Source organism: Haemaphysalis longicornis, unplaced genomic scaffold (genome assembly GCF_048455015.1).
Source record: "Haemaphysalis longicornis isolate Haplotype H1 unplaced genomic scaffold, Haemaphysalis longicornis Haplotype H1 scaffold_5, whole genome shotgun sequence".
NCBI lineage: Eukaryota > Metazoa > Arthropoda > Arachnida > Ixodida > Ixodidae > Haemaphysalis > Haemaphysalis longicornis.
Window position 1 is genome coordinate 106,972,630 of NW_027526385.1, and position 144,179 is coordinate 107,116,808.

Sequence of the window (144,179 nt, forward strand, 5' to 3'; positions counted from 1 at the left end):
AACTCAAAACGGGCAGGCAAAGGTAAGTGTGTGGATAGGGCATCGCTTTGGTAGGGAACATATGGCCCGGTGATATGTCTAGCACGTTGAGAGGAAAGAAACGGAGCTGCTGGAGCTGTGTCAATAGCGCCGCACCGTAGCTAGAAGACCTCTACTGGCGCTGTATCAGCGATGGCTCGCCGTTTACGTGCATGGTCTTGCATGCCGTATTTTTATATTTAGGCTACGCCTGCTTGTCCAGCTAAAGCTAGAAAAATACACTGAAGGAACCTAGATTTTCAGCATGCTTCGGCAGAGCGCCGTCAACGCAGTTCGGGCTGCGTACGAGCGCGCGCTGAAACATTTGTCCTTAATGTACGGCGGTCAAGGGCACGCGCTATAACTGCATTGACCATGCGCTGAATGCCGTGGCATTATTTTAAAGGAAAGTATCACTTTTTTCTAACGGTTTCACAGTGGATGCGTAAGTTATCCTTTTAACCGGAGCGACACCCTTGGCGACGCACCTCTCGATGCGCATCAAATGATTCCCCGAGCCCGCTTTCGGCGCTGCACACAAGGCCTCAAATTCAGTCGTTCTGCACATATGAGCGGCGGCCGCCTCTGCGGTAACCGCGATCAGCTGATCGGCAGCCAGCCACTACCGCAGCCTCCAATGCATGCAACACTGGGTCGTCTCGGGCTACGTGAGTCGTTTCTCACCTGGCGAAGAGGACCGGCGCGTTCGACGTGAATGAATGCCGCCTTCTCCGGGCCTCCTTCTCCGGCCGTTGCACGGGACGGAACAGCGTTGAGCCGTGGTCGGCAATGTAGCTACACTAAAGGTTAACTAAGCGAAAGCGAGATTCAACCAGACAAAGTCAAGCTTTTGCTTGGCATATTCAATGTTAACTGAGCTATTTTTTAGATAGTCTTCGACACAAGATTAAAAATTTCCAAAATAGCCGCCCACGTACTCCTGACCGTATCGGACGATCACAATCTCTGGTTTTAGAAATGTTTTTTTTGAATAAAAGCACCCTCAGTGCACCGCTATTAATGTAGAAACATTAGTTGAGTACGTTCGTCTAAAACATGCCGCCATAACAGATATTGCAGACAAACGTTGCAAGGAGAAAATTGACTAGCTGTGAACATAGTAAGGAAATTTGGGTCAGGATAGGAATAGACCCGTGCTTTTTTTCTCAATGCCATAAAAGCTGTGATTTCCAACGCCATTATGCTTCCTAAGCCCAGTTAGCCTAAAGTCGACTTTAAAAAGTTCCTTCGTAGCCTCTGACTTTGCGACCTCCTCGTGTATATAAAAAACTACGTTCGTATTTAACGGGTCGTAGAACGAATAATGATCGAAGTAACACTTCGAGACAGGAAATCAACTTCCTGGATCGGAGAATAAATTCGAGTAGGAGATATCATTGTTCAAGTAGAGAAAATGAAGGAATCTCCCAGTAATGGGAAAGACTTGATGGTAGCGAAGCTATACGCAACGTTCCGGACTATCACGAAGGTATCAGTCCTGGATTGCGGCCGATTGGCGTCTTTGTCGCTGCCGCAGTGACACTTGCCCTCCCCCCCCCTGACATTTCCTACTCATGGTCTAGCTCGGCCGCTCCCCCCGAAAACCTACGGGCAACCCTGTGGTCCCGCTTGGGTGCCCACATTCAAACTCTTTGTGCACCTCCGCCAAGCCCGCCACCGTCGGAGAACCGTTGGCCACCCCCTTCCACCGAGGTCTCATAACTCAGGGGCTCGGACTTGAGCTGCACAATAAAGTTTTCTCTTTCTCTCTCTCTCTCTCTCTCTCTCTCTCTCTCTCTCTCTCTCTCTCTCTCTCTCTCTCTCTATCTCTCTCTCTCTCTCATTGTTGCTATAAGAGTGAGCTTCTTACATTTTTTTGTAAGTGATAACCATTGGATATCACTTTTGAGCGGCATACCGTATGACGTGTCTTTCTCGTTCGGAGCGGGTATATCCACGATTACGGTGAACGCTGCAGTCTTTCTCTGTCCGAGCAAGTGCTCCCGAAATTACGGCGTAAGGTGGAGTTTTTCTTTTCAATCTTGGACAATCATCCTAAGTGGGTATGCTTTGTTTGACAAACATGGGCCGGGATGCTGGGTGGTCATTGCGAGGCACCCACAAACGAGCACTAAGCATTTTTTTGGTTTGGTTAACTGCCGGGCGGTCGCCGCAGTCCAGGTCAATCTCCCTAAGTGGGTATGCTTGGCTGGACAAACTCGCGTAAGGGACGCTGGGCGGTCGTCGAGAGGCACGCACACACAAGCTTTAGGCATTTTCTTTGTTTTGTTCACTGCCGGGCGGTCGCTGGGAGGCCCGTTTTTACGGGCGCGGGCTAACGTGCGCCCGCTCGGCAATTTCCTAACATTTGTAATAGCGGACACGAAAAATTACACTTTGATAAAAAGCTTCGCTGTTAAAAATAATGGGCCTGGCCTGGCCACGTAATTAGGCGCAATGACAACCGGGGTGACAACCGGCGAGCAATGACAGGGTGACAGAGTGGATACCGATACATGAAGGCCAGTTACTCGATGAAGTTAAGTTCGGAGGCGAAGAATGGAGTCGTGCAGCGCAAGACATAAGCGTTTGAAGGTTAATGGGAGAGGCGTTCGTCCTGCAGTGAACCTCACTAGGCTAATGATGATGATGGAAAGCGCTTTAGTTATCGGCCAGAGAGCGAGCATTTCGATACTGTCGCCAGTCTTCGCGGAGTTGACCCCTGAAAGCAAGAATGGTTGAAAGGGCAAGGTTAGAGTCTACGCCAGTGGCTCATATGTTTTTTTTCTTTAGGTTTGAGTAGACGCATAATACAGCAATGTTGCATGCTTGTCCGGCGGGTCGTCCGTCAATAGAGAGTTTTAGCATACCTTCTTGCAAGCGCTACACTAGTTGTGACGGGTACAAAAAACCCAGTGGGCATGCGTGCATGCGGGTTACGGTGAGGAATGGACTGCTTGGTTTGGCCGCGCGCGCATGGGCAGGCGGGAACCCTACGTGCCGCCGCTGGCGTAGAGTTTGATAGTCGCTATGCTAACATTCTTTAATGGCCAATTTTGGGCTTCGATACGCTGGTCCTCACTAAAGGCCCGCGATTGGATTCGACACCGCGGGTAGACTGAAATTATAGGACGTCGGTCGGTAGCTATACGCAACGTGCGTTTCTGAAGGCGCTACTTCCCGCCTTTGCGCAGCAACGCCCACTAGCGATTGTATGAAATGAACGCCGATAGTGAATAGAGGTTGTTGCCCTAAGTGCAACAAAGATTTGTCACGCCAGAACCGAGACCACAAAAATAAGACATATCTACAGGATAGATTGACCAAAAAGCCCATACCAGATGTATGAGAACTTTTGCGTTTAGACCCACACACCGCTTACCCATTAAGCCCACGACTATGCAATCAGGAATCGGTCGAACAACAGCCTAGCATAAACGAATAACTAAGTTGTTGTAATGAAATGGCCAAATCACCATGGCAAGTTAATTTTTCGCTCGATGTTCTTTAGTAGATCAAACAGTTCAAGAACTTTATAACGCAAGGTTCAGCTCCCCTGAATGAAGCTGCATTTAGCGTAGGAGAAAAAATTCGAGACAGCGTGCACTGAAGAGTTCCTGGCCCTCGAAAGACTGTGGTTGGTATATATAATTTCGTACGCATCCGCCAGCCCATGTTCCCTCATGGTGTTCTGCTTGCGCGCACGAAGTCGAAATTTTGGTATTCACGCAACTTATTTTGTCCTTTGAGTGCACTGAGGGTATGGCGTCCGTGTCTTGTTAAGGAAGAAGAAAAAGAAGTTCGATTTGGCCGATTTCTGCTGCCGGGCGTATGCGATTAATCCGACTAACAACGTGGGTACCTGAATGTTTACGTATTTCTACTCTATGGTCAGGGCACTTCCAGCACGGCATCATTAGATACGAGTTCTGGGGCGGTATTCTCGTAACTGTCTCTTTTGAAAACGTCCCTTTTGTGTCCCTTTCATCGTGACGTACTTCCGGTTAAGAAGTGGACGTTGGCAGCATGGAGGAAGGTTGGCAGTAGGTTTGCCTCGCTTGCGTTACGTCACTTCCGGTTGTTTGCTTTTAGCCAATAAGGGCTCGCCAAAAGGGACACTTTTGAAAGGGACGAAAAAGGGACAAAACTCGAGAATACCGTCCCTGTTTTGACTCATCTGTCAGCCGTGAACACTTTTTTAACCTCGAAGGGTGGCGCGAGTATGCACAGTTTTTTTTCGTGCAAACCGTTACATAGTGGTGATGGAAATTCTACACCAATTGATCCAGATAAATATATTCTGAAACACATGTAGAACACAGAAAAAAGAATAACCAAGTTTTTGGTCCATCTAGCCAAGAACATTTGGGCCAGCCATGAGTTGTCATTGCCAAGAGCGAAGGACTAAGATTGTCGGTGGAAATTTGTAACACCCTTACTTGCCTTGAGAAACGTCGAAATAAATGTGATCAACATGTGAAACTAATTTGAAAACAGCGCACTAAGGACTGTTATAAAGGCAGAGGACACAATGCAAGCATTTGAGCTAATGTCCAAAGATATTTAATTGCCTAGACGAACCAGAGTTCGAAGGCAACTGTTGTCTGTAATATTGGGCCCTTGCCGAAGACATAGCCCCATGGCCCGTTGCCCTGCTACGGCCCACGGTGCCCAGCTACCTTTCTTCTCCCTTTATTTGATTCCTTACGGCGATGTTTTAATGCTTCAAAGTTCAATCAACCAAATGCACCTCACAAGTCAAATTCATTTCCTAAAAGAACGGTGGTGAAAACGCAAAGTTTTGTCGCATCAAAGCTGGGTCACAGTCAAAGTTCGGAAACGTAACTGCGCGGAATCGCGCAATAGAAAAGACGTCGGTTTCATAACGCGAGGGACCCAGGTACAACTCCGACAGCGGGAAGCGTCATTTTTTCGGCGCTTGATATGGCTGTACGTGTCATCACCATCATCATCTTGCAAAACCTATTGGGTAAAGTTGGTTTTCACGAAGTGCGTTTTTTTTTGCGACGAACGGCGTTGTAAGTGAGGGATAGAGAGCTTCGTTTTAAGGATGCCTCGGCAAGTCTGATCGTCTAGGCGTCATAGCTCATAGATTTACGTTCTTTTGCAATTCATCCGTAAACTAGGAATGAAGGGAAGCGTCACGTGCGACCGACATCGGTTTTGTTACCTCACGCGCCTCAATTTAGGAATTGCAGGCAGTGTGTATGCGGCCTATCACACTCATCCAGGTTTATTTTGGATTGCGTGCGTATCATTTGCGTTACTTGGCTAAGTTCGCGAAAAATGCACCATCGCAAGATCCGAAAAGCAGCAATGCAAAGCTCCCATCAAAAGTTCCGCTTGATACGAAAGGGGGGAAGTGCCAACTTCACGTCCCAATTACCTGTTACCCGTCCCGTAGATGGGAATTCGTATTTGCAGGGGTAGCAAACGCGTATATACGCTTCCCTTGTGTTCCCGTTGGTTCTAACGCGTATATGCGTCGATCCGACGCTCCCACTTAGATGAATCGCGTGTCTTCAAAAAAATGGTGATTTGTGCATGAATCTTTACTCGGCCACGTGAGGCGAGTCGAATAACAACCGAGGGTGTCACCGTTTTGTTAAGAGAGTACGCTGTTAAGAAGATGTGGGAGTTTCCTCTGGTGAAGAAACCACCCAACTTAATCTACAAGACACCGGTAACGAGGGGGCGGCCGTCTGCTGCGCGGCTTTCGGCCCCAAGAGCGGAAAGAATGAGACCGAATATTAAACAAAACAACAACAAAGGGATACATATTCTAATGGTGAAAGTACGGTACAGGCTGGACGGTAGGAACAACGACGATAAGTACCTAATGACAGTACAAATGCGATAGAGTAAGGGACAAAATTATACCAACGAGGAGCCTTAACAATGAATATTAAAGTGGAGTTAACTAAAATAAACAAGTACATGCATATGTAGGACAAATTCCCACATTATTAACTGACCAGGACGGCCGATGCACCGCTGTCAGAGGCGATTACGCTACTTATGAATAGTTGGTTTAATGTAGGCCAGGCCGTCCAATAACGACGAGGGTGATTCAAGACTGCTTCCGAGATGGTGGTCGCCGGTGACGATGCGCTCACGGCGAGAAGTCGTCGTTACCTCACGACATTCCAACGCAACTGATTTGTCTCGCGCGGGCGATCTTTTATTGTTATGCTCTCACGGAGAGAAAAAAAGTGCCCGTCCACTCTGTGAAGAAGGATGACCTCCGAAACTGGACGCAGCACACGAAATACACGAAATAATAAACGCGGTTGTTTGCGATTTGCGATCGAGCAATTAGTACTTAGTTCAATAAAACCATGAAGGACTCGATATTTATTCTAGTGGACAAACATTAAGCGGTCTGTTTTCCTCTGGGGTCGTAGGCATCTCACTGTCCGCGTAACACACTAACCCAATCCGCCCGACCACTAAGGACACCCGAAAGTTTGCATTGCAGCTGTTATCATATATGTTTAAACCTCCCGCCAGCCCAACAGACATGCCATTTGTGAGGGAATGAAACCTATATCACCGCATGCATGCACCCCACCCCCCTTTCCCTCTACTCCCAACTCATACCTGATATTGATTGATTGATTTGATTGCGGGGTTTAACGCGCCGACGCAACGCAGGCGATGAGGCGCGCCGTAGTGGAGGGCTCCGGATTAATTTTGACCACCTGGGGATCTTTATCGTGCGCCGAAATCTCGTACACACGGGCGTTTTTCCTTTTCGCCTCCATCAGAAAAGCGGCCGCCGCGGCCGGGAATCGAACCCGCGACCTTGTGCTAAGCAGCGCAACGCCTTAGCCACTGAGCCACCACGGCGGGTTCGTACCTGATATGCAGGCAAACAGTTATTTGCACGTGCTCAGAAGTGAAAGGCACCGTCGAAATTGTCGCCCAGAGAGCCCTTCAAGGGACACTGAAGTGATATGTAAACATTGCGGGATTACTAGCGCAAATTGTAGTCCGGAGTCCCCAGGCCATGTTTCGACCACTCTAGGCGCGTTTACGCGATTTTATTTAGTAGAAAAACTAATTCGAAAACGCTGTCCTCCTCTCTTTACGCTCGCCCATTTTCTGTGGCGTTTTCGTGTGACGTCAGGAGGGGATGAGCTGGCAATTGGCTGCGCCACGGCTGCGCTACTGCACGGCTCCCCGGCCGACAGAGTCAGTCGGCCCAGCGTCTCGTCCGCCGGCCGCCGGCGGGTCGTCGCAATCAAGGAGGTTAAAAAAAAATTGCTTGGTCGCAATTCGTTCGCTTAGTTGAAACGAAGCCAGGACACGTTTGTGAATGGAAGAATGTGCCTTTCTTTACTTGGTTTGTTTGTACACTGTATCTAGCTCCAAGTCAAGGTCGCTTCACACAAGCGCTGCACATGCGACGCTTCGCTGACTGGTACGCCAGTAGGAAAATATAAGGCCTCTTGAAGGCGGGAGAAGAGTCAGCGAAGTCAATATAGGTACTAAGGAAATAAAATCAACTGATATTTTTACCGTACAGCGTAAAACTAGGGCGCGGGAAGCACTTCTTTGCGCTGGGCGAACAAGCACAGCGGTCAGCAGCACGACTACGCATCGGCGAACGCTTTTCCGTCTACGAAATGCAATTGCTAGACGTGAGCTACTGTGGAAACTCGGGCGACGCTTACTGCACGATTGCAGTACAACAAATAGTCACCTAAGCGGCTTGAAATGCCAAAACTAAATAAAAGTGTAAACCGGTTGTACAATATATACCCTATATTAGCAAGGCATTCGCGTCCCGTTCCGTGGCCTAGCGGTCTGGGGTGCTAGGACTTCACCGCAAATGTTTTGCGAGTCACGAGTTCGAATCCCCGCGGGTACGTGCTGTTTTTTTTTTTTTGTAAGTTAACTTTTTTGTTTTCCGCCGATGTTTTCTATATTGAGTTCACCTTTTTTGGGGCCGCAACGTTCATGGCTACACGAACTAGTTCACAAAACGCGCGCAGGCTGGCACTGGCGCGCTAGCGAGTTCTCGTTGGCGTGCTGTTGCCATAAGCACCGATTGGTTGCAGGCAGTGGGCACAGGCCAGAATGAACAGACCCTTGGCCTGGTGCGAACACGCTTTTTACGATACAGGCATGAGGGAGGCAAGCTCCAAATATGGGGGAAAAGCGCATGACATTTGGGCGTCTGCGGGTACGCGGAGGGCGTTCATGCACTGCGTAGGTCTCGGCTAGTGAATGCTACTACTACAAGCCGTCCTGGGAGGCTTATCTTGTGCATTTTGCAGCCGACAACATGGCAAAAGCGCGGTACGATGATTACTGAGATATTGAGAATGCCCATCCAACAAAGCCATTGGTTATGTTTTACAGAACCGAAACCGAAACCGAAACTTGTGTGATTGCTAACCTTGGGCATCGTCCAATCACGGCGCCCCTCCTCTCAACGTCACAGCCTTAGTTGGTGCGGCCGCCGCAAACCGCGCATGGTAGTTTTTCTTCTTTCGCGCTTTGTAAAATAATTACCGATTTGTCAACCGGATAAACGATGAAAAGTGTGCTAATTTGAGCCAGTCTACGCAGTGCAAGCAAAAACGGGAGCTTGACAAATTCACTTCAGTGTCCCTTTCAAGCTGAACAAGAAATATTGTCTCATATCGACGTTGCTGTTCATCCTCGAGGGATTCTCACTAGGCAAGCTGGAACTTGGAGTGGAAACGGTGGTGGCAGCGGCCTTCTCTTCCCAAGTACGGATTCCTGGGCTAGTTGGTGTTGCATTACAGAAAACTTTATAGCGCATGCGGAAAAGAAGTTGAGAGTAGCGCTCCGGGCTGTCTCTACTATCTCATCCTTGCCCGCATGCGCCATTAATTTTCTGTTGTTTTACCTGGTCGCGGCGGCTGTTTTTCTGATGAAGGCGAATAGCGAAAACGCCTGTGTATTCGATTTCGGCGGGCGTTAGAGATCCCCAGGTGGTAAAAATTCATCCGGAGCGCCCATCTACGGCGAGCCTCAGCGACTGAGCAGCGTCGGCGCGTTAAACCCCACAATCAATCAATCAATCAATCAATCAATCAATCAATCAATCAATCAATCAATCAATCAATCAATCAATCAATCAATCAATCAATCAATCAATCAATCAATCAATCAATCAATCAATCAATCAATAAATAAATAAATAAATAAATAAATAAATAAATCAGTAAAGTAATGCTCCATAACACGGGAGTGCACCGTGGTTTGAGATAGGTGCGGAGGCAGTGGAAGTAGTAAGCGAATGTACCTACTTAGGCCGTGGAGTGACCTCGGATCCCTACCATTGAGGGAGAGTTTATTAGGAAAATAAGAATGGGGTGGAGTGCATTCGGCAGGCATTCTCAGATAATGAGCGGCCGCCTAACATTGTCCCTGAAGATGAATGTGTAAGACAGGTGTGGATTACCGGTACTCACCTACGGGGCAGAAACTTGGAGGCCCACTAAAAGTTTTCAATCTAAATTGAGGGCGACTCAGCGAGAAATGGAACGGAAGATGATAGGTGTAACATTAAGGGCCAAGAAGAGAGCGGAGTGGGTCATGGAACAAATGCGTTTCAAGGAAAAATTAGAGAAATTACAAAGAACAAATGGGCGCGGGGAGGCCATGTAATGCATTGGTCATTAAGGGTAACAGAGTGGACCCCTAACATTGTGAGACCCAGTGTACAATATATTGCACACTCGTTCTCAGCGCCGCAGCGGTTTTCCAACAGCCGTAGAAGCTAAGACCGCCTGTATAATGAATTGCACAGACATGTGCTGCCATCTAAAGTGGCAGAAGTCGACTGCGTGGTTCTTTTTGCGCGCCATTTTGACGATGCCCTCCGTTCCAGTGGAGTCGTTCTACTCGGCCCGGCCACGTAAGATGCTCTTATTTTCTTGTGTGCGCCGTATTGTGTGTGCGCCGTATGTACTGTTACGATGACCGGGCAGTAAATTGATATTTATCTCTAGAAAATAACATTTTTTTTTGTTTATAATACAACGTTATCAATTTCGTATTTCCTGGACTGTGCTAGGGCTGCGGCTCTAAACTGCCGTGGCGATTTTGGAAGCCATTGCTTCTCTGCACACATCGGATCTCGACTTGTAAGAAGACGAAGAGGACACGACTCTTCTACTGAATATTTTTTATTATTCTTCTCCCTCCTCCTCCTCCGGCTCCTCCACCTCCGCCTCCATTTCCTCGTCCTCCTTCTTCTTCTGCTTCTTCTTTTTCTTGTTCTTGTTCTTCTTCTTTATTTATTTATCATTCCTCTTTTGTTGTTTATTATAATATTGACTAATTTGCAAACTCGATTCCTCAAACACAAGAAGAAATTTTCCTCGAATCATCCACCTAAGCAGTTATCTCTTTGGGTTTCATGACTGTTGTTTGGCCGATCCCCTGATTGGGTATGCGCCAATAATGTTAAGGAACAACAACAACAACAACAAACGCACCTCCCAGATGCTTCCTATTCGACCACCATTACACCATTGCCTGCCTCGGTCTAACTGCAAACCCCTATTGCGATAATTGTGGATTGCCCGAAACAGCAGAGCACGTCCTTCTAGAGTGTCCGGCATACATCCAAGAAAGAACTCACCTCGCAGAAAAGATTGAGTGCCTCAACAACGCATCTATATCTTTGAAAGGTCTCCTTGGACCCTGGCCCTCTCCATCGTCCCAGAGAAAAGTGTTGGTTGCTTTATTTGACTATTTACGCGGAATCGGCTTCGCAGAGACAATTTAGAACTTTACGTGTCAGATCGTGTGGACTTTTAGGTCACCACGCAAAGCTTCGTGTTCACTTTTCTTTTAATCTCTTCTTTTCCCATCTTTCTTCTGCCCTACTTCTTTTAGGGCCTTTACTCCCTTCTCCCCATCCCCGCAGAGTAGCATGCAGGCGGGAACATGCCGGCAAACCTCTCTGCTTTCATCTAATAAAGAGCTCTCTCTCTCTCCCCTCCTGTATCTTTCAGGAGAGCGGGCGCCAGACACCTGCCTGACCTTTCTGAAACAAAGTCACCATCAAGGTGCCGTAACCCCGGATGCTCACAACGCTCGATGTTTGGGTACACTCGCTGCGACGCATTTTTTTGTTTAACTTACTCAAGAAACTGCTTCAAGCAGTTTTATAGCTAGAATTTCCAGCTGGAGAACTGTCTTTTCTTTTATTACGCGCAATATGTGATTTTTTTCTTCGTGCACTGAATCCCGATGTGCAATATATTGCACATGCCATGGTGCGGCAACGCCGCATTACATCAATAAAACTTTTTTTATTGTAATTTCCTGGGTCCAATGGGCTTAAGTACACGTTTTCGTCTACTACACGCGGCAGATTGTTAGTCGGGTCTCACGAGGCTAGACAAGGCAAGCTTTGCAGGGGGCGGCCGAAATTTAGATGGGCAGAGCGGCGGTCGCATCGGTAGGACCATTTCTCTGGCTTCGTCGTCTGCTCTACACTCTTAATCTGGTTCCATATATGTTCCAGTTAAAAAGGTTGATCCATATATTTTATGTGGATCCGAACGAAAGAATAGCTGGAACGAGGCATATAGGAGGATCTTATCTGTAACCGTCAGCTTGTTTTCTTTATGTTCGTGATTTTTATATGGAACCGAAGAAATGGAGTCATGTGATGTCGGTGTTTCCGGTTACTGTTCCACTTATGTTCCAGTAAACGGTTGGGGAGAGTGCGTTTGTATATTTTTTGCTCGTGTCTTGTTCCACATAACTCGTGCACGGCAGTGAAGTATGCACTCTTTCATGCATCAACTGGAACAATGAACCGCATATATATTAGGTGCTTCTTGACCCAAGATGCACAGGCGCGTTTAATATGCACGCTCACACCGCACATAAAATTTAATGAACTTCGCCGACATCTATGATACTGTCTTGCAGCGGTTAACTTTCATAATACGGCTAAGCTGTAGTTTTAGTGAAGTCCTTTGACAGAAAACGAAATCCGACTTTTTCGTCAACGCCGTACAAAGCATTAAAGGAGTACTGACACGAAATTTCAAAGCTGAGATAACTATGTAAAACGCTTCCTTTTCATCTGGCGATATCTCCCAGCAAGTTTCAACAGCAACCGTTCAGCGAAACATATTTAAAATTCATTTTAATCTTCGCCCGCACGAGAAAACCCAGAGCGGGCCGACGTGACATCATCTGCTACGTGCCCCAAACTGCCGACGTCGGGGCTCCCGTGACGAAGCCGACGCGCTGGCTGTGGTTGGCGCGCGCTGCTCGGGCGTGAGTACACGTCATGGTTTTGGGACTGACGTCAGGCTGCCCGGGCCTGTGGGGACGGCGAAGACCTCGGCCGGTCTGGGCGCGCGCGTGCGCTCGCTCGCATGCGCTTCCAGAGAGGCAGCGATACGGCAAGAATGGTGACGCCATGTCATACATGCTGTCATGGCGGCCGCTCGGCGTTTTTTTGTCGAAACCGAAACTGGCACGAATAAACGACACCGTAAATGAATGTTTACGCTGCGCTCGACCGTCTAATCTGTAATTCTATGATTAGTGGGCTGGTAGGCACGCATAGCAGCGAAAAAAACGTAACATAAAAATTTCGTGTCAGTACTCCTTGAAAGAGGAGGATATCTTAGGCAAAAGAAGAAATTGCAGGAACCCATTTCCAGGTGTTCTGCGACACCCAAACCGCTTTCGTGAACATCGTCTTTTTTCTAATTCGAGGCGTCAAGTACAAAATCACCAGTGACTTCAATTTGAGAAGGACTAAACGTCTTCCCTTACCCCATATGCCGTTCGGGCAAAGCCATAGCTGCTATAGTGCTGAAGAATTCGTGGTTCTTTTGTGAACATCTTCAATACGGAAGACTTGTTGAGGCCATTACATTTAAGCATTTGGTTTACAAAGCGTCGCAGAAACGGCAGTTTTTGTTCAACACTCAGTCATCATCTCGCTGTGGTGTAGTACGCGCCCAATGGTACTTAGTCCACGTTACTTATGTTGTGATGGGGTACATACATAATGGTAACCGACTGCGTCACATTTTACACCACACACATCATGCTACGCATGCAGTTATATGCTTAGAAGTTAGTTTTTGTATTTTGTCTCGTCCCGCCTAGTAATTTTCACAAGCAAAAACGAAAGCCTCTTTGCAGGAGGAGAATGACACGAAACCCGGAGAACTAAATCTACCCCGCTGCATCTGCCTTATATTCTATATGTTTATATTGAAATGGCATTCTTATTTCAAATTATGCATTGCTGTATCGCGAAAATTCGAAGTGTTACCCTAATGTTGCTACTTGCCGTAGTAATTCAAGTTCACCGAATGACCTGCCTTCTCCTGCTGGTCCCCCCGTTGCTCTTTTCCTCCACTATTGGTGTTCATGAAGAAAAGCTGCTGGAAAACGGGCAGATGTATTATTACTCGCTAATTAGCGCGTATTCATACTGGTTTCACTATGCGGAAGTAGTTTTCTATAACGTGGGTATCAAAGAGCGCCGCAGTATATATTATTGGTATTGGAAAGACTTGTCAAGAGAACGCAGTCAATAAAGAAGCGTCGTTTTGTTTTCACTGCAAAGAAAGAAATAAAGCTGTCATCAAAGTTTATGCACACATACCGCACGCGCTCACGGACCGCGGAGAGAAACTTTAGCCCGACTAACGTGTTAAATTGGCTAATATCTGAGCTCTTTGTTCCAGCCGCAGAGCAGCGTAGACGTCCGCTTAGAGGCCTACTCCCATTTTCCGAAGCAAATATAAGCGATCAAGGGTGCCGAGCTTGTGATCTCTTCCGCGGACTGGTCACTGGCCACGATGTGCATCGCCAGAGGCACGGAGGAAGAAAAAGTTCGCCGAAACGATCACGAAACGACCGCCACTTCAGTGCGGAATGCCGTGCGCATGCGTTGACAGCCTGGAGGAAAGAATACAAGGCAGCGCCGCTTGCGTTGATGCATGGTATAGTGGGACGGCAACGGGTACAACGAAGATGAGGGAAAAACGGGACTACGTGAACACTTTTAACGACAGCAGCGCCCCTACGTCTCAACGTTTACAGAAGCTAGTTTTTGTTCGTCCGCATGCAGCGCCACCAGTGGCCTTCTATAGCGGTTTTCTCGATTGCTCGCGTTATGCGCCTGATGTACTAAATGAACTGTCGGTCAGACTGGCGGGAACGGTTACCACAGGCCTCGCAAGCTTGGACGTTCCCTGTCTTCCCTATAGGCGGCGTAAAAATCGACGCCCCACGTGACCAACCTTGACCAACCTAAAGCGCTGTTTTCGACCATCAAGCCCACCAGACGGCGCAGGCAAAATGTTACTTTTGGTATAGAATACAAAACATTCATTCCGTGACTCAAAGAGCCCACACAGTTCGCTTACAATGTGTTATTTAAAAATACTATTAACAAGTTCCGCATCAAACATCTGTTGAGCAAAAATGTACGCAACTTTTTACGAACAGCCGACTGGTGCACCACCTTGTTTCTGAATTCGCAACCACAAAGCCGCCAATTCAAATTGAAACCGCTGCAACGGCCGACCGTTTCAATGTGCGCGGAGCACCGGTTTCGTGACTGTTATTGCTGTTATGTGCTTTTGCGTCCATCAGTTGTTGAGAGGACTGGCAAAACACGAGAATTGAGTGCTTGTGGAATGACAAATGTGGGAAATTCCGCATCGGAAGGCAGCTGTCGAGGCCAGAATATTCGATTCTTCAAACAGAAGGTGAGTGTTATGCACTCCGCTAGAAAGACGGTGCAAAGGAAACCGTTGTCGCCGTCAATACTTCATTTGTGCCCTTCGTTCGAAATCTTAGCGCAAGTGAACGAGTTGTTATGGCAAAAAAAAATGTTGTCACGAAAGCGACGTACAATTGCAGCGATCGAAATGAAATGATGTCCTGGCCTCTGTAAACTTGCGGATGTCAATAAACGATTTGTTCTCACTTGCTGCTCACTGTGGTCTGTGCCAGTCGAGGCCATCTGGTCACCTGGCGTAACATCACTTCACTAGCGCGGCGCAAGTAAACACGCGACCAGCGTGCCAGCCAGGAGCCAGCAGGAGCAGCCACGGCCGGACTCGACGCCCCTTTCGCGCGCGGGAGGAGGAGAGTCGAGTCCGGCCGTGGAGCAACGAACCGGCGGCCGCCGTGCGAGGGCAGCCATGTTATTAAGGAGCTCAAGCGGCCTGTGCAAAAAGCATCCGCCATGTTTACAAAGCCGTGTTTACAGCGCCATCAAGCGGGCGTACTGGGTAGTTCACGACGCCGCCACTACGCTTTTTCTGGCACTACAGGCAAAGCTAGACCTTTGCTTCTCTAAAATCCTCCCTGTTCTGTGGTTACCAGTTTGGTTGTGGCGTGAAACTGTGGGGATTTCTTCATGTCCTCGGGCTGTATTTACTGTTCGACGAAGTGAAGTTTTGCCGGGAGGCGCAAAAAAGGTCAGTGCTGCTTATTTATGTTCTGGTAACGGTTGTTGTTCTTTGACTTGTTCATCACTGCGTCCGATAAACGTGCCGCTCCTCTTCCTGTTCGATGCGAGAAAAGTTTGCGGCCGTTATTCACTTAAGCTTGGGTGTTCGTGGGTCGGAGTCGGCTTGACATTTCTGACTGCGTACGTTAGCTAGTGCTATTTAGAAAGTGGCTGGTGCGCGCATTTCTCGAGTCTGCATGTCCCCTTATGATGTGGTGTTGCTTAGTTGTATATTGACGGTTGCTGTACCTGTCAGCGGTACTGAATCTTCTCGGGTTAGTCGCACGCTATTGTCTCACGCGCACACACTGCACAACATGTCTGTCTTTAGTCTTATCGGTATTTTCAAACTTCCGTGTTAATTGCGTTGTGTTGGTCTTCTGAGAGCCATAAATTTACTGTGCTAATCACGCTATTCCGCCTAATGTTGATGTGCGTTCAAGGCGTTGGCGGCAGCACTGCTTACGTTTATCTGTGCTGTGTGTGTAGTTGTTCCCTGTTTCTTCCAATGCCTCCGATGAATTCAGATGGTCTATTTACACTAGTCAACGTTAGTTGGCTCCCTGACGTGTAGTGAAACGCAAGCTAAAGGTGTTGTCTGAGCAGTAGCGTAGTAACAAAACGTTCCTTTTGTGGAGGGGAAGGCAAGTGGAAACACGCAGAAAGTGTGGTGCCGTTTCTATGCTGTCAATGTCAGTGGTAACCTGAGACCTCAGAATAATTACCCATAAAACTCACGTGTCGACTATTAGAAGTTTTAACGTCTCAAAGTTTAAAAATAATCCATTCCTGCCATTTTATGCTATCAATGTCAGTGGCAGCTCGAGAGTTGGAATAATTTTCAAAACGCTCGGGTGCAAAGTTGTTGCATCATGATGTGCACCAAACATTAATCAATTTCTGCTCTTTGAACGTAGAAATTACACTGCAAAAGCAGATTGCTACATTATGTATTCATACTCTATGACCTGTTCAGAAAGAGTATATGGCTGACTGTGGAGACATTTGGCCCTCCACTGATAGGTTGTGACAAATGTTTTTGTTCCTCTGCAAAAAAAAAAAAAATGAAAACAAATTGTTTCCTTTCTTTACATGCTCCTGCGAAGTCATGGCTGTGGCATTCACTGGCTGAGACCTCAGCCAGTGAATGCCACAGCTGGCATTGTGTATTATGGCGATTTATATTTTCCTTGTCCTTTATTTGTTGAAAATGTATCCCTCTTTCGCCATGTTCAAGTGAGCAAATGGTGTATCTTCAAATTTACCCCACCCTGTACCACGATATATGTAATTTCATTTATATTTTTTGTTGTTGCGCACTGACCCTGCCTGTAAACTGTATGTTATCTGTCCTGTACTTTCCCGATTTCCCCCCTTACCCAATGCCCTGTTCTGGGGCCTGTAAGGTTTTTTTGTATAAAGAATAAAGAATAAAGAATAAAGACATCTTTGGCATGCGGAAGGGTCGTCGGGGAGAGTGTGGCGGATTATTAATGCCCTGTGGAGCTCATAAGCCACAAATGAGTACTTTTTGAGTTGTGCATATTGTGCAGATATTCGCCAGTTCGCATAGACCAAGGACAGGTGAGCTTTAAAGTATGTTCAAATATTTTCATATCTCAAATTGTTTAGCAAGGAAAGATTACCAGGGCTTCCGCTGTAAAAAAAACATTCTACTTTCGTGGAACGAATAAGACATTGTTAAATATTTTCTCGTGCTCCCTGGGTAAAGCAAGGCATAAATTTATTCTCTGATATTTTTGTACTGTTTATTTTCTAGGCAATAGGGCGAAGATAGACCTAAAACAGTGGTACAAGGAATTCATATGGCCATTTTAATTGTATTTGGACCCCTTCTTGGAAGTGTATCATCAGAAGGCAACACATGAAAGCTCTTGCACGGGATGAAATCATTGCATTCTACAAGTAAGTACGCACTGCCATTTTTGGGTCTTTCATGGCGCGTTTTTAGGTAGTTTCTTTATAACTAATGGTTTAAAACTTATTTTCAGTGACAGCTTGGCCTGTGGCTCAAGGTGACAGTAGGAGCTTTTCGGAACACGTTAGCGAAACTTTCCAGGAAGTGCACGTTGAGACGGCCCTGGCATAAACACCCGGGTCTTAATTTTGGTTGGGTAAGTTGGCATTTTGTTTTTGCGAGACTATATTTCTGGGTCTGTTCGTCCTAATAAAATCTCAGTGTTAAGAAGTTATCGTGAATGCCAATATTGGCCATTGTGTTCACATTCCGCCTATTACGGATGCTCCAACAGTGGCCAAAAAAACCACTATTTTGTATTTTAGTTTTGTAAATATTTAGCTTTTACACCTTGAGAGTTGTTGTGATTTGCCAGCACCACGGACACGCCCAACGTGGTTGCTGCTACAACAATAGGGTGGCAACTGACGATTTAAATGTCCCGCTTTTAATACGCCCGTAGCACCAATAATACTCCCAAATACAGGCGTAGCATGAGTAATGCTTGCATTGGATTTTGACAGTTGGTTAAATAAGGGGTAATTTTTTTAAAGGGAATTGTTTAGAGCACAGAAAGTGACGTCTGCAAGAAAATGTGCTATAGTAGCGATTTATAAGAAAATTGTGCAACAGCCTAGTTCAGCATTAGTCAGCTCAACTTCTGCCTCATACCACTACGAACCATGGAGGTAATACATATCGGGAGGGAAATATTTTAGGGGGAACTAATTCCAAAAAAAATTTTGCCACAGTGCGATATTTATGATTTCCTATGACTGGCCATTTATTTCTTTGTGGTAGAAACATCGTTTAGCTGTAAGTTATAATAAGCCAGTTTCACTACAGCATTCTAGGGAGCACATTATACAGTACAGAGAACATTTTTTGCAGAGAGAAGGTGTGTAAAATATAATGCCGAAAGGTGATTATAGTAATTATTATTTGATTAATAAACGAAACCTCTCAAGGATAAAAAAAAACCTTATATATAGGATACCGAGGCAGCAAAGTTGGATACTTTCCAGAATCAGGGCAATTTCATTGATTGTCTGTGGTGATATTGTTTAGCGCACTTTCACCTTTAGCAGCACTCCCAGAAAAAACCCAAGAAATCACTGATTTTAAATCAATTACTGTGTTATGAAAGGGACTAAGCAACTCACTCATTGAAAGCAACCATGTAACAAAATTTTCTTGTTTCCTTGAAGGTACATGAGGTGAGCAGTAAGTCTTCTCGAGGCCCAGTTATTCTGAGAAGGGACTGGCGGCATCAATATTGCCCGCAAGAAACACATCACGGATTCGCCGCCTGCATTGTCACTTCAGGATGTGGTCATCCTCTTCGCCGCATATGTCATCTTTTTCATCGTGTCATCATGTTCATATGGTTGTGTGGCTTTGGAGAGTTCATGGGACTTTTGCAGGGAGTTCTTGGAAAGCATGAGAAGTTTGACAGTGGCCTGGTGTCATTTAAGTTGGAGTCTCTGTTGAAATACTTGAAGTGTTCAGCTCTACTTGGGATTTTAAATTATTGGTAGAGGTTAAAGTATCTCTTGAAAGGCATGAATGAGGTCAGATGAAAGGCATGAAGGGGGTGAAATCAGATGAAGAGGTTTAAGTTACTGGCACATGCAAGTTTCATGTCAACTGAACACTGAAGTCGTGCCTTATTTTTCATCATTGGCACAATGCGCAGACTGCCTTTGAATCTATAGTGGGTGTTAATGTAGTTCATGGCACCGCATTGTAACGTCCTTATTATTCAAGTGTAGCTCATAAGATTTTTTTCATGGCAGTGCTGCTGCTGATGCAAAAGTGACAGTGATTATTTACGCAGATGGCTTCCGCCTTCATTGATAAATTTTAGTACCGGATATGAGCTGACACCCATGACCTAGAAGAATTGAAAATGTGCGTATTTGGCTTGAACAAGTTTTCTTCTTTGAACAAAGCTGCATTTCTTGCTTGGCAGAAGCAGGGCTTTGGTCGCAATTACACTGATAGCAAGACGGAAGGTTTTTATAGCACGCAACTGTGAATTTCACCTAAGGTAAAATGTTGAGGCTGGAAAAAATGCTTTCAGGTCTGCTTTGTAAAACTGGTCACCTGTATGATTCAACGCTGGCTTGTTTACTTCTTAAGGATGTCTGACTTGTTCCCACTTGAATTGATGACATATATAATTAGTCTGCTTGTTAAATTTTAATTTGTGTAACATGCATCCAGCTACCTGGTTTGCAAAATTATATAAGATTCACGCTGGGTTTTGTGAGATTTCTTGGGATGAATTATTTTAAACAACTACAAATTGTTTGGGCAAGTAACGTGCCTTAAGTCAGGCCTTTTCAGGACGCTCATAAAGTCTATTTTGCCTACAAATAGCTTGATGTTACACTTACGTCTGGTGTCAGAAAACTACTATCTTTAATAATCATGTTCTAATGGTGGCATACTGCCACATGTGACCTCTCGTGTCAAAATGTTTTATCGTTAATCTTGCCTCGAGCGTTGTTTTCCTAAACTCTTGCATTGCACTGTTGTAGGTTTGTGATAATACAACCGTGTATGACTTGTTTTTAGGCCTTTCCCTACAATTTAATAGCAAACTGCATTTTCCCAAACAGTTATACGTAAACATAGTATGGCAAGCGCAATGAGTCCTTCCGCCTTTGAATTACCTTGGTTTATCTGATAAGACAGCGTATTTGATGCTCACTGTTGTATAATGTCTGTGTCAGTGCCGCGGTAGACGCACACGTCTATTTATTTGTGAAGCAGTTGCCCCTAATACCGTCTTTGTTAACCATGTTTTTGAGTAAAGGTGAATATTTGAAAATGCCACTTGGAGCCTAGTGTTATCGTTATGGTATTTATTCCATGTACGTTGGTCATTTTCTGTAAGATTTAAAATAGACAGCTATTGAAATCTGAAATGTATGCATACTAACACCCAATAAAGTTGTATAGTATATTGAGAAGCAGTGTATGAGTCATAATAGTTGGTTTCGTGCGTATTTTAATGGAAGTATATTGTTTCTTTTACATGCAGCTGAAAGTCAGAAGAGGATTCTGCGGTTGAAGCCAAAGACTGTGTGCCGCTCTAGGTGCCTCAGACCAACTTTTATATAGAACTGCGCTCCGATAGGCAACTGTTGCGAACTGTCAGGGACCACACTGCTCCCGTGGTTTCTGCTTTCCAATTGTTGGTATCACTGCGGGTCATATATCAAGGCTGTGTTAAAATGGTGCTTGCGGTTTCCTGCTGATACCAATGCATCCGCCAGCCTGGCATATGACCTCGGTGTATACCGACAGGAAAGCAGAAATATTGGAAAAGTGGAGTCCCATAGACAGCTTCCCAATGCCTATCGGAACACCGTTTTATATAAACAGCTGGCCTGGAGGTACCTCGAACGGCGCACCGGATAAATTCCATAATCATTTTACATGGATCAATGTTCCAGTAACTTAAACTACCCTTTTATTTGGAACAGTGATCCGCATACTTTTATTTAAAACACCGATCCACATAATTTAGTTGCAAAAATATGTGGGGCACTGTTCCACTTAATTTTCAGGATATGTGGAACACGGTTCCAAATATATAACTGGAACTTTCTTGCAAAAAAGTTCCAGTTACTAAGTGGATCTTACGTGGAACCAGATTAAGAGTGTAGCGACCGTTGTTTTGGGCCTGTTTTGGCGCAGCTTCGCGTTCATTGGTCACTTTCTCTGCACGCCATGATTAACTTGTTCGACAGCACCTCCTGGATAAGCCAGATCCGACAGAAGTATATGGTCCTACGGCAAGGATACGGTAGACATTGGTTTCCAGGGCAAGAAAACCAACTATAGATACCACAAACCGACATCTCGCCGAAACGCAAGAGAAACGCACTGCTTGCCACGAATGGGACTCCGTTTTCTAAACTGGGGAATACCAATTCGGTTGTGTTTTAACAGGTAATAAACCAGACGAAAGGAGCAACTGGCTCTGATATACAGCGATTTTAAATGTTTACTCAGCTTTCTCGCGATACTCAAACTTACTAAACTAACTCAAATCGGTTAAAATGGGAATCACTAAGCCCACATGCCGAACTGTTTCGGTGTCTGCTGTTGTGTCGCGCGGTGGTGTAGCCCCAACCTAGCACATCAGGATGGCTAGGTTCCGCCGTCTCACCCTTCGAAAGACGCTCCCCTCCGTTTTCTTTCCCCGACTCACGGCCGGGCTACAGCGGCGCCGTCGGCCGCTCGAGCCCGGCCGTGGTCGAAGCTGCTGCTGCATTCGGAACGCCGCCCCCGCGAATTTCAGGTAATTGCGGCTGTCATAATGTCTGGTTTAACTCTTTGTTGAGCCAGGTGTGTGAATTCAAGTGACGCCGCATGGGCAATTGTTGGTGGTATGGCTGAATGCTTTGCTCTCCAATCCCGAGCGCACGTGAGCGCGTCCCTCGCGGGGACCGCCGTGCGTTCCTGTTGCGGTGCGCTGGGCACTGCATTTAATAAAACATTTTGCATGCTTTAAAGGCCTTTCCTAAGGGTGTGCGAATATCAAATTTTTCGAATACGATATCGAATACGAATATCTAGCTTCGAATATAAAATCGAATATCGAATAATTAAGGGGGAATGTGGCTTTCGAAATCAACTTTTTGATTTTTTTTTGTGAATTTTGATGAAAATTAGAACAGCAACTGGAAGTCCTTCTGTGATAACACCATAAAAATTTCGAAGTAATATTTCGAAAACTTTTTATTCAAACAATTTTCTTTCTGTCCACCTTGCACCGAGCTTAAGCGGCCTTTAAAACGTGATAGAAAACTTGTTCAAAGTGTTTGCATTCCAAAATGAATGGACAAGGTCATGGCAGTCTTACGTTGCGCAAGAAAGCGATATGGCTCGACCGCATCGCGGCGCTCGTATACCGCAACATGTCATACTTCGTTTATTCCTGACATGGCCCGCCAGGTTGCTCCTAAGATTAAATCTAAAGTCACAGGCATCAATTACAACTACTGGCGTTCAATCGTACCAGGTTGTGCAGCCAGGCGATGCTCCAACGCGCAGGCGATGCTCCAACACCGTGCGCGCCGAAGCATTTGACGCGTCAGCCATTTCTTTCCCAAGGCTAGCGAGCCTACTGTCAAGCTTAGCAATAACTAAACGTGTAGGCACCTCAAATAAGGCGAAAAGTTCACTGCGCGAACCGCTATCCAAAGCGCGCACACCGCGTTTCACCCTCCAAGGTAAAGTCACGCGCACCACGAAGCGTTCGATGGCCTCCGCCTTTTGAGCCACGCAACTTCTCGTAATACGGCGTGTGATCTCAGGAATTGCCATCGCTATAATGCCCGTGTTGAATACCATAGCAGATAAAATGATTGAACAGAAACTTGGACGAGGGAGAACTCAGAAACGCGCACTACACAGTCCAGGCGGCCGCCCTCTTGCATTGCCGCAGCGACGTCCAATCAGGAGGGCCGTTTCAACGAGCGCCAACCGGAAGGCCAACCACGCTTCAGCATCTGTTTCTGGCTTCGATTGTGCGCATTTTTTTTTCTGCCATTCGTGTGTTTGTGAATGAACTACAATAAAAGACATGGTAAGTACCGGAAAGAGGATCGCTCGGCCTTTTCAATGGTACCAAAACGGCCACGCCTAGTGGCACCGTTGTGGAGATACAGTGCTCCAAAAAGTGGCGTTTTTTCGCCCATTTCCGCTGACATTTTGTGACCGCAGCTGGCAAAAAGTATTCTTTATACCACTTTGCCACGGTTTTTGGCGGAAAAACTTTGCAAACGCACATTATAGGAAACATAGAAGCCGAATATGTGGCTTTAAAGAAAACGATGTTGTGGTTCCTTTTCCAAAGTTGAAAGAGATGCCCCCCCAAACTCATCAATCTAAATATTCGATAATAGCCGATTATTCGAACATGTTCGAATATTGGAAATGTTTCGAATAGATAGTTTTCGAAGCGAATACGAATATAAAATTTATATTCGTCTAATATTCGAAATTTTCGAATATTCGTACACCCTTAGCTACTAGCTGTGAAGTTGATGATGGTAAGTGTTTAATGGCGCAAGGCCTACAGTGCCGTACAAAACGCTGTGTACTGCTGGCGTGTGGAAATCCGCTCTCTCCTATGATTCGCTGTTAATGTGGTGTGAAGCTATGTCGACCATCAGATCTGCTCTTTGTCCAGCCTTGCAACACTAGTACATGCTGCACCAGTTTTTTTCTTTGTGTTTTTTTTAAACTTCAACGATCCAAGCCAAAGCTTGAACAGCGCTCTGCTATTAAGAGGCTAGCATTCAATAGCAAAGTATGCCCCCGTCAAGTGCAAACTCACAGTTCTGCAGCATCGCTCACCTCTTTTATTAGCATTAGCAAACAGCAAGCGGAGATACGGAATTATTGGGTCGGAAGTGCAACAATATGCTGCGTGACATTGTTTAAAAGTGTTTTTCCAGCGTATTCCTAGTGTTACGAAAATATTTCCCATGATAGCTTTTTCAGAAACTTATGGGATTTTTTCTTGATTGGTGCCCATCTGGCGAACCTCAATATCAATACACTGTTAGCTTAAGGCCCCTAAAATTACTAAGGCAGCGCCATCCTTTAGCCTTCACTCGCGCTCCTTACCTCTTGCGTGTTTTACTATTTTATTTTTTCTGGCCAGCGCCGCCCACCATTGGCCAACAGAAATGTTTAGCTGTGCGGTATTTTTTCTGCCTCCGCGGCCGGCGGGTCGACTCGACGGTCATTGGGACATTTAACAACGCCGCCGGTGCGGCGCCATGTTTGGCCGAGCAGCTTCAGTGCCGGGTTTTTCGTAGGCGCCCGCAAATAGCAAAGAATTAGCTACTCGTTCCGAACAAACGTCGCATCGGTGTCGCTTTACGTTGCTTCGCGGTGCGATGTGTAGCGCCTTAGGCTGCGCGAATAGGGTCAGGGAGGGCAAAATACTTCGTTATTCCGTCCGGGAAACGCGAACCAGAAAGATAAAAGTTTGGTTCCATAGATTTGAACGGACATACTTCAAGCCGACGCTGTCATCACTCTTTTCCGTGGTAAGTTTTGGAATGTCTTTTCTAACTTTGTTAAATTCTGCGCACGCTTAAGCGGTCCCTGAGGAAGAAATGCGTATTCGCCCCGCAACCGCCGTTGACCCTTCGTTCTGAGTAGGCGTTTCGCGTTGCGGCGAGTTCGTCACGACGCAAGCTTTGTTTTGGATGAAATGCCGTGTTTTGTCATGTGCGTGCTTACTTCCCACCATAATTATCGTAAGGTTTTCGTGACGCCAGAATTGTTCATATGATTTTGTGTTTGTTTCGGTCGAGTGCAGCTTACGTCTCACCATGTAGCGTGTGCATTCCCTTAGCGAAAAGTAATACGTTTGAAATACGTACGAATACGCTTGAAGTGCATTTCAAATATGCTTTGTATTTGTAAATGTATTTTAAGTGCATTAAAAATTGCATTTTCTCAATTTTTAGTAAATATTGAAAATACATTATTAAAAATGCGGGAAAAATACAGTGCTTTTAAGTACCCTCCAAATAGATTAAAAATGCACTGAACCTCACGAATGTGCGCTTAAGGCATTCAGAATATATTGAAAATGTATTTCTTCCCGCCAAACGATCATGGTGTAAATGCACTGTAAATATTATAAAAATACACTTACCTAACTACATTTACAACAGCACTCTGAGTATACTTTAAAAGTGTGCTGAAGCATGGAAATATACTCCGAATATATTCGAAATATATTTCAAATGCCTTTTACGTTTGTGGAACGAACATGGTAGAAATACACTCTCAATGCATTAAAAATACTTATTGAAAATACATTTTAAATGTATTCATAAAGCTTTGCCGAAATACATTTCGAGTACACGGCAGGCGCTGCTTCAGTTGCTGAATTGTAAGATTCACGTAAAGCATATCTGAAGTGCCGGATAAAATACATCTCAAATGAATAAACGTTCTGAGAATTTCTCCTCGATGTTTCCTTATAATAAAAGAAACTGAGAGAGATACTTTCACTTACTGCACTGTCTACATAACTCTGCGTATTAGAGAGAAACTCGGTGTACAAATATGTAAGCGGCGGTGTTCCAACGCAATCGGCAAAGCAAAAACATCGAATTCAACGAGTTGTACGAAAACATTTGCACTTTGCCAGCGTTGCTACGACGGTATCGCTCTGGAGGCTTGGAAAATTTTCCTTTTCTGAAAAATATTCGCCTTAGATGGACAACCCTGGCTATGCTTGCGAGGGCGAGCAGCTCGGCGCCTCTCACTGTCGCTCACTACCTCCTTCTCTGTGCCCGGCACCTGCGGCGCGAGTTGAGCGGCGCACCCCTCTTTCACGTTTTGTCTGCCTTCGCTGCGTTTCTTTTGCCTGTCCTGTGGTGTTTTCGGACTCCTCAACGCGCGGTCGTCGGGTGGACGCAGTCTCTGCTTGGACGGCGCGTTGCAGCGGCGTTGGCCGTCTAGCCAAGGTAAGCACGATATACCGGCTATTTGCGTTTACGGTGTCGCACTACAATTAATGGACGTATGTTTGCCTTGCAATCGAAGAGTGCTAATGCCCTTTATGAAATCCGCACGTGGTTGTTAAGCTTACCTCCACCTGCGAGCAAGATTTCCTACCGTAACTACGCCGTGCAATGGAATGTACTCACAAATCAACGACAGCAAGAAAACGTAAAAAAATGGATTTTAGTGCTTTCCTTTTTGCGCCTAATTTTTAGCTCTGGCCCTGCTGAGTGGACGGGGGACTGTTGCTACGAGTTTCCTTGTAGATCGAGTTATTCCGTTCTTAACTTATTGAGGACTAAAACTTGCATTAAACACATAACAGCCAGGAATGTTTTTAGCACAGCCTGTTCACAGAAAGTCCGCCGTCCATATTTACGCGCTTGAGAAATTTGCGAAGTGTATCCAGGGACGCAGTTTTCTTTTGTTTTCTGTTCGCAGCAGCTGCTCACAGCTGCGCATGTTCACAGCAGCCGCCGTACGGGGAAATAACCCAGTTTGGGGCATACATGCATCCGACTGATGCGCATTGCCGGGCCTACGAGAATCCGAGCAGCCTTCGCGATTTTTGTCGGTCGCATTTCGCCATTCTGTAAACTAAAGCCATGAAAGAGTTTATGCCGTCTGTTTCGAAGTGACCAAAAGTGTTAAGAGCGACCCACGTAATCTTCGGTGCAAGTGGCAGTAGCGAAAGTGCTTCATGCCCAGGGACTACAAATGATTTGTCCATCTAAGACAAACTGTATGAGAGCAGCCGCTAAGTTACAATCAGTTTCTGTTCCTACCGCCACCCATAACGAAGAACCAGCAAAGGAAGTAAGGAGAAGAAAGGCGGGTGAGGAGGGGGACTTCGAGAGAGGCAACCAGTTCCCCCGCACGAGACCCCTCGGTTCTCGGAACGGGTCCCCCGGGCGGGTTCGTCTCTTTTGTTCCTTGGATTGCTCCCCCAAAACTTCGCGAAACGTCAGGACGTTGGACCCTTCCTCTTTTGTGTTTCCTAGCAACTTTTTCCCTCCTTCACGAACACGTGTGCGCGTCCCGAGAGGCCCTTCGGCGCGCTCGTGGTCGAGTGACAGACACGCGGAACCCGACGCGCTACCGCTGGACCACGCCAATGTGCCCAAAGGCACCGAAAACAGCGTGGGCTGCTTGGCGGTTGTGTGTGTTTAGAAGCGGCAATTTCCCATTTGCGTCTAAAGGGTGTACTTAAACGAGTTTCTAATAGGTGTCACGAGTATTTATGAAGGAAATACTTTTTACTTGATGGTCCCTGACGCTAACAGGTGTTTATTTCTTTTTTGTATGTTAAAGACGCGAGCATTTACAATTATTTTCCGCGTTGCTCCCTAATTAAATTATGACGTTGTCTGTGTACAGCAAAAAGTATAAAATTACCTGCCGGTGATGTGCGGCGGAGAGCAAAAAAATTACATGTGTGTGCAAGCACAAATACACGTTTTCTGGCGTTGCTTATTTTAATCGCTTCGGTGAGGTGCCTACGATATGAGAGCTTGTTATTTTAAGGACGGCGTGAAATTTTTCTTTTTTTTCGAAATAACCTTGCTTTGCCGTTCCTTTGAAAGCATTGTTGAGTGCATACGCCAATCTAATGACATTTATGTAAGCTTTCTACTGCAATCCTGCCCATGCATTTTTAAATTGTTTCGCTGCGCACTATTTTTTTAGAACGTAATCTCCGAAGAAGGTGACGCTCAAATATGCAACACTAACAATAATTGTAGTTAATAAGATTACTGCTTATCTTATTTTATTAGCGTCCTGTGAGGTCACAGACCAGTTTTGTCCAAGTTAGTTGAAAACCTAGAATTGCCACCATTTCAAGTTAACTCAAGCGCCTAAGTAAGAGAAGTAGCATAACTTTAAGAACTCTGTTGCATGTTTGGTAACGTTGTTATCTTAGCTCTGTCTTGTTTTTCCTAATTTTCGCTAATTTTTATCCCTAGACAATGTCCAAACATAAGCCTCCCGCCCCCCCCCCCCCTTCCACCATTCTTTCTTAAAAATGGTATTGAAGATCCGATGCCCCATGACAATATAAACTATGCTTACCATTACATAAATTGTCTTACGTCCTTCAAAGGGGCATTGTTCTCACGGAGGGCTTTTTTTTTCTCTGAAGGGGAAACTAAAAAATTCTTGCTCGCGAGGTATGTTGGCACGGCTAGAGAAAAGCCTGATTGATTTGACATTTATTTGCCTCTAAAAAAAGTGGTTCACTAATATTTTCGCATTTTCTTCTCACTGCAGGTGCTGGTGAAATTTCCCGCGTGGAGAATCCGAAGTACAAGGACTGATGCACAACGCTTCATCTGCGCTGGCTACCGAGGTGGCTGAAAGGCATTCATTCCTGCTACTTAGTAATGGCGAAATTGGCCGCTCGACTGAGGTGTACAATAAACAACTTTCAAACTGCCAATTTGTGCGCATACGTGCTGTTCTTTTCAGTCATTTGCTGGCCCGCATTCCGAGCATGGCCGGTTTACATTTTCACAATGGAGTATATCTTTAGCCTAGTGCCTATTAACCTTTTTTTGAAACTACAATATGATAGTTTCTAGTTGAACGCTAACAATTCCCACTAAGACACATTGCCATGGCATCTCTCAATGTATTTAGGTTTTATTTAGTATACACTAGTAACACATTTTGAGTATATTTGAAGCAGTATTTATTGTGCATTTAAAATGCATTACTAACACATTTTGCACGTATTTAAAATTACATTTTCTGAGCATTTTTAATGGATTTCAAATGCATTAAATATATATTTTTTATGCACTGCTTATGTATTTTTGAGGTACATTTTAAATACATTGTAAATGTATTCGAAATGCATTTCGAATGTGGACAAAATAATGCAGAATAAATACAAAGTTAATATATGTATTAAATGCATTCAAAATACATTAAAAATACGGCATCTTTCCGCTAAGGGTTCCGATTGCCTGTAAGCTCTTTATGGCGTGAAGTCATGTTTTTTTTTGTTGTAAACGACCCTGGTAGTTTTAAAAGCCCGTTGTTATGGCATTGGAGTGATTTACTGCGTAATATGTGGGGGGCCGGTGCGGCGGAATTGCGCCTGCAGAGTGAGAAAAAAATGCGACTAGGGTAAAATAATTTAAGGCCAGCTACTCTAGTGACCTCGCCGTTGACGTACGTTTGCTTCGCAAGTTATCGCTTTGTTAAATTCGCGCGAGTTTGAATGGGCACTTGGAATGCATATTCGCACCGCACAGCTGTACGCTTTTTCTTCCGTGTATGCACATCGCACAGAGGACCGTTGTGAAATTTACAGACACCGGCCGAACGGCTGGCTTGTTTTAGCACTTAAATAGAATAGAGCGTGAAGTCACGTAACGCCTGTCACGTGGGGATGCTCTCCAGTGAAGTGGTTGGAAACACGCCTCCGGCGCTGCCTTACTGTGCGGTGAAGCAGCCATTAGCGAGCCATGGCGCTCGCCGTGGTGCTGGGATCGTTCTTGCGATTGCTTGTCGCCATGTTGGGGCGGGTGGGCCTAACATGGCGCAGGACTAGTGTGTCGTTCGGGCAATCGGGTAGTAATCCTTTCGCATTCTTAGTGGCACTACCGGGACTATTTTAAAGCGAAGCCGCTTACATCTGTTCACCGCTGGAATGCGCCGCGTGTGTGCTCGCGAAGAGTCGTATCTGAGCGGCCAAGAACCTCATAATGGGAAAAACCATCTAACCATTGAGTTTCTATGAGAGAACTTTCCCTTGCTCGCAGAATTTTCTGCTAGAATTTTGGCTAAAACAGAAGCAGGAAATCTTTAATATTCACAGCGAATTGAAGTGGTAGCCGAGCAAAGATTACTTCAGTAAACCGGTAGTCACACCTTTTATTACTTTGTTTTTTTTTTAAAGTTTACTTAACACTTTGTCATATGTATGTTAAAATATCAGCAGTCATTTTACAGAAGCCACAAATATTCACGACCGCTTCCAATCGAGTTCATAAAACACGAGAGCTTACAGAAAAAATACCCCATGAGAAACAGCCAGTAAAGTGTGAAGCAGCGGCGGCTGAAGGGCTGAGGCTTTTTCGCATGTATCAAAAAGGCATTTCGGCTGTGACTTAGCCGGCACGCTGTCAACAAAAAAGGGCGGCTTCTCTCCCGGTGCGGAGCTAAATTACATCAAATACCCAACAGTGTCTCCTTGCTTTTCATTCGGGCAGTTTTAAGTTAGTGTAAGCATAAACACTATCTTTGCCGTTTAGACCAAAACGTGGAAAGCATAGTGAAACGCTGCTGAGATGCCGATGTAGTGTAATTTAGTTCATACTGATACATATTCTCTAAAAAAACTAAGACGTTTTCTCATTCCCAAGTTACACATACAGGTGTTTTTTGTGGAATACTTCGGATTGCTCCCCTTTCGGTTCGCTATGTTCTGTTTCATATGCTCGTATGACTTTGCTCTATAATGGCTTGCAAACAATGAAGTGGGGGCAAATTCCGACACACCGACAGTTTCGCTGGAATCCAACCTTAATTGAAACAACAGGCCTCCAATTCTTTAATTTTTAGTACAATATATACAATAAACGCAAGAAACACATCGGCTGGACTTGTGGTGGCACCAGCACCTTCACTGAATGTCGCTAGGATAATTCCGAACTGCGGAAGCAACGTTTCACGCCTGAGACGACATCGTTGAATGCCTCATCGACTTTCCTGCGCTGAAACACACTTTCAATCTGAAAGGAAAAGTTTGATCACTTTTGCAAACACAGGTCCCACCGCGGACACTCAACTAGAGAGCATTGTTTTTACACTGTGATGAGTTACTAGCTGTGAAGTTGTGTCACCACTCGTGTAACTCACTTTTTCATTAGTAAGGAATATTTTGCTTTGCGTTTTTATGGCTTTGGATGTCGTAGATCTACCCAATAAAACCTGATAAGTGATGGAGCCCTGTATTCAAAAAAAGTTCTTTCAAAAATATCCCTGATAAAGAACAGGTGTATAAACAAAGTTGTCCACCTGCTGAAAACATGCGGTTTATTTAATAAGTACGGTAAGAAGTGTACACATCACTGGTAAAAGATTGTCCGAATTGTTTGTGGCGCTCTCGGGCTGCCTAGCGCATTATTTTTGCCTACATTTTATTAACCCTAACGCGTTTGCTCCGAAAACCAAAAACAAAAACTTTTATTCTCGCGTTATTTATTTTCCAGGACTTTTTTGAAGTTGTCTCGTTGTTTTAATTGTAAGTGCAAAAATTAGCATGTAAAACTTACCTTCTCTGCAATTGTGAGGACGCCAGTGGGAACAGGTATGCTGAGAGATTGAAGTAAAGCCACAACCCACGTTTGACAATTGTTTTTCACCACGTGGTACTGGCCAGATCCTTTCGTATCCTTCACAGCTCTCATTATTTCGTTGTACCCAAGTTTGAAACGCCCGAGAGACACCTGTAATGTAAAAAAGGTGACCTTTTCCGCCGGGTATACTTCACATGAATTCAAAACCCCACGGAAGAAGTAACACTAGTGTACTCTTACGTTTACCTATATATTTAAATAAATGGAACGAGAATACAGCTTCCCCATTGAATTATACGGCACAGGATTTGACAGGATAACCGGAAATTGTCGTTGTGAATCCCACTGGAAGCGTGTGGTCGTATTTTTTCTTTGCGTTCCATAATGATCATCAGCTTCTGTGCGTTAGCTTTAAGACGAAGGCCGCTCACAAGAACATAAGTGTGTTTTGAACTCCGACGGACCAGTCCATTCATTATCCACTTTTTCTTCTTCCATCCATTCAGCAAAGGAATTGTCCTCCAAACTTCTAGACCCGCCTTCTCGTGTTGGCTCCGTTAATTTGTATGCCCGCCTGCAGTGAGGTCTTCGCACTACAAGTCAAAGTCCGGTTCGCTTGTTTCTCTTTAAAGGAGCCATGAAGAGAAAACAAAAGTTTGTTTTATTCGAAAGATTAGGTGTTTCATAGTACCCCAAGCGCTTTCCCGGAAGCAAATGATGCTTTATTCACTGAGAAATAGGGCAATTTAAGCCAAAATTTTAAATCTCCCGCTAAAATTGAACATTCCCTGACGTGTACAATGGCGTCATAGAGCCGGTCCATGAAAGAGATACTTAGTATCGTTAGTATGTCGACTCCATATAGCACCTCATGGAGGAAAGAAAAGCTTAGGAGAGGCCCCCAGCTATCCCCGCGCATTGGCAAAAGTGTGGAGGAAGTCACGTGTTTTTGGCGGCCATTCGAAGTCGCGTTAGCAACGGCGTCCTAGCAACAGCCCGCCCGCCGTTCGCCAGTCATGGAGGAAAGGCAGCGCCTGCCTTGTCGTCCGATTGCGAAGATTGCTGCTTCGCTTTGCTGCGCTGTGGTCTTGCGGAACTCGAAAAGGATGCTGCGAGTTGCGACAGCTACGCCGATGTGAATATGTCATTTAATTTCTACTTGCAAGTGCACCTTGTACCGCGTCAAGCTATTGCTTCGGTCGCGATCACGACGCGCCTATTGAAGTGCAGATATCGTGAACGCGCCGTCCCGTCGTACGCGCGGACACCCGTCAGGTAGATTTTCGGGAAGTGATACACGGTGTGCAGTACGTAGGCGACTTGCAACCGAACGATTCGCAACTCAATTTTTTGGTTATCGCCGCTGCAATATATAGTTTGCTAGGCCGGCAATGCGCGGCAGTGCTTTTGCAACTGTTACAAGGTAGATTCCCAGTTGATATAATTCCATCGTCCTATTACCTTAGTAGGTGTCCGTCTGTTGACTGGAAGAGAGCTGGGTCTGGAAGCTGGATCTTTTTGTGGTCTCGCTCTGGATTTCGCTTTTCAACGCTTCATACTGCGAGGTTAGTGTATGAACGTTTTCAACTGATATCACCTTTAATTTATTGACACTGAGACAAGTTGAAACTTGGCGAAAAAAAGTTTATTGACGCCACCCACCCTCTCATTTTTTTTACTCAATAAAACGTTTTGCCTCCTCCTCCTACTCCTCCTCCTCCTCCTTCGCAAAAAATTCTATCGAAGGCACGCGAACAACGGTAAAAACATTCCACAATTTTTTAGCGTGAAATCTGCATGAAGTGCTGCTTATCTATATATATAGAACGGCCGTTTAATTGACTAGTCATCTGTGGGATTGCCAGTGAAAGTGCAACGCAAACTTGGGCACTTTCCTGTCCGGTAGCCGCACGGAGTTCGCCCACTGTTTGCGGCGTTCTCCATCGCTTGGGAACCTATAAACGGCGGCGATTGCAAACAAAGGATGAATGCACACCAATGTACAGCAATACTTGTCAGCGGAATGATGCACTATAACCGGTGGAAAGTGACGCCCAATTCCTTGGGTACCGATCGCGACTTGCAGCCTGGCACCGAGCATTGCGGCATTGCTAGAGCGAGCCGCTTCGCAAACCTGCTGCGGCCACACTGAAGACGTGTAACAGTGTAACCGCGCGTTTAGGTTCACGGTCACGCGCTGCAAAACGGCCTTCTACCTGCCTATCAGCTGATTTCCGCCGGCTCGGCGCTGGCAGATGCAGACGACAAGAGAGGCGATACAGGACGGAGGAGGCGGAGAAGGTGCACCGAGAGAGAGAGAGGCAAAAAGAGTCCGCCAATGGCATGGAGGGCCAATGGTCCGCCATTCGACTTACAGAAATGGCGTTTCCGGCTGCGCTGGGTGTGACGTCAGGGCCTCTCCTAAGCTTTTCTTTCCTCCATGTAGCACCCACACGCGGGAGTCAATCGAGACGGCGGCCATTTTAAAAATACTAGTAAAACCTAGTGCACCCGCAGCCCTAGTCATGGAATCGCCTGATCCGGAGAACAAAACTCTCGCCGAGGAGCTCGGGCTTGCATTTAACAACCTCACACCACTAAAACGCTCAATGCTTCTAAGTGCACGAGCGGCAAGAGTTGTGGGATACGCAGTGGACGGGAAAGCGACCATTCCGCGATAGCCACAACAGACGAACGCCCAGCCGTCGGCACCGCTGCCTCGTCAGCCCCGTCGCGACGGACGAATATAGACTGGTACGTATGTGCCGTATTGTGATTACGGTTAATAATAGTTCAATTTCAGTAGCAGTATCACTTATGCCAGTTGGCCGGTGTCGTGTATGGAAAGCCGTTCGCGCGAGCTCTCTGCTTCGACCAGAAAGATACGAGCGTCAATGCGCGGTGTTTACGGCATTGTTTTCCCCAAGGTCAGAGCGATTTGACGAAGTCGGCGACGAGCGCCAGGATGTTCCAGGAGTGAGCTAACGTAAGGGTCCCTGCCGTAACTGAACAAACTGAAGTTTTCAGTGGTTGTAAACTGGAAACGAGCTCGTAACGACAGCAGCAAGCCAACACCATTCGAAACTTACGCGGCGACTGGCACTATCTCGTCGCTTCTTGCTGTTCCTTACTCCCCTCGTTTCTATTTTTACCTTTGCTGGTTGGCGATATGACGGCCAACCTCCTGTGAAGGGATTACGATACGAAGCAAGGTCGCGGCTGTGCGTGCTTGAACGGTTCGTTGGCCCCGAAGAGCCTCGAACCCGAAAATTCGTCTGCGCGACGGCGAGATGTCGAGCTCGGCCGGCGCTAGTTTCGTCAGTTTCGTACGCATTGGCGCACACGCTTGCGAGTTCGTTCGGACCTTCAACCGTTTACTCCACCGTTCTTTGTCATAAAAAGAATGTGCAGTATGTTTCACGGGCATTTAGCTCGCTATGCAAGCTGTAAGCCCTGCCTAACATGCGTTTGCTTTTGCCGGCCTCCGCCAATCGCAGAGCATTCCCAAGTGACATCACAGGTTCTGTTGCGCAAAATGAGCTGGTGGGTCGCATGGTCATTTCCTTTTTTCCTAATTATGTAGCTTATTTGAGCGAAGTTTGCGTTATAAGTGGTGTCGTTATGGTTCTAACGAGGCAATCTTTCGAATGAACCAAACTTGTGTTTTCTCTTCATGGCTCCTTTAAGCTATCATAGCTTGCACCAGAGTTTGCCCTATGATCCAGCTTCTCACCAGATTACAAAAAGCCACCAGTAATATTTGTTCCGTCGTTTGTTGTGCTGCCATAATTGCTCTATGTACGTTTAGTAAGGCGTAAGCTATCTGCCTCATAAATCATTGCTGGGAGTGCGCACTTATTGCGTACCGATCCTTTCAGAGACAGAGGTTTTCTGCTTTCTATGATTTAGAGTGCTCGCGCAATGCACCAAAGACTTGTTCTGGGCCGGAGTACTCGGTCGTGGTGTGGATAAGGAATGGCACGTTGTCCTATGTATGTAATGTCGTAAAACTCTTAAAAAATGTTTTTTTAAGCAGAACAGAGTGCTCCCTGCATGCCCAGTTAATATTAGTTTTCCTTTATGCTTATGCACATTGGCCTTTAAACCCAGGCTAAAATTTGGGGAACACCTGCAAAAACAGCATGTAGAGTTTACTCAATTACTGAATAATGCAGGATTGTCAGAAAACCTCAAGTAGGTCAAGTATTCAACCCCTACCTCTTCCAGTCGAAGGCCAATGAAGCTATTCCAGATAAACTTCAACAAATTTGGAGAGATACCATGTTTTTTTGCTCGCCAGCTCAACCCGACCGGGAACTCTTCCCTTTCCTTGTGACCTTGTGAAAAATAGCCCTTATCGTGCATCTGATGCACGTGTCCCCGGAAATTTGGAATTTAAGCCGCCTTTATTACCAGGTATTGCAATGATTTAAGCACTGCGACGCCGTCTACTGAGTCGCATGGTTTCGGATGGCCATATGCACCAAGTAAAGGTGTAATATTTCCATTACCCTAACAATGGCAGGAATGTGGTTACGTGTACAGCAGCGTTCACAAAATTCACCTTGATTTCTCCGTAATGGGAAGTTTAGGCTGGGTACTCTGCCATTACCTGTGCCATTACCATTACCGTATACATGTATATGGGGATAGGTGCATTTTTTAACTTTATCACACCGTCCTTTATAAGCGAAGATGTCTATGGCTACGATCTAGCAGGTGATATCAAGCGATTGAGGGATATCAAGCGAATGAGGCGCACAATAAAGAAAAAATGTATGTATCTGTTTGTTTTATGGCGCAAGGGCAACGATGGCCAAAGAGCGCCAACGCAATGGTTGATCATTTTGAATGATGTTTTAATAAAATGGTGCTGTAAATGTGACGATTTTAAAAGAGGTTAGTGTGGGGCTGTATAGAGCCCCTCGTTTAAAACAACAATAAAATTGGGGGAATGGGAATGGCAGGGTAAGAATGTAAAAAAAATAAATAAATAGACACTCATAGCGTCCTCCCACTCTGAGGGGCCCCGAGGTTACACGTGGTATGATATGCGGTTTAAAAAGCCAATGTCTCCCAGCTAGGCAAAAAGGCGTTTACTTGGAATTAAGGGTTGATCAGCTAAAAACATCGAGGGATGGAGAGGAATCATGTGAGTGCAGAGTTCCCGGAAGTGCTTTTTCCTTGCCTTGTGGAAGTACCCACACTCAACTAAGACATGGCTGACAGATAGGCGATGTCCGCACCTGTCGCATTGTGGCGGTGGTTTGCCCTGCAGAAGGTGCGAGTGAGTAGCGTATGTATGGCCTATTCGTAATGTGCACATGTATACTTCCGTTGTTCTGTTGTGTTTTTCTGTGTAGTAGCTGCCTAATTGGGGTTTTATAGTGTGGAGTTTGTTATCTGTCTGAGTGTCCCAGTGTTGCTGCCAGCGTTGTCGGATTGCCTTTCGAATGAATGGTTTCCAGTCAAGATAGGGAAGCTGCTGAACGTCGACGCTGCAGCGAAGTGCTGCCGCAGCGGCGCTCTGGTCTGCGAGTTCATTACCAGGAATGTCACTGTGTCCAGGCACCCAACACACGACTATGACCTGTTTTAAAGCGTAAGCTGCCATTATCTCTTTAACTAACCTGTTCAGCACAATGTTCCTACTTGGTTTTCCATAATGCAGTGCTGTCACAACACTCAATGAGTCTGTGTATATAATGGATTGTTGTGTCTTTGTTTGTATTATGTGTTCTAGCGTAATTAATATAGCATGTGCCTCAGCCGTAAATATGCTTTTGTTTCTGTTTAGTGTCCTTGTGCTGGCAAAGTTGGGACCGTGTGCAGCACATGCCACAGCAGTGGCAGTTTTGGAGGCATCTGTGTAAAGGCAGTGTATGGGAATTTGTTTTGCAAGTGCAGGAAGTGTTGTCGGATGAGTTCTGCGGGTGAATGTTTTTTGTAAATTTCCTTGAACGACATGTCACAGGTGACAGGGCGCAGTTGCCAAGGCGGCATGAACTCAACGAAGTCAGCTTTGTAAGATTCTGATAAAATAACCCCAAGTTCCTCCGCATCCACCTTCACTCGGATAGAGAAAGGCAGAGGAAGCGACGGACGGCTCAAAAAGAGCCTTTCGGACGCTTTGTTTTCAAGAATAGCATTTAGCGGATGACTATTTAAGGATGTTGCCCTTACGCAGTACAAAAGTGCCATGTATGTACGCTGGTGCTCTAAGCACCACTGATCCGTTTCTGAATAGAGGCTTTCAATAGGACTCGTCCGGAAAGCCCCGGACGCCAGGCGGAGCCCCAAGTGCAGCACTGCGTCCAGCATTTTTAGAGCTGTTTTTGAGGCAGACCCATACACTACACTTCCGTAGTCTATACGGGACCTGACAAGAATGTTAAAAACACGTAAAAGGCATGTTGTATCTGCACCGTATGACTGGCGGGAAAGGACTTTTAAGATGTTCATAGTCTTCATGCATTGCATTTTAAGTTGTTTAATGTGTGGGATGAATGTAAGTTTATCATCTAAAGCTACTCCAAGAAACTTGTGTTCTCTTTTTACGGGTATGTCGACTCCATTAAGTTGTATGGTTGGTTGCAGATGAATCCCACGCTTCCTGGAAAAGACAACCCAAGTGCTTTTGTGAGGATTTAGGATAAAACCACTTTTGTCTGCCCACTTGGCTAGTCTGTTCACAGCAACTTGGATCTGCCGTTCACAGATAGAGGAGTTGCATGACCTGAAGCTAATGTGAACGTCGTCTACATAGATTGAATAAAAAATGGTGGGTGGCAGTGCTCTCCCTAACGTATTCATTTTTACAATGAAAAGTGTGCAGCTAAGCACTCCACCCTGGGGAACGCCATTTTCTTGTGTATACGTCCTGGATAACGCTGCACCAACTCGTATCCAGAATTTTCTATCTGATAAGTAGCTTTCCAGTGTGTTTAACATGTTTCCACAAATGCCGAAACATTTAAGGTCATGCAGGATGCCATACCGCCAAGTGGTGTCATAGGCCTTTTCGATGTCAAAAAATACAGATATACAGTGTTGTTTATGGGCAAAAGCTTCTTTAACATAAGATTCAACAGCTATAAGATTGTCAGTTGTTGACCTGCCCAAGCGAAAGCCTGCCTGGCAGCTATCAAGGACACCATGATATTCCAAGAAATAGATAAGCCGTCAATTGATCATCTTTTCAAAGAGGTTGCTCAAGCAGCTTGTCAAAGCAATAGGGCGATAGCTTGTCACAGAAGAGGCATCTTTCCTCTCTTTCAATATAGCCAACACAATTGCCTCTTTCCAAGCATGAGGGAAGTACCCAGCACACCATATCTTGTTGTACAAGAAGAGTAGAGTATTGAGGGTATCTATGTGCAGGTGCTGAATCATTGTGTATGTTATTTTATCAGCTCCTGGCGCCGAAGCACGGCATGTTTTGAGGGCTACCATAAGTTCCTGCAGCGAAAAAGAATAGTTATACCCATCATTAGATTTCTTGTGGTCACGAATAGGCTTTCTTTCAATAGATTCTTTGTATCGCAGGAATGTCTCAGTGTAGTGGGAAGAGCTGGAAATATGTTCAAAGTGCTGCCCCAGGGTGTTTGCTTGGTCTTCAAGTGTATCGCCACTGGAGCTGACAAGAGGTGTGACATATGTTTTCTGCCCCTGCAGTTTCTGTATCCTGTTCCAAACTTTGCGCGCATCTGTGTAGGAATTTATTGATGATAGAAAAGACCTCCAACTATATGTTTTTGCCTGACGTCGGATTCGCCGTTCCATGGCTTTTGCGCGCTTGAAGGAAATTAGGTTTTCTGTAGTAGGATACCTGCGGAGGACCCCCCAGGCCTTATTCTGAGCATTTCTTGCCTTCTTGCAATCGTCATTCCACCAGGGCCTCTGAAGATTACGTGTGGTACCGGAGGTCTGGGGAATAGAAACGCTAGCAGCATCAAGTATATGTGCTGTGATGAAGGAGCACGCTTCATCAATACGTAAGTGTGTTATTGATGTGTAAGTAAGTTTCGACATCTCTTTACACGTTGCCCAGTCGGCACCAGCTTTTTTAAACTTTTCATGTGAAGTGTAACTGTAGGGGCATTTTTCTAAAGGGTGACTGGGAAGTGGTCGCTCCCGTAGGGATTCGTACTCACTTCCCATTTGATGGACGGAAAAAGAACGGGGGAGCCTATAGCAAGATCAATGTGTGAATATGTGTGGTGTGCTATATTGTAGTATGTCGGCTGCTTTTTGTTAAAGAGACAAGCTCCGGATGGCAAGAGAAAGTTTTCTATCAACCGGCCCCGGGAATCTGTGCGTTCCGATCCCCATAGTGGGCTGTGCGCATTAAGGTCACCAACTAGTGAAAACGGTTCGGGCAGTTGGTCTATAAGGGACTCAAATTCGTAACTGGACAGACGATATTCAGGGGGAATGTACAGTGAGCAAATTGTTGTTAACTTGTTGAAGATAATTGCCCGAACAGCAACCGCTTCTAGGCTGGTGCGCAAATGAATAGACTGACAAGGGACAGCTTTTTGTATAACTATTGCCACACCACCAGAGCAGTGCGAGCAGCTGTCTCTGTCTTTTCTAAATACTGAGTATTGGTTTAGGAAGTTGGTATGCTTAGAGTTCAAGTAAGTCTCTTCTAAACACAGGACAGTTGTTTGAGTTTTGTGTAGTATTTCATATATATCATCTAGGTTATTAATTAATCCTCTACAGTTCCACTGCGTAACTATTTGTGCTACCATAAATGTTTAAAAACGATTTTGGCTGGTGAAGACTAGGGATGGATGTATTACCTACCACACTCAGGTATGATGTGGGAAGTGACACGGGGGGCTGCTGCTGGCTTTTTTCCCCGCCCCGCCATGGAGCGCTGTTCTTTCACCGCCTTAGGTGCTGGCCGAGACGGTGTCATGTCTATGTCCTCGTCTGAGTGCTGGGACAGCGACGAGATGGAGTCCTTGCGGCCTCCGACACGGAATATGTTCGAAGTGGAGGAAGGATTCCCTCCCACCATCGTTTGTTGCGTGTTGGACGCAGAGGCGGTCGAAGGACCCGCCACATCTACATCCATGGCCACCTGAGGTCCGGTAGCCGGAAGAGGGGGACCAACGGCAGAGCCGTCACTCCTGGCGTTCGTGGCCGACGCAACACTTGCGGGTGCCACAGCTGTTGTGTCAGCTGGTTGGGCTGCCTTAGGCAGCACCTTGGGGGGCTGGGGCGGCACCAAGTCTGCTTCGCAGTACTGGGTGGCCGCAGTGACAAGACGCCGCTCCGCCCCCCGGCGAGCTGCGTCGGCATACTTCGCAGAAGCAAAGGCGCTGAGCCTTTTACGCGCTTCTAGGTAAGAGATGTTCTCGCTGACTTTAAGATTGAGTATTTTCTTCTCAAGTTTGAATGTTTCACACGTCCTTGAGTACGCTGTGTGCGGGCCACTGCAGTTCGGACACTTAATCAAAGCGCTGTTGCAATTCTCTTTGGGGTGGTCGTGCTCGGAGCACTTTGCAAACGTTAAACGCCCACGGCAGTTGTTAGTACTGTGCCCATAACGTTGGCACTTAAAGCACCGACGCGGGTTGGGGATATATGGTCGGACGGTACATCGAAGAAAGCCTGCATTCACAAATTCGGGTAAGGTACTGCGGTCAAAGGTGAGGACAACATGTTTGGTTTTGATTTCCTGATTTTCTCGATGCATAGTGATCCTCCTTACTGCAATGACGCCCTGGTCACGCAGGCCCTCGAGGATGTCAGAGTCAGTTTCATTGCAGAGATCAGATTCAAATATCACACCTTGGGATGTATTTAGCGTTCGGTGGGGAGTGACTGACTTTCAGGTCACCAATGAGGGTTTGTTCAAGAAGCTTTTTTGATTGTGCCGGGTTGTTTACTTCTACAAGGATCTCTCCAGAGGTCAGTTTATTGGCTTTGTAGTGTTTTCCCACAACACGTTCAATGCACTTAGCTATTAAGAAAACGGACGTAGATGTCACTGGCTTTGTATTGTCTTCGGATGCAATGGTCAAGAACCGGGGAAAGTTGTCAGGTATTTGGAACGATAGGGCAGGCAATGAGGGCAAGTTCGCTTCGGTGCGGCCCCTTTTGGGGGGCCCATCAGTGGGTTTAGAAAATTTTGAAAGAACCATGCAGCATGGGAAAAAAAGCAGGGAACGGGGGTACTTCCTTCGCTCGGTTTACCCTGATGCCGAGAGAGGTCCCGGAGCTCCCTGCCTGGTAAACAGACAGGGAGCCCATCCGCCGGAGCTTGACCACGGCTTCGACAGCCACCGTTTGTGGTTTCTACCCTTCACCTTAAAACTCCTAGCCACGGTAGGATACAGCGTGAGTATGGGGGCTCGGGGTCCGCGGTATCGCCAGTACCGTCACCAAGATTGCTCAAGGTGCCCCGTGCGGGGAATAAAGAAAAAAAGAACTGGTGAGGAAGGTGCCTTGCAGTTCCATGGAAGACGCTCTTTGAACCTTTAGTGTTAGGCAGTCAAGATTCAAACAAATTTTCTCGGGTGCTAGGAAATTGTTTGTTCGAGAAAATTCATTGTATGTAAAAATGTCACTTTATAGCAGTAGCTTCACTTTGTGATAGCCTAGGCTAAGTGTGATACCGACCTCATTTAACTACTATTAGCATAAACAGCCATTTAAAGACTTGTCGATGTGCTTGTTAAACTGAAAGAATGAATAAGAAATATATTGCGTGGTATTTTAGCACACTGTGTTCCCATAGTTTTATTCACGTGAAGGACCCTGCTGAAGAGGAATATGCCTGGTGCCAATGGCCGAGAGAGAGCTGGCACATCCTCGCTGCCCATTTAAATCCACACTGAAGCCAAGTTTGATTGTGAACCTTTAACAAACAGTTTTTGCGACACCGTTTCCTTCTCAACAACACGCATGAAGGGGGGACGGAGGTAATCGGCTTTCACCACGTGAATGTCACTTAAAAAGACACTATGTGTTGTGGCTGCAGTGTTTTTTTTTTATTCACCGGCGATATCTGTGCAAATACTGAATTGAAAAATGTTAACCCACCTTCTCCCGGCTCAACAGATTCTGATCAATGGAGTAGAAGTATTCCTCACCTACTTCTGGGTGTTATTAAGTTGCAGATTGGTTCCACCCCACGGCTGTTCACTGCGGCTGTATATTATCATTCCTAGTGTACGCAGTTTCGAGAACCTTATAATTTTCATTGATTAGATCAGCTTTTCCAGGGTTCCTTTCATGTAATATTTTTTGCTGCAGCCTAGCATGCGCATGTGTTCCCTACTTACAGTAATCATTTTGTCGGCTCTGGCATAAAGCACCCTGCGCCCATTGGTATGCAGGTTGTGAAAATAGCTAGACAGGTTGGTACCTTCAAACACAATCCTGGTACCAATATATCGGAAGTCGCCCTTTCATGGAACGATAAATACATTCATGCGACTGCTGGTGCCTGCCGTCATTAAAATTGCATAGTGTGCATATTTCCTGCTCACAAGCATTAGAACTTTCTGAACAACTTCCTCAGAGTAATTTGGCAGCATTGCTTTTGGCAGTATTGCAAAGCAATGCTGGCCTTATATTACTAGTGGTGTAGTGTATGACTGTGGCGAGTGCTTTTTGACAATTGAGTGAAACTGAATTCCGCACTTTCCTGTAGGCGCAATAAATTCACACTTTACACTCGCCAACTTTTTCGGTTTGCGCAATGTGCCTGTCTCCAGACGCTGAGCCTTAGTTCTATAATGCAAGCAGTTGCTAAAGCACCATCTGACACTGGACAGGACAACACTGTGACGAATGTACACTGACAGCGACTTCACTGAATACAGTGTTGTACACGGTCCTATAAAATAGTAACGAAAGCTCGCTCCTCGTTCCTTTAAAATTTTGAAACGAGTTCCCTTTAATAGTTCCTATGTTGATAAGGGAAAGCGTTCCATTTGCACTTCAAACGTTGTAACGGCTCGTTACATTAACGTCCCATTTGCTTTTTAAAATTAAAATCTGGTGCCGGATATTCCTGAGGCTAAATGAAGTGCGCAATGTAACACTCACATCGAACTACGTATATCATACAAATATGAACACCCCGGCAGCAGAATGTGAAAAAACGCTCCTAGACAATTTTTTAGGGAGCACCGGACACAACCCAGACATACTTAACTGCACTTGTAGTGCTCCTATATTACAAGTGCAACACATATGGTGCTTTCCACTTGGGTCTCCAACAGCCAATAATCGAAAAGAAACGCAAAATAGAGAACCAAGAAGAAGACACCACGGAGACAAACCCCCAGTATGTCACCAGAGAAACATTAAATGCCAGCCTTGGTGATGTTACAGCCACGATACTAAACCAACTCCAAGCCATCGCCTCCCAACGTAATCAGCTTTCGGCGCAGGTACACAATACTCAACATAGAGTGGAGAGTCTTGAAACCCAGACAACACCCCTCCCTGGCCGTCTTGCGCTCAGAGAGAAGCTATATCATCGCCCGGTATTAAATGACGCGACTACTGAGCTCCCCATCAACCATAATGACCACTAGTGCAAAATATAATGCGTGCTGTCCCACTGTCGTTTGGCAGTGGAATTGCAGGGGATTCAAAAATAAGAAAGGTGACCTTCAACAGCACATTGCTCATCAACAAGAACCCCCCCCCCCCAGACGTAATAGCGATTCAAGAATTAATGGCGGTTGCCAAGCTCCCGGGCTATATTACACATATAACGCAAGAAGGCAGAGACGTGTGCAATTTAATTAATACAAACATTACTGCCATCCACCACCAGTTGTCTAGTAACCCCCATGATTGCGTCCTTACTGAGCTGGTTTCGCAGAAACTCAACTGTGCGAGCACTCTCTTCATTCTTAACATTTATTGTCGCCCCAAAAACAAAGCGCCGGGATTGGCAGACATGACTCGACAAGCAAAATGCCTGGCGGGTTCCAACCCAATAATCGTTGTGGGTTACTTTAACGCTGCTCGCTCTGAATGGGGATACACGTACGTCACCAAACGGGGCAAAAAACTGCCGAAAATATTAGATGAGGAAAACCTCACTCTCCTCACGGAGCCAAGTGCCCCAACTCGTATAGGCACGAGCACAGCCCAGGATACTAGCCCTGACCTTACGCTCGTTGCACACGCCCCAAATTCCACCTGGAGCATTACGGAGGACAACCTCTGGAGTGGTAATATGATACTACAGACGAAAACCCCAGGGCCTCAGTTCCGTAGGGTCATCGGGGTAGCAAAGCGTACTGATTGGCAAGCACTACGCTCCCATAGAAGAGGTAAAACTGAAGAAAAGATAGAAGACACCAGTCACTGGGCGAAGACACTCGTGGAAGAAATCACGCACTACACGAAGAAACAGCCTCTCCGATGACATTCCAACGGTCGACCCACACCTGCTTCATTTATGGAAGGCAAGGCGCAGCCTTCTTCACAGATGGAAAATGCAAAGGCACAACAAGAGACTCCGAAAACGAATAGCTTTGCTCAACAAAGAGGCGTCAGCGTACGCGGCCGAGCTCTGTGGGCAGAACTGGCTTCAGATGTGCGATGCTCTTCAAGGAAGACTAAGTACATCCAAGACGTGGGACATCCTCCGCTACCTAATCGACCGTACTAAACGTCGGAGTGAAACAAGTAAGACGATGCAAGCGATCATTCACCAATTTCCTGGCACGCAAGAAGACCTCTTACGGGAGCTACAGGCAAGATATTTTCCGCCTACACCCAGGGTGCGGTTGCCAGAGTACGGGGGATGCCCCAATGCAGATCTCGATAGCCCAATAACATCAGCTGAAGTGAGGGCGGCTTTGCTTAAGATCCACCGGAACACGTCCCCTGGCATGGACCGCGTGCCGAACAAGGTCCTAACAAACCTGGATGACGGCTCCGTGGAGGCTTTCTTCCCCTTCTCCCAACGAGTGTTGGGAGAAGGGGGTGATGCCACCGGCCTGGAAAGAAGCAGAGATTCGTCTCCTTCCAAAACCAGGCAAAACACCTTGCACGGATAATGTTCGCCCCATCTCCTTCGCTACGTGCATCGGAAAGCTTATGGAACATGTCGTTCTTAACCTTGTACAAAGGTTTCTTGAAACGACGGACAAAATGCCTCACTCGATGTTCGGGTTCCGCCCGCACCTCTCAGCTCAGGACGTACTACTGCATCTGAAGAAGGACATATTTGAGGCAGCCAGTCGCACCAAACCCAAAGCGATTCTGGCTTTAGACTTGAAGGATGCGTTCGACAATGTAACGCACGAAGCAATCCTCACAAATCTTGGCAACCTGGGTTGCGGGGCAAAGATGTACTCCTTCATCAAGAATTTTCTGTCTGATAGGACTGAGATCATTAAGATTGGCTACATCCAGGCGTCCCCCATAAAGTGTGGCAGTCGTGGTACACCACAAGGGGCAGTGCTATCGCCTCTACTTTTCAACATAGCCATGATAGGCCTTCCCCGACAATTACAAAAAATCCCCCAAATTAAGCATGCCCTGTATGCGGACGATATAACGATCTGGATTGCCAAAGGCTCTCCCGGCGTTATGCAAGAGAGCCTACAAACGGCAGCGGACGTCGTCCGCACCTACGCGAGCCGATGTGGTTTAACTTGTGCCCCGCAGAAGTCGGAACTTATAATAGTACAAAAATGCCGCCGGGACATTTCAGACAACATCAAAATTTGGCTGGACGGCGTACTCATCAAACTGAAACCCTCAATCAAGATATTTAGGATGACGTACCAGAAAAACTGCAAAAACACCCTGCTTCTCAACAGGCTCCAAGAAACCACGGCTCAAATTGTTCGGATGCTGCGTAGGGTAGCGAACAGGAACCGTGGACTAAAAGAAAACGACATGGTTCGTCTTGTGCAGGCCTTCGTCGTCTCTAGAATCGTTTAAGTGGCTCCTTATGTGGTTTTGGGGACATCGGAGCGCGAAAAGCTAGACGTCCTTCTTAGAAAGGCATATAAACAATCCCTGGCACTTCCTGCAAGCACCTCTACCGTACGACTCATGGCTTTGGGACTGCACAACACCATCGAGGAGCTCATAGAGGCCTGCCTAACGGCGCAGAAAGTAAGACTCGGAACAAGTCCAACGGGTAGGGAAACGGCAGCTACGCTTGGTTACACGGCGTCGCACATCGGCAGTTCCCGCATGTGCGTGGGAATTCCACAAATGCTCTGCAAAAAATTTTTACGGCGTATAGTCCCTGAATATTTTGCCCATACCCATGTGCAAAGCTTAAGTAATTTACTCGGACCTTACTGTGACAACTTTCGTACAATTCCCCAAAAGCTGCTCCGTCCAGCGTCACTCACCGTATGCTCTGGGGGACTCAAACCTTCGCCCATCTTAAGACTGGTCGTCAGCAGGCCGTTTTCTTCACCAGCTTGGCACCTTATTGCATCGCTGCCGTCTATTATAAAGTCCACATGCCAGTGCATGAACACTCGTTTCGAGAGCAGCGAGCTATGGTTCTTGGAAAAAAATTTCCGTCGGCCAGGGCTGAGACGAGAGAACCCCAAGACCACTTCGCAATTTTCCGTGTTTGGTGAAAGTACCTGAAAAGACAACATTTCGTCTTTTTAATTCGTTCAAGCGAGGTGTCGGAGCTTGTATATATTGACATTGTTATTCAATATTTTTTAAAGTTATATTTACGCAGAAGGATGCCCTGGGCGATGTTAGATTCGGCCAAACGCACTAGCCATTTCCAGTGCTAATTAGGAGATGCCCTAGGCCTAGGTTTGAGCATTGCGAAGAACATAAAAGTATAATTAACCACGAACCTAATAAGGCAACGGTAAAGTCGGCCAAACGCACTACCCATTTCCAGTGCTAATTAGGAGATGCCCAGACATAACATTTCCTTAGGTAAGGCGTCAACGCAGTTGCGGTTACCTGACCATGTCATCTATGATACATGGTGGAATAACTCAACCAAAGGTTATAGGCCGCTCGACGTAAGTAGTATGTCGAGAGTGACAACTTCGTCCTGAATCATCAAACTCGACAATATATCTGTGACGCCACGTGAGAGTCACCTTGATGTCGTGTTCATAATCATGAAGACGCATTTCTGTTATACTTCTCAGTTCTGGGCTCAGTCTACAGATTCACACGAACACGAAACGTGAACTATACAAACGCTAGAGTACTCACTTTTATTTTGGGTTTGCGACGTATTTCGGGAATGGCGACACCAAGAGTTTCCAGTAGCTTCTCAGCCCAAGTACGGGAATTGTTAAAAACGAGATCGTAAGTAGAAGTCTTGTTCATAGTTTCAAACGCTTCTTTAATCCGATCAAAACTGAAGACGAAGTTCCCGAGCGGAATCTGAAACAGACCAGAATAAATTGCAGCGGGCTCACAGGACACCCAAATGTACTCTGCAGCCTGGCTCTCCCTTTTTAAAGCGAATTCAGGAATGTGAAGGAGACATTTGCTTTCGGAGGCAAATATAATCCATCTGAAAAGATCATAAAGAAAAGTAAATAGAAAAAATGTGTTATACGATAACCACATAATAATGATATACCTTCACAAGTTGACGTTCGTAAAAATATATTCCGCAACGAACTATAATGTGAAAATTTTCTGTGTGTTTTAAACTTTCTCTTCTGTTTCGACAGAGGAAATAAACATCCCTAATTACGAGCTCATCGGTGCGCGTTGGCGGTGTCACCGGCACTGTCGAGGAAGCCCTCTCATCCTGGATGCTCTAATCCTAGCTGGATGCTCATTCCCTCATTAGCCTGAACTTCTCACGCTAATAGAGGGAGTCGAAATGTCCAACCTCCTGAGCTGGTCCACCCATTGCTCGTGCGTAGGTAGGGGACTTGGTGTTAGGGATGATGATGATAATTCGCAGTCCTATTGTAAAAGATGCCAGGCTGGGGACAGGAGTTGCAGGTGCTGTGGTAATATGTGGGCTAGATCTGGTAGTTTGAGTTACGGCGTGGATAGGATATGGTCACGATTAGGCGGAGTTTTTACCAGGCGAGCACTGAGAGGATTCACCGCTAGAATTACGTGTGCATTTGCTGAAGCCCCCGCGAGAGTGCTAAATGTAGTGCAGCGCGACCGGGATATTAAAAATGGCCGCGTGTCAGCTCACTTCGCTGAAATTGTCGTAGAGGGACAATAGTCAACCGCTGCCTCTACGAGGTATATGTCTCCCTTGCGTGTGCCACGCGCTCTCACGCCCGCCACCACCCACATCAATTCTTACACAATAAAAACGGTTGAGGTCTGGTCAAGTAAATTCAAAATTCTCACATTCGCGCTGCTTGCTCGCCGTCTACTAGAGCCTTTTGTTGCTGGTCGACTTGGAATGCCACCTCAAGGTCTACAGGGGAGCGCGGCCGAGTTTTGTGTTTTAGGTGAAAACATTGTTTTAAACGCGTTTATTTTGAATATTTGCTTTCGCAACTATGAAGCCCATATCTACCTTAACATTTATTAAGGCATAGAGGCACTCATGTATTTGTGTTTAAACTGAAATATGGGCTATGGTTTTTTTTTCTCTCAGCAATGCTGGCAGCGGGTTTCAAGGTTTATTGGCTTGGGGAAATGTTATGCCTATATATGACCCAAATTTGGAAATGTTTTGACCCAGGTGTATCGCGTGCCAGACGAGCCGGTAAAACGTCAGTTAGGTGAAAGATTTACGCGCACCGCAACCAAAAGGACCAGGTATGTCAAATAACATCCACCCACGACGGTTAGAGAGCCCCTTTTGTCATTGAGACGTACCCTATACCAACACAGCGACTTTATCCGTAACCACAGGAGCGCATCCCTGAAGGAGGAGCTGCAGGTAAAGCAATGTAATTCGCACCTGCGAGTCCATACGCATCAGATCCACGAGGGGTGAGCGACGGGTAATATGTACCAAGACAACGTGTCTGGTCACTGCCACCCGCCAGAACTCGATCTAGGCTCATAAGTTCCAGGAGGTTCCGCACGTGTAGCAACGCGAATTAGGGCGACCTGCGCAGCTGCCCCAAAACAAGCGTGCCTAAGGCGGATTTGCCTTCCTACCCTCACAGAAGCAGACCTTACTCCTGCTGTGGCCATTCTTCGCTAGTCCAATCGTCTCTAACGTCTCCCTCGGCAAGGGGATGGCACACCCGCACTAGTTAGCCGGGTCTTTTAAAGATAAATTTCTCGTCCCAACATTTTGTTATGTTTTGTGCTAGGTAGGGGAACCGAAGGATGGACAGACCGACAAGCAGACGCAGAGAGGCCAAAGTTTTCAGGTTTGAGTAGCTAAAGACCGACAATCATCTTTAAAACTATACCACAGCGGAGATGACGTTTACGTAGTGGGACAGCGCAGCGGAGGTCTAGTACGTGGCTAGGTGCATGGGCATTTGTGTGTACACCAGAACCAACTATAATTCCAACCAGAAAGCCAAGATCGGCACCAGCCCAAAACGCGATGTGGCTAGTGTTACACTAGCGAGATTTAGAAAAGAGGCCCCAACACTCTGCATTCTCTACGCGGCTAGTAGCGCCGTACCGCGCAAGCGTGGAACCTGAACCGTCCTTGGTGGTTCGGGTATGGGTTACGCGGGCAGGCTATTTTGCCGAAATAGCGGACACCCGAAAGCTCGCCCCAACAGGAGCTTCCGTTCTTTGCGTCACTGTCGCAGTCAGCAAGACAACACGTGACGATGACTGAAGCGAAAGCTTCGGGTCGTTTGCAATCTTTTCAGCCTACTTGGCTCTGCGTTCCCGCATAGCCCACGAAGCGGCTCCAACCGCCGCGACTACGGCAGCAACTACTTGTCGCCGCTGTTCGAAATCTACATAATAGCGAAAATGAAGTTGCACATGCAGGAAAGTGGACGTCAGTGTGGTGAAAAATTGTACTACGGATTGTGATGAGTGATGATTTTAATAGCGCCACTGAAATGCCTGCCGCAACGCTAAGCCTCCATTTCACTATGCTGACCCGCTTGGGAGGTGCGACCAGGCACCAGCAATGAACCTTTTTCTAGTAGCGCTCTACGCATGCGCTGCTCTCGCTTCCAGCAATCAATCCACCATTCTTGGGGGTAAACAATAAACAAAAGGACGCCATATTGGATTAGCCAGTTGCGAACGCCGAGGCGGCTAAGTGCTGGTCCGTCCTCTGAACCCTGAAAGCGGCAGGCAGATACGCGTTACGGCTGCCACCGAAAAATTTCTCTTCCACCAAAACCATGCGTGGCGCCTGTGACGGCTTCGTCAACAGCGCAGGGCACGCTGAAAAAAAGGGGGCGTGTTCTTCTAAAATACCTCAATTGTGGTTCTAGTGGCCGCCGCAAGAGGGCTACGCTACTGGGAAAATGTTTATTGCCAGCTCAGTAGCTTCGGTTGTCGGCTCAGTGGTGCACCGTTGCTCCAGCCGTCCCATTCCCACGGAGAGCGTGTATGCACAGGAAGCAGTCGAACTGCTTTTTTTCGCCGCATCCTCGAGCTTCTAGCCCTAAGTCGCTTTCCCAGTCGTGGACAGGCGTTGCACTGAGCAGTGTATTGTGCATTAAGCAGATATTTGCGGTGGCGTAGCCAGAAATGCGTTCTGGGGGGTTGTACGCCGCCAGTAAAAAAAAATGCAAAGGCAAGATCATGCTCAGCCGAAAATTTGGCATTTTTAGGCTTTAGTAAACGAACATCTTTTTTATTTTTATTCTATATACGACAGTAAAAACTCGTTAATTCGAACTCCGATGGGATGAAAAATCTGTTCGAATTAGCCGGAGTTCGAACTAGAGGTGGTCCTTTTGATTGGCGGTGCAGCGCACGCTAACAGTATCAATCTAGACTGTATTGCGCCTCCTGGTGCACTTTCAATAATTACGTGCTGCAAAAGTACAAAAAAGAAAAAAATTCCGCCATCTGAAAGAAGTGAATGATGATGAGAGGGGCGAAGCTAAAATGCTTATCGGTAAAACCGTGAAACATTCGCCCACACATCATATAAAGCCTCGAAACGTAAAGCTTTCCACCGCTCCGTTGACAAGTGATGCGGTGATTACGTAGGGCTTGTTTGGGACGATGAGAATCTCCATGGGTAAGTTGACGAATTCGGTGTGTGACATTTTAGCCACATTAGCCGTCGCCTTCTGCAGGGCTCCTTGTGTCGCGTACCCCCGGTACGTGTCTTAAGCTCGCAGGCGACAAACGACAACCTCTTCTTCTCCTTCTTGTTGGGTAGCAACGAACGCGTTGTACGTTTTGACCTCTTCGGCCAATCTTTGGTTGGCCAATCCCTAGGGGGATCCTGCCACAATCACCATCAATGTGCCGTGTACAATGCGTCATGTACGGCCGGGACAGGGCCCGAGCCAGAGGATCTTTGTCCCTAAAAGAAAACCAGCACCCGCGGGAGAAGGAAATGGAGCGCCCTCCGCAAGCGGGCGAAGCAGGACCGCGTGAAAGCAGGACCGCGTGCAGGACCGCAGCTGCTACAGTGCACGCTGAGCCAGCACGCGGCTACTTGTTTGGGGCGCTGCGGAGGCTAGTGACGCATTGAACGTTGGCCTTCCGCTTAGCATATTACGAAAAGTAGTCTTTGCGGAAGGGCAACATTGCTAGAATTAAGCGTGGCATATGTATTAGGTTCGAATTAGCATAGTTTCCCCCATTCAGATACACGTCATTTTGCGGGGCTAATGAATCAGTTCGAATTATCCCTTGGTTCGAATTATGCCGGGTTCGAGTGTATATATATTCCGTGTGGAAATAAATAATAAATATCATAATGAAAATAGGGCCGAAGGAAGGGGGAGGGAGGATGCTGCGCCGTGAGAGTTCCGTTGGAGTGTTCCGCTACTGAAACACCCTCCTCCCCTTGATACGTCTTTATTATGTGTACAAACTTTTGGAACAAACAATCATTGTCCAAGCATGTCTGACACATTTTCGGAGCGCATTCCACTTCTGCTGTAATAAAAACCTAAGTGTTGAATTAGCAGTAACTGTTCATTTGCTGTGCATGTTAGTCAAGAAACCCAGTTAAACTTGCGCTCCAAGAACGAAAAACCTACTACGTACAAAAGCGCAAATTATGGCCTTAAATACAAAAAAATGAACTATATACTACAGCCAAAGAGCGGCATTCATTGCAGATTCAATTCAAATATGTAATTTTATTCATGTATTTTAGTTTTTGGTGATTGAAATGAACTGCGTCATGGCAGAGGAAAATTAGTGGATCCCACGCATCCGTTCAAATAGGCTTAAAGCGACGCCGTATCATGGTATACCTCGGATGAAATGGACCTTTGCGCAGAATTTCTTGAGCGTGTCATTTTGCTTGGCGTAGTTGCCGATTTTTCGAAACGTTCACTAGATGTGAGTGCATGGAGAGATACGACTCCTAACAAAAAACTTTCCTCATCTCAATTTCAGTGGAAAAGATGCACCAGCTCTGAGCGCACAGAACATGAAAGGCACTTCAAGTGCGGCTCTCCCAACCGATTTCCAGCCGGCCCCATGGCAATGACACTTGGAGGCCAGCAATATCTCTTGAAACTTACATACACCTCGATACTTACCTATCTATCTACCCTACTCACCTGTAGGTCTCGGGAAGCCAGATTATTCCTCATCTTCGGAACAATTAGGCGCCCTTGAAGTTTGTCCTCATCAACAACAGCTTCGCATCGCACTGTCAAATCTCGCGCCATCTTGAAGTCGACGGACCAGACTTCAGAGTGTTGAGCGAGACAGCCGGAGGACACTGGCCTCCACAAATTGGAAACGTATTCAGGTTGCGATATCCGTAGGGTAACTTCACATTTCGATTTACATATATTTCCTGCCATAATTTGATGTACAGAATGGGCGGATGCCTCTTGGAGCCTCTGTAAACAAACCGGAATAATTCCTCTTACAAAGGAATTCATCTCATCATGGATAGCCATGACTAAGAGATCTTCATCAAGAAGCTTTACACTACCGGCAAGTAAAGGATACACAAACGAACCTAACAGGCACCATGACCCGTTATTACGAACACGTTGTTCTGTTCTTCGCTCCCCCATTTACGCGGACCCCCTTCTGAAGGTGTATTAACGGAGGAAGGTCAAAGGATCGGGGTTCTTTGTGAGGTACATGCGTACGTACACACGCAAAACGTACTTTTCAAAATGGGTGCAAGGGAAGAAAGAATACCGCTTGGGAAGAACGTATTTGGGTACATGCACGGAGTTTTGGGAGATTGCAAATCCGCGAAGCCTCGCGAAAGAAAAACTGCAAGAGCACTCAGCGGCATATTACCACCAAAGCAAGAGGTCTGGAGCTGACTGGAAGCGAAGGAAGAAGAATTGGGGGGCTTGGGGTGTCATGCGTGCTAACATGACATGGCGTCGTAATAATGCATCGCAGCTCAGTACAACTGCTGTTAAGTCAGTGGCTCGTGCTGGATTGATATGAAATTTGTACCGCAGCTTCAACTAATCCCATATTTCACTTTTTTTTTGCTTTAGCTACCACTCCACAATGGAAGGCGTAGCCAGTAGAGAGAGTTCAGGCAAAGATATATGAAATATGCATGTACGGACATGTTCATTGTGGAAGCCAAAAATGCATCTAATTCTTTAAGAACTACTGCACACTGTTGACGTATCCCTTATGTCAAATCAAGCGCGCAAAATAAGTCTTCGCCCATCTGCTCTATTACCTGGAGACGACCGTTCCACGCGCAGCGGCTGCAGCCCGGACTGCAGTGACTGACTGATGTACCTGGACTGGCAGCCCCATCTCTTATTCTTTATCCTCTCTTTATACCTTTGTTTCTCTCTCTCTCTCTCTCTCTCTCTCTCTCCACTTTATCCTTTCACTCCACCTCTACTTCCATTCCTCTGCGCTGGGTTGTATGCAGGTGAGCTCCCTGCCGAGCTTTTCCTGCTTTTACTTCTCTCCCGCAAACCACAACCAACCAACAGGGCGTGACCCGCCGTGGTGGCTCAGCGGCTATGGCGTAGTGCTGCTGAGCCCAAGAACGCGGGTTCGATTCCCGGCTGCGGCGGCCGGTTTTCTGATGGAGGCGAAAAGTGAAAACGCCTGTGTGTTCGAGATATCGGCGCACATTGAAGATCCCCTGGTGGTCACACACTAAAAATTTTTACGCCCAAAAGGGTGCTTCAGCTTGTCGCCACAGGAGCACCCTAAAAACTGAATATTTTACGCCCTTTAGGGTGCTTGGATTTTGTCGCCGCAGGAGCACCCTCTGTGAAGCACCCCAGAAGGCAGGTGCCTTATAAACACCCTTTTCCGCCTAAAAGTATCCTAGGGTGCTACTTAGCACCCCAATCTGTAGGAGCATCTTCTGCAAAAGCACCCACCTAAAGGGGTACAAAACGGGTGCGTCATCCTCGGTTCACAGGTGCAGCAGGTGTGAGACCACATATTGCACAATATCACACAGGATTATGGTATGAAACATTCGTGCTTTCCAAGCTCGGTTCTGTGAGACATTCCATTGAAGCTCAACATCAGCTGATAATTTCCTTGAACTTGTGCCACCGATTGTTAAAACATCAATTTAAAAAGTCAGGAGCCACATCTCAGTACAGTTATAACTTTAGAGGTAGTTGATTACCCAAAACTTCGTAAAAAACCAATTATATGTTCACTTTGCCGAACTGCAGTACACATCCTTCGAGATTCACTGCAGAGCCTAACCATGCTGTGCAGTGAAAGCAATTAGGTGTGCAACACTTCAACCACACAAAACTTCCTTGAACCTTAAAACCCTTGGCTTCTTAGTATTGCATCAAACTTCCAATCAAGGTAGCTACCTGCAATGTTTAGTGCCTTATTCTTGAGCTGAGCAGGAAGGTTCAATATCAAGGAAGACCAAATGCAAAATGTATAGTTTCCTCCGTAATGCGGCTCATAATATAGTTCCCTCCGTACTGCGGCTCATAATCTACTTATAAAAGTTGGGTACCCAAGCCATTTATTTTCGTTTGCATTATTCTTTTTGCTTTACGGAAAAATATTCATATGGTACAGCACTTGCAAGGTTTGGTGGTATTTGGAGTTTTATAAACATACCTTTAGACTAAATGACCCCACATAGCAATAACAAGAACTGCAAACATCACAGAACAATGCATACAAGTTCCCTGGTGAAGCCCATGGTTGAAATGTAATGCCATTGTTCAGAAAACATTATTTTATCATGAGGCTAGCTTGTACATGGTGCCTTGCATTATGTCCCTGCCGGTGGATGTGGGGTCATTTGTCACTGTTGCAAATGAAAAGCCAACAGCCAGGGCCCATTAGTTTTGGCTAGTATTATGAGGTGCCTCACGGTAAGCATTCTACGTCGATAGACTTTTTTAGAGTTGACTAGAACTGAAATCAGCAAAAGATTCTCTACAAAACATTCATTCTATCCGCAGCTTTAGGGTTTGCTATTTCCATAGTTGGGTTTCTTCTGCCTTTCTTAACAACATTTTTCTTTTGATAAGAAGGTGCACAACCAAAAGCAAAAAGCTTTTCTGTAAACCTTTGGTAGCTATATAATTGTTACAAAATATTTTACTCTAAATATGGCAGCTTACACTGAGAATATTTGCATTTAAAAACATTAAAATAAGTTTAAATTGATCATAAATTTTTAGCTGTTTTTACGCAAAACTGTACATGGGATATGAAGTGCACCACAAGGAGGGCTTTGGATTAGCTTTAGCAAATTTGGGACATTTAAGGTGCACTGAAATCTCTACACATGCGCTTTTTCACTTTCTGTATCCACCAGGAAAATGGCTGCCAATTTATACAGCGATTCTAAATAGTAGTTGACGTGCATTTTAAAATAATCACAAACATTATAGCCACAAAATTAATTTTTACAAGTTGTAGACATTGCCCGTTACACCAGACATTGGACTACACTGTCAAGAGCTTTGACATCTACAATGACATCTACAAAGCAGGCTTATACTGGTAGAATGTTTCATACCATAATTACTGTGTGTTCAGAGCTCACGTGTGAAGTATGGATACTGCTGCTTCAGCAAGAACCGAGGATGAGCACCCTTCCTGGTTCTGAAAAAAAATAACAGAGGAAATGCCTTAAGCAGGATTCTGAAACGGGGTTGAATGAAACAAGAATGAACAAGAAATTCTTTCAAAACATGTAAAGCAATGCAAACAAATATTTATTTCAACTTATTTCTACAAAAGACCACCTCATGAAGACTGGTGGTGGGGTATTGGCTCAAAAAAAAAAGCAGAGAGCACTTATACAAATGCTACAGGGAGCCTTTGCAGCCAACAATTGTTTGAACACACCTAAACTAATCACTGTTCAACAAACTCATAAAAAATGTTTGAATGCATAAAAAACCAGTGGTAAACACAGGAAACAGTTAAAACAGAATGACGGCACAAGTTTGTCCCGTCGTTCTCTTCTGTGCCCTGGGTTTTCCTATGGTTTTTCATCCATTCAAACATGTACCAGCTAGCCCAGTCCAACGCCTTGGTATCATAAAAATATGGATAGTCAATCCTTACACAAAGGTGAAAAAAAAAGAAAGTATAAAGTAGGTGACAAAATTAAAACGACAGCAAATTGGTTGGCTTTTAATTTTAAATGATAATATAAAAAATAATGGCATGAATGAAAGTGAGCAGCACGCGAAGTACCTTGTTGCTAGCCCGACATTCCACTTTGAAGCAAAATGTCCGCTTTCAACACTACATAGGCTAAACATGCAATGAGGCATTCCTTTAGGCACACAAAATATACCATAATTGTTAAAAAAGCTACGAATTAGTTGAAAAAACCTGACCACGACAAATTGGAATTAGTGACTAGATACAGTTTCAGAAATACACAGCGACATCATATAAAAATATATGGTTCCCATACAAAGATTGATCATAACAAAAATTCAGGACATTTATCAGACTGGCATCAATGTGCAAAGCAGCTTAATGAAGGAAGACGGTCTTCACTAAAAACATGTTAATATTGGGAGCTCATGTGCTTCCCTGCAAGTTGGGTGTGTAAACCCACTGACATCTTAACTAACCCGCCTGAATCCTCACTTGATAGACATTGAGGAATTTTACGAATTGGTTTATTGTAGCCAGCTGTCTAGTTTATTTCCCTATTTTTCTTGGCATTTCGTGTCTAATTCTAAATTTGGTGACTAGATAGCTTTTACTATGGTCATGCCCTGGTGACAACGAATATTTGATTTTACTTTAAAAAAATTTCAGTTTTGTTTTATTGCTCACCAGCCAACGATCTGAAATATCAGAGGTGCTTAAAACGTATGTTGGCATTTCCTTCCTGCAGTGTAGTACAACTAATCATGACTTTTACCATAATTTGTTCACAAATCGTAATATGTGGAAAGTATTCAGCTTAATGAAAATGTCATTTCAGAAGCATGCACAATCAACAAGGCCTCAATGACTCTCATGACGTGGTCCACTTGTTTCTGTCACAAATAACCTGAGTGCAGACACATTCCACCGAAGACGAAGGTAACATGCCCTCTTGGGTGATGAATATTTAAAAAGCCTTACGAGTAAATTTGCTGCTGAGCACGTGAAATTGTGGCATTAAAACAAAAGATCCCTCTGCGGCATCTTTCACTTGGAGGAGCGCTTGACCACAAACTTTGAGAAGCTGGAAAATGCTCCATGAACCGCTCCAGCCAGCAGAAACGATGCAGGACACAAGTTGGTAGGCGGACCGTTGGCATCCTGCGATTGTGAAGATATTTATGTTTAGTAGATGCTCTTCTTTTTGTACTACTGTTTATTTCACCTTTAACAAGCAGCTGAACTCCTTAACGTTCGCATAATAAAATGCTGCAATGCGGAACAGTTAGCAGGGTTACCTCAATTTTGCTTTTCTACGAATTAACACAATGTAGGTAATCTGCACACAACTACAATCAAACTACAATTTTCACCTATTTCACTGCTAACATCAGCGTTTGACTGCTCAAGCACAAATACAGGTTAGACATGTGAGCAATCTGCTAAACGTATCCCCACAAACTGAACAATCAGGCATCAGAAATCGGCAAGGAAGGAGGTGTCACGTTTAAATGGCACTTTTTTTGTTCAAAACATAAACAACACCTGGAAGCTTGAAGCATGAGAGGGGGTCTTTCACGCTGACAATGTCAGAACATAGCTTGCTAGTGGGCACCTGCACGATGTGCACAATGTGTTTCTTGAAAATGCGTGCGAAAGTTTGATTGATGTGTAGGACGAGAATTGCAGCACGTTTTGACACAGGCCTTGTGGACGCTTCTGCCTGCTAATGTCAATGTGGATTCTTGCTAGTCGCCCTCTTCGCTTCTTTCTGAATATAATGCTTTAGGCATTATATTCAGGACAACGACTGCATCAAAACGTGCAGCAATTACCTACGTCCCACACATCGGTGAAACTCTCGCACACATTTTCAAGACACGCAGTGCATACATTGTGCATGTGCCCACTAGCAAGCTGCGTTCTGACATTGTCAGCGTGAGAGACCCCCTCTCACGCTCCAAGCTTCCGGGTATTGTTTATTAGATTCCATGCGCTGAATGCAAATCAGTGTACATTGGCGAAACGGGCAATCTGCACAGAAGATTAATGCAGCACTGGAACGAAGTGAACAAGGGCCATGCAAAAACAAGTCCACTGGCAGAGCACCGTGAGAGGACGGGACACGTGGTCGACTGGAACAAGACAAAATTACTGACAACTGAGTGAAATCTATCTTCTCGATTACTGCTCGAGTCCCTCATTGTTCAGACGACGCGCAACATTATCAACATAATGGATGGCAATCTGCACCATATCTATGCAAACTCATTGCGCCGCGTAATGCCCAATATATAGCTTCGTTTTCCACGACACATGCTCACCGTGAACAAGCAACAAACCGTTAAATGGCTTTCTTGACTTGGTCAGTGACCTACGTTTCATCACTGCAATAATGCTTTTACCTGCCTACACGGCATTCCGTCAAACACTGGACTACACCACATGAGCCATTGGCGTTCTTAACCTGCACCAGAGTATATAACCTTTCACTACTGCTATGAGATAGACCCATAAACGCACTTCAATATGGCCTTTATATTTAGCTCTTGGAAACATTATGTATAATTTTACCTTTAAGTTGCACCTGCTACAGCAGCTGGTACTATACCAAAAACATGAAAAAAAAAACGGTGGTTTAACACGCCAAAGCTACACTTGGGATATGGGGAGCACTGTAGGGGAAGGCTTCGCATTAATTTTGACCATCTGGGTATTTTTGTGCGCATCGAAATCTCCAAACACGGGCGTCTTTACGTGTTGCCTCCATCTGAAAAGCGGCTACACCAAGCAGTATCTAACCGACATTCGCCTCCACAGCACACCACCCTAGCCACGGCAGTGGGTTAAACATATGAAATAAAGCGAGTTTTGGAGTGCAAATGAAAATATTAATCACACGTCTTATTTTCCCAATCGATGTACCTTTTTAAATCCACCATGCAATCCCCCCTCCCCTACCGGCCTACCAAAACACCTTTGTCTCAAGAGCTAATCAGGCTGTTGTTAATGAAGTAAGTATTTACAATCCGAGACTTGCCACCGTTAAAGTCATGCACTTTGTTTTAGAGATAAGCGACATTAGCCATTTGCAGCACCAGGAGTTAATTGTGTTAAGATCAGATTGAAAGCATTGACGGTAGTAGTTGAAAGAAATTGTGTGATAAATTACAACATCATCTGCAAATAGACCTACATGGGAGGATATGCAACATGGAAGATAGACCAAGCAACCTGCCTGGGGGGACAACAAAGTGGCACGAGCAAAAGAAGTATATAGTTATTAGAAGTAAACTGCATTTGAGAAGAATGAAAATCTTTTGCTCAAGTGAGGACATTAGGGTGAAGTTTGAGAAGTAGTCTGTGGTGTGCAATGCGATTGAATGCTTTAGAAAAATCGAGAAAAACTACCACAGTTTGTAAGCCTGTGTCAATGGATCAATGTAGATCGTGAACAAATCCTGAAAGTTGTGTTTCTCAAGTAACCCTTGTGAAAACCGTGGTGATACTCGAATGTGATATTGTGATTTTATAAATAATTAGCGACCTGAGAGTGGATGAAATGTTTCCTGACCTTGCATATGGTGCTTGTTAGGGAAATTTAATGGTGAAGTACCGTCTCCTGATTTAAAGACTGGTGCTACCTCGACTATCTTCCAACCATTGAGATTAGTGCCTGTCATGAGAGACTGCGAAAAAAGCGCTGTCAGAATTCTACAGACTGCGGGATGTACTTTTCGGTATAGTATGATTATTACCAGTATGATCTGAAGTAGACCAGTTTGTATTGCAAGTTTAAAACCATATCGAAAGATCCTAAATGTTTGCTTGGCTTGATTACATACGAATACTTGCTTCAAAGTCAGTTCAATTTCTCTTCTTGCCCTTTAGTCGTCAGCCCCAGATTCTCTTCAATATCTCTGCTAAGCAATGACACGCTCCATACGCACAGCACTGCTTCATGAAAATGTTTCAAATAATCAGAGGCCACAGCACTGCTAACAGGTATACATCATGGCAAGTTCCACAACATGCAATAACTAACCTGAAAATACATAATCGGTGGGTGCACCGATATGGCAGCAGTGCCTGGACCGATGTGTCGAGCAAATGCGCTGACTTCTGAACGGGTGGTCCAAGCGGCCAGATGATGGATGAATGACCATTCCTGGCGGCAAAGCGTACGGAGCACCAACGAAAGGCCAGGCAGTACTTGGGTACAGCAGGTGCAGTGTCGGTTGGCCAAGGGAGGCCCTGGCAAAGCCTTTGAAACTGGACTGGAAGGCAGCTGACCCAGGACAGCCAGCAGCAGCACCTGCAGGTGCATAATCTGTGAGTGTGCTGACACTTGTTGAAATACAAGAGCACACACAAAGCACGAATGCTTACATCAAGTAGATTTTTAATCGTTTAAAGACAGTAACCTCCAAGGCACTAATAAGAACATTCCCGGAACACCCCAAGTGAAATTTAGGTCACAGTAAGAATGTATTTATTAGACCAGCAGGTACTGTGAGTGGGGTATGCATGATATATGCAAAGCTAGCTACTGAGCTAATTTGCATGGAACGCATGCTAGCAGCTCATCTGTATCCCTTGCTTTCAATCGGAACTGGTGTGTGATAGTTGAGGCTCCTCCATTTCAATGTCTGACTTGTATCTGCACGTTCAATTCTCCAATATAAATCGAGTTGAGTGAGTGCCTACAGCTTTCTTGTTAGTCTCTGTATGGCCTGCGGTTTTGCGAAAATGAGAACTTGCGAATTGGCTCAATTTTCTGCACTAATTTAAACAATACATATGCCTCTGATATCAAGCCCCAGACTTCCCGAGAGCTACTCTGACAGAATCGGCAGGCGCCTCGTAGGCGTTGTGAAATCTCCCCCACTACCCCGAGACTATGCTAACTCCCTGCGAGGCCACATGCGCGCATTTCACCTTCAATTTGCACGTATGTGAATTCTATACCTCTATGAACTCTCAGACGGGCGTCGTCATATTCGTGCCGGACTCGTGAAACTCGGCAACGTAAATTACCGCACTCGCTCGCTGGCGCGCGGCCCGAAATCTCCCACCGTTTCCGGCCCTTGCATACTATTTTCTCCACCTTGCACTTTGTAAATTCTCATGTTTAACTACACCTCGTGCGCCCTCATCTCTTGCCTGCTTTTCTTCCAGCACAACTCCGTCAGCACCCGGTCGACGCGTACGCTGTCGGGGCGCGTTGGCGAGCGAGTACGGCAATTTCGCTGTTGTCGAGCTTCACGAGAACAGCACACATATCGCGGCCCGAAGACCGCGAGGCGTACGGTCGCCGGTCTCGCGAGCGCAATAGCTGCGAAGCGCACTGCACGGGATTCGTGAAGGGGGGGGAGAGACGCCAGCCATGGAATCACGTGTACGCGTTTTCACATGCACTTCCAGGGAACCTCCTGTTCATGTTATTTCTTGGTATACCGCGGGTATTCACGAGGGAGGACTAATCACAGCGTTGTGCCACTCACGCGAAATTGCGACTGCGATCTGCAACCGCAAAGGCACTGTTTGAGAGACACATAAACAAACGCCCCGGTGTTAAAGAGCCTTGCGTGATGTGAAATTATTAGCAGCCGTGTACCATAGCGCGAGCATCGTAGCCAAGGTCTAGCTTCACCGTAAATTGATGCTGACTTCTGCGGAAACGGTGGACTTGGCGCCAAACAAGTATACTAACTCACGTAGGCTCTCAGAGCAAACGAGTTGGGGGTCTAGCGAATTACTGACCCATAAACACCAGAACTCGCTCCAACCAAATACAGAATAATAAAAAATGCGTACTTACCCGAGCAAAAACGATGTTTCCAACGTAAAATTCTCCTTCACTGTCGTCTTCATCTCGCGGACACACGAACACGCTTTGTTCTGATGCAATGTCATCCACTTTTGACGCGCAGTATTTTATCCGGCGATGATCGTTCTCCCGGGGTCCCCATGTTCAACACACGCGTAGGTTAGAAGGGTAGACATCACCCATAAAGCTTCTATAACTATGATTTAAGCTTGAAATAGATAAAACAGATTAAATCCCGCCACCAACCACTCGGCACAAAACGCCATGAAAAAACACACACAAAAGTGAGAGATAGTTGCCAGACTTCAAATGCAGCACCTCTATGTTTGACGAAAATTGTGTTACTACTGTAATGTTGGTAATTATCTTTCTGCTTTCAAAGTCTGAAATGTGTTTATAACTTAAGTTTAAGGTTTTTAAACACAAAAAGTGAATACACATAAAGTAATTGACATATATACTGATATTGTAAAGAGGTTTGACGTTTGTTTTGGTTTTGTTTTCACGGCGGGCTTCTCAAGAGAGAACGTGCGAGAAAACGAGCTACTTTGGGTTTAGGAAGAGGGCGGTAAATGTCGGCGTGATAGAAAGCAAGGAATAGGTGCTTACCCTGGTCGTTAAAAAAGGAGCTAATGAAACCCTCACGTAAAAAAAAAAAAAAACACGTTCGACGAGGAATCGAAGCATTCACCTACAAAACAGTAAACGGACGCGTTAACAAACACCTATGTCGGTGGGCGGTGTTCTAGGCGCCTAAAACAACTCTATACTTACGTAAGTTGTCAACGAATATTGTTGCTTGTGTCTAGTCATCGCCTCCTTTAACGATGGTTTAGTTTATGCTGCATTTTTGAAATTCTGGCTGTCCTAACGCTTGTTTCTCACGCACCGGTCTTGCAGACGAGGCCGCATTGCTAGCGCTGCAAGCGATTGAGCTAAAGCTCCATTATTTGACTCAAGAAAAGCTATCGCAGTCAACCCGACCTTTTCTGCGCAAGCCACGGCAGCCACGAAATAAATGGAATGTGCCGTTAGAATTATGGCGTTGATAACGCTTGTTTGACCGGCACCGTCTTGCAGACAAGCAACGTCGCTCTAATACTACAAGCGATGTCACTCTTGGCATGTCAGGCGCATCAAACCCATCGTGTAAAACGACTGCTAACAGTGCGAAAACCTCTGAGTTTGTAACAAGTGGGGATTTGCGGTGGCGGCGACGTAATAGGTACAGCAAGCAGGTAGGCAGAACAGCAGCGTAGGGTTACAACCTTTCCCCGAAAAAAAAAACGGGCCTTCCGGGGGGGGGGGCGGGGGGAGGGGGGATTGTGTTGAAAAAAGACGCCATGTTTTTTAACATGCGGTGCCATTTATTGTAGTGTTTTCTTAGAGAGAAATCAACATAACGTTTGTACTGAAAGTGATTGAGAGCTTGGTTAATCGCTCTGCATGTGCTTCACTGAAAAGTAACCGCAATTGCTGACCGCGGCGGTAGAATTTCGTTATTTTGTTCTTCCCTTAGGTCCCCCTCCATCTGAGGCAGCGCGCTTGCCCGCGTATTTTCTCTGCTCGCGTGTCTTTGCGCAGCTTGTCGACATAGGCGTGCGCAGAGTTCTCAATTTGGGGGGGCAAAGTCTTACCGCTGCGCCCCCCCCCAGAGCAACTCCCGACCTCTTCTCACTGAAGGCCTTGCGGTGCGAACGCAGTGCAAAGAGGGATGGTTATAAAATTTTTATTTGAATGTGATGGAATTGCAACACACACAAAATATTTCTGAGCAGAAATTTTACTTTCATGTGTTACATCGGCAAGGCATGGGGCAAATTTGGCGCCCCCTTCAGATGATTAGGGGGGGCGGCCGCCCCCCCTGCCCCCCCTGTGCGCACGCCTATGCCTGTCGACACGTATTTATCGTCTTAGTTGTTGAATTGACGCTTATAAAACGCCAAAACGGGCATAATCACGGCACAAAAGCCAAAAAACCGGCTGATGACGGCTGGTTTTAGATATGGACCGGCAACCGGCCCGCTGTTTAAAAAACCGGTCGGGCCGGTCCAAAACTAGGAAGGTGGCAACCCTACGGCAGCGACGAGCGAAAATGATTTTACACGACCGCCCCCGTCGGCCTGCGCAAAAAAGGAAGATAGAACCCCTGCATACACGCCCTCGAAGAAAGCTGTACAGCCGATTCAGTTTGTTGTGGACGAAGAGCAACCGAGGCTGCAGCCACAAACGATTGCGCTTGCCGTGGTATGAGCCAAAGCATATCTTCACATAGTTATGTTATCGTCCGTTTGACTGTTACTTACTGAAGGGAAAATTCAGAACACAAACGTTGACGTCTAGCGTCTATGCCAGACATAGACTCTGCTGTTTAGGCCCTAAAAACCACCTTCAGGGCGTCTGTCGGTTCTGTCTGATGGCGCGCTCGCGCCGCTGATTACGAACGAGGCGTCTGTTGGCGTTGACTTATCGTGTTGGCGAGCCGGTAAACGCCATCACGGTTAAACTCCCTGTTGGAAGACTATACGCTGTTGGGACGATAGAGTGCCGACAGAGCTTCTTATTGGCCCCACAAACGCCATCATGGTTAAACTCCCTGTTGGAAGACTAGGCTATTGGAACGATAGAGTGCCGACAGAACTTCGTATTGGCCCCACAGGCGTGCTGTGAGCCCAACAAGAAAGTCTTGTTGGAATTTTTGCCCGGGGCATAATAATACGGGAACAAATTCTTAGGTAAATTCGATTTCGTTGAGGACACCGATGCCTCGCGTAAAAGTTTTATTTATAGGACTACAAGAGGCATTTTGTAGCCTTTCCTTCCCGTGCACCCAGACATCGAAACGAACCTTGTGACACACTCGAAGCAGTAGATTAGTGCAGAGTGGAATTTAAACATTCAGCACGTTTTGTTCAATTTACGAACAGCAATTTTAGAGCCTTTCCCCTGGTCTATGTGGAGAGTTCATATTTATTCTCTCAACGGGCGGTGAAATAGTGCAATGTGCGGTTTAAACATTCAGCCTGTTTTTGTGCAATTTTGCATGCTTGCATTCACACACCGTTCTTTTAGGCACCCTAACGATAAGGTGCCGTGGTAACACCCCAATCGAGAAGAAATACTTTTTAGCACCCCTTTAACGGTCGTAGCACCCTATGAAACTGTTGATTACACCCCTGAATTTTGGCACCCTCGAGGTCGGTTGCCCGAGCAATATTTGGGTGCTTGAAAGGTGCAAAAAGGGTGCAAAATGTTCAGTACACCCTCCTTGCACCTTAAAGGGTGTAAAAATGTTAAGATTTACACCCCTTAATATGTGGCACCCTCATGATTGGGTGCCGGAGCAATGTTTTAGTCCTTAAAAGGTGCAAAAAGGGTGCAAAATGTTGAGTGCACCCTTTTAGCACCTTTAAGGGTGTTAAAAAGTTTAGTAAGTGAATCCGGAGTCCTCCACTAAGGCGCACCTCAGAATGTTCTTGTTTGTTCACACGTTTAAGTAATGACTAGAGACCGGAAGTTTAGGCACTAAAAAAACGGGTTTTAGGCGCCTATTGAAGGCGCTCAAAATTGAAATTTAGGCATATATAGGCACTAAGTACTACCATATAGGCATATATAGGCTCGAATAATATTTACTCAGGCGGCGTATTTCAGTGCAATTTTTCGGTTTAGAGTAAACACAGGCTACAAACATCGGTATTTTGAAAATGCAATTTTATTTTCTTCATAAAACACTCAAGGGTGACGATTTCAAGATATCTAGGGTGACGCAACACTGTGCGAAAGGCTGTGGAAGCAGTGGCAAACAAGCACCATCTCCAGGTTTTCGGGCTTGAAGTTGTGCCTTCTGTCAGTCAATATCGTCTTGTACGCAGAGAAAGAACGCTCCACATCCACTGAGGTTAGTGGAGCGTACTTGTACTTTGGCACGTTGGATGTTTTGATTCCATCTGGAATCGCGGTATGTCCGCCGCTCAAAACCTCAGACAGTTCCGTCAGCGTCGAAAATCCGGGATTTCTGTCCAACACAGACTTAAGCTTCTCTATAGCTCTGTCAGCAACCGGTCCCCTGGGAGCACTAGCGAACCTTTCCTGTGCGTCCAAAATCAGCTGAATATTTTCAGTCAGCGTTGTGCCCGAACTTTCAAGTTTCTGTATTGTTGTTGCCAAGAACGTGAAATGGGCACACAAATAGGCCAAGTCACATGCAAGTGTAACATCATGTAGAACCTTCTGGGCCCTTCTCACGGCGACACTCTCATCTTCAGCAAAGCTGCTTACAACAGCCTTGACACCGTTTAAGTGTTGGTTGTAGTATTCCACTGCCGTCAGCCAAGTTCCCCAGCGGGTAACAACAGGCTCCGGTGGAAGAGGTACACCCGGCAGCTGCTCCCTGAAAGCACGAACGCGGGAAGGAGCCTTGAGGAACACCGCCTTCCCTACAGCTATCAGTTCGTTGACCGAACTGAACGACTTTCGTAGCTCTTCACACACCCGATGAATCCCGTGAGCAAGACAAGTGACGTGCAATAGTTCTGGGTAAAAAACCTTGAGAAGTGCACCAGCCTTAAGCATATAAGCTGCTGCATCTGTGTAGAGCAGCAGTACTCGGTCGTCGTGGGCTCCGGAGGGGTACAGAAGCTTCAATGACGAGTTCACGAAGCGGGCGATGGTCTCTCCGCTAGTTTTTTCTAGCTCTTTTGAGCAAACCAGGAAGGGTGTTGTTTTCTCTTCTGCGTCAAGCTTTCCGACTACAAAGTGACCGAGTACTCGTCCGGTGGCATCTGTCGTCTCGTCCACAGAAATCCAAATGTGGAATTCACCGATTTCTCTTCTAATTTCTTGTAGCGTCTTCTCGTACAGTGGTCGCAGGTACTCCTTGCGAAGAGTCGACTCTGATGGTACCTTTTGTTTGCAGTACTTTTGCAAGAAATTCTTGAAAGTCTTGTTTTCGATTTTCGCCCAAGGGATGTTAGCAGCGACTAATGCTTCGCACAGGTCAGCGCTGAATTCACTTTTTTTTCCTTGAGCAATACTTTCAGCCAGGAACGATTGTCTTGATGTCGACGGCTGGTTGCGCAGAGCATTGGCTTGATGCAGTGCTGTTCTTTCATGCTGCTGCAAGTGGAACTTTTTTTCACAGGGTACCTGCGCGAAGAAAACAGTAACGAAAACTAAGATATTGCGTAAGGCACGTGAAACGTTGCTAGTGTACTTTTGCTTTTAGTCATGTAGAGTTGTAAACCTGACAATAGCTCAAGGAATGGCGAAGTTGGCCAGCTGCGCAATAGCAGGTAACCGTTTTTAAAATCATGATGCTTATACAACAATCCGACCAACACTGTGCCGGAAATTTTCAATAAGGAAGCCAGTTCCCGAATTAGGTTGCAAACATTGCACAACAATGAATAGCAGTTACCGTAAAAAGTTCTTAAAACGCACATTATTGGCAAGTTCTGAGCATTCAGAATAAATTTAGCGTAAGCACTGTTGGAGGCGTCACGTTTACGGTTGGTCCAGTGTTCACGTCAAGTGCATGATATCGTTAATTAAGATCAAGTGGAAAGTATTGTATTCTCACCTGCTTTCCGCAGGGTTGGCAGAATACTGTTTCTCCGTCGACGGTGTAGCACTGCGATCCACTGGTCCATTGCCGGATAAGGACACTTTTCGGCGTCTTAATCTTCGGCATTCGTTGGCAGGCTTCGGACGGATTACGGAGAGAGCAGAAACGCCAACTACGCTGACGTGCTGGCTGTAGTGATAGGGTCAATAGGTTTTCTCTTAATCTTGCCACAAGCTAGCCTCGCGCTGCCTCTCTAGGGCACGCTCTAGCCTCGCCCGCGTGCAATCTGCGCTGCAATATTCTCGACACCAAACAAATCCGACCTTTTTTTTTTTTGGGGGGGGGGGGGAGGGATTCGCGAGCAATTTGTAATTGTTTTGCATTGTTTAGAAAGGCTTTTCGAAATCCCGTCCGAGGTAAATAAGTGGGAAAGGGTTCAGATTTATTTGCAATTTTTTAAGCAGAAGGAAAGGCGTGAAAGTCAATGTTGCGCATCTTGCCGAGAGAGTAGCTGTGCTTTCCCGCAGTACCGTCCTGGCCTTGAGAGGTAGGGCTTCCATTGGCCGGCTCCCTCGCAGGCTGGCGCTTGCGCGCTATCGTTGGGGGCGCTAGCAGACGACGCGCCGACGGAACCCGCAAGAATCTTTTTATGCCGCTAGCATTCAATAAAAACCCTTAAAAATGCTAAATACAACGTTTTCAATTGCTCTCTTGTTTTCTTCCAAACAAGCCAGTGCGAACCCATTTCCAACGCCAGCGCGCCTCGTCATTTTCATTACTTCATACCCCCATTCACAAACATACTGTTTTCTATACTCGCTGCACGCCGACTGGTTGGGGGACAACGCGTACTCTTTATTTTCACCTTGCATGCCTTGCAGACTAAATTCGACGAGACCATTCCTCAAAACACGTGTTCTCCTGTCTGTGACAAAACAATTTATGCCACTGTTAGCACTGTATTATTGCGCGAACAATATATAGGGCATTTCGGGTAATATTTCCGTCGCTACGCGTCACTCTGTCAAACAGCCAGCGACATAAACCCAAAAACGGTAAAGTGAGATAGCGCTTAGAGATCGCCGGCTGCGTGAGTGACGAGAGCGACGGTGCTAAGAATACTTTAACAGGAGTGCGACTGAGCGGCAGCTGCCTCTGCAGACGTGCCCGTCAGTCACGGGGAGTCTCGGCGGGTCTCTGTGACTCCTGCCACTGATTGCCCGCGTTGTATAATTATCGAGCACGCAGCCAGTTTAGGGTGGCAAACGAGGAAGAAATGAAAAATACTGCGGCTAATGGCGATACTGGCAGACTACAAAAGGAAAGACAGGCAGCCAAAGCCGCTGCTAGAGCGAGAAAACGAGACCGCTGAGATTATTAGAACGCTAAGCATGGTTGGCATAGTGTAGGAAGAAGATGATGATATTTTTGTGGTTATACGCTTTACTGAGTGGGGTGAAAGAAACTCTGCGTGGCGGATGTCTGAAGAGAAAGGAATGAGCATCGGGCGAGGCCTCAAGTTAGCAATGGAGAGAGACAAGATGCTCATGCATTCCCATCAGTCCAACAATAGATTTCCTTTTTTTCCATCGAGATATACGACTGATTGAGGCAAAGTCTGTACTCGACAGCACAAAAAAGGCATTTATAGGCGCTTAAAAGCTTGTATAGGCACGAACCTCAAAATAGGCACGTATAGGCACAATCAACTATTGCTTAAAATGTTCCCCTTCCTTTAGTTCATGCTTATATGTTAAATAGGCTCGATACGGACTGGAATAAAAAATAGGCATTTTGCCTAAAGTTCCGGTCTCTAGTAATGACACACTCGGCCAGTTCTTACCGAATATTTGCCACATTACGCCAGAAACGAAAACATGCATATAGGATGCTAGCGAAAATTTTGGTGTGCTGCCGAGTAATTAGAGGTTGTCTGATGGCACCGCTATACTAAAGCCTGCGCAAAGTAAGTCGCTGTAGGCTGCTGTGGTTGAGAGTTATATTTTGGAAATTGGAACCGCGAGAACACGTGGGTCGCTCGCAGTTCGGTGGCGCCCCCTTTCAGGAGTGTCAACACCACGTGCCTCCTTCGGTCTTTTGGCATTTTTGCGGTAAAGCAGCTTTAAAGCACCGAGGCACTCGTCTTGCACACCGTCGTGGCTAATATAGTTATGAATAGACCATCTCCATTGACTCTCTATAGGCTATCTAACATGCACATAGCATTTGCATTGGTTCCATGCATTTAAAACTTTCGTGCATTTCTGTGCGTGGTTTTATGATATCTGTGCTTGAACCACAGAACCACTAGGACTATATATGGTATAAACTACGCTTCGAAACACGGCTCAGCTGTTTCCGTTTTGTAGGCGCACCATAGTATTACGGCGGCCGGACGTGATAAGGCACACCCCAACGCGGCGGCCGAACCATTTTGCTTCGAAAGCAACAAAATAGTTAATTTCGCTGCATTCGACAGCTACTCTAATACAAGGCTCAAGATGATGTTAAGCGCTGCTACCAGAGTGCACCTCCAGTGTTTCGTTTGGGTCGAAGCTCGTACTTCATTCTCTAGTGTCTAAAAACAAAATTTCGCTCGTGCAAAGTTTCGTTCCCAGTCATAATTTCAACAGATCAGAGCACAGGGCAAGCACGGTCCATTTCCTCACCACTTTTTAAAGTAGCCGTGTTTATTGCATCACACTAATTTTCTTCTCTCGTTTTTACCTCCGGCGCTTGCGGCTACATGCAAGGTAACGCTTCAGTCTACACTTCAGTACCATAAAGGGCACTATGCCTGAACTGCACGAGATCCGGACACAGGCAGCATGCTCGACGGCACGCATACGAACGAGACGACGTATGCAAAACTGTGCATGCTTGCTCACCGGACCTCTCCCACGTAATCGTCACGATTACGGAAACGCGAGCTAGGCTCAGGGCATTTCCGGCGGGATCACGAACTCAAGCTGCTCTCACACCGACCGAGCCAGTCGAGGAGCTACATCGCCCACGCGCAGGTCATTCCAGCAACGAGCAACGAGACGCGCAACATACACAGCGCGCACGAGCCAGGAGGCAGGCACCACGTGCTTGGCACACGCGTTTCCCGCCCAGACGTACAGGAACCGAACAAAAAGAGCTCGGAAGGAATGACGCCAGTACGTAGATTTTCCGTGCGTGCTGTCCCCACCCCGGTCCACGCAACCAACGATATCGCATTCTGATTGATGGACATGGAAACAGCAAGCGAGACGCACAGCGCACGAAACGCACCATACGTGGTGAACGACAGCACATGAAGGAGTGGGGAGTTTCCCAGGGTAAACGAGACGCGCAGCTCAAGTAAGCCCCCAGAAATGACGATGGACATCCAAACCTGACCGGCAGAGCTGACCACGGTGAACGAAATGCACAGCGCACGGAACGCGATCAAGCCAGCACACACGAAAGAAACCGCTATTCGCGACAGCCTCCGCTACAGCTTCGCTATCCGGACTTTGCCAGTGAATGTCACAACCAAAGAAATAAGCTTAAAAAAATTCCCCCGCACCTACCCGAAGGGAATCGTGCAGAAATGCGAGTGCATTGGGTGCACCGATGAGTGTGTTGCGAGTAATGGCGTAATTAATGACGAGAGTGTGAACGTAATCATTTATTCATCAGCACCTGTTTGTGTTATCGTTGTACGTGACGGCCACAATCACTGCCTTGTGATCGCTAAAGTGCACGGTCAAAGGGTCTTTGAGAAGCATACGCGCGTCACAGTTGCGCGTAAATACCAGATCAATGCAACTCCCGTGAATGGTAGTGGGGAACGTTTCGAAGCCCCACGTGGGGCAGACTTGTCTTCTTCTTCTCCAACCGATGATGATGACGTGGAAGCAACTGCAGTGACGTCACCGCCAGGGAGAGGCGTGATGCTCACGTTGCATTGTGTGAACCCCCGACTAAGAAATGCATTCGTATTTACGACGACGACGACGACGAAGGCAGAACTACGAGGCGCGCGCTCACGTGCGCTCGCGCTGGAGGAATGCAGGCGCACGCCGGCCAACGGAGCAAGACAACCCCGGCTAATAAATGCATTCGCATTTAAAACTGAGCCAGCGCATGCGGTTCAACCGTACTGGACGTACGAGCTGTCCTGCACCCATTGCTCCAGCCCCAGTCCAGCGAACGAATGACATCAGACTCGGGCAGGTAGGTCTGTCAGCGAGCAACGATACGGCCAGCACATGCGGCAGGTCCGAGCCAAAACGAACAAGATCCCCGGCGCCCGCTGCTCCGATCGAGACTCACCTGAAAAACACCATTTCGTACAAGAGGACGCAACCGCAAGCAAACGGAGTCAGGACGAACGGAACGCTTTCGAGCCTGCTTGTACGGGAGATACCGAATTTAGCATTCTCAAAACAACGGGAAAAAGACGAGAGCTTGAGCAACGAAACGGAAACGGCAAGAACGGCAACGAATGAACCCGATCTAGACGAAGGCATCGAATGCCCTAACGATGAAGTCACACTTGCGACGCCAAGGCATGTGGGACTGAACGGACGAGACGAATTACGCCCGCTTTCACACCACAACAGTTTCAGCACCGAGGAAACCACGGTGACAGCAAATGTGCAGCCGCAACTACTTTGACCGATCAGCCACACCGCCCTACGACAACGCCATGCTACCGCACTCTAAACGAAAATCTAAACAGTTCCCCCACCATACTCAACGCGCATCTCCATTAAAGCAACGTCCTCAAAGCTCTCAGCTATGCCATTCTTGCACACCGCAGTTCGCTTCCGGACAAAACGGATGTCTACGCTCCCACATGCACGAAGAACGCAACGATCTACACGAACACAATCGCCGACGGAAGCGTCGCGACTAACGTAAATTCTGTCAAGTTCAGGTCCGACGAAGTGGATCCGACGGCACCCAGTTAATAAAATCAAGCCAATTTGAAATTCACCGAACTTCATCGAAAACAGCACCCTCTTAACGAAGTTTCTCGTTTCGGGAACAACAACAACAACAACAACAACAAAAAACGCCAGCATCGAGCATCTGTGAATAATCGGACAGTGATCTAGATACAAACGGAGGTCCATCTACGTGAACACTTAATTGTGCCTGGGGTCAGGCGCAACTCGGATTGGGAGCACAATTTGAGAATATCTGCGCGCCCCGAAAAGAAAACGGACGACAAAAAGCTGCCACCCAAAGACACGCATAAAACCTCAATTTACTGCCGCGGCCATACTTAAAAGTCCCAACCTCCTCATGAGCCCGACGCGGCCCACGCTTCGTTGTTTTATTCCTGAGAACAAGAGGAGACGCCAGACACAGCGCGACGGCTTACGGTCCGTTTCGCTCTCTCAAGTGTACGTGCCTTCGCATAGTGTCGCCCTACGACAGTGTATTGCGTGAGACGTTCTCTTCCCGTTGTTCTGTCCTGATCTATATGTAACCTCAGTTTTTCTAATCAAACATTTTATGTTTTTCTATGTAGTTCTTCATTCGAGCCACGAGCTAGCTTTCAGCACAGATAATAGGTATTCGTGAGTAATACAAGTTGAGTACGCATGACTACAGTTTGAGTACTTATGAGTAGAGATTGAGTGCTCATGAGTACAGATTGAGTACTCATAGGTACAGATTGAATACAATAACCCATGAGTACAGATTGAGTACTCATAGGTACAGATTGAATACGATTACCCATGAGTACAGATTGAGTAAGAATACTCGTGAGGACAAGTGAGTGAGTAGAAGCGCGTACAATTACAAATAAGTATGTGATGAGTGAGTACGAGTGATTTTGAAAACAGCCTAGCTTTTTGAGTCAGTTTGATTGTGTACAGCGTGAATAAAAAAAATTGTAATTTTGTTTGAGTGAGTTCTTTCCATTTTGCCGACCAATGGTCCTAAGAGGCGTGTTCGCACCAGTCAAGGGTCGACTGTTTGGGGACTTTGCCCTCAAGCAGTTGCGCTTATGGCAACTTGATGAAAACAAGGAATCGTCAGCGCGTCAGTGTGACTCTGCACGTGTTCTGCGAACTCCCTTGTTGAGCAATGAATGTTACTGCGCAAAAATGGTGAATTAAGTACAGTAAATATTCCCCTAAAAGTAATCTGCTCAGAAAAAGAAAACATGCACCAACGGCGATTCGAACTTACGAATTCCAAAACAATATTCCTATGGCTTCAAGCCCCTCGGCCATTAGCTTCCGTTGTTCGGGAGAATATAACGTATATAATGTTATAGCCTGAGTAAAGATGGTTGTGGTTCGTTTCCCCGAAGGCCGGTGTCGATCAGGAACCTAATCGCCCGGGATTCGGTTGATTTGGCAGGAGGCTGGCAGGGGGATGGCGTTGAAGTTCTTGGAGACGGCGGTAGAATTGACGAACTCGAGGTGTTGGGGTTGATTAAGGGAAACGAAGGTTTATGTACAGCTATTTACAGTAGGATAACTGGGTACATGAGTAGTAAAAGGAATAACTTCAAACTTCAGCCAAACGCTAGCTCCAAGTGCGCACAAGTCACTTGAGCTTCTCAACATTGTCTAACTCTCCTACCCTCGGAGCGTACACAAACCGCTCGAGAAACGACGGCCGAGACTCGGTCTCGCCGCAAGATCCGTCTAGTTGCCGGTACGGCGCTGTACCCTAAACTTCCGACGCGATCTTAACCTATAGCCTAGGGGGCTCACAAATCCCAACCTAGCTTTAACGGTGGGGACTCATTGTCCCACCGGGAACTGCTCAGCTCAGCGCTCAGTCAAGAACGATTTCTAACGGCCAAGTTCGACCTTATAAAACCTCGAGATCCCACTCTCTGGGGAACGCGCCTGTAGCGTTCGTTCGTACACGCGTAAGGGAGTGCCCAAATTCACGTAGACAGCTGTCACTCAGGGTGCTACGGAATAATAAATGAGGCGCCGCCATCTTTGGGTCAACGGCACGCTCGCGGATGAACAAGTGTGCGCGATCCCGCGGGGTAAAAGCGAAAGGTGGCGACAGTGCACTGTGCTGGCCGGGGCGAGTTACTAAGGGTGTCTCGCGCGGCGCGCGCTTCGACGCCGGTAATTCCACCACTTCCGTGCGTCACGTCGAAGATTCTCGGAACCCGGGGGCGCCGTCTGCGCTCTCAATGGGGGATTATCCCCGTGGTATTCGATGGGCCAGACAATACGTCTTCCTTGCGCGCGGCGACGAATTGGCGACGGCTGCGGCGTAGAGTCCACAGTGCTGAGCCCCCAGACAGAGTGGCGGGTTCTCACGCGCAGCCCGGGCGCCTGGCCACTGATCCCATAAGTGCACCTTACAACTCCCCCTTTAAGAGGGTTACTGGACCTCTTGGTTCAGTCAATTCGAAAAGAATTTAAAAGGGCCTCTTGTTTCATCTCTCCTTCAGCAATAGCAGCGGAACAAACAAACAAAAAAAAAAAACACGTGGAAGGAGCTAGGTATAACCACAAATGAGCCCCCGTCCATTTCTGCAGCTGATCCGAACCCTCTCTCACCTAAACCACAAACGCACCCTATTCACTAGCCGTTCAACAGGGACGGAATACTCTAGCAAACCGGAAACAAACCAAAAAATGCTAGAAACACTAAGTGCGAGTAAAAAAAATGGGGTCGTGTCTCCGGCACGCGTAAACGCCACGAACAACGAGACAACTCAACCTATAACACTGATGCGCGCTGTAACTGCAAACAGGCACAAACATTTCGGCACTCGACAACAAGAACAAAGAGAGTAAACCTACTTTCTCAGCGGTCATGTTAACCGGGAGCTCTACTAAAGATGTCGAATTAGCCCCTGTTGACATGAGGGAAACTTCACCACGAACATCCAACATTGTTTTGACAGCGCGCTAACAAGTATAACTTCACTTCCTGTTTTAGCAGATACTTGAACTGCTCCGCTTGCCTCATATATGATCCGGCAAGAGTGTTTGCTCGGCAACAAGAAAACGGAGCTTGTTTGGCGTTCAATTTGATTTTACCAGGATCTCCTACTGCTACTGCTGCTTCCTGACTGTGTACAGCGCTGACTTTTTCTCGCAGCATAAATCACTTGCTTCTGAGTGCCGCACCAGCGGTGGCCGGAAGTCGTCTCACGGGGGTTGAGGGTGGGAAAATTAAACTATATAACTCTGGCATGCCCGTACCAAATCTATGATATAGTACCGGTTTTGATTGCGGCACAGGGTGGGGGGGGGGTGCCATACAAAGCCCTAATTTTTGCCTGTATCTCGCCTTTTGCCCTGAACTGAAGGTGTCTTATCCCAGGATATTGAGACGCAAATGTTTCTCGTTACTTGTCGTATTTATTGAGCCTCCCGCCAGTGCGCCCCGTTCGAAAAAAAGCAGCAACTACGCCGAGCAAAATAACACAAAAAAACTAGGATAGCGATGCACTGGCGGAAAAAGCGGTGTCATCCCTATTTCATATTTGCCGCGCTTTCGAGGCGCTTTTTCAAAGAAAGTGCTACGAGTTGTGCCGCGCCTCCGCCAGATGGCGCCACGGGTCCTGCGACCGAGAGAAGCCGCAGTGAAACATCCCCCTCGCGAGGGGCACGATCAAATGCAGAGCATTTCCGGGGGCGCACGACGTTAAGTAGTTTGCGTTACGTTAATGTTGTTGCACTTGTGGTAACTGCTGAAGAGAGAGCGCTCGTCAGCAGTAATTTGAATGAGTCAACAATATAAGGCGCGTTCGTAGCGTCGCAATCTGTGTCGGCTTTGTGGCACAGTGGGTAGAGCACCATGAACATTGCGTTCCGCCCGCAGGGTCGAGGGATCGAAAGCGGGCGCCGGATAGTATTTTTTTTAATATAGTATGCAGGGGTGCGGTGCGGACTACAGACGTCAACGCGGGTGACATCGTGAGTTACTGAAATGCTCTGCATTTAAAAGGAATAAGGACTGGTGAACAACACGGGCAATTTAGCAGTCAACAAAAATACAACGTTAATGAAGTTTGCATTGCCACTATGCGCACGCGCGCAAATGTCCCGCTTGACGGCGTAGCCTGATAACGCAAGAATACTCGGCTGTGCTTTCGCTCTCTTGCGGCGCACATAAAGTTCGGTTCGGTGCGCGGATCGATCAATGCGGAGCACGGATCGAGCACCCAAGGAATCTCGTCATTCACAACCACGGCACACACACACACCCACACACACACTCCACCGACAAAAAAGAACGGGTGAACGGGAACGTTCACGTCCGTCGTGGCGGCATTAAGGCTGGGACGCAATTCAATAATGGCGTCCTCAAGCAACATTCCGAAAACAGGGTAGTGCATTCGAGTATTTCCAACCTCTCTACAGATGACCCGGACCGTGTAGCGTTGCAATGTCAACGCAATTCTTGACAATTTAGCCCCATGAGGCGAACACAACTTCGGGGGAGACGGAGTGGTATCACAAAATGTGACACCGTTTCCTGCCCCATAGGCCACGCGGCCATGCCTCTCCAATGCCCCAACGTACGGCAATGCCGCGTGCTGGCAGCGTGAGCGAAGGGTTGATGTTGGAGCGGAATGTCGGCCTGCGAACGCGACGACCTTCTCGGGGTCATTCTTTCCCTTACGTATAGAGTGCCCCGCTGCAACCACCTCACCAACATCTGTTATTACGAAAAACCGCTCAGACAGGCTATGTGCATTCTGAGCGGCGGCCTGACCAAGACAGTTTTTAGCTGTCCCGGCATGCACTCCTCCTGGCACAACTCATAACTCGGGCCTGCGACACACGGCCAGGTCGCAGAACTTAGTGCGTCATCCCTTCCAGCGCGGCTCCCGACTAAATCTCGGTAACGCCTGCAACCGTTGTAACGCTGTAAAGCTACGAAGCTCTATAGCAGACGCCGGTTTTGGGAAACCGCTGATTGCGCCTCGTTCCTCTGTTTCAGCTGTAGCTGCCTCCTCACATGGTTTTTCCTTCTCCTTCGCAACCTCCTCTGGAGCTCTCATTCTTGGGTTAGCACTCTCCGCGTACATGTTTTGGTGTTCTCTATCAGCCTCCTCGGTTACACTCTCACCATCAAGAACACCTAACCCACGCGACATCTCCGTATCGTTCCTACCCTCGTCAAATGCTCTCAGCTCCTTGTCTTCCGCCTTCTCACGTTCTCTCTCATTTTCTCCTCCGTTTTCTGCATGTTCAACCCAGTCAACATTCTCAGCTCTCTTATCCGCCCTTAACTCGTGCTTTCCCTCAGCCTGATCGTGAACTCCGTCTCCTTTTCGCATCGTCTCGTCACATACTTTCTCGTATTCTCTCTCCGTACCCCTCTGGGCGAGCTCCTGAACGCCCGACACGGAGTTCCCTTTCTCGTGCGACTTCTGAGCGAAATATGGAACGCGGCGGGCTCCAGGACATTCCTGTGCGAGGCCAATCTCCCCCGGTCCACCGATGACAGTTTGGGTGCTGCCCGTGCTAGCAAGTGCGGCATGTATTAGCTCAGTGTCTGGTGCAAACGTAACTTGCGGCCATAAACTCGCAACAACAGGGCTACCCTTTGACTCTGCTCTTATACCGGACGCGCTCGCTGGAACACTGCTCACGCTCGCTTCCCTTTCCATGCAGCTGTTCCCGGCTGAGCCACTCGCCACCTGTGCGCAGCCACGGCTGCTTATCTTGTTCTTGCGCGGCTTCAAGTTGAAAAACGGGCTGCCCCCATTCAACTTTGCTGTCAGTGCATAACTGAGCCTGCTCGACGGGTTCTGCCTTATGTGCTGCAACTCTATCCCCAAACTTCGACTGCGAGGCTGTTCGTCATGTTCGAGCATCACTTCATTACACCGCTCTACGGTATCACCGGACTCGCTTACCTCGTCGCTCCTCATCCCAATGTCCGTCTCCACGCGTTCAAAACCGGCGGAAATGCTACCCTCGTGTAGGGAGTCACGCCTGCTTACATTGTCATTGCAATGTTCAACTTCCAAACACTGGCCGGAACCATTCAACTTCACTGTCGCTATAAAACTTGGTGGGTCTGTGCCCCATTGCTTCTGCTCGCGAGTGTCCGAGCGCAAGGGCGTCTGCCTTCTTCGCTCCAGCTCCAACTCGTACCTTAGCAACTGCTCTTCAGATTCGAGCTTCAGTTGTTGTATGCGTTCTTCCGATTCTCGCGCCTCTCTTCACTCCCTCTCCCCCGCTTCGCGCGCTTCTTTTCTCTCTCGTTCCTCCGCCTCTCGCGCTCTTTCCTCCTGGCGCTCCGCCGCTTCGCGCGCTTCTTTTCTCTCTCGCTCCTCCGCTTCGCGCGCTGCTTTTCTCTTCAGTTCCTGGAACTTCAATTACATTCGTCTAAGAGTTATCGTTTCAGACTCCGCTTGGACCACCCCTCCTGCCGCCGTTCCTCTTTGAGGTAACGCCTCATGTGTCTGACCATTTCCGTCTCCTTCCGCCATGTTCGCCAGCATGCTCCGCGTGACTACCATGCAACCTCAGACTCAGCCTACACTGCCACAACGAAGCGCAAGAAATCCCACTCACCGACACCTTCGGTGGTCGGCCGACGCGTCGTTGGCCCCGTGCGCTGGTTTGGCTCGGCCGCTCCACTCCACGCGGAGCTCGGCTTCTGCCAATGAAGGCGGGCTGGCGTCCGCTTGCTGCCCCCGGCTGTGGCCTAGTGATTTCTTCTGCCAAATCCTGTCGGCTGCGCCAGTAAAGATAGTTGTGGTTCGTTTCCCCGAAGTCTGGTGTCGATCAGGAACCCAATCGCCCGGGCTCCGGTTGATTTGGCAGGAGGCTGGCAGGGCGCTGGTGTTGAAGTTCTTGGAGACGGCGGTCGAATCGACGAACTCAAGGCGTTGGGGTTGATTAAGTAAAACGAAGGTTTATATACAGCTATGTACAGTAGGATAACTGGGTACATGAGTAGTAAAAGGAAAAACTGCAAACTTCAGCCAGACGCTAGCTCCAAGTGCGCTCAAATCACTTGAGCTTCTCAACTTCGTCTAACTCTCCTACCCTCGGAGCGTACACAAACCGCTCGAGAAACGACGGCCGAGACTCTGTTTCGCCGCAAGATCCGTCTATTTGCCCGGTACGGCGCTGTACCCTAAACTTCCGACGCGATCTTAACCTATAGCCTAGGGGGCTCACAAATCCCAACCTAGCTTTAACGGTGGGGACTCATTGTCCCACCGGGAACTGCTCAGCTCAGCGCTCAGTCAAGAACGATTTCTAACGGCCAAGTTCGACCTTATAAAACCTCGAGATCCCACTCTCTGGGGAACGCGCCTGTAGCGTTCGTTCGTACACGCGTAAGGGAGTGCCCAAATTCACGTAGACAGCTGTCACTCAGGGTGCTACGGAATAATAAATGAGGCGCCGCCATCTTTGGGTCAACGGCACGCTCGCGGATGAACAAGTGTGCGCGATCCCGCGGGGTAAAAGCGAAAGGTGGCGACAGTGCACTGTGCTGGCCGGGGCGAGTTACTAAGGGTGTCTCGCGCGGCGCGCGCTTCGACGCCGGTAATTCCACCACTTCCGTGCGTCACGTGGACGAATCTCGGAATCCGGTGGCGCCGTCTGCTTTCTCAATGGGGGATTTATCCCTGTGGTATGCGGTGGGCCAGGCAATCCGTCTCCCGTGCGCGCCGTGACGAATTGGCTGCGGCGTAGAGTCCACCGTGCTGGGCCCCCAGACAGTGGCGGGTTCTCACGCGCAGCCCCGGCGCCTGGCCGCTGATCTCATATGTGGACCTTACAACGTGTTTACATTTGTATTTAGCTGTAACATTCCAATCCGCTAAGATGACTATTTCTTGAAAATCACTGGTACAGTATGCATCGCCCCAATTTCCTCAAATATCGCATCTCTTGCGGCTGCATTCCTCAGGCAGACAATCTTTTGATGTGTGGTCGTGCTCCTGACCTCTGTGATCGTTCACCCAGCGCCGGAAGAGCTTCCCAAAACATAGGTTTATGCTGTACGATAAAACGTTTGGTTGATCGTAATTCTTAAGTACCTATGTTAACTTAGCTACCTCTGCTTCCGCCTGTTGGGTTTACATGTTTCTACCAGCGCATTAGTCAGCCAAGCGTCGCACGTGCGCTCGTGTAGGGGGACTTGGAATTAAATGTTTATACAGTTTACGAACTAGCAAACTAAAGTCACACTATTCCATGCACAAACGTGTCGGGCCTTATTTTCAACATATAGCGAACGTATTGGGACTATCCGCCGGCGGCCGGCCGACGAAACGCTGGTCCGACCGAATCTGTTAGAGGGTCGGCGATGCGTGCAATAGCGCAGTCTAGCTGAGCCATTTCTTTTTGACGCCATACGAATCGTCCTAGGAAATCGGCAACGAGGAGGTGGAGAGGGGGAAAGTACTTTCGAGTTTATTTTTCTACCGAATGAAGTCGCGTAAACGTAGCGATAGTGGCCGAAACATGAGCCAGAGGCTCCAGACTAGAATTTGCCGTAGTAATCCCGCAATATGCGCAAACCACTTCGTAGCCTTTTTCAGAGCCACTGTGGCGGGTGGGTGAATTGGTGAAAGCGAGGTCTAAACTTCCTGAATATTTTGTAGAAATATGAGAGTGGCTCGTGGTGATTATGAATGCATAATTTAGAATCAACACACTTCAGTTGAAATACTATAAAAACAGACAATAGGTCTAAGAAAATAATAAAACCAAAAAGACGGAACAAAGATAAACGAAAGCATTTGGTGCAACGGCATTTCAAAAAACGTCATTGCTGTAATGACATTTTTGAAATGAAGAAATAAATATACCGTAATTAATATAAAATTAACTAAAGAACTCAATAACAGGCATTGTATGCCTCTCCCACACACAGAGAAAACATAATTAACAATACATCAACAAAACTACGAAGGAAAGGGGAATGAAAAAAAGCATGAGGACGCACTAACCACGCAGCGCCCTGTGGGTGCGCGAAGAAATAATGTATTTCGCGGAGTGCAAGCACTTGACCGCTACAATGATGCAAATGTACTTACACCAAAGGCGAGAAAAGGCAAAGTAAAAGTTGATTGCAATAAACCGCCCATACGTAGTTGGCTACTTGGAACCTAACTAGGATACAAAAATTTTAAACGCATACAAGGGCATAAGATCCCTAGCTTATACGAAACTATGCCCGCAACACGTTGATATTTTTCATGGTGCCCTATTTAACAAGATTGTATTTCGTGCTCATTTAGAACCTTTGAGGGGAAGGGGGAAGCGCCAACAACACGTTACTATGGGGGAAAATTGGCTAAAGAGGAAGGAACGGGTTCCATACAGCCGCAAATATGAAATTGGGGAATCCATAGCTCTCTGATGCTCCTATAATTTTATTTGAATTTTTACCTCAAAGGTTCTCGAGTGCAGAACCTAAAGAGGGTTCTAAACTCGGTTCAACAATAAATACCATTCTAAAAATAAAAATCACGCAGTTCATTCGTGAAATCCTTCTAGAATTGCTTTGGAAGTAATTTTAATGCCTAAAGACAAGATCGGCTTATGTGTCTCAATGGATTAGCGAAACGTTTTCTTCAACTATACCTGCTTGCAAAAAAAAAAAGTAAGTAAAGCCCCTCCTCTCAACGTAAAAGCTTTCGGAAGTGCAGAGCAGTGATTCACCATAATGGGCTGTGGCGCAGTTATCCGATCTTTGCTACCACCCATCACGCTCTTCGCCTCCCTGTGTCACTCCTCTCTTTATGAATTGATCGGTGGTTTGTTAAATACAATTCAAATTTCCCGCCTTTGCAGTGATCGTGCGCCCACCGCCTAGAACAGCGCGAGTGTGGTCGCACACGTGCCGGCGCCTTAATGAGTAGTTTGGAACGCGTAGTTTTTAGCAGCCGCATTTTCGCTTCCCATCGTAATAACCAACCCAAAGAGAGTTGCTAACTAAATGTACGTGGGGGCTTCCGGTTATATGTACAGATTTTGCCTCAAATGTACCTGCAGTTTCTTTTGCGTTAAACAACGGGGATATGTATGACATGCGCCAGCGGTTGAGGAGTTTCGAACGGTTATGACTGTATAAATCGCTTGTTTTTCGAATACTCTCTCATGGCCTCTACGTGGGTGTTTGCTCACAACGGTCGACGGTCTAGCGAGTGGTCGAAAGTAAGGGTTGTTTCTTCGGCTCCCAGCAAATTTGGCAAGCTATGCAGGCTGACAGGCCCCAGCCTTCCCACGAAACCAACGTGCAACAAAAAGCACTAAAACCGCTTTGTAGCTTGCGCAGAAGGCATTGTTTACAGCCTTCCGTTGGACTGTGGGAAAAGGTATATCGTCCAAACAGGGCGGTGCGTTAATGATCATCTCCGTGAACACAGCAATAACGTAAAGAACGACACGGGGGGATGGCTTGCGTCATTCAACAAGCAGCATGGTGGCAAGCCCCTGTTCGACAAGTGCGCAGTTGTTGCCAAGCATAAGAACCAGCTTACGCGAGAGATATTGGAAGATAACATGATATCGAAAGCGGACCACGAGTGTACTGCGTCTGTCGTTTTATCAAAGAAAGAGCGTGATTTTTTTATTCGAGTGTGACGCATAAAACTGTACTATGACGTGGGCCAGTGTTCGTGTGTATATGCAGGTGTATTCGTCTGCTAATAAAACTGTTGGAAGTAGTGGCTCGTGTGTGTTGACTCGCTTGTCTCATTGTCCGAGCGCTTCAATTCTTGGTCACTATCTCGCTGCTCCGCCTGACTCCGGCAGGTGTTTGATATTGTGAAAGCGAGGTATGACGACAAGGCGAGCACCTAAAGTGCTCTGAACTTCAAAGGTTGCAATGCAGCATAAGTAGTCGCATCAAAAGCGCAACAGCTTCTTATGTCTTTCCAACCCGAATTATGTGCACAACAGTTAAATATTTACTTGTATCACAATCGCCACACAGCGTCAAGAGTTTTGCGCACAGCAAGCGTAGCTTCACCGTAGCAGCTTTCTTTGATATCTGGCGCCAAGAGCAAGTGGAATGAACGACCAGAGCGTTGGCAGGAGGCCGCCTGGAAGCATTGCTCCGCCGCGCGTAGATGTCCGTGATGAGTGATGCGCGAGTATAGATGCGTGTGAGCGCAGGACACCTAGAATAAAGCCCTCTTTGACTTGTCTAAAAATGCTTCAGTCGGTTGAGAAAAGGGCGCAAGGAAGCGCAAATTTTACGCTTCTTCTAGCAAAAAACGCATTAGGAGCAGGGCTCCCCGTAAAGCTGTGTACAACAGCTTTCAGCCCCCGAAGCCTTCTCAGGAACTACTGAGAAAAGAAAGAATTGAATTGAGTAGCTGATTCGTAACCGATCTTCTTCGGGGAAATGAGATCATGATGCATAAAATTCATAAACGTGCTTTACAGTCGACAGCTTTACGACAACAAACATACGAGTACGTCCCGCTGAGTGCGTATTGAGTGAGGGGCTGGCGCACCCTTAAAGTATGTTCGGCGGATCCACTCGTAGTAACCGTTTGGTTGCGCTGTTGTCTGCTGCGGTAGCTACGTAAGATATCTAGAAATGATTACAGGCAAAGCACGTGCAGACGAGGCGCTTTTTATCAAGCGGCGAAACACAGTAAACACATTCAAACATTTCCAATTTCCTTCTCCAATTGACTGACAAAAATGTGCGCCCATTCACTCCACACGGGTGGTTAAACCGCAAAATTGTAACATTTCTACTCCTGCATTACGGCTTATAATTCATTTGGCGTGTTTCACCGGATAGAGGAAACTGTAGGCGCAGCACTTTTCTTAGTAAAGTTGTCTGTAGCGTACTCTATGGCATAGGTAAAGGAATGGCGGTTCCTCAACCCGTAATCACCCACTGCCTACAGCATGTCGTGCCAATGATCTATGGGGCTGACAGTAAGACACGGTGTAAAGATAGACGGGCATAATGAAGGCATCGGTTGCTCCCTGCCATTTGTATCATCTGCAATCTGACTGGTCGGCTACAATATCAACATCCAACGTATTTTTGTCTGCGCCACTTAAACTGTTCGTTCTTCTCGGCCTTGTTATCACGGCGTTACCTTAGATGCCTTCTTAGTGTGGGCGCCTGTGCGTGACTCGTGATAATCCCTGCTGTTTCTGTTTTGGACAGGGCGCCGACATTTACGTTATATGAATGCTACGAACCAAGCCCGTGATATGCGTAGCATCTTTCCTACAAGAAATGACCCCTCGAATTACCAGAACATAGAAAACGGCACTGCTACTTGCGAGGCAAACATCGAGCAACGTGCATATACAGTAATGCAGTATTTTTTTATGATGCCTTGATTGTTTGTGGTACATTTGTGGTACCTTTTTTTGTATCTCCGTTCGTGCTCGCGGCGTCGCTGTTTTAAAGCCTCCTGCTTTTCGGAAGTATGTACACAAAAAACGTGGCCCAGCCATATCAAAGTAACGCGATGCAGGTGTTTGCATGGACTTGTGGCACTTCTGCTCCCGCAGCGCCGTTCGCCCCTGCCGTCCGGTGTCTTGATCTGGGCTTCCGTAGCCGGGTTTACATGACGGCGACAAGTGGCGTATCGCATCGCACCCATGGAAACGGGGCGAATGCGCTAGGAGAGCGCGTCGTATTATTGCGCCAGACAGGGGTGGATTGAGACGCGTAACTCGACTTTCGAAGTGCATATTAAAGCGAGCGCATCGCATAAGGAATTATCGGAAGGGAGTTTGCTGCGGATGTGATGCGATCTCCAAGCTGCGGGGCAGCAAGCCTTGGCTTTGAATGTATCCTTGTTGGGTGAATGACGCCAAACCTGGCGAGTTGAGAAAAAATGCGAACCAGCCGCGCCAGAAGCCCCGGAAGCGCCCAAAACGCTGCTTTGCCTTCTATGTGCGACACCGTATGGCGCCACCATGGCACCACGGGTTATGCTCTAGGAAACGTGACGCGCTGCTGTCGCTTTCGTGTAAACGCGGCTACTGCGAGTGCGCTCTATTGCGAGAGGGAAAAACCCAGCCAATATCTAATTCCTAACTTTAAGTCCTCTCCAACTATGATTTTTTTTGGCGCATGCGTGTCGATTTGCGCCGGAGGAGGTGTTTGCGCACACAGGAGCACCGAATTTACTACTCGCCCCGCCATCTCAGCCCTTGCTTTGACAGAGCTTCATTCTGACGCATATTCCCTTCTGTTCATTCATTCATTCTGACGCATATTCAAATAAATATTTCCAGATGCTGTCATGTAACGTCCGCACAAGGCAATCGCGCTAATAAAGCGTTTGATGAGTATGCTCTATGAGTGCGCGAACATCTTACCGGAGCGTTAGGCCCGTATGGATCGGCAGGCACTCCCACGTCTACTCTCAAATTTTAACTGCACCCGCGTTCGACGGTTTCAGAACCTTGCGAACACCCGTGCAAAGTGCAGTGGTACCCCAGGTTGCACCGACCATATAGTTTTATATTACAGTAGACTGGATGGTTATCTGCCACTGCTGTCATGTGCCTACACCGTAGTCGCTATACCTGCTGACACCGTTTTGTTTTTGCTTGGCCGGGCTCGCACTAGGAATTTATCTTTCCCGGGACGAGGGAACTGATCCTTTATTTCAACGAGAAACACCATTCGTTTAAGGTTGTCTTGTCGATTCAAAATGTGAGTGATTCTCGCGAAAGGTCAAAGTGGTAATTTTGAAGACGCTCTTAGAAGCCGAGGGTAACGAAGCAGCGCTTGCTGTGGATCCCAAAAGAATGTAAGGTGAAGGAACACCACCGAATGGCATGACCCCCCCGTCGTCACTCCAGAGCACTTTAAGGCATCATTCGCAACAGGCTAACCGTATTTAATTTCGAAGCCTGGGTGAAGAAAGAAAACTGAACTTGCGGTCGAATTTGCTCACTGCGTTGAACAACTCGGTCGTCATGTCAACCCAGGGAATTAGCCTAGCAAACAAGCTAGTTGTAGGATAAATGTAAGAGAAAACCTGTCAACTGCCGTTGTAGGAGAATCATCGCTTACATGTTTGACTACACTGAATCGAGTATTCGTGGGCATGCCTGAAACTGAGGATTGTGCTACAGCAGCATAAGGCTACGGCCGTATAGTTGAATGCAAGTTAGCGAACACGCAGAACCGGAGTGCAAAGTTGAAACGACATAAAAGTTTAGAAAAGATGAAGTACTCACACGCACCTTTTTTTCTTAGGCAGGTTCCCACCGGCTACTTGGAGGCGCCAGAATTGTTTGAGGCTGCGAACCGATTTAGATGGAAGTTTGCACAGGAAACAACCACGCACTGTTTCTGCGCAGCCCCCCAGCATCACCCGGCTTCTCACCCAGCTGTCCTTTGGTCGCCAGTAAGATGCACATCAGCGCGGTTCCCATTTCTTCGATCGTGGCTTTTGGCGCGGGGATTTCACCAAGAACATTGATTGACTGCATAAAGCATGAAACCACATGTCGCATAGGTAGTGCTCCGTACTTTATAAGTATAGGTGTCGTAAAATTTAAACTGTGCTTTTTCGGAATTTCTTGGTAAGAGATAATTGGGTGCTTACCAGAGATTCCTTCTCCTCAATCTTCGAATGGTTAGATGTAGTTTTAGTTGCCTGTATTCCATATGCTACAAAATCTTAGATTATTTGATATATCTACCAAAACAGACGAGAATAAAGCAGTACTTCTTTAAGGTTTGGAAAGTTTGACTCATTGAAGATTGCAGCGGTATACACAAGGTCAAATAATTAATAAAAATACGTTGGGGCCTAAATACAACGCACGTTTGAGTATATAATATAAGAACACTAAACAACAACGGGGCTTAAAAAGGAGAACATGCAGTTGCTATTAAAACAATCAAACAGGGAACGGAGAAACTGAGAGCGAAAGTTTTCCTTCACAAAGAAACAAACACACACTCACGCGCGCAAACACGCCTGCACACGCGCACACACGCACAAGCACACGGATACACGCTCACACACTCGTGACGTACTAGTGCACGAACCCCTGAGGACACATATAACAAAAGATACAGCCTGTTACCGCAGGAAGCGGTGCATTGAAGTAAATGCTTGCGTTGGACAATATTGATTGATTGCAAAATTTAACGCGCAGACGCAACGCAGGCGATTAGGCGCGCAGTAGTGGAGGGCTCCGGATTAATTTTGACCACCTAGGGATCTTTAACGTGCGCCGAAATCTCGTACACAGGGCATTTTTGCTTTTCGCCTCCTTCAGAAAAGCGGCCTTTGCCGCCGGGAATCGAACCCGCATCCTCGTGCTCAGCAGCAGAACGCCTTAGCCACTGAGCCGCCGCGGCGGGTTTGCGTTGGACAATAATTAAAAATAGGCATCAGTGAGCGTAACCAAAGTTTTCTTAACGCAGCTGTAAGGTCCACTTATGAGATTAGCGGCCAAGCGCCCGGGCTGCGCATGGGAACCCGCCACTCTGTCTGGTGGCCCAGCACTGTAGACTCTACGCTGCAGCCGTCGCCAATTCATCACGGCGCGCACGGGAGACGGATTGTCTGTCCCACCGCATACCAGAGGGATAACCCCCCTTGAGAAAGCAGACGGCGCCGTCGGACTCCGGGCACCGTCCGCGTGACGCGCGGAGGTGGTGGGATTACCGGCGTCGAAGCGCGCGCCGCGCAAGACACCATTGTTAACGCGCCCCGGCCGACACAGTGCACTGTCGCCGTCTTTCGCTCTCATCCCGCGGGGTCGTGCGCACCTGCTCGTTTGTGAGCGTGCCGTTGACCCAAAGATGGCGGCGCCTCATGGGATATTCCGTGGCGTGCTGAGTGACAGCTGTCTACGTGAATTTGGGCACTCCCGTACGCGTGTACGAACGCTACAGGGGCGTTCCCGAGAGAGTGTGATGTCGAGGTTTTATACGGCCGAACTTGGCCGTTGGAAATCGTTCTTGTCTGAGTGCCGAGCTGGGCAGTTGCCGGCAGGACAAGGAGTCTCGACCGTTGAAGCTAGGTTGGGATTTGTGAGCCCCCTTGGCTAAAGATTAGGATCGCGTCGGTAGTTTAGGGTGAAGAGCCGCACCGGGCAACTAAACGGATCCTGCGGCGAGACAGGGTCTCGGTCGTCGTTTCTCGAGCGGTTTGTGTACGCTCCGAGAATAGGAGAGTTAGACGAAGTTGAGGAGCTCGAGTGATTTGTGCGCACTCGGAGCTAGCGTCTAGCTGAAGTTAGAAGTTTTTCCTTTTTCTACTCATGTACCTAGTTTTCCTACTGTAAATAGCTGTATATAAACTCTTCGTTTCGTTTAATCAACCCCAACGCCTTGAGTTCGTCGATTCGACCGCCGTCTCCAAGAACTTCAACACCAGCGCCCTGCCAGCCTCCTGCCAAATCAACCGGAGCCCGGGCGATTGGGTTCCTCATCGACACCGGACTTCGGGGAAACGAACCACAGGACCATCTTTACTGCAGCCCTCCCCCATCTTTGTAAAATGGACGCTTCAATAATTTCTCGCGAAACCTTGTTTTCATGCTGGAAGAACTGTCCTACCAATGCTGGGCTTAAAGCGGATCCGCTACATTGCCTTGCGATGTGGTACTAATTGTTCTTGGGTCCTCGGTTTTAGTGCTGTTGTGAGAATGTTAGCCTACCAACATGCCCAGCATACTACCCTTGATCAGTAATCTACAAGCTCCAGCCCCACACACATGCCCCGACCAAGTTCGTAACGGGGAAAGAATGTGAACGCGAACGCTTAGTTGCACCCTCGTCTAATCTGTGAAACGTTCTGTTAAACATTGGGGCGGTGCCCGTTACGACGTTGCCAAGCGCCTGTACAGCCCCCTCTGAACCTCTTTCCGCCCTCTTGCCATGTCCAGGAGCCGTGGTGAGCCGGATGGGTTGGTCGGGGCGCGCTAACAACTTGTATTTCATTGAAACCATCACCCTGCATCACAAAAAATGACGCATGAAGTTGGCGTCCGTATTGCTCTTGTACAGAACGCCGTTTCCAAAACAGGGCCCACTTCCTCGCGCTAGGTGTCGCCGTAAGGTCATATATCTGTCGTAAACGCGGTTTATGTCCTTGCGAAGCACTCTGTTACCTCTTTGTCTGGAGGTCCTATTGCAAGGGCGTATCAAACACAAAAAAACGAGCGTCCCGGCAAGTTTTAGAGATGACAGTAGGATAGGCTGCCTGCATCGTTGTGTTTACGCAAGTTTGCTAAGGAATGATTGAATAACACTCCGCAATCATAAACTAAACGACACTCCTTTTTAGACACTCCTTTTTATTAGTGGAATAGTCTAAGTAGGTGCGGAAAAGGCTATAGCTTGCGTTGGCTATTACGAATGCAGTGCTTTATCAGCGCAGCGCAGAGCTCGATGTTGCCGTTGTCTGTTTAAAGCTCAGTTATTAAATTCGGTTAACCCAGAAGATGGTGACATGCGTGCCTGCAACTGATTGAACATTTTCTGTGTTGCACGCCACCTGAACCCTGTAATAACCCTTGAACGGGATCAAAAGTATTCTGAAATAAATAAATGTCCGCTTTGGTCAGCCGGAGAAGCATTGCGCCTATTTTGCCTGAAGCTGGCGGGGAGCAGACAATGGCGACTGTTTTTGTAGGGTTTGGTCATGCCTACCAGGCGCTGAAATCATGCTTGAAATCGTGTGCTCCGGGAGGCCAAAGAAACATATCTTTTTGTTTAACTGGGTTCCCTAACGTACAATGTTTGGAATAATCTTATCTGCCGTTAAGGTGCTGTTCAACTGTCTTAAAGGGTATTGCGTCGGCTGAGAAGGAAAGGAATGCTACCCTTTCAAGACAGGTGAAAGCCGTGTTCATCTTTCCTTGGAATGTGGTTGGGTAGAGCAGGCCTCAAAAAAGAGCCAGCCCCTTAAATTGTCCCACCAATGGTGGTTAATGCAGTTTTCTCACGGCCCAATTTGTCGGCCCTTCTTTGCGGGTAAACCCTTGTTAAGTATACGGGGCGAAAAGTACATGACCCGCCGACGCCTACATGTACAGTAGTTTGTGCGAAAAAGAGTACAGACGTGTTCTTCGCCACACTGCTCAGCTTGCGGTAATCGATTGATTTGTTTGCGAAGCTTAAAGCTAAGTTTAAGGACACTAAGTTTAAGGGCACTAACTTTAAGGCTAAGTTTAAGGATACTAGCGAGTGTCCTGTGGACTTCTTCGTCGTGCCTCTTTTTCGCTAGCAAAATGCATGCAGCAGTGTAAGCCGCCGAAACAACAGATGGGCAATGGGGCGCGCCGCAGGATCAATCTGAATCAATTTTCGGCCACGCAGGGATCATCAGCGGGCGCTTAAACCTCAACACACGGGAGCGTTCACTTCTAGCGTCCATCAGAAAAGCAGACCCCGCGGCCGGGATTGAACCCATTTCATTTGCATGGCATTGGCATGTCATCAGCAGCACGGTGCCTTAGCCACTGAGCAGCCATGGTGGTACCTCCGGTAATAAAATAAAAAAAGACAATCTGTTTCAGCTTTCTTTTAAAGCAAAGCGTGACTAAACTCGTCCATCGGTTTCGCCGTTGCTGCAAATTGAACCTTCATTTGAACACAGCTGCGCCGTAGCGTTGGCAACGCATCACGTGACTTCCGAAGCCGAGTACCACTGGCGGCTACGTTTGCTAGCTGTTGCCGCCGCCGCTGCTGCGAACTTTGCGCATGCGCTTTCTGCAGCTGGTTTGCGCCTGGCCACGTGACTCGTCCCGTGCACGCGAGCTTCTTCATGGATGAGAGCGAATCAGGCCCGTCTTCTGGCAAGCTCAAGCATTAGAGGGGTCATCGGCAAGCGGCTCCTACCATCCTGTGGCTTACGGATTTACGAATTAGCGAATGGAGTGGGGCCAGTTGGTTCATTCTGAACATACAAAACAGAGCAAAACAGGACGAATAAGAGTGAAAGAAGCACACACAAGCGCTGACGAACTACTGAGCGTAATTTATTTGACCTTGTCATTAAATACGATTTTCACACACAAACCTGTAGATAAAACCAGAGGAATGGCACAAAAATAAGATAGACACAATCACATCGTGTCGTTTGTTTCTACGCTTACACGTTCACCCTTTCATGTATTTTATCTCTTAAAGTGTTGATGCCACCGACGGCTTACTGGTGCACGTGTCGTCACTGATAGCAATCTCATACACTTCGAATATCTCCCGCGTGCCGGTATCTCTCTGCTTCTTCAAGACGGCGCAGTCTTCTTGATGAGGCAAGCAACCGCACGATGCGCAATGAACCGCAAGGCTCCTTCGAGGTGGTGTCTCCTGTGTGTTCGCATGTTCACGCAGCTGGTCATTCACGTATCTTCTTGTTCGCTCAATATACGAGCGACTGCAACGATGTGGAATGTCGTATACAAGTTCCTTGGTGCACTCCGTAAATCTTGTGGCATGATTCTTGGCACCAGTTTTGTCTTCATTTTGCGAGTCTGTGTTCACTTGGCGGCTAAGCTACTCAACTTTTTTTCCGAGAGCGCAAACTTTACCCCAGCCCTGTTTTACATGTTTTTGAACCGTTGGGATACGACTGTAAAAGGTCACAGTAACACACTAGGTAATGATTTAGTGGCTGAACAGGCAAAAAAGGCTTCAGAGTCTGGAAATACATTTTTATCCCAATTAAGAAATCAATTATATCTAGAGAATTACAGTTAGGGCTCACTAAGGAATGGAAAGATCTTTGGAATAAAGGTAAGGCAAGTTACACGTATACGTGGATTCCAAACGTAAATCTTATTCCAGAACACTTCCCGACAAATTTTTATTCAGCTCAAGCTGTAACTGGGCATGGGAGGTTCCCTTTCTATTTTCATGGAATTTCGCAGAATACATTATGTCCATGTAAGGAAGAAGCAGAAAACTTCGATCACTACTTAAACGACTGTGAACTAGTTACCAAGGAGAGGACTCAAATGGTTCAGAAGCTAGGACCAAATCTTGGAAAGCGGAAACCTGAGATCATTAAAAACGAACAAACCAGAAAGATTCTTGAAGCAATGGTATTAAAAATTAACGATTTTGTAATGCAAATGTGACCAAATAACCTTAACTTTTAACCACAGATAACAACAATATTTGAGGCAGATATGATCGGGAGATGGGGTGTAAGGCCAATTTGGTGAGGTTTCCTCCACCTGCATCTCTCGTCATATTGGCTCTAACGCTATAACAACACTACATACAACAAAAATACATTCAGGAACTAAGACCAAGTCCTTCTTGAAGACGAATACAAGGCAAGCTGTCCTCAACTCAACTGAAACAACAACAGCAAGAAAACGGCCAAGTTCTACAGAGTCAGAATGACATGACTACAGACAAGCACTTCGTCTGCGTCATCGTCTTCAAGTATTCAAGTCAAGATCAAGAAACAGCAGTACAAGTCTACTTTCTACCAGACATTGTTCCAGCACAAAACGAGTGTTAATATTCTCTTTCTAAAGCTTAATTCTTGTATAATTGTAGTTTTGACAGAAGCAACTGAATGTACACTTTTGTTTATTCAAAAAAAAATCCAATAAAAGCCGCTGATTGTTGGGCCCGTTCCCGGGCGGTGGTCGCTGATGGTAGATCTATTCCTTTACCCCTTAGCCCATCCCTTTCCTATCCCAACCACTTTTCTGCCAATCCCCTAACCCAAATTTCTTTCCCCCCCTTCCCTTTCTTTTCCTGCGATACTTCGGTGGTGCAGGCTGGGAGTCTCTTCTCCTTCTCACACACTGTAAACATGCGGTATAACGGCTCGACGTCGGCACACTCGAAATTGTGAACAGGAGTATCGCCACGACTGCGCTAAAAGCGCCCTGCTTCGCTCCTGTCCCCACCAAGCTTCGACAATTGTTCGGTCACAGGTTAGGCGTTTGTGTGCGTCAGGTTTCCCGAAGGAATGCCTGAATGCGGTAGCGGAAAGGCCGAGTTATGGGAAGGAGGACACAAAAGCCTGAGGAGCTATAGCAACTTAAGAAGAAAAAAAAATTGGCCGCGTATCTGCTCCTTTCTTTGCAAATGTCGTCAAAAGACGATAGTCTTTATCGGCTTTTGCGAAGTAAATGCCTCCCTTCGCTTTCCCGCTCACCTCTCATGTTTTTCCTCTTGCGTCACGCTCCTCCCAAGGTAAAGACGCCAAAGGTTTGCTTAAATCATTTTAAATTTCCCGCGTTCCACTGCTCCAAACCGGGTGTCTCGATGCGAATGCTGCCGTACGGAGAAGACACGCGTTAATCGAGGCGCTTTACTTCAGCGTTTATAGAACCGCGTTTCCCTACTCCACGTGCGTTGCAAGCAGAACGTGGAACCTATCTAGTGGAACCTTGCGTAATTGTTGCCGGTTGATTTCTTAAAATGGCGCCAGAAGCTATAGTGGCGCGGGTGACAGCAGGCGACGGCGGAGTGAATTCTTTTTCTGCAGTTGATAAAGTATTTAATTTCGCAAAAGTCAAGCATGTTTGATTTTTTTATAAAGGAACACTCCAAATATCACTTCTGTATTGATTTGTTGTCTCATATTTGCGTAATGTCTTGTTCTTCTTCAACAATGTTGACAAGTATGAACCTTACACCGTACATAGAGGGGTAGATTTAGCTGTGACTATATAAGACTCTTGCGCAGGCATTGTTTTGCTTTGGCCGGGTGGCTGAATCGGGTCACAGACAGACAGACGGACAGACAGACAGACATACAGACATACAGACAGACCAAAATTTCTGGGTTAAAGTAGCCCAAGAAAGACTATCGTCTTTAATAGCGGTTATAACTTATATTCACGGCGTACCCCATCGGCTCAAGAACGTGGGAAACAGGGCTGGCGTAAAGGTTGTGTTCCGAACAAAAAAGAACTTTAGTACCTTATGGCGCCAAGTGAATGCTGAGTGGAAAACTGAAGACGTCTACCAAGAATCATGGCACACGCGTTACGGAGTGCACCAAGGAACTTGTATACGACATTGCACTCTTTTGCGGTCGCTCGTATATTCGGAAAACCGGAGGATGCGTGTATGACCGGCCGCGTCAACACGCGAACATACAAGTGTAGAAATGACACGATGTGATTGCGTCTATCTATATTTGTATCATTCCTCTGGTTTTTTGTGCTTTCACTCGTGGTCCTCGTGTTTTGCAGTGATTTGTAAGCTACGGATATCTTCCAGCAAGCCGTTGGGCTGGAGAAACGCCGCAGCGAGGCCACAACCATAAGGAAAGGCATGTTTTGAATAAATAGTATAAGTAGAGCCCAATCAAAGGTTAACCAAGTGAAACAGTATTACCAGGTTCAACCAAGCTGCTTCTTCGCATATACAAGGTTAGCTAATCTAATCACGCCAACAGGGGATGACCAAGGGCCACTAGAGTACGTATTGGGGAAGGGCGAGAGGGCAAAACCCTCACGAATATTTGATACTGGAAGGGGCGCAGCAAGAGGACGAAGCTGCAAATGCTGCGTGTTATCAAGTACTGACTACCAATAATTATCGTGGTGTTGAAAGCGCTCACAAAAGGGGGGCAAAGGCGGAAAAAATAGACGACGCGGCGCTATTTCTCAACTGTTGAGAAATAGAGCCGAGTCACCTCTTTCTTTGCCTTCGTCCCTGTTTTGTGAACACTTCCAACACTACGATTAACAGTTACGAACTGTCCCAATTGTCCGTTGTAATGTAGTACCATTATTAATTTTTGCTCTGTAGGCTACGCACCAGTCGTATGTGGCTTAGATTGCTGCTATTAATCGGACGCTCAGCGATTTTGTAATTTTGCTGAGAAAATGCGAACAGTGCCAATGGAAATGAATGTAGTATACGTTGTACTAACCACCGCGGTGCGTGTCATGGCCGCGCGCTGCTGACGATTGACGCAGCGGTCAATGATGATGATAGTGGGCGCTTGCTGTCGATGATGAAGTAGTGGCCGCTACATATTCTCCTGGGGATTCGCGGAGTTTGGCTTATGCAGTTGGTGAGCAACAAACTGCATAAGCCAAACTCTCTGCTGCAACAGAAGAATACTCGTTATATCTTGATCCCCTAGTCAACCAACTGCATAATCCGAACACACACAATGACTTTTGTACCTATTTGCCCCGCTGTCTCTTCGGTCTCTGATTAAAGGCTCGAAGAGTGTAAATAATTCCTCCGCTTTTACCTCGTGCTCGCAATAGTGACCGCCGGGAGACACATGTGCTGCTGCCCCTTAAAGTATCCGTGTGTCCACTTAAAACATCTTTTCCCAGGCAAACTGCGCGTAACAGAACAATCAAATATGGTGCATCCAGCATGTTTCTATTAGCGCATATTTATACAGCTGACTTCCTAGCGTAAACGGCACAAGTCCATTCATTGCACAAGATTGAAACTACAAAGGGCAGCTTTCCAGGAAGGCAATAACTAACTCTAGTTTACAGAGTCATGCGTATGAACAAGCATACTAATATTGTTTCATTAAGTAGGCTTAACGGGTACCTTAGTGGGCAGCGTTTTTCCGATACCACGCAGAATACGTGTTGTTAAAGAAAAGGGCGAACAAAAAGAAAACGGTTTATGAACATGCAGATTCGCTTAGTTTTCTGTGCTGAACATTGGGTGTGCCCGTTTTGTACGAAAAAGACGTTAGTGAGCCAGACTGTTAGGTGGGATGAGTTTATGTGCAAGAATTGATCTCTGGGCTTAGAGTGTGCTCTGATGGTGGTGGGCCGAAAGTATTTGAAATGGTCTCCGGGCACGCGGCGCGTGCGTGATATCAGGCTTACATTGGGCAAAAAGGGTTACTTGAAAATCGCGAAAAACTAACGGTTCTAGATAAAATAATACACGCATCGATCATGAAGAAGAAACACAATAGTACAGCTTTACCTCACAAACGGCGTATTGGTACACAATTGGATCGTTCGGAAAAAAGTGCGCGAAAAATCTTCGCGTGGGTTCGTTCTTCGCTTGCGATTTCGGGGTTTGAAAATTTGATTATCGATTGGACCCACATTGAGCGCGCATTGGACGCATTTTGAGCTTTGGTGCTTCTCACAATAATTTTTAGTAAGCGATGGTAAATTCTACCGAAACATATTGGACCTCTACGCGATTGGACGATTCTAAAAGCTTGTTGTTACAGGCTACCCTGCTGTTGGCGGCCAGTCTCCGGGAGTCCTGCTTCTGGCTTCCCGTCACCGTCGCCAGCTTTCGGCCGTGGCATATTCCGCAGCACTTTCGCCAACGTAATAGGCTTCCGCCTCGCTCGTCTGGCAACGTGGATCGTTCACTACCACCCTTGGCATGACCGGCGCGGGATATAAACATCGGCCAGCAACAGTCCAAGTTGCGCACGCCACCGCTACGCGAATGGACGATTCTAAAAGGCTGTTTTTACAGGTTAGTTACGAGGGCAGTGCTACATGCGTTCGCAGTAGCAATTACTTTCTTGTAGCGGGTGTCGTGCCCTTGTGAATTGATTGCCGCGAAGAAAACACTGATTTAGTGTCATCTAGCCTTGGCTCCCGATTGCTAAACATTTTGTGGTTACTTTGCGGTGATGTTGAGCCGAACCCTGTTTCGATGAGCAAAGTTGAATCGGGAGAATTCGATTGTGCTTTTGAAGCAATCCTAAAATCGGAAAGATGCGTGGTTGTGGTTTCTGTTTTGGCTGATATTAAGACGCCCAAAGACAGCCAGGAAGCGATTAATAGTGATATCAAGTGCATATCTAAAAGCGTTGCAAATTTTAGTCAAAGTGCTCGTCTTTAGGTAGTTCCTTTGTCCCGCCAGCTAAGAGAATCATTTTTGATGTCGCGGACCAGCTACAAAAACTCACTTCCCGTTGTTGGGATGCAGAAAATAGGCTAAGACACGCCGCGGTGGCTCAGTGGCAAAAGCGTTGCGCTGCTGAACATGCGGTGGCGGGTTCGATTCCCGGCCGCGGCGGCCGCTTTTCTGATAGAGGCGAAAAGCAAAAACGCCTGTGTGTACGAGATTTCGGCGCACGTTAAAGATCCCCAGGTGGTCAAACTTAAACCGGAGCCCTCGGCTACTGCGCGCCTCGTCGCCTGCGTTGCGCCGGCGCGTTAAACCCATCAATCCATCAATCAAGAAATAGGCTAAGTCGGTGTAACACGCTTTTTGTTCAGACTAATGGATGACGAACAAGAAGACTGGGCGGCATCTGAAAAGAAGATCATTGGTTTATGCAACGAAAAACTAAAAATTGCAATGACTGGAGGGAAGTTTGAGCGAGTACACCGATTAGGTCGGTTTAACGTGGATAAGGATAGACCCATCTTTGCTAAAATGACATTTTCCATAGATAAACAAACAAACCTTTCGTCCGCTCACAAGCTGAAAGGTACAACGTTATCTATCTGCGAAGACTTTGCTTTACCGACAAGGCAAGCAAAAAAATTGGGCCCATCTCCCCGCGAGGGGGACTCGAGTAAATGCGTCGCATAGGGGGTGGGTGTATTGCGTTAACGTTTAGTGTTTGGGGAGTTAGTGGCAGTGAATGAGTTGTATCAGCAGCTTCTTGACGTAGTTTGAATGAGTCAAGGATATAAGGCGCGTTCGTAGCCTTTAAATCTGTGTCGGCTTTGTGGCGCAGTGGGTAGAGCACCCTGTACCTTGCGTTCCGCCCGCAGGGTCGTGTGATTGAAACCAGGCGCCGGTAAGTATTTTTTTATATAGTGTAGGGGGAGGGGTGCGGACCTGTTGTTGAGAGCGAGGAGGGTAGCGTGATGCAGGAGAGGAGGAGTGGGGGAGAGGGCGCACCTGCGCGCTGAGCTGTTGCGGATGGACAGCGGATGCTACATGTGAGTTAAAGAAATTCTCTGCATTTAAAAAAAGGTTGCCTGACTTTAGAAATCTCTTAAAAAGTCCTGGAAACTGTCATTCGACAAGCTTCCAGTAGATAAGAATACACACGCTTATGACGAAGCCACAGATTCGGTTGGTGCTTTAGTTCCTCCCCCAGCTATACCGTCTGTCACTTCCACGGGCCCTTCTGCTGTCCCTCCCGCTGCCGCCTCCATCACCTCACCCCAGGCATAGCTAAATAGTGTCGCGTCAATGCATGCGCAGCCCCCTGATACGCATTGTCGCACCGCACCGTTTATCTCAATAGCTTGCACTAATATCCGTAGCCTACCACCGAAACACAGCCATGTCGGCTCTTTTTTAGAAGATAGTAATACTGACATTCCCGCACTCACAGAAACTTTGCTTTGCCCGGATGTACTTGACACTGAACTTCAAATCTGTAACTGGATAACTTGAAATCGATAACGTGAACTGGATAATAATAATGTCATTTTTTCATTGTCTGTTGATGTATAAAAGGCGTTCGATACCGTTGACCATCAACTATTATTGCACAAATTGTACGATATTGGATTCAGAGGCCGATATTTGTCGTTCTTTAAAAAATACTTTTTCAATCGGGTGCAATGTGTAAAAGTAGGTGTTTTTTGAAGTAAAAACAGGGCAGTGAATTTTGGTATTCCACAGGGTTGTGTGCTAGGGCCTCTTTTGTTTAATATTTATGTAACGACCTTGCGAATGTACCACTAAAATCCAAACTTTATTTGTACGCTGACGACACGGTCTTAGCCTTTCCGAGTAACTCGTATGATGAAGCTGCAAGAATTGTTTGGACTGATATATGCCGTTTGCTGGATTGGTTTGTTTCTAATTGTATTTTCATTAATAAATAAAAAACGACCCTACTTTGCTTTCATAACCCACATAAGCAGCTCACACTGTCTAGGCCTATTTATCTACACGAGAGCGGCTGCCGTCAGTGCTTCTGCCCAACTGTGCCACGATCAAGAAGTGTTAAGTACTTAGGTTTAACATTCGACGAGACACTAGCTTGGGACACGCACATTCAAGAAGTTGCGAAGCGCTTGCGGGTAGTGTGTAGTTACTTGCATTCCCTATAATTTACATGAGATAGCTCAATCAGAAAAATGGTTTACAAATCATTGGGAGAATCAATAGTACGATACGGGTTAACTATCTATGGTCATGCCTCACAATACCGGCTAAACATATTAAACCGTATAATAAAAAGAATATCTCGCAGCATTTTATATGGAACACTCCTTCAAGGAGAGAAGAAAGATTTAATAAATCATCAACTAGAAATGCTGTATGTTGACAAAGAGTTTGCCTTTGATGCACTTTGCAAACAATATTTTTCAAATACCTTTAAACTGGACAACAAAAAACAATGACCTTTGCGCCGTATTAAAACGTATGTAATTCCTCGCGTTTAAACTAATAACGGGAAAAGAACACGATCCTACTATGTACCTTCTCTTTTTAATAAACTTGAAGTAGATGCGGCCCTTCATAGTTTTAAACAAATCAAATTGTTCTTGCGCTTATGGCTAACCGAAATTTCTTGATTATATAGCTATACACCCGCACACTAGGCATGCTCATGCTCGTATTGTAGGGGTTTCATAATAAGTTGTGTATTTAAGTTTGCATTGTATATGTTCTTCCATTACATTTTTAGTTGAAATTTCTTTTGTTTTTTCTGTGTTGTCGAACAGTAATTGTTGTCCGGCCAGAGGAAATTCCCTCCTCTTATTTACCTCTGTATATTTTGTAAAGGGCATAGGCATGTGTCCCGTGCACGAAGTTGGGCTGCCCAGCCCGCTCACAAGCATCATTGCTTAGCTGGGCTGGAATGTATAATTTGTCATTTATAATTACGATTAGAAATGACAAATCAAACATTTGGTTCACGAAGTACCTCAGGAAGCAGCGCAGCAAGAAAACACTTTTACAAACGAGCCAAGCGTATTGGTACAGGCGAGGCATGGAAGAAATACAAATGTTTCCTGGACACATACTGTGCAGCAATAGATTCCGCTAAAAGTAAATACTACTCACTTGACCTTTGTTCGTTACTAAAATCAAATCCGAAAAAAGTCTGGAAAGAAATGTCCCCGTCACGTGATACGAAGAAAAACTTGGTGAAAAATAACGACCCAGCTTCGGTTCCCGATTCGGTTCCTGATTTAACCGGTTTTTCACTTCCGTATTCACCCTGGAAAGCCATGGTAGCGTCCCAGATGTTCATGAGCACGATTGGGCATATATGCAATCTATAGAAATAACTATTGCTGGAATTAAATGCCTTATACAAATCCTTAAAATTTCAACTTGCGCAGGTATTGATAATATGAACTGAAAAATACTAAAAGGCACCTTTACTAGTTCAAGAAAATTCTTATACCACATCTTCCGCTGGTCATTAGCATCACGTCAGTTACCATCTTATTTGAAAATAGGTAAGATTGTACAAGTTCACCCGACAATTATCGCTGCATTTCCTTAAACTCTGTGTGTTGCAAAGCTCTCGAACACATCATTGCCTCACGCATTTTCAGCATCTTGAATCGAATCAGTTTTTGTTAGTAATCTGCATTGCATCAGAAAAGGTTTGTCGTGTGACACCCAGATCTTTGAATTCACTACAGATCTGCACGATAATATGGACAACAGCTCACAATATGATTGCGTCGTTCTGGACCTCTCGAAAGCGCTCGACCGTGTGGCCCATTGTCATCTCAACAAAATTATCAGCTCTCCCTCTAGATTCACTAACATTGTCATGGCTTCGCAACTTTATTACATTCCGTCAGCAGTTCACTGTAGTCGATAATTTTTTCACTTTTTTGGACGTGACTTTTCGTTGACCTCAAGGCAGTGTTTTGGGAACTTCACTCTTTTTAATTTTCATCAACGACTTGGGCACAAATTTAACATCATGCGTTCGGCTCTTTGCTGATGGCTGCGTTATATACCGTAAGATTATTAATTCTGAATAATTAAGATTCTAATTCTAATTAATTACGATTATTAATTATATTATTTAAATCTTAATCTGAGTTCAAGCTGGTGTGACACCTGGCCCCTGACACTAAATTTAAATAAACGTAATGTAATGACTTTTAGCCGTAAACGTATCACCTCTGATTTTCCTAATACCATGAACAATAACTTGCTAAAGCGGACGTCGTTGTACAAATATCCTGGCATCATTATCACTCCCATTTTGTCTTGTTCGGACCCCATATCTAGCATATGCGCAAAAGCTGCTCGATCATTTGGTTACCTACGACGGAACTTACGCAATTCCCCGTCTAGTGTTCGTAAACTTGCTTTTCTAACATTCGTCCTTCCACAGCTAGAATTTGCTTCTTCTAAATGGTCTCCCCATCAAAACTATCTAATTGACATGCTTGAGTCGATTCAGAGTCGACCTGCTCGTTTCATATAATCTAATTACGACCGATACGCTAGCATCACCTAGATTAAACATGAGTGCTCCCTTCAACCGTTACAGACACGTCGCTCCTTAGCAATTTTACGCCTATTTAATAAATATATTTATTCCTTGAGATCGTCCGAGTTTAATCTTCGACACCCATTTACCACGTCACGTAGACTGTACAACCAGTTCAGAATCTTACGCATTTATGGTACCACGCATGCCCTTAATTAACCTGCCCACACACGTGCTATACGCCTTTGGAATGATCTTCCCGACGTTATCACATCTGTTTTATGCCACAAAACCTTTCGGCGCCTTGTATCTGATCATTACGCACTGTAACTTTTTCACTGAACTTCAATTTTTCTGTACTTATTATTTCATATGTTTCTGACTTTTGGCGATATTCATTATCTCCGTAGTGCTCATGTTGGCTGTGTCTTTTATGCATCCATCTATTTTTGATTATATACATACCTACATCTAGTAGCTATAATACCATTTTTGTTGAGTCCACCCTCTTGATTTGTGTTTTTTCTTCTTCAAATTGTGTATTTTCTGCGTTTTGACTCCTTACTTGTGTTTATTTTTTGTTAGTTCCCCTTTACAAAATATGTGCTATAGCCTTCTATGGGCCTGTAAGGTATCTTGAATTATAAATAAATAAATTGTGAGCATTCGCGGCGTTACATTAATGGGATACGCAGTGCAAGCGATACCGCCACTATCATGGCCAGTGTGAGCACTGAGGGATACGCTTCCCAATCTCTTGAACTGACGCCCCATAGCCATTACCATCTGTAAATAATCATCAGCATCATCGTCGGTCTCGTGCTGCCCGGTACGTTCGCTCCGAGGAGGACAATAAACGTCGTCTCCGAGACCTCGTCCCTCACTCTCTCAAGTGGTGGAGTGTGCGCTTGATCCCGACGTCTACCTCTCTTGGTCGCACCGCTGGAGCTACGATCGGGTCGGCGTTTGGCGCTAGCAACCAGCACCATGCAGCACGAGAGCAGCCGTAGTGCTACCAGCGCAGCAGCTCCTGTCCAGCCCGCCATTACTATCACCGCTCACCAGCGCGATTCACCGTTTTTCTACGGCCTCCGTGGTGAAGACGTGGACGAATGGCTCGATCAGTTCAACAGGGTAAGCTCCTTCAACCGCTGGGACGACACCTTCAAGCTACAGAACGTTGGTTTCTCCTTGAAGAAGGTGGCTGAGACCTGGTACCACAATAATGCGGGAGGATTCTCTGATTGGAGTGACTTCACTCAGCAACTGCGTCAGATTTTCGGCACGTCCCCTGCTAGCGCAGCTGGAGCCAAAAAGAAACTGGACGCCTGCATACAGCACCCGGAGGAAACCTACGCTTCGTACATAGAAGACGTCGTCGGACTGTGTCGTCGAGTTGACAAAGACATGCCAGAGGCGGATAAGGTACGACACATCATGAAAGGAATCTCCTCTTTCACTTTCAATGCCCTGGCGATACAAAATCCCACCACCATTGCAGAAGTGCGGGTGATATGCCAGCGCCTGACAATCTGCAAGCTATTCGCCTCCAGCAGGATTCCTGGCCTACTATCCCCTCTGGGAATGTGGAGCTCCGTGCTTTAATACGCGCTATCATACGCGAGGAGCTGCAGCAGCGTGACGCTCCCTGCCCCCAGAATGCTCCTGTCTGCGCACATGGACTGCGGGACGTGATCAAGGAAGAGCTGGCGTGTATGACCAACATTCCCCAACCATGTCAGACTGCGCCACTACACATTCCGACGTATTCAGAAGCTGCGTCCCGACCACCCATTCCCGTGGAGCACATCGTGCACCCGACTGCGTCCGCCCACTTGACCGCCCTCTCTGCGCCATCGATGCCGGCACCTTACTCGTCAACGTGGCGACCGATGCGTGCTCCAGGCGACCGGCCTGTGTGCTTCTACTGCGGCATCAGAGGACACATTGCCCGTTTTTGCCGCAGACGCCAGCTAGATGAGCGACGAGGCTATGCCCCCTTCGAACGAGACAACCGCTTCAGCTACGCCCTCCGTCAGCGTGGGTACTCGCCCCCTCCAGCCCGCTCGTCTCCCTCTCCTGACGCCATGGACTATCCCCGCGATTCTCGCCCCGTTCGCCGTCGTTCCCCTTCGCCATTCCGCCGGGCCTTGTCACCACTTGGACCTTTTACCAATGCCCCCAACCCACAACAGGAAAACTAGGTGCTGCAGTTTTTGGAGGGAAAACTGCATCACTTGGACCGACCACAATTCCTTCTGAACTACCGGCTAATATGCTGTCTGTTGTTGTCGAAGGTATTCAATTGGAAGCATTAGTTGACACTGGGGCTACAATTTCCGTGATTTGTGCTAATCTGTGTTCGCGTCTCAGAAAAGTCAAGACTCCTTATTCCGGTCCTTGTTTACGTGGTGCCAATGACAATGACATCCAGCCCAGTGCTTATTGTACCATGCGTGTCTCGATAGGAGGAATTCGCCATTCTATTCAGTGTGCAGTTATTTCCCCGTGTGCCCATGACCTCATTCTCGGATGGGACTTTCTTGCCTCTGCCTGTGCCGTTATCTCCTGTCGTCGCCCGGCCATCCGTATTGCTGACACAGAATATCTCAGTTGTCCAGACGTGCCATACCCCACCCTGAAGTTGAATTCCGATCACGTTTTGGAAGCAGGTTGTGAAGGCATTCTATCCGTTTCTTCGGACGCATTTGCCGACGGTGATGTTTTGGCGGTACCGTCCACTCGATTTCTGCCACAAGGAATTGTCATCGCACCATGCCTCCTTCGGTTTGTGAGTGGGTCTACAGTCCTGGCTGCTTTCAACACCACAAATGAACCCATTCTGTTGTCTGAAGGAACTACCATAGCTTCGGTGGCTGATAGCAGTCCTGCTTCAGTGGTTTCCAGTGGCACGTCCCCTTTAATTAGCACGCTGATGGCTGTGCCAGCGGATATCTCAGCTCTTACTGCCACGCTCAGTCCCGACCTTACACCTACTCAGGCCAAGCTACTAATCGATGTTGTGGCCAAGCACCGCGATTCATTCGACGTTCATTCACCTGGTCTCACACAGACTACTGCAACACAGCACCGAATTGAAACGGACGGGTCAGCCGTGATTCGACGCAGACCATACCGCGTCTCCTCATCTGAGCGCAAGATAATTCAAGATAATGTTGCCGATATGCTCAAACGGAAGGTTATTCGACCATCCACGAGCTCATGGTCTTCTCCCGTTGTTCTGGTTGAGAAAAAGGATGGATCTGTACGGTTCTGCGTATATTACCGGGCGCTCAATAAAATCACTCGAAAGGACGTCTATCCTATGCCCCGCATAGACGATGCCTTAGACTGCTTGCAAGGGGCCGAATACTTCTCAAGCCTCGACCTTCGCTCCGGGTACTGGCAGATACCCATGCACGAAGCCGACAAGGAGAAGACGGCATTTGCCACCCCAGGCGGCTTGTATGAATTTAACGTCATGCCGTTTGGCCTGTGCAACGCTCCGGCTACCTTCGAACGACTCATGGACACGGTCTTTCGTGGCCTCAAATGGCAGACGTGTCTGTGTTATTTGGGCGACGTTGTGATATTTTCGACCACATTTTCGCAGCATCTGCAGCGCCTTGACGAAGTCCTGACGTGCCTGTCTAACGCCGGACTGCAACTGAATACGAAGAAGTGCCGTTTTGCAGGCAAGAGCATTAAAGTTTTGGGGCATGTCGTTTCCAAAGAGGGAATACGTCCGGACCCAGACAAGACAGCTGCGGTTGTAAACTTTCCTCGGCCCCTCCAACTGAAAGATCTGCGGAGCTTCCTTGGCCTGGCGTCATACTTTCGGCGTTTTATTCGCAACTTTGCGACCCTCGCTTCCCCTTTGAACCAGCTGTTAAGTACCAACGTGCCCTTCATCTAGTCAGACGATTGCCAGAAAGCATTTCAAGCCCTTAAGGACGCCCTTACAGATAATCCCGTCCTGTGTCATTTTGACGATACAGCGCCTACCATCCTGCATACTGATGCCAGCGTGTGCGGCATTGGCTCCGTTCTTCTTCAGCGTGACACTCGATCCAGAGAAAGGGTGGTAGCATATGCTAGTCGCTCACTGACACCCCCTGAGCAAAACGACACTATCACTGAACAAGAATGCCTAGCTGTTGTATGGTCCATTCAGAAGTTTCGCCCATACTTATACGGCCGTCATTTCACCATCGTCACAGATCATCATGCCCTCTGTTGGCTCTCAACTATGAAAAATTTATCTGGGCGCCTAGGCCGTTGGGTCTTACGTTTACAGCAGTTCGACTTTACGGGCGTGTTCAAGTCCGGTGAAAAGCATTTAGATGCTGACGCCCTGTCGCGATGCGCACTATCTACTTCGTCGTCTGCTACCATCACCGAACCACGCCAACCACGTTTACCTCTGGCGCCTATCAACCATACTTCGGTGGATGCGTTAACTGACCTGCCATCGATTCAGCGGGCAGATACGAATTGTCGGACTCTCATCGACCGCCTGAATGGATCTGCCCGACCACCGAATAGCCGGCTGCGACGCCAACTTAACAACTTCCGGCTGATTGATGAAGTACTTTGCCACATGAATCGCCATGCTACAGGCTACAAATGGGTGCCAGTAATTCCTCGTGAGCTTCATCTTGGTGTGCTTAAAGCACTTCATGATGATGCGACGGCTGGACATCTTGGCTTTGAAAAGATATACGACCGCGTCCGGAGTCGGTTTTTTTGGCCAGGCTTATCCACAAGTGTTGCAAAGTACGTCGCATCGTGCGCCCCGTGCCAACACCGCAAGCGATCTACGTCCCCTCCCGCTGGATTGTTGCACCCCGTTCCCTGCCCATCTGTTCCTTTTGAAACCGTGGGCATAGACCTGTATGGGCCCTTACCTCCTACATCTAATGGCTGCCGCTGGATCGTAACTGCGGTGGACCACTTGACTCGATACGTGAAGACTGCTCCCCTCCCGTCTGCCTGTGCTCACGAAGTTGCCGACTTCACCTTACGCAATATCATCTTGCGACATGGAGCCCCTCGGGTCCTGCTGAGTGACCGCGGCAAGACAGTTCTTTCTCAGGTCCTTGCCGAAGTCCTTCGTGCTGCCAACACCATTCACAAAACTTGCTCCAGTTATCATCCCCAAACAAATGGCCTTACCGAACGTTTTCACCGCACTTTATCCGATATGCTGTCTATGTACATAAGCCCCGACCACCGAGACTGGGATATCATCCTACCCTTTGTTACGTTTGCTTACAATTCAGCGGTTCAACGCACGACGGGTTACTCCCCCTCCTTCCTTGTTTATGGCCGCCAACCCTCTTTTGCACTGGACACCGCCTTTTTCTCTGCTCTGGTCTCTGCCACTTCACCATTTCATGAACAGTTCGCCACGCGGATCGCTCACTGTCGACGGATGGCACGACTTCACACGGATTCGAGTCAGCAAGAACGGAAGGCAAGCTACGACGCATCACATCGTTCTGTTGAGTTCTGCAAAGGGGATGAGGTGCTACTTTGGACTCCGACTCGCACATCAGGCCTCTGTGAAAAGTTTCTTCACAGGTACCTCGGTCCCTACGTCGACGTCGAACAAGTTTCTCCACTCAATTATCGCGTTTCTCCAGTGGATATTCCAACGGACCGTCGCTGCCGTGGAACAGAAATCGTGCATGTCTCCCGCTTGAAGCGTTTTAACCGTCGCCAACCATAACCGCCGGCGGCCAGGCGGCCGCCTTCAGCCGAGGGGGGAAAATGTGTGAGCATTCGCGGCGTTACATTAATGGGATACGCAGTGCAAGCGATACCGCCACTATTATGGCCAGTGTGAGCACTGAGGGATACGCTTCCCAATCTCTTGAACTGACGCCCCATAGCCATTACCATCTGTAAATAATCACCAGCATCATCGTCGGTCTCGTGCTGCCCGGTACGTTCGCTCCGAGGAGGACAATAAACGTCGTCTCCGAGACCTCGTCCCTCACTCTCTCAAAATGAACTTGTTCCATTCTGTAATGCTCAGGAAAAGATGTGAATACTCTAATTTATTTGTTCTTGCAAAAATTGGTTCTGCTTTACGTGAGTGTTCTAGTCTGGAGGAAACGTAACTGGCAGTTCGAAGATGGAGCTGGAAAAGGAAGGAGAGCGGCGAAATACGGAGTAGAAAAGAACGAGTCGATTATATTTTCTGCGCATGGCAAGTGGAGGGAGGTTTAAGGAATGCCTAAGGGCAGATACGCTCTGATGACGTGAGTAAGATGACGAGATAAATCTTGCCGCCAGGCATTGCACAGATTCAAGTAAATCTGTTATGCAATGGTAATGCGGGTAATTGACCCATAATTGGTTCATATTCTAACGATGCTCTAATGTGCGAAGTATATGCGAGGTGCTTAGTGCCCAAGTTCGAAGGGTGTTAGCGACGTTTTAAGAGGCCCAGTTTTTTAAAACATATATTGGTTATGTACTCAACGCGTGAATTCTAGCTCAGATTAGAGGTTATATCAATTCCAAGATATTTATACGATGAAGCCAATTGTACATCTTTGCCATTTATTGTGTAGCAATATAGGGGCCAGTCAAGCGCAGAATAAAACCTTACGTGTTTGGATTTTTTTTAAGTTTATGCCTATTTGCCATGCGTCACACCATTTCGATAGTTGCGTTAGGTCAGGTTGAAAAGCCTATGTGTCAGTGAAGTTACTTATTTGAGGGTAGATTACACAATCATCTAGGAAAAGGCTACTGGAAGACGTTATGCCAGTTTCGATGTCATTGAATTAAATAAAAAACAAAAGGGGCCCGAGGAGAACTCCCTGAGGGACGCCTGATGTGACGGAAATAGGAGGGGAAATGCAGTTATTTACTTTACAGTCTGCGTACTGTTCGTTATGAATTCGCCAATCCACCTAGTTGTATCGTAATTATGGTTTAGGCTATTATTTTTTAGAAGTAAGCATTTGGGAGGCACACGGTGGAAGGGCTTGGTAAACATAAAATCTAGAAAAACAGCGTCGGTATCACAGGATGTGTGAAGGGATTTGTGAAAATCAGTCACTGATTCATAAAGCTGTGTTGGACATGAAAGGTTCCGTCGGAATCCAAGTTGGTTTTGGGGTAGAATATTGTTTTGGGTTAGATAGGTTATTATATTGCTATAAAATATGAGCTAGAATAATTTGCTGCAAATATATGTCACGGATATATGTCCATAATTCATATGGTGCGTTTTATCCCCAGATTTGAACAATGGCTTTATGTGCGCCGCTTTCCAGTCTTTTGGCACGCACCCAGTTTGTAGCGATTGCTGGAATATGAGGATTAGTAAGTAAGCTGATGTAGGGCAAGTAATCTTAAGGACACTCTGGAGTGGTACAGGGGCAACAGACAGGTGTTCCTGCCGCCCCACCACAAGGTTTATTAGATCCTGGTGAATGTCATACAACACAATATACAGAAAGCTTGTAGTCGTTAAGTCTTTCAATTGCACGGGTCACACCATTTCTCTGATTGTAATAGCCTCAAAATGGTGTGCTACGGGGTGGTGAGCGTAAAAGCGCATGAGTGGTGAGCGGTAAAGTGAAGGGACACATTTACATGACAAATGTCGACGAAAGCCTTTCGTCGATATCTGCAACGAAAGGAGCAGATACGCGGCAATTTTTTTGTATACTGGCTAAGGTGTTTTATTTCCCATCACAAAAATAAAATATCCCTGCATTTTTCTCAAGTATCACTGAAAATGTAATCTATGTATTGATGTTTTGCCTGCGATATTCGTATTGCGTTGTTTTTGCTCGAAAGTTTTGAAGAGTAAAAACATTGCCACCAGGTTCGAAGGTGTAGAAATTGTGTTGCGTATGTAAACGTCTAGTTCGTAATTTACGTCAGCTTTGCCGGGCGGCTGAATCGAGGGACGGACGGACGCACGGACAGACAGACAGACAGACAGACAGACAGACAGACAGACAGACAGACAGACAGACAGACATAGATACAGACCGACAGACAGACGGAAGGACGATCTGACCAAAATTCTGCCTCCACGTAGCCAAGGAAAAACAACCGCCTTTAAAATGGCTAAAATTGCCAGGGGTACAATTTGCACGGTGAAGGCTTCCAGTGGTGGCTGGCTTACATCTTTGTCTGTCGTTTTTAGTTGCGCTAGCGCTGAAAAAAGGCCGACCGAAACCCCACCCCCCTCATTTTTCTAATATGTTTCGGTCCCTGTGAGCTTCCCGAAAAGTTTTTGATCGCGAAGGTCATCCCAAAAATAGGCAAGCACAAGCTGAGCAGTGGGGTTCAGGAAAATTGGGAATGGAGGGGGAGGGATAAAATTGCTTGTGTGCCTTGGAGGGCCAAAAGGGGGCAAGCAGCCGTTATGCTGCGACCATGGGGCCCCTAGACCAATGTGGATCAACCTTCACGACTGGTACCGAAATACAGGAGGCACATTCAGGCATGCATGAGGCCTTCATACTTCGATATAAATCGGATTACAGAGCCGCTAGTTAATGGCGTTCCACAGGATGCATTTGGAAGTATAAATAGAGCAGTTTTTAAAGCGTCGGCGTATTGCAAATACACGGAAAGAATGCTCAGTAAACCCTAGGCATTTAGCCGAATAGTAGGCTTTTAGACAATATTTATGATGTCGGGCTGATAGGTGTCCAAGCTGCACCTGAACCTCTCTTTTTGAAATTGGTTTAGTTGCTAATGGACAATGTCGATGTAGCCTCCTTCTCGACAGACATTGATAACTATGCTTACTTTTCTCTTGGGACACGAAAAGCTCAAATAGAAACCAAAATAAGCAATCCAGACCAAAATTGCTGCATTCCCATTCAAGGAAAACAGTTTATCCGGATGGGAGTTACATTTGTTTACATTTTAGCACCAAGCATTGTGTACGTACTCGTTACTTTTGCTGAGGTCTGCGGAGTTGATTAAAAAGGAAGATGCAGGTGCGAAAGACAACCCTTGGTTTTATCCCGATTTGCGGTGTGGTAAACCCGCGTGTCATGTCCAAATACGAAGTTAGAAAAGGACGAATAGGGTTTCGGGTCGTCTAGTACGTGAAATTTGCGGAAGTAAAACAAGAAATTCTTGTTACAGGGCAGAGACTATATTTGGAGGCTTGGTACAGCGGGATGCAAGCACCGGGCAAGACGAACAAGGCTGAGTGCGAGAGAGAGCCGTGATGTTAATGACTGGGTCAAATGATGATGATCGCAGTTATTCGCGTAGATTGTCCACCTTGTATCATAGGTCCTGCTCGCCAACAACAAAACCATGACTTGTAACATGTCCCCCTGTACCAAGCCTCCAAATATAGTCTCTTCCCCGTAACATTTTGGTGAAGGTGCTGGGTAACGCTTTATGCACAACGGAGCTTCGCAGCGGACGTCACCTTGCTCAACCACCAACGATCATGGCCAACAATGGGGCCAACGGCTCAATCACCCCACTTATCGTGGTCTGTCAACAACCCAGTGAAACTCGTAAGTTCTCCGGAGCCGACGACGTGGACGTTGAGGACTGGATCGACTCGTTAGAGCGGGTCAGCGCCTATAATCGGTGGGATCCAACCATCACGCTGGCCAACGTCGATTACAGTCTGGACGGACCGGCCAGTACCTGGTTCCGAACTTATGAGGCTGAGGTAGCAAGCAGGGACATCTGCAAGAAAAGGCTGCGCAAATTGTTCGGGAACCCAGCTGGTCACCAACTTGCAGCCAAGAACGCGCCAGCCACACGCGCACAGACCTCCACTGAATCATACGTGGCCTACATCCAGGACGTCCTGTCCCTTTGCAAAAAAGCTGACGCCCAGATGACTGAGTCCGACAAGGTGGGACATATACTGAAACTTTGATAGCCGATGATGCTTTGCACCTACTCATCTGCAAAGACTATGCTACGGTCGAGGCTATCATCACCGAGTGCCGCCGGTTCGAGCAGGCGAAGAGCTGCCGAGTTACGTCACAGTTCACACGGCTCCCGAACACTGCCGCCACATCATCTTGCGAAGACATTCCACCACAGACCCGTTCACATCCAATCTCATCTTGCGTGACCACGGCCACGGCTCCACCTGACGGTTTGACAAGAATAGTACGTAGAAAGCTCGAGGCCATGGCCCCCGCCGCTCTTCCCCACTACGTTGCCGAAGACAGCAGGCCTCCCGTCCCGCTAATTCAAGCTGTCGTGCGCGAAGAACTTGCTAAGCTAGGCGTTCAATCCGTCTGCGCCATTAGCCGCGCTGACTTCCCATCCAGCCGCTTTCCACCTACCAGTGATGGGCGAGCCCCCTATACTCGTACTTTCAACTACCCGGACAGAAACCCTGCCGATTCGAGAACGCCTGACGACCGACCCATATGCTTCCACTGTCATCGTGTTAGCCACGTTGCGCGTTACTGCCAGAGTCGTCGATTTGTGCCTCCCCGACCCCGATTCCCTGCCTATAACAACCCGGAAGAAGGCCCTGCTCGCTTCTCTCCCCGTCCTCAGACGCCTTCCCGAGACGACGACGCCCGACCACGCCGCAACAATCGCTCGTCGTCACCGCACCGCCGCCAGTCCCTTTCGCCGCAGCTCCGCCGCTTCCTGTCGCCGACCCCGTATGACCGCGCCTCTCCGGAAAACTAGGCAGTGCAGCTCCTGGAGGTGACGTTACATCGATGACCCGGCCACCAAATCCTCTGCTAACCTTGCCTACCAGACGAAATTTACTAGACGTTACTGTCGATGGTATTCCAGTAAGTGCTCTCATTGACACTGGCGCCCATATTTCAGTTATGAGCTCAGACCTCCGCCGCCGCTAGCGCAAAGTTCTCACTCCGGCGGTGCCCAGTGTCGTACAGGTCGCCGATGGAGGGACGTCTGCTGTCGCCGGAATGTGTGCTGCCCGAATTTGCATTGGGGGCCAGGACACTGTCGTTCTATTTGGCGTATTGGAGCGATGCCCTCATGACCTTATACTAGGCCATGATTTCCTGTCGGAGTATTCAGCTCTTATCGATTGCTCCACCGGTGTCCTCCGCCTTCACTGGCCTTCTCCCAATTCGTCCCCTCAAGACCCCGTCCAGATGCTTTCAGATGTGCTCAACGCCGAAGAACCTTTATGCCGTATTGTCTCCACGCATGATGTTCGCTTACAGCCACAAGCAGCAACCTCCATTACCTTGTTGTCAAGCCCTGCGGTTCCTAACGGTGACTACGTGCTTTTGCCTGTTCTGGAAGTGTTGCTATCGCGTGAAGTGGCCGTGCCACACACTGTTGTGACAGTTGTGGACAGCAGCGTTCACGTACCAGTCCTCAACTTTGGATCATCCCCTCAACTTTTACCGAAGCGTATACCGAAGGGTATATATCTGGCTACACTGCGGCCGATAGGTGACCACCAAGTTTTAGCTTTGTGCGTGGACCCACCCCAAAATTCCGATACCCAAACCACTTCAATTCCTTCTGTCGAAGATTTCGCCGACATGATCGCCTCCGACCTTCCCGAAGACCAAGCTGCCGCTCTACGCCATCTTTTGAGCACCTACCGAGACATTTTCGACTTCTATAATCGTCATTTGGGTCAGACTATTGCTGTTCAACATCGTATCAACACCGGTGATGCTAGCCCTGTCCACAGCTGTCCATATCGTGTGTCCCAGGCTGAACGACTGGTCATTCAGCAAGAAGTCGAAAGCATGCTCCGTAAGGACATCATCGAACCTTCGTCGAGCCCCTGGGCTTCACCTGTCGTTTTAGTCAAAAAGAAAGATGGCAGCTGGCGGTTCTGCGTAGGCTACCGACGACTTAACCAGATCCCCAAGAAAGACGTTTATCCCTTGCCGCGCAATGATGACACACTGGACTGCCTCCATGGCGCCAAATATTTTTCATCGATAGACTTCAGGTCAGGATATTGGCAAATTTCTGTTGACGAATCCGACCGCGAAAAAACGGCATTTGTTACACCCGACGGCCTCTACCAGTTTAAGGTAATGCCGTTTGGCCTATGTCACGCCCTGCTACCTTTGAGAGGATGATGGACTCGCTACTCCATGGGTTCAAGTGGTCGACGTGCCTATGCTACCTCGATGACGTGATTGTTTTTTCCCCTACATTCGACACTGTCATTATCATCACGGTTCTCTCTCGCACTCAGCCTTGTTCGTCTTGCCCGGTGCTTGCATCCCGCTGTGCCAAGCCTCCAAATATAGTCTCTTCCACGTACCAATATTGCCAGATTTAAGAGAAAACAGAATGAATGCGCGAAAAGTAGCAGATAACGTTACACACTTTTCTATTGCAATAGTCGGTAGTATATCTGTCAAGCGCTCCCTGTTGCTTCTTCCTGCAATCTATTCAAGACACCTCTACAGTCTTGACACCAATAACTTAAGTCACAAATAATTGCATGCGTTTTGCAGATACAGTAGCACATACATACATACTGCAGACATATTCTCATGTACTGCAGACTTTGCTTACCACTGGCAGGAACCTACATTGTCACAGACGAACACTAGTCGGTAGTTACCACCTGCGCCGAATAGTGGAGCGGGAGAACAGAGCGAAAACGCTTAGGAAGTTAGGCCAACTAATTTAAAAGGAATTGGAGAAGAAGGATCACTTAATTACTTCGGCTTAGCATTGTACAGAAAACAGAACACTTACCCTTGGGATCAGAACCTCTTTACTTGCACGAATTATTAACTGCTTTCATTTACTCCCGTCTGCTTCTGATGCGGGTTAGTATACATAAACAGACGTAGTATAGACAGACTCCCTGAGGTTTGACAATTCCTTTATTTTCATCATTCTTCCTCAATAGTCGTTAGGCAGAGTGAACGTTAGTGGAGGAAAGGTTTATTGCCAAGGCGTTTTTCTCCTTTCATCGTCCATGTGGTAACTGGCGCTCGCAGACCGCTCTTTCCATGCACATGCCATCAAGACCCTCGCGGTAGATGCCTCGGACGCAATGGCAGTCATTCAGGATGTTCACTCGGCACACAGTCATCTGGGGATTCTTGCAAGTGCACTTGGCACATATCTCTATGAAGCGTGCCGCTGCAAAGGTAAAAGCAGAGCCGTGTGATGTACTTTTCCAAAGCCCCTGAGTGATACTAAAATACGTTTGTAAATTAGTAAACTGCTTTGCAGGTTGTTCTGCACTACCTGTGCTGTGAAGCCAGTGGAATAAGAAGTTCGACGCCTCAAGGTTTTCTGGAGAGTTATACAGGGAACTTCGAGGCATTAGCGTAGAGTTCAATAGCGTACCAAAGAGGCGGATATGAAACAAAAAATCACGCTCCCCTCCACCTAATGACGACGATGAGTGAACGAGTAGCTCTCTGGTGAGGCATTCTTCGTTTCTCGTCTACATAAAGATTTGATCGCAGATGGTTTGCATTTTGACTCGTCGAGCTTTGACGTTGGCTCGCAGACAGTGTGGAGTTTTGATGGCGCCGGCTTTGACTTCGACCATTCGCCATTTCATTTCCCAAGAAAACATCTTCGCGTTCAACCGTCATCGTCATTATGTGAAGTGGTGCGAGACTTTTCTGCGGAAATTTGCAGATTCACGCAGCACTCTTCAAATAGAAGCTGCTTTGACTGTGACGGAATGGTGCAATCAGACAAACGTCGGGTGAATACCGCGGAATACACAGATTATATTGCGACAGGGGGGCGCGTTTTTTTATTATTGGCTGTTTCTACGATCATCAGCGTCAGAGAAAGTTAAATTTCCTGCACTATGTTTTCGGCGCACAAGAACGAATTAGGGAGACGCAGCAAAATTCTCTATAAAATGTTTTCCTTTATTGTATCGTTCGTCAAACGTATTTCTCACTCCAAACTAAAACATCCCCCATGTCTCCTTGTGAGCTTAGCCTAGAGACCCAAATAGTCACCTATACTCTCATTCAAAATCTTATGGGGGAAGAAAACATCAAGTCAACATCGGAAGCCCCACTTTTGCACTGATTAAGGGTGCAAACAGCCTGCTTGTTGCCTTTCCTTTGATGGAATTTGATGCAGCCATATATTCTATAATTGCGGGGAGCCAGAATAGAAATCTCATTCAGCGTCCAACATTTACGTAGCTGCACCAGAAAAACGTTATGTAGATATAAATGCAATGCTCCTAAAGTCTGCGTTTTCAAGTACTTTCCTGAAATAAGCCAATGGCATGACCTGATTTCAACGTTTTAGCGCGGTTACAACATCAAGTTCTGCAAAGTGCGGGAACAGGTATCGCCACAAGGAAAGGCTCGATAGAAGTGTGGTTGTGCGCTGCATTAATTTACTGTCAGTAATTCCAGCAACAGATAGGGGAAAACGCCCAAAATAAAATGGCAGGATGCGCTGGAGACTGACAGAAACAGGAATGATAACGTTGAATTAACGGCAATGCATGACTGTTGGTTTTCCCTAATATATGTGTACATGGGAAGCAAAAAGGGCAAAAAAAAAAACACGTCACGTAAATTAAAAAAATTCCTATTTTAACAACCAGGCGTCCGCGCTCATGGTTTACTTTAGCATACTTCTCGCGAAACCTTGGCGGACCCGTTGTGCTTAGGCTCACTGACCTTTAATAGATGATGATTTTCAAAGGGTTCATGAAGCAAAGTAGACGTTTGTTCAGTTTGAAAGAACTTTGATTTGGTTACTCACACATTTCCTTGTACTAAGAAGGACGTATTTTTATCGTCAAAACGCACCCATTACTAAAACTTTATTGTGCTCAAGAAAGACATAATATGGGCTCGGGTGGACGGATAAAAGCCAGGGCTAAACACATTTAAGTGTGCTAACTGCAGGTTGGCAAACTATTAATCATACAAAATAGAACTAGAGGACCGAGTGCAGTCGCATGGTCATGTTTTGTGGTAACGAATTTGGTCGGCGACCGCCAATTGAAAAAGAAGCTTCTTTGACCATGCAGTGAAGTCGTCGGAAGGTGCTTCTGTGACCCTGTAGTGAGGTCATCGGAAATTGGCTATGAATTCGCCACTGATTCGTCTATTTTCCTTAAGACTGAGGCTATGCTTACGACATGACGTATAATCAGGGCAATGGCTTACCATCGGTTCTTCTTTGCATCGGCAATTCTTTGCATAGGTTACGAAACGGAAATATCCGCGTGGATTCCTGTTGTCAAAGTAAACACTCCTACTGGTGTACACAGGCTCTTTGCTAAAATCCTAGCTTATACCCGCCGCGGCGGCTCAGTGGCTAAGGCGTTGTTCTTCTGAGCACGAGGACGCGGGTTCGATTCCCGGCCACGGCGGCCGCTTTTCTCATGGAGGCAAAACTCAAAAACGCCCGTGTGTACGAGATTGCGGAGCACGTTAAAGATCACCAGGTGGTCAAAATTACTCCGGAGCCCTTCACTACGGCGTGCCTCCTCGCCTGCGTTGCGTCGGAACGTTAAACCCAACAATCAATCAATATGGTAGCATTTCCAGTTTTTTATGCTTTGACAATGGCCAGTTTTTTCTAGATAAATCAATCGGCTTGCTGCACTTATGAGGGTATACTTCGCAGCCGGCGTTTAGAGGTACGTTTTATGCTACTTTCGGCGCACGGAACCAAAGCACTGTTCTGCACTCCGGGACCTCCCGTTTTGAAGCAATCACCTAATTGATTACACACATGAGCAAAATTTTTTAGAGGCAGACGTAAGGTGGTATCTTTTAGATCACTGTCGAAACTCCGTGCGGAAAAACAATATGTATATTCCAAATATAACGAAGTCCTGCATGTAGCCACTCATGTACGACTTCAAGACTTTCTACGCACCACGTCAGTTGCTCCTTAATATTTAAAATTTTGTTTGAAGTTTGCAAGAAGACGGGTAACATTGTTATTGTGAAAAACTGCGGGCCGATTCACCCTAGGGGTGTGGTTGGGAAACGTAGCTTTATACGTACCATGGGCGACTAAAGCCGGCTTGCGTTAATCACACGTTAAGCGGTACCTGTAACTCTTTCTTCTATATATCACTTCATTACGAATATCATAACGAACTTATGATCTGTGTGATGCACACTCAGACATTGTGTTTTCTCCGCAGTTATATTTAGTAGCAGGTGCGCAGCAGCAGTGTCACGCCTGGGCGTCAACTGCAACGCCAATGAAACTGTTTCTGCTTTGGTTCGTACGAATCGATCGTTGAGCTATCTACTGCATTTCTGAAATGCAAGTAATCCAAAGATCGGCGACACCGACGGAGGAGAAGTGATATAGCATGGGTTGGTGAGAACTTCCTTTAATGTTTACAAACTCCTACCGCATCCGCAAGGCGCCCACATAGGCGTTACACGTGCCGCGGGAGCAGCACACAGCAGCGCGCGAGGTCGCGTGACGCTGCCACTTGGCATTCAGCGATAAGGCAAGGTGTAAACCCACAGCTGTGTTCGGTGAGTGGACCGTCGTCTCCCTCGTATCCGCGTGCGCTGGTACATCAATTGGTAAGACAACGGGTTCTCGCTTCGTTTATCTATTCAGCTTAGGCTCGATTCATGACGGGGCCATTCATTTCTTTTGTTGGTTCGCGGGAGTCTTCTGTTAACGCCGATGGTGCTGTCAGAACCATTGGCTGGTAGAGGTACAAAGCTTCGCTTTAACAGCAGTCTTTAAACAACAGTATTATTCGGTCTTCGTGGTCAGTTTAAATCCTCTACAATCGTGTCAAAACTGCACGCATAAAAAACTGCAGATACTTCAGAAAATAACGATGTCATGTGTATAGCAATCCATGTAGGATGGCTCGATGTCATACAGACGTCAGTTGCTCTTTAATATTTTAAGTTTTGTTCCAAGTTGGCGAGAATATTGGTATTATTGTTATGGAGAAAAAGCAGTCTTTAAAGAAAAGTACAATTCATTCGTTGTGGCTCGTTTAACGCGTAATTTTCTGGGTAAAAACTACGACAAACTTCATCTCCAATGACACACAGAAGTACAAGTAAACGGTAGGCAAATTAGTATCTGTGGAGTGTGCCAGTTGCTGTTTGTCTTTGTCGCTCTGAAAAAGATGCTTGACTTCAGCACGAGGTAGTACGATGGTCCAGTGTGTGTTATCGCCGCAGGAAAGATTGGTGACACGGCTATCGCATACGTCCTAGTACGCGTAAACAGTGGTTAATTCGCAGGACTTTGTCTTCGCGCGGCGGGCCTTCTTCCCAGAGTGTAAGAATATATTTACAAAATTTGGGAAACGGAAGAAGAAAAAATCAATTTAAAATCTTAAAACTCTTCAGGGTGCATTCAAGGTGCAAGGTGCTCCGGTTTATTCATATTTCTTTTTTTTCCGAACACTCGATATCGCCGGTAGCGAGAGCCGGCACCGCAGTTTCGTAAGGTTGTTGCAGCAAAATACCTATTCGCACTCGTTATTTTAAGATAGGCAGCAGTGGCGGGTCGATGGGATGTCGAGTGACGGTTCTGACCCCACTTGAACACCGTAGTCTGAGCAAGAAGCTCTCGCAAGACTAATTCGGATCATGCAGACTTCGATGCCACGTGCATAAACTTGGATGCGAGGATTTTCCCGGTTGCGGCTAACAGACATCATGGCGATGCATTGGAGAGGCCATTCAGTTGGTTTGTCTTAACCCACGCTAAGGTTGGGTATGGACCTCAGTTTTTGTCGCGAATTTATACATAGCATTAGGAAAAACCTGTAGTTCGAAGTGTGTAACGCTGTAAATGACGGGGGCTAACAGTTTTCTTGCTCAGTTAATAGCGCCTAGCCGCGCATGTCTGTCTAAGCGGTTTTTCACCTTTTTCCTCCAGTTGTAAGCACGTGACAGACTATCTTGTTTATGTGAAAACAAAAAAATCCGTTCTGACATAGCTGACGTAGTCCGGATTTGGACACAATGCCCTCTTTTGCGGATATATTTACAACGTGAACAGTGTGCCAACGTAGATGCAAGCTTCCCAAACACGCAACAGGTTAACCATTTCGACCGTGCGCATTAGCCTGAGTTTGTCATTTATATATTTTCGTTGCTGTGATAGTTCATTTAGGCTAAAATAATAACATTCTAAAAAAATGTGAAGTAAATGAACCAAGCCTTATGTTTCATTGAATGACAATACTCCTCCTTTTTTTGTGTATGTTCATCGGTCTTGTTTCTTGAAGCTGCCATGATGATATCGCCTAATTCAAGCGTGGTTGCAAGAAAAGGTATAGAAAAAGAAAAGAAAAGAAAAAGTGTGGAATCTAAGAAAAGAATTATTAGGATCCAATGAGCGCGCAGCGCATTTGTTCATAAATGGGGAAATTTAGCAGGAGGCGGAGGAAGGGCTTTATTATCAGATGGGGCATGAATGCACTGTTGGGGAAGGAGAGGGACACGGGGGAATGGAGGGAATAATCGAAAAAAGAACATTGTTCAAGGTTCAATCACCTTAAATAGTGGATAGCATTTTAAAGTCCGTGCTCTATATATCATGATCGTTCCACCTTGAAATTAGTGACATAGTAAATGTCTTCCAGAGCTATTGGAATAACTTACTTCTGTTGCTCTTGGGGGAAGGAGGGGCTCCGGTGGCACAAAGAAATGAAGCCAGCAAAATGATTATCGAGCGCATGATGAAGAATGTGCCAGGTTTTCAAAACCAGTTCGTTTGGTGTGGTCAGCTATTTATCCGTCCGGCACGGTCAGGTATTGCTGTTGAGTGGGCTTCTGCGGCTGGGTGTTGCGCAAATCTTTGACCATGGAAGGGCTTAAAATAAACGGTGTTTGTGACGTGGAGAAAAACCTCCCCACTTCTTTTCACAAAAAAGTTGTTCCTTCAAAGCCCGTTACCAAAAGCAAGGCGCTTTGGTAATCACTCGAGGTGTAACACTTCTACTTTGAATAACGGTTCTGTTCTTCATCACAATGAGGTAAAAAGCGGTGATGTTCGACCCGCTTCAATGTGCTCGCTGCGGTAAAAAGGCCTTTCGACCACTTTGAATGAGATCCTTCCTTTTGCAAGCACGTTACGATCCCGGCCGAAGGAAGGGTTCGCATTGTGAGAGCTTTTCGCTCAAACACCGAGTAGCTTCAGCTCTTCTTTGGCAGGTGTCATGGCTCAACCTTGAAAATCAATCTGGAAACACGTGAATGAAAACGGGCTTTTATCGAAATGAAACGGTTACAACTAACTGTAGCATTTTAGGCTTTCTGTTCGAGCGATGCGCACAGTGATTGTCTACATGGTCGCGTTACCCCTTTGTTGATATTGAATGATTTCAGATTTACTGCTGTTTATGGTCGAGAGAAAGCACGGTGGTTGAGCCTTTTGCGTCAGTTTTCATATACAGTATAAGCTCGTCAATTCGAGCAGGGATAATTCGAACTTTGTTCGAACTGATTTGTTTGTCAGTTTGTTCAAACTGATACCCTGGTTCCGGCACAACCCTGCATATTTCAATAGGGAAAAACACCGGATAATTCGAACGCCTCGGTATCCAGAGGGGTAAATCGAACTGGGATCCCCCGGTTTTCACTTCTCGTCGCAGGACAACTCGGCACAGGGTGATCACAATGGGCCTGTTCGATTTACGGACGTTCTGGAAGCCCGCGGGCTGCCAGAAGCTTGCTCTTGAGTAGGAAGTTGCGTCATGAATACGTCGTTCAAGAGCCTCGGGATACACCGGAAGCCGGGACCGACAAATCCCAGCTGCGACGAGTGCTGCGGAGCAACTTTTTTTCTGTCGTCTGCTACTGTTTCAGCGGCAAAATGTCGGACGACCCAATAAGTGCGCTCGCTGTTCTCCCCGAAGCATGGTTTTCGGACCGCCGTCATCTTGAAGATGAAGAGTACGGTTGAGAATCCGACGTTTTCAATGTGTGCGTCGTCCACGCGATGGTCCAACGGGAATAACGGCACCGCGTGCCCTCTACGTGGGGAAGGTTGTGCCGACCTACCTGGAGTTCTGGTTCAGGAGACTGTTTCGCCTGTCGCGCGTAGAGCGGCAGCCATGGTCACCTAATTTGAACGAAGGCCTGAGAGGACGCCCCGAAATGCCTGCCCAGAAGACAGTTCTGATTGCCCTGTCGTACATCGGTAAACAGGGTACCATGCACATGATCGCGAATTCGACGTGAGCGAGTCATCTGTTTACGCCACAGTCTACAGAGTCATCTGATATGTTTATTTCTATCAGAGGACGGGAAATATTCTGGCCCGACTGAGCAGTATTGTAGCTAAACAAGCCGGCGTTCCACACTGTCCTCCGTCGAGGAAGCGCGCGACGACTGCCGGACCTGATCGGCGCGATTTATGGGTGCCGCATTTCTAGACCCTCGGAGTCTGAAGGGGGTTACTACAGTCGCAAGAAGTTTCACGTACTCCAGGGGATCTACAATGCGGACATGGTGTTCATCGACGTGTTCGCCGGCTTTCCTTGCAGCGCCCACGACGCCAGAGTGCTGCGGGAGAGCTTTTTTTTTTCTTTCCTGAGGAATAAACGAAACCTTTCATTCATGACCCGCCGACAACCAATATACTTGCTTAGAACCGCTTACATAAAGTAATAAACACAGATATGCCTTCACCTAGAATGGCGACGCCGTCCTCGCCCACAAGCTGAAATAGGCCCTCCATGACTGCCAGAAGACGAACTGCAAACGACCATTTAGGTGCGAATCATATGTCATCTCACTTCTTGTTCAAAAAAACGGGTGTTGCAATGAGAAAATAAACTTAAATGTGCGCAAAAGTGATTTTTCAGATCAAATGAATAAACTCCAAACCACAAAATCCGAAAGATAGAAAAATATTCGCAATTTTATTTTGAAACTGGCCATGCCGCTCGCATTTTGTCTTCTGCTAGCGGCGTGCTCTGCTATCTGCGAGATCGGTGCCCGCTCGCCGCCAGACCACGAGCCCCCGGGCGCGTCTGGTAACTTGCGGGGAGCCAGAAGTTGCCGACCAAGAAAAATCGAAGACGTTCCGGCGCTGCCGGAAGTGACGTTTTGGGTTACCCGAGAAAAACGAATGACCGGCTCTCGCCTCCGGCAGCCCGCGGGCATAGTTTCTTAGTAAGTATACTAGAGAGGATACTGTGCCTTGCAAGCCAAGTTGTCGTGGGGGTTCATAGGAACACCCCCTTTTTGACTTGGGCTTGGCAGGACAATTGGATTCTTAAACGGTTTTTGGCATTTGCTCTCTTCACTAGGCATTAGCACGTTTACGAGCTACAAAAAAGCCGAAATCCTTCCTGTTTTGTGGTAGCCGTGTTCGGTGAAACAGCAGGCAGTGCGTGATCGTACCTGACGTTGCTCATGCCGCTGTGGAAGGGCATATGACTGAGCGGGTAACATGCCACCGCGAAATTTGTAGCCGATAAAAAGAAGAACCAAAACGTACTTCCAAGAAGACAAGATACGACCACGGGGATACGACAGATACAGGCGCTTTTGTGCGTCCTATCTTGTCATGGTGCACGACGGTCTAACACCACGTTTTCTTTTTTCTCGTTAAACTAGTTGGCGGCCGGTGCACAAGTTCACCACGAAGGCAACACTTTAATAGGCACGCTCAAAAAACTTTCCAAACTCTTCAAGCAACCTATTATTTGCAATACCGGTAAAATTAATAAAATCAGAGTCTCTAATGAGTTTAAACGACCTAGTTTAAAACGTCCTTTTAAGAAAGGAATAGTATTTTACGGGATGTTTGATTGATCGTAGGGTTTAACGCGCGAACGCGACGCAGGCGATGAGGCACGCCGTAGTGGAGGGCTCCGGATTAATTTTGACCACCTAGGTATCCTTAACGGGCGCCGAAACCTCGTGCACACGGGCGTTTTTGCTTTTCGCCTCCATCAGAAATGCGGCCGCCGCGGCCGGAAATCGAACCCGCGTCCTCGTACTCAGCAGCACAACACCTTAGCCACTGAGCCACCGCGGCGGGTTTACGGGATATTTTGCGCGCAGCCCAATGCTCTAAAGTGTAAGCATGGATGCACTATTCTACGACAGGTCACAGGGACAAAGCGCTGCGATCACGTGTGACCATTTGTACCATGGCCATTCACCAGCGTACAAAATTACTATATAAATTTTCTGTCAAAAAATTGAATGAAAGAAGCAGAAATGCAACATTGAGTGCTACTCCAGTAAATATTCAGGTTTGTGCAATAGCAGTAAATAAATGACCCCTGAAGCAGCAGAGCCGCCATCAGACTTCTGTAGCAGCCAAGCGCCTCCCAAATCATCCAGCTGCAAGAATTCTTAATGGAGAATTTTGGAGGGGACATAATCTTGGGGGAGCCTAAAATGGACGCTGCTGCTCAGCAATCATCTAGTTTTGGCCCTTTCTGTCGCGCTGCCAGAAGTTTGCACAAGCACATAAATGTCGGGAAATGGATAAACCGCGATACCGATCCTAAATTCCGTAGGGTCAGTTCACGTTTGCGATGAAGTCTTTCGGTGTCTGTCCCGGTTCGGTTCCCGAGCAGCATTCCGTTGCGGTTCTGCCCGCTTGAAACGGGTTCGGAATAGAAAGGAGTGTTTTTCATCTTACTTTTTCAGTGCTGCGGTTTTGTTTCTTCGTTTTTCTGTCAGGTCGGTATAAAACAAATTCATAATGTTGGTTTCCTTTTGATAAATTTTGAGTTGGCCAAATTGACTGTGCAATACAGTGCAAAATGTTTTTCATTGCAGGCCTACGGTTACAATACTAGGTGATGTCAAATGAAAGGTTTCAAGGGAGAGTTAAGGCTGATTACGTGTAAGTGTGAACGCATTTCTCTTTAACGCCACAAGTTTATTTATTTCATGCCAATACTAAATTTTATATTTTCCGCAAACAAGGGCAATGAATTGCCGAAAAATATATTTATTAGTGAGGCATAAAACGCTGTTCTTGTCAACATTTTCTCGCTTTTACCGCTGCCTAGGAATTTCAAAAATGGCCGTTTACGCCGCCTTGGACAACCGTCAAGTGCTGAAACACAAAATTCAGTAGAATAACTATCTGATAAATAAGAAACAACTGTCTGCGATTGGCATAATGTAAACGGGAACGGTACTAAGCCCCTTCACTACTCCTGACCTGAAAATGTACAGCGTTACTATGTGCCTGCACTGCTACCAACACGCCTCCTTAACGCAAGACAGATATGTATACATGAGTAGCAAACACTAGCAAGTTTTCGAGCCATATGTGGTAAAAATAGGCTGCAGCGATTGAATCGACACATTCGTATTGTGCATGTGTTGCCTCCGACATCGTCTGGGCACACAGCACCTCAGCTTGTTCAAGTGAGCCGCCACAAGCCATATCACACCAACTGTTGCTCCTCCTTTAAAACAGGCATCGGGGCGGTGCTCCTGCGGCCGGGGAGTTGGGCCGGAGACTTTGGCCCGCTCATAGAGTTTCTCACTAGCTCACCTAGAGTGGAATCTGGCGCTATAGCGTCAACGTGATTCGGCGAAAGCGCTCTACGTCTCCTTGAGTGCCGCCATAGTGTGTAGTTTGGCCGGAAGTTTGGCGTGGCATGGCCGGCAACAACTTTGTGGCTACGCAAATTGAGTTTTTGTTTAAAAATTGCTGCCAAAAGTGCCGCTGTTAACAAGTTTTATGTTGTACAAGACACTATGCTAGCGGGCGTTTCTTTCAAAACTAATTTGGGGGTTACAAGGAAAAGAAAAAAGCAGAAGTCCTGCCTTTGGCTCACGCCTCTAGATACAGCGCGCTGTCTCGGATATATTTTAAAAATATTCCGTGCTCCAAAGCGGGTGAGGTTTTCTTTGACTTCTCGTAATATATAACTGCAATAAATTATGTAGCTTGTCTTAAACTGTACTGTTGCTTCCTCTCAATACAGTTTTATTATCGTATGCTACGCTCTTTGGCAGGCGAAGCAGATGCAACATAAAGATGCAAGAATGATGTAATCGCGTAGTAGTTATTTGTTTTGTTCAAGCAAATATAAATAAACCTAGAGGCAATGCATATTACCGCAAGTAAGTCTTCGAGCACGCGCGCAAAATATTATGAAATTGCATGAATGCTGTAAATGGCAAATAAATGCTGGCTTGTCGAGTAGCTATGTATGTTTGCTCATTGCGCCTGCCCAAGGCTTCAAGCAATAAGTAAACGCAGCGACGGTGACGAGCGACGCGAAAATTGTAACTGATTGTGTGCAGAAAACGGATGGTGTGGCCTAGAGTAGCTTATCTAGTGGCTGTAGTGTGGGCGGTGGTGAAGTCAGTAGTATTAACTCTATGGGCGGTGGCAAGTGATATGAAGCGGTATAACAGCCCGCTGGGACCCTGGATCGCTTTTTGCCGGCCAGAAGCAGCCCACAAGCGAGCGGTAGCGGCGATGCAGTGAACTGTAGCGACGAGCGACGACGACAGATGACATTGGCGGCAGTGTATTATTTTTTTTCGCTTGTGGCTGTCACCCAGCACACTGTGTTGTTGTAGCTTTTGAGTTACGTTTTCCGCGTCGCTTGTCGCCGTCGCTTCATCTTGTCACCCCTTCATCTTAAGAAACTCACCGCTAACGCGAGCGCATGCGTTAAGTGCTAATCACGGTGTTATTTAGACATATCTGTGATAGCCATCGAATTACAGAAAGAGGCATACCGAAAACAGAACTAACAAGCACTTTAAAGCCGATAAGCCTAATTCATAGCCCTTTGTACTACCCACTCGCTGCCAATCTGATTCCAACAGTACCCACAATTCCCATGGCGGCGTGTGATCGCAGCGACACTTTGCACTCTAGGTGATATTGAGAAACTCTATGGGCCCGCTTCCCTAGAAACTGACACGAAGCATAGCCGCATATCCATGCGTCCAATCTCTCCCTGTCTGGGCACGTACTCCTATGCCTGTCGATAGACGCTGGTCGATGACCAACGGAAATATGAGAAAGGAGACGAAGTGTGAGTTTCGACTGGACAGTTTGCCTGCAATCGACTTGCCTTTGTGCCAGTGACTACGGTGTCTGCTTTGTATTTACACCCTTTTCTGATATTGTATTTAGTCGGTGTCACGTGACAGTATTTTCAATTTATAGTTTAGGAAGCTCAGAACAAAAAAGGAATAAGATAAGGTGCATATAAAAGAACTAGCACAGTGACCCGCCTAAAAGCGGGAGTCGATAAAGATCTACTGGAATACTTATAAGGTTAGCGAACGGGTTCTTTCGTCATCATGCTTATTAATATCATCCTCCTCCTCATCACCACCAGCTTACGCAGATTCGTTGCGGGTGAAGGAAGGCCTCTCCCATTGACCTCCAGTCGTCCCTGTCCTGCCCGGCTCGAGTCCAATGTTTACCCCCGAATTGCTTTCTTTTATTCCTTAATCGTGCTATTGGCCCTTCCCTTCTTCTATACCCATCTCTTGGTATCGACTCGGTTACCCTAATTGTCCACCGGTGGCCGGTTCATCTTACTACATGGCCAGCCCCAGTCAGTTTGTTTTTGTCTATTTTAAACATGCTAACGTCAACTAAATTTTGTTCTCTGACCCAGATAGGTCGTTTCTGTCCCTGAGTGCTATTCCTAACATAATTCGTTCCATGGCCAGTTGAACCGACATAAGTTTACTTTCTTGCTGTTTAATATGGTGCCAAGATATGGCTCCAGATGGTATCACCGGGAGTAGTAACTTCATGTATATTTTCATTTTGAGTGACAGAGGTAGCTTACTTCAAATGATTTGGGTAGGGTTTCCGAGTGTTCCCCAGCCCATACCTGTTTTCAGCGTATTTGTCTCTCGTGGTTGGGGCCAGCACTAGCCACCTCTCCGGGCTAGTTATAGTCTTTTACTGCTTTTAGTGTTTCGTTTCCTGAGCTGAAGAGGATGTTTTTGGTATGCCAATTCCTGGTTTAGATTTACTCATGTTTCGTTTGAGCCCCACAGCCATACTTTGTGATTGTAGTCTATCAAGAATTGTTTGCATGCATTCTGCGATCTCACTCAGCAAGTTTATGTCGTCCACAAACATCAAATGGCTCAAGTATTCCCGCATTATCCCTAATTCGAATTCTTCCCTAGGAAGGTTTGGAAACAGCCTTTTCAGAAATGCTGTGAATCGTTTTGGCGAGATGATATCCCCTGTACTATCTTTCGGATGGGAGATTTATCGGTTTGCTTGGGGAGCGGGGGTTATTCTGCCTGTGCATTCTTTATATATGTCTTCTAGAAATCTGATGTACGTTTTGTCTTTTGCCTGGACTTTTTGTGCTTCTTGCACGGCTGCGGGGAGTGCAAAATCAAAGGCTTTTTCATAAAGTAGAAGTGCCATGTAAAGAGGTTTAGTGTACTCTGTGAATTTTTCTGTCCCTTCATTAACGACATAGGTGTGGTCCATGGTTGAGTACTATTTCCTAAACCCTGCCTCCTCTTTTGGTTGTTGGGAATCCAGGTAATCACCTTTGCGGCTAAATATGACTTTGGTAAACCCATTGTAATGAACGGATAACAGGCTGGTGGGTCTGTACTTCTTGAGGTTCTTGGGATCTCCCTTCTCATGAATCTGAATCTCAGCGTTTTTCCAGGCCACGGGAAAGTTCTGCGTCTTCAAGGTTTTCGGAAATAGTACAGCAACATTTTTGCTGGTGCAATATCACCTACCTTCTTTAGAACATCCACGCTTATGCTGTCGTCACCTTTAGCTTTCCCTATATATTTGCCTTTGAGAGCTTCTCTAACTTCCTCTTTAGTTACCAATGGTGGCATATTGCAAGTGAGGCTTGTACCTTTAGTCGCTGGCATTCAGCCTGGTGTGGAATCGTTCTGTTACCTTGATTATATCGTCGAGGTTCTGCGTAATGTTACCCTGCTCGTCTTTGAGTGCGTGCATCCTGTCTGTGCTTTCTCTTAGTTGCTTTTAGGCTTCCTCCTATATGCAGCGTTTTCTCGGTCACTGTCATCTTACGTGCGCGAAAGTTGTTTGTTTTACTTGTGCTAATCAATTTGGAAATCTCAGCTAATTCAGTCCGATCCACCGTGCTTGGCACTTTTATGTTAATACGTTTGGCATATAGTTCTTCCGTTGTCTTAGTTTTCCCGTGTGTTCCCTACATGTAGCCTCTTCATAGCAGCTGCTGATTCACTCAGTGCCGATGTTGGGTAGTCATTTAGCTTGTCTACACTGACCTTGTTCTGCTCGTTAAGAAGCGCGAAGTTTTTTTGAAGAGTGTTTTTAAGCTCCCGCGATCTGGCTCTCACTGTTTTCAAGCGGGGTTCTTCAGTTTCCGTAAGTTTCCTTCTTTCTTTCGGAGATTGTGCCTTATGTTGCTTCTCACCATCCTAGGATAGCTGCTGCAAATCTTACTACTTCTACGTGTTACACGATACCTGGGTTGTAACGTAGAATGAAATCAATTTTGTTTTTGTTGTAGTATGTGAACGTTTTCATGTTTATTTCTCATTCTTTCGTTTGCAGAAGAATGTGTTCACAAACCTCAGGTTATTTCTCTTCGAAAAGCATACGAGTCTTTCTCCTGGTTTCTTGTGATTGTCTATTCTGAAGTTTCGCACTGACCTTTCTTCAATTTGCTTCTTACTAACCTTTGCATTAAATTCTGCCATCAGAATAGTGAACTACGTTGTTCCCTTCTTCATTGCTGATTCGACATCCTGGTAGATGCTTTTTACGGTTTCATCATTATAGCTGCTTGTTGTCGCCTAGGGGTGTACCATTTTTAACATGTATCGCTTATGTGGCTTGATGACGACAGCCGTGACTCTCTCGAAAATGCTGAAAAACGTTTCCACGTTTTCTGCTATTTCTCTGGGGATGCAAAATTCCACCCGGTGTTCTTTTGTATCTTGGGATCCACTGTAGGGCAGAATATGCCCGTAAGTGAGCTCCATGAAGCCTTCTGCTGTCTTACTTACTTCGCTTAACCTTATAATATACGACCTAATGTCCGAGAGTTCCTCTAGTAGTACAGCTAAGCTTATGTCACTAGACAAGGTGCGTGCGATTGAAGTTGCCAGGGTTCATTTCCAAAGGTGGTCTGTCCGAACCCAGAGATGTTTAGTACCCTCTGCTCTATCGCTGTTCTGTCCACAGTAATGCATAGGTGTTCTATAGCTGCTGGGGCCTGTAGCCCGAGACTTGAGTTGGTCAGTCGTGGCAGGTGGGGGCCAACTGCCGCACCAGGGTGATCAGATCCTTCTCTCGTAAGGAAGGGCTGTTTGTGTTCATGGGCGTCTTCCTAGCTTGGTTGAACTCTTCTGGTATAGCCCCTTTGGTTTCCGGGATAATGGTTACTCCAGGAGCAGGCAGCACTCCAAACCTGCGTGGGTTGGGCACATAGAGCTAAGCGAAAAAGAGCGAGAATGGCAAACACATAAGCCGTGGACGACGTTGCCACGCACGCCTGGAGTGATATTCAGCAAGCGTTTGTCGGTTTTGTGTTTTATACGTGCGATTATGAAAAAAAAATTAAATGAGACGCTGGCTTACTGATGAGATCCAGTGACGTCTGGCCGTGGAAAAGGTAAGTCACTGCCATGCTCAAGTGTACTGCTACACAAAAATCAGTAGTTTGAAGCTATGCTGGCGAAAAAAGCCGCTGAAGATGCATTAGAGTGATTCTTCACCTTTTTAAAACTGTACTAATCGGAAAAAAATGCCCCACCTTCCCGCGAGGGGAACCCTGTGGAGATGCGACGCATCTTGGGGGTTCACTTGGTGTTTCCGTTGCGTTGATTCTCTAATTGCATGAAACGTGTGAGGAACGCGTATGATGTATTCTGGTTCACGCCGCTTCATAGCCTTGTCTTCAGTGGTGCTAGCATTCCTGTTATCACAGTGATCGGTGCTTGTTATGGTTGCGCGGGCGATAGCAGACTTGTTAGGCTCCATTCAACGCATCGATGGAAATCGGAACGCCGGTGCCGGAACGACCGCGGCTATGACGCAACGTGGCGCGGCTATGACGCAAACAATCCAACACGATCCGCTTTAATCCAATCCAATCCAATCCAAATCCAATCCAGTCCAGCCTAAGCCAAGCCAAGCCAACCCAATCGAATCCAATCCAATGCCCCTCGCGAGAGAGTGTTCGCTATCGGAGAGGAGAGGGGGTGAGCGGCGGAGAGCGCAGTTCGCGCGGCGAGGAGAAGGGGGGGAGGGGTGTGGACGGAGAACGACAACGCCGTATGGAGGAACAAGGCGAGTGAATGAGATGCAGTCGCATCTAAAACTGTTCACTGTGCGCTGCACGAACAACAGGGACTCTTTTTTTGGGGGGGGGGGGGATACGCAGAAGCTAGGCAACCCTGTGCTCTCTAAAGTTCAGGAACCTGGGACCACGATTGCGGTGCGGACTATATTTCAGCATTTACTGCATAAAACATTTACATATCTAGGTAGCCTTCGCTGGGGTGGTCAAGGAAAGTGGTTGTACCTTTCTGTGCGCCCATGGGTGTTCGAGGTATTCAAATTTCAGCGATGCTACCTGTGTCACCCTGGGTTCTTGTCCTATTTTTAGCCCGGTATGGGCGCGACGTTTGTGACGTAGAGTTGAACTTTGAATTTGTTACCCTTCGTAAGTCAGTGTCCGACGCTGCGGATGGTCTACTTTAGCTTTGTAACGATCTCTGGCACCGGCCTGGTGAATATGTTCTTTTTATTAAATTAAACCTGGCTGGCTAGGCCCGTTAGGCTTGTGGTTACTGCAGGCACCTAATGTCGCGCATCGGCACGCGCTCCTATTATATGGCCTTTTCTTGTTTCTAAGTGCCTGTGGGATGCAGCGAAAATGGTTTCTTTTATCTATTTCAACCGTTTAAAGGCCCCTCCAGGGCAATTCTTGCTTAGTCAGGAATTTCGCACAGGCGGCATCGCCACACCTAGCTGCAGTGACTGTAGCGTGTTCATTTGGAATTTTGTCTTTGACTTTGCAAAAAATGCATCGAGTGAACTGATTTAACTTGTCCAAAAACCTGAACAGTCACGCGATAACCCGAGGATGACAGTTAATGGGTCACCCTGTTGCGGAAGTTAGCTAGGTTTGTTTTACTCGCCTTGACACCAGGCGTGACTCAACGTGGTGAACCCCCCAGCGGAAAAAAATAAACGTCTACACTCGTAAAAATGTTCGCGCTAGGATATTGAAATTGGGCCCAAAGGTGCTTCAGAACTTTATGAAAAAGGAGATCGAGTTTCTGGCGCTATATAAAATCAACAAACTGAGAACTTGGTCGCAGAGTGGGCCGTAGAAAAAGAGAGCACGTTTTTTTGTGTAGTCCAAAGGTCGCGCTCTTTATTCCTACAACACAGAACTTAATAAAGAAATAAGTAGCGCATGTTCGCAAAAGCTGTTTCGTAATGTAAGTGCCTTTACACATGCCTATAAATTTGAGTGGCACTAAGTTGATGCTCTTGTTGCAAAAGGAGAACGGATGTGGTTTTCTCCTCTTCAAATTTGAGAGTTAGATAAAAAAGAAGACATATGCATTAAAAAGAGGTATGCGATTCTCATAGGGGTAGTGCCCGCCTTCTAGGTCCCAAGACGCTGCTTCACCTCTCAGGGCTCCAAGAATGAAGTCCTTTTAAATCCCAAAGCCGGAACTTGCCAGAGCTGCCTCCCATAGGGCGAACATACTTGTGGTGGTGTTTACTGAAGGCGCAATAACTGGGCATATTTATTTTGCTTGAAATATTTTGGAAGGGAGGGAACATTTGCGATAGCCGTCTCTTGTTTGGAGAATGGTTTGTGTATTGATCTGAGTGTTTCAGCTTACGCGCCAGAGAGGTTCTTCTCCGGGTTGGTGAATACGGATTGTCCACATCAAATTTCAAATGCAGTGATACTGCAGTATGGATGGAATTCGTTTTTACCATTGGTATGTTTGGAAAAGAAGCGGTCAACGTGCCGCAATTTATTATATGTATATGTTTAAAACAGCCGTTTTGGTTACCTATTTTGAAGGTTGTAGTTTTTTTTACCCCCTTCTCTCCACTTCCCATTCCCCCATGCACGACCTCCGGGTCTCCCCTTTCCTCCAATAAAGGCTTGAATCAATCAATCAATACAAACATGACATTCCCGTAAGCGTTGTGGAAATTTGGTTTCAAGAAAATAGGGTGACGCACGTACGGTCCCCGAAGAACTGCGGGGAACCGTGGCATTTAATATCAGTCGCTGCCTTCCCCGTATTTCTAATCTAGTGAGCCATGAACTGCCGGTCATGAATAGAAATTTCAAATTCGCTGCATTTACAAATATTTTTGAGGAACGTGTCTTTCGTTAGTTACGCCTGGAAACTTCTTCACTTGATCATAGCATCAGTCAGGCTTTAACCGGGGTGTTGCGAAGGGGTACAAATATACCCGCTGAAGAAAGCAGTTGGATTTCAAAATATTTTTAATGTGGGAACAGGCAGAATGTGGTTGCAAAAGTTGTTCGGGACTGTTAAAATTGTAAAAAAAAATTTAAATTAGCACAACACACAGAACCCAGTTATTCTGCTTCTTCCCGAAAGTTTATGCACTGATGCACATGTCAGCGCGGTTTTGAATTTGCTAGGTTAAATTTGGCTTTGAGTGTGTGTTCAGAATTATCTCCAAATCGGCACCGTACTATACTGTTTCTTGTCAACCAAGAGGAAGAAATCTTTAGCCACAGTCTTCGCACGCCAAGTAAAGGTGCTGGTTCACAATTTTTCCAAAAACGAAGGCTAGAAGACATAAATGGCTCTCTGGGGGATTAGCAGTAAAAAACATGGCATTTTGTCGGTATCGTATAGCTTTCGCCACTCTATTACTTGGCAATAATGTTCCGCGTCAATTTTCTCCAAGGCAGATAACAATACCATGACTAATAGAAAATGAGATTGATCTATGCATGATTTAAAAAGTGCCTTGCGCCGCGAACTGAATCTGACTCACTGAATGTACATGTGATAACATCTCAGATGGTGATGGCCTAGCTGTAATTCAGAGTGCCCTTGCACGACTGTTCTATCCTTGCTTGGTCTCTTCTAAAGGGGTGTAGTAATTTCTGTCGTCAGTTTTTGCTTATATTCGTAGGAGAAGCTACTCAGCCAATGAGTGCGCTGTTGTGGTTGCCCCGGATGAGTACATAACTTACAGCATCTCCAATCATGCTGGCCCATGCATGAGTTTATTTATGATAGTTCTGCGAATCATGCCAAAACTATTTACAATTGCGTTTGAAAACCTTCGCAGTCGCTATCTGCCTCCCGGCTAGTAGATCACTTTATAGTCTTCCGTACTGAACTTAATCAGAACCTGATACGTATTACCAACGTTACCTGCCTTTTGCGTTGCGCACTGAGCTGCTAAACTAATTATTATAACAAGGTTCCGGGGGTTTGACATTTGTGTGCCGCCGGAGACTGTCGTTTTGTTTGAGATTTCGAAAATGATTTATTCAGACCAATTTTCCCGTGCGAATGGGCTAAAGGCATGCTGACTGTCTGACTAAGGCCCCTTCACCCTTACGTGACCATTGCTAACAGCGGTAGCAGATAACATAAACAAAGTACAGAATGCAAGAGAACAACACCAATGCCAAAGAACGTCACAGAAAGAACAGTTCAGCCAACCAAATACCCAAAAATGCAAAACAGCAATCATACCGAGGGTACAACATCAGCAAAATTCATTCCATAGTACGGGTAGGAAGAAACTGCTTGACATTGCATTTGAAGGCATGTATACAAGGGTATTTGTGGACCATTTTCGGAATATCAGGATGTTTGTTCAAGAAACAGGGTGTTAAATAACCAAATGCTTGGGTCCCATACTTTGTCCTAATCATTGGGGTTTTGTATAGTGCGTGCCTAAATGTATATTACTTGTTGGGTGGTTGATACTGTCTGTGAAAGGCGGATTTATGGAGTTTGATTTCGTTGAACCTGCGTATTGAGAGGTTGAATTCAAACAGCTGCGTACTTTTTAGGAATTTTATTTCAGAGAACGCCGGTGAGGGATGTTCTATGTAATGAAGATTTTCAATACATTGAAGAGCTCGTGCTTGTAGTACTGCTATTCGTTTCATGTTCGTTTGTAGTCGTGGTGCCCCATACTAACAAGCAGTAGTGCAAGTGACATTGCACCAGTGCGTAATACAATTTTCGTAATATAGTTTTAGGAACCAGTTCTCTAATTTTGTATAACATTTCTATAGATCTTGACACAATTGCACGTAGCTTATCTACATCTGGCGTCCAGCTCAGGCTTTCTTTGAATACACCTCCAAGGAATCTGTATGAATAAACACCATCTATAACACAATTTTAAAAATGTATTTGAATTTCAGTATTATCCAGTTTTTTTCTAGGCCTGAACACTAGGTATTTAGTTTTTGCAACGTTTAGCTGCAGTTGATTCACCTGTAACCAGGTTGTCAAGTCACCTAACCAGGTGTTAACAGCTGTATTAATACTGCTCAACTGCCTTCCAGAGAAAAATACACTGGTATCATCGGTATACAAGATGATATGTGGTGTTCGTGGTATGCGTACAATTTTCTTAATATATAAAAAAACAATAATGCACCTAAATTGACCTTTGGAGAACGCCGTACGTGATTGTTTTTAAAGAATATCGATAACCATTGATAAGAGTGTATTGTAAGCGACCGGTTCTAAGCAGCTTCAAAGCAGCTTCAAAGCTTCGACCCTAATTCCGTTATAAGGCCATTTTAGACACAGTACGTCATGCTTAATCGAATCAAACGCCTTTCTGAAATCTAGAAATAAACCCAGAGTGAACTGTTGTGTTTCAAAATTATAATCGATTTATCTTGTATGTTCAGTAAGGCGATCTCAGTGGATTTATCTTCGCGGAAACCACATTGCTCTCTAACGATATCTTGAAATAAGTTCAGAAATATATTTAGGCGTGTTTTAAAAAGATACTCAACTACTTTTGAAAAAAAGCATGAGCGGAATTGGGGCAGTAGTTGCCGATGCTGTTCAAAGGACCTCTATCAATGACGACTACTCTTGCTTTTTTTATGCTCTCCGGAAATATGCCGGTTTCAAACGCGGCATTGCATATACGTGCCAGAGGATAACTCAGGGGATCAGCTACGGCAAGAATGGGTGTGGCCTTAATGTCATCGCACCCGGATGCAGTATTCTTGTCTAACGCTCTAAGAAAATTATATATTTCCAATCCAGTACAAGATGTTAAAAAGATAGAGTGAGAAGCTTCGGACGGGCTGTATTGCCTACAACCGAGGCATTAGTTTTAGGACAAGGATGCTGCGCCCGCATCAGGAAAATAATTGTTGAATTTTTCAAGTAAACAGACCCGACTATATTCTACGTTGTCTATGACAAGGCTATCTGTGATAGAATTCCTTGATGTACCAACTAAATTTCTTATGGTATTTCATATTTTACTCGAATCGTTGGAAATTCACTCAAACGTCTTTCTAAAAAAAGTCTAATTCTGGCTTGTGGCTTGCATTGTTGGCCGCAGAAATAAGAAGTTGTCCTCATCCGGCAACACCTGCCCCCCGACATCACGTCGAGCCCATCGAAATATCTCTTGACGGCCATTCGACAAAACCTAGCCACTCATTCAAGATATTGGGCCTTACCATACAAGCCAATAGGCAACACGACTTTGCCTTGTCAAAGCTACGTAATATGCCTAATCGAGTTGTGCGCATGATTAGGCGGGACACTAACCAGCATCGAGGAATGAAAGAAAAGGACAGAATGAGACTAATTCAAGCTTTTGTTATATCTCGCCTCAACTTCGTCACCCCATATATGGCCCTGACCAAATATGACATTGAAGCACATTACAGGATCATTCGGAAGTAACTTAAAGAAGCCCTCGGGCTCCCAATGAGTACAGTGACAACCAAGGTTCTTCAAATGGGTCTTTACAACAGCATTGAGGAACTCATTGAAGGTCATGTTGCAAGCCAGCGCCTCTGCCTCACACACACTTAAAGGAGCCATGAAGACAAAATACAAGATTGGTTTATTAGAAAAGCTGCTTTGTTCTGATAAAAATGATACCGATTACATCGCAAACCTCTAAAAAAATAATTGAGGTATTAAAGAAAACGTGCGGAGTTGTGGCGACTCGCTAGCCAGTTCTCAGCAACTTTTCTATGACGTCACAAAATCTTGTTTGAGCGATTGACGGCGGCCGAACTAATAGATCGCCAGGACACATGACTGGACGATTGTTCCGTTTGATCGAATCATTCGAATGTTAACGTGCACCTAACTCACTGAAAAGTATGCTTTTAGTGCTCGCCCATATGACGTAACTCGCGCCGATAAAAAGTCACTGTGGCGCGAAATTTGAAAGTTCTTAAGTATATTCGTGGCCGGAATTGAGCCGGAAAAAACGTATTTGGTGGCCGGAATTGAGCTGAGTAAAGTGCTGAAGCCTAACTCTTTCAAGTTATACAAAGTTGTATTTTCTCTTCATGGACACTTTTAGCAGGCCGCTTTGTTCTGCAATGCATCAACTGGCCCTGTAAAGAACAAACCCCCTAGGCTTCTTTGTCAGACGAGTGGCGTAAACATATTTCGGTACGGCCCCTGTTACGGAAGAACGATGCAACGCAGACCGGTGCCATGGCTGCCCATAATGGGAATGACAGTGTAGGCGGCCGATGAGGCGGTGCGGCCGAGCCCACGTTTATTGTGGTTGCGTTGGCTGTGCCATGAACACGACGAGGCGTGTAGAACGCGGGTGCCGTTCACCAGGTGTCGGGTGCCGAGTGTGTTCCGTGCCAGCTGGCCAATCTGGTGGTGATGATGGTGGCGCCTAAGAAGATGATGATGGTGGCGCTACAGGGCTCCCCCCCTAGCGCGAAGCGCGATAAAGGGACAAATTTAAATGACAATGCACGAAAATGCACTATGCACTATGTACAGGTATGTACAATTTGTCCGTTGTCAGGGAGAGTCCGTGGGCAGTCCGTGGTCAAGTGGCTGGGGTCGACTAACGGAACGGTCCTGGTCGTCGGCGAGGTAGCGTCCGGTGTGTGAATTTCCCTCGGGGGGCCTTGACTGGGAGTGGCGCAGAGGCCGTAGGCGGAAACGAGCGTCCTGCGGGGCGGAAACTACTAGCAGTGTCCAGAGGAGAGAGTGATGTCCCACAAAGCTCCAGTGCACTCTCCGGGCCAAACAAACGGTGTAGGTGGTCCAAAGAAACGGGTGCAGATGGCTTGCGGGTATAGGGCGGCTCCGTTCTACTGCCAGCTCTGTTGTTCCACAGACCACGGCAGCATGTGCGGAGGGAATGACGCAGTCGCCGCCGCGTTCGTCTACGGATGAGCGAACCATGGGTCATTGACCATCGTGATAGCTCGAAGCGACGTTGCTTATGTGCGAAGGCCCATGAGGCACCCAGAAGTGTGGTGAATGCTCTGGGAACTCGAATGCATTGCTGTCGAAGGGGGCGGGCAAAAAGTTGTCTCCGCTGATCTTCTGACTCTCGCACTGTCATGAAAGGAGCGAGTTGACGGGGAGCGACAAGTCCGTCGCAAGGTGCATGACGTTTGTGTGGTCTAATGCGGCGTTGATGGCTTGAAGCAGAAGATGGGGCTCCCGCAAGAGAAACAACAGGCAAGAGTGTACGTGGTGGGTGGTTCGGAGGCCGACTGCGGTTTTCTTTGTTCTGGTCTGCCTGCCCCGTCAACGTTTTGGTCACAGGTAGTTGGAGGGCGTCCATTTTTGCTCGTTAAGAGCCTACTAGCCCAGGTGCTTCCTTGGAGGAGTCACGCTGCTCCTGTGCATCCACCAAGACGGAACACGTAATGTCACGGCGGCAGATGGTTGGTGCGTCAATGGGAGTCTCGTCGGTGGCGCACTGTACCTGTCGTATATGCCATTGAGGTGGCTGCGTTGCGGAGCACACGTTGTGGAGTGGTGTCAGGGAAGGGCTCACAGTGGGCTTAGATGGGGGTGGCGTCAACCGTGGAGGAAGGGAGGTCGCCGCCTCGGTGCTCTGCGGATCACCGGCGCCTTCTTGTGATGTGGTAGTAGTGGACAAAGCAGGCGGTGGTTGGTGGGCGCCCGTGATGTCGTTGGCCTTCAGTCCTCTCGTGGAAGGTGCGGCTGGGAGCTCGAGATACGCGCCCATGATCGCATACCCGTCACCTATTGAGGGTTCGGGTACATGGGCCGAGGGCGGTGTCGGAGGAGGACTGATGGTGTTAACGGCACCAGGTTCTGTCGCGATTGTCGTCTGCCGGGTTTTCATGCCGTAGTGGTTGAGGACAGTGTCTTTTAAGTTGTCATACGCACTGGGGCCTGGGGATGGCAGCTGGATCTGCTCAATGAGGTCAGCAGGTAGCTTCTGTAGTGTCAAGAGGTACCTGATTTCCGGGGAGCAGATGTCATTTACGTAAAAATGGCTCTCCAAGATGACGAACCATGCAGCGTGGTTTGAGATGGCGTTAAACGGAATCAGCAAGGGAAGGTCGGGTAGGGCGGGGAACGTTCTTCGCGTGCCGTCGTCCGCGTTGTGTCTGGGGAAGCAGCGTCTCGAAGCCATGGCGAAGCCGCTTGTCTGGGTCACCAAATTGTAGGCGGCCGATGAGGCGGTGCGGCCGAGCCCACGTTTATTGTGGTTGCGTTGGCTGTGCCATGAACACGACGAGGCGTGTAGAACGCGGGTGCCGTTCACCAGGTGTCGGGTGCCGAGTGTGTTCCGTGCCAGCTGGCCAATCTGGTGATGATGATGGTGGCGCCTAAGAAGTTGATGATGGTGGCGCTACAACAGATTTAATGAAACGGTCTACACGATGATGGTGATCCACTGGCGCATACCCATCTTGTGATTCAACATCCTCCCGCGTCCGCGACGTTCGTATCATGCCTGAAACATAAACGCTGTACCACACACCGGACTTTCTAGCTGTTCAAAACCTTCACCCGCTGGCGGTGTGTCTCAAACATGTTCCGGCGATGCAGTTTCTCGTACCGCTGCTTGAGTGCGTTAGTCTCGGGAGCATTATCCCGCAGTGAGTCCCGCAGTCAATCCTAAATCTTAAGCGGTAGGTGGGCTTCCCGGAGCAGTATGTACGGAGGCACCGCTTTGATGCGTCTGCACTGCGGCAGAAGTTAAACGTGCGGATCCGGTACACGCCGTCTTCAAGAAGGAAGAGCTTTTGTTCTTTGGCGCTTCACGACACTGCAAGGTTAGCGCTGCTGCGTGACGCCTCTGCTCACTCGTATGGCGAACGGAGCTAGCCGATGGCGAAGTATGTGACAGGCTGCTCGACCTTCATCGTATCTCGCAGCTTGCGTTTGTTTCGCAGCTTACCCTCGCTTTGTATGATAGCGCATTCTTCTGTGGCGGCTCAGCAGCTGGGAACAACGAATTCTTCACGGGTCAGTGCGCACAAACGCGTGGCTATGGCTTTCTGTGACTCCACAGGTCGCTGAATTTCATCAGGTCGATCCAGATGAGTATAGGAAAAGCCGTTGGTGAACTCTGTCCCCTCTTCCGTTTGCACCGGTGCTTGCCCCGTGTTGCCGCTTTCAGGAGCGCCAAGAGCAGACAAGGTGACGCGTACAACAACCGAACTTTGAATCCAAGCTCGATGAAATGTTACCAGTCCGGTATACAAATAGTATAAACGGTCTTGTCGGGAAATTCTGAAATTTTCGCTGTTGTGGAAGCTCGGGTACCGAAAGTCGAGCGGTGTTCCAAATCAGACTTCCGCCGTCCTGGGGTTTGCTTTTCTGTAATTTGTGTTTTTGAGGAGTTTATTTTACTCGTAGGTATCAGCTCCATGTGCGGTTCTGCTTCTTCTCTACCAGGACTCAATATTTACTCAAAGTCACCGCAACTGGTGAGGAAGAGTGGTTCCGTGTTTCTAACCTCAAGAAGATAGGAGGAACCGGACTCGAACCTAAGTGCAGCATCCCGTGCTAGATTGATGATTGCTGATAACCAGGTTTCAAGCAGTTGTATCAAGACTTCTTTCTTCATCAAGTCTGGAACGAAGACATAATCTAGTGCGTACGGTAATGCCTCTATGTTTTTTTCGCGTCCTTTACACCACGGTTTTTGTCGTCTGCTTGGCCGGAAGAATCCGAGTAGTCCTTGCCTGCGGTGGGCGTAGCCTCGCATTATTGACACTTGTTTTTCATTGCAACGCTCGACGCTGCCTCGGATTGATTGATTGTGGGGGTTTAACGCGCCGACGCAACGCAGGCGATGAGGCGCGCCGTAGTGGAGGGCTCCGGATTAATTTTGACCACCTGGGGATCTTTAACGTGCGCCGAAATCTCGTACACAACGCTGCCTCGGAGCTGTCTCCACGTTGAAAATATCTGGAGCGTTCGGGTGGCTGTGGTCTGTCGTATAGACAGGGCACCGAATTCCCTTACACCCAAGTGGCTCACCATTGAATCTTGGCACCTGTAACTTCGGCAGGACAACTGCCGAGGTTGATATGTGTGAGCTTTAGAGAGGAGCGTGGTCTGAACGGTTGGCTGGCCGAACACCGTTCTATACGACGGTCAAGGGTCGAGGGTAATTTGGCTTGCTTGCAGCGGTGTTGATAGTTACTCCCCCGCGGGCGCCTTCCGAGAGTTCAAGGCCGAGCGGGGGGGGGGGGGGCTTAGAACACTACATATGCTTCCTCGACACGCCAAGGCGTCGAAATAATACCGCTCAACTTCATCAGTGACAAGAAGCTCGATGATATTCTTTTTCGTCTCATACAGTGCCGCATCATTGCCCTCTAGCAGATCAATGGCCTCTTGAAGTTCATTCGAATGCGGCGAGGTGGCTTCCAGAAGATCCGTTGCTGCCTTGAGCAGTCTGGTAACAGTGCCGCGAAGCATACGTTGCGACCGGTGCAGTTTATCCATCGCACGCATTCGATCGGTCGTTACTAGGCGGTCAGGACCAGCCATGTTGACCTCCGGCTGAGAGCGGGACTGAGCAGCGTAAACAGCAGTCGAAGGAGCGGAGTTCTTCGAACCTCAAGCCGGAGGACCGGTCGGTGGTCTCCTTCGCCGCACGTGTTCATTCTCCCGGGCTTAACGGCACCAAAATTATACGGAAGAACGACTCAAGACAGACCAGGGCCATGGATGCCCTTAGCCGGGATAACAGTTATGATGACACGGTCTACACGGTGATGGTGATTGACTGGCGCATACCCATCGGGAGATTCAACGACCCCTACCAAAGAGCATGAGCTCCCACCTCCATCCCGAACGCAGTACAGCCCGCCGCCAAGCCCACGAGCGTTTATACGGCAGTCGCTCTAACGTGTCCCACAGCAATGTGGTGAGCTACGCTGACTACAAAACCTTGGTTGCAGTGGCAATATCCATAAACCGTTTATTTCATGCGGATTGCTCTGTACGACATCCCCTCGGACACCGAAGAGCTGCTCCCCATTGCCTTAGCCCTCATTCATTGCTCCAGCAGAGTCATCGTCACTGACTCGCCAGCAGCCTGCCGCAGTTTACTTTCAGAAAGGGTGGCACCAACGACCCTACGAGTCTTCAGTGCTACCGTCTATTTCCGGGAATGGCGATCGTTTGGGCACCTGCCCATGCCTCTATAATGGGAAACAACTTCGCCCACAAACAGGCTCGTGAACTGTGCCACGGAGCTCCCGAGGCCACCTCAGCTCCTACGCCACTTACCAAATTTTACCGAACCATAGACAATTCCCATGTCCTCCCCCATCGCTCATGAATTCTCAGGAAATAACTCACCGACAATTACAAGAGGGACGTACGTGCATCCGGTTCGAAGGAATTTATTGATTCCCACACAGTACACCGCTGCATGCAAATTTCGTCCACAGCTAGGTACACTCCAGCATATAATGGGTAAATGCGGTCACAAACCATCCTACCTCCCCTCTACACCCATTCTTTTCCTGAGCTGTGGGAGACACTGTTGACCAGCTGTCAACTGGAGGACCATTGTCTCCTGGTGACACTGGCCGAGACGGGTAGGGCAACGCTTGCATTCTCAGACTAGGGTTCTACTCTCACATTTGAGCTCATTAAAATTTTCTCTATCTCTCTCTTTCTCGACCCGGCACATAGCCATGTTCGTACGGGTTGTGTATCATTTTCTGGGGCAGTGAAGTACGATTGAAGATGATATTGGGGACTGCATAATGGCAATACGAACTTTACACCGGAACTATTCGTTCTCGTGTCACAAATAAAACAATACATTTTCTGAGGATGTGCTTTGATGCACGTGTACTTGCTATTTGTAAAATGGGCATGCTCACATCACCCATCGTGGCCTCCGCATATATATGTTTACACCTATTTCTGTGTAGAAGGCAACGACGCAACCTCTACGAACACCTTTAGTTCTGTATAGTGGTCAAGCTGTTGTCATTTTATAGCGTAGCGGCCACATGTTCCGGAGCTCCTGGGAGCGATTCCTAATGTGAATACAATGTCAAAATCTTGTTTTGAATCCGATTACTTTACGTTTGTCTTTTTTGTGCTAGAGACCAATTTCAAAGCCATTTTTTGATTACGCAATGTGCCTGGTTTCTGACCTATGGAGACGGCTGATGCTTTCGCATAAAACGAATAGAAACCACTTAAGCCAAAAT

General features: G+C 46.9%; 1 protein-coding gene and 1 long non-coding RNA gene across 3 annotated transcripts; both read right to left on the reverse strand.

The window, feature by feature from the left end:
- Positions 1-30,612: 30,612 nt before the first annotated feature.
- Positions 30,613-87,645, reverse strand: LOC144139360 (uncharacterized). 2 transcript variants are annotated; one of them, XM_077671728.1, is made up of 6 exons: positions 87,501-87,645; positions 52,978-53,265; positions 47,573-47,746; positions 46,729-46,971; positions 31,346-31,519; positions 30,613-30,802 (listed from the first exon to the last, which is right to left on the reverse strand). In XM_077671728.1, exons 2-6 carry the CDS (start codon positions 53,224-53,226, stop codon positions 30,707-30,709), a joined length of 936 nt encoding a protein of 311 aa, XP_077527854.1. In that variant the 5' UTR covers positions 53,227-53,265; positions 87,501-87,645; the 3' UTR covers positions 30,613-30,706. The 2 variants fall into 2 exon arrangements, with proteins under 2 accessions (XP_077527854.1, XP_077527855.1); XM_077671729.1 differs by having other exon boundaries at positions 87,507-87,584.
- LOC144138669 (uncharacterized) lies at positions 56,346-63,184 on the reverse strand. The gene is made up of 3 exons (XR_013315934.1): positions 62,793-63,184; positions 61,017-61,286; positions 56,346-58,132 (listed from the first exon to the last, which is right to left on the reverse strand). It is a non-coding gene; the product is annotated as an uncharacterized LOC144138669 (long non-coding RNA).
- Positions 87,646-144,179: the final 56,534 nt, after the last annotated feature.

What these genes read in the sequence shown, in the direction of transcription:
- LOC144139360 (XM_077671728.1), bottom strand. Translation starts at nt 53,226, where the DNA reads ATGGCAGGAAATATATGTAAATCGAAATGTGAAGTTACCCTACGGATA. An exon ending in GTCGCAAACCCAAAATAAAA is followed by an intron (nt 46,972 to 47,572) that starts GTGAGTACTCTA and finishes TTGTCTTTTCAG; the next exon opens with GTACTTTCACCAAACACGGA. An exon ending in TCCTCACAATTGCAGAGAAG is followed by an intron (nt 30,803 to 31,345) that starts GTAAGTTTTACA and finishes TTTTCCTTTCAG; the next exon opens with ATTGAAAGTGTGTTTCAGCG.